At 52.2% G+C, this 140,986-nt stretch overlaps 3 protein-coding genes across 7 annotated transcripts in view; 2 read left to right on the plus strand and 1 right to left on the minus strand.

Annotated features, from left to right (window-relative positions):
- Window positions 1-13,461: 13,461 nt before the first annotated feature.
- KDM8 (lysine demethylase 8) lies at window positions 13,462-38,075 on the plus strand. The gene is made up of 8 exons (XM_039257526.1): window positions 13,462-13,548; window positions 22,782-23,305; window positions 25,401-25,567; window positions 26,542-26,674; window positions 29,207-29,251; window positions 34,638-34,787; window positions 35,681-35,773; window positions 35,865-38,075. The coding sequence occupies exons 2-8, from the start codon at window positions 22,814-22,816 to the stop codon at window positions 36,027-36,029; spliced, it is 1,245 nt and encodes a 414-aa protein (XP_039113457.1). The 5' UTR covers window positions 13,462-13,548; window positions 22,782-22,813; the 3' UTR covers window positions 36,030-38,075.
- Window positions 38,068-66,671, minus strand: NSMCE1 (NSE1 homolog, SMC5-SMC6 complex component). Its single transcript, XM_039257527.1, has 8 exons — window positions 66,529-66,671; window positions 60,847-60,993; window positions 43,036-43,157; window positions 42,074-42,151; window positions 40,818-40,964; window positions 39,710-39,826; window positions 38,714-38,834; window positions 38,068-38,287 (listed from the first exon to the last, which is right to left on the minus strand). The coding sequence occupies exons 1-8, from the start codon at window positions 66,566-66,568 to the stop codon at window positions 38,208-38,210; spliced, it is 852 nt and encodes a 283-aa protein (XP_039113458.1). The 5' UTR covers window positions 66,569-66,671; the 3' UTR covers window positions 38,068-38,207.
- Window positions 66,672-105,001: 38,330 nt separating this feature from the next.
- The window catches only part of IL4R (interleukin 4 receptor), a 40,150-nt gene continuing 4,165 nt past the window's right edge, over window positions 105,002-140,986 (plus strand). The window contains exons 1-8 of one of the 5 annotated variants that reach the window (XM_039257529.1): window positions 105,002-105,111; window positions 125,504-125,594; window positions 126,574-126,712; window positions 128,558-128,709; window positions 129,765-129,916; window positions 134,585-134,741; window positions 138,349-138,445; window positions 140,195-140,273. In XM_039257529.1, coding sequence (XP_039113460.1) covers window positions 125,525-125,594; window positions 126,574-126,712; window positions 128,558-128,709; window positions 129,765-129,916; window positions 134,585-134,741; window positions 138,349-138,445; window positions 140,195-140,273 — 846 coding nt within the window. In that variant the 5' untranslated portion in view covers window positions 105,002-105,111; window positions 125,504-125,524. Of the gene's footprint in view, window positions 105,112-116,737; window positions 116,858-125,503; window positions 125,595-126,573; window positions 126,713-127,901; window positions 128,047-128,557; window positions 128,710-129,764; window positions 129,917-134,584; window positions 134,742-138,348; window positions 138,446-140,194; window positions 140,274-140,986 lie in introns of those variants that run through there. The other 4 variants (XM_039257528.1, XM_039257532.1, XM_039257531.1 and 1 more) reach the window with 4 other exon arrangements.

Here is a 140,986-nt window from a genome sequence, read left to right on the forward strand (position 1 = left end):
TGGGCTGCTGTCTCTCTGGGCTGGCGATGTACGTGATTTACAAGCCCCTCCCCGGGATTGTGTATTTGGGGGCGTCTGTTCCATTTTGGCTGCTTCTGGCCAAGGCTTCCGTCCTCCTTCACAGATCAGATCACCGCCTCCCTTCTCAGCTAATTCAAACAGCTGCTTACCGCTCACCGACTCCCCGGCTCTAATTGCCAAGGGGAGAATTATAAATAAATGTGTACAAGCAAACAGATGCTGTCATTTAAAAAATCGATCCATCTAACAAAAATGCCCCACTTAGGACTGGAGTGGCATACCGCAGAGCATGTGTCTTGGTGGCATTTTTAATGAAATCAGAAAAAACGATGGCAGGGCTCACTAATGGATTCCAAAGGAGCGAATGGCCAAGGACGGAGGGAGGGACTCTGTGGCTTCAACGTCCAGGACCCAGAGGCATGAAAGAGACGCAGGGGCCCCACTGCTGTCACGCACGTGCTTCTCTCCTCTGTCCCTCTTCCAACCTTCCCCTGGCTCTTCAACCTGATATGACATCGAATCGGACTCATTCAGTATTATTTTGTGTCTCAGCTGGCTTGTGGGAACCTCAGTCCGGAGTGCAGTGTCATCTTCTTTTTACCCTGGGCGCACAGCCAGGGCATCCCCCAGCTTTCCTTGCGGCCACGTTTGTACTAAGAGGCCACTGGACCCAGAAGCAATGATTGTCAGGCCTGGCCCATAAAAATCTGCTACATGAGATCTGACACCATCTCCCCCACCCATGGGTCTCCCGCTCAAGGTCCCTGCAGATGGCGGGGCCCCAGCTGGAAGGAGAGCGGGTCCCTGAATGGGCATGTGAAGCAGACATTTGTGTCCATTACATCAAGGTGAGATGAGAGAGAAGAAATAAACTTATTGTCTCAGGCCGAAATTTGGGAGAAGTTTTTCCTATAAAAATCTTACCCTGGCTAATACACAATGCGTCCCAGAATTCATTCATTCATTTAATCACTTATTCACTCATTCGCCGAGCATGTAATAAAAATAATATCTATGTATCACCGCATATCATAATAATCTCATGTAAGGAATGGAAGGAGCCCATTTTTTCAGATGGAGAAACTGAGGTTCAGAAAGGCTAAGTAACCAAGTAAAAGACAAAGAGCCAATAAAACGAATAACAGCTGTCATTTACTGAACAGTCCCCATGTGCCAAACACTGTGCTAAATGGTCGTAGGTAGTATCTTCTTTATTCTTCAGAAAACCTTCATAGGTATTATTATTAGCTCCATTTTACAGAGGAGGAAAGTGAGGCTTAGAGAAATGAGTCAACTCATTCAAGAGAGGGAGGGGGAAAGGAGGGAAGGAAGGAAGGAGAGACAGGAAGGGAGTAAGAACGGTAGGAAGAAGGGAAGGAAGTGGTGCCTGGGTGGCTCAGTTGGTTAAGTGTCTGACTTCAGCTCAGGTCATGATCTCACAGTTCGTGGGTTCAAGCCCCACATCAGGCTCTGTGCTAAACGTTGTTCAGAGCCTGGATCCTGCTTCGGATTCTGTGTCTCCTTCTCTCTCAGCTTCTCCTCCACTTGTACTCTGTCTCTCAAAAATGAATAAATGTAAAAAAAATTTTTTTAAAAAAGAAGAAGGGAGGGAAGAAAGAGAGGAAGGAAGGGAAGAAGGAGAAAAGGAGGGAGGGAGGGAAGAAAGATTGGAAGAAGGAAGGAAGGAAGAGAAGAAGGAAGGGAGGGAAAAATAGAATTTATACCAGAAAGCTAATACTGCCTGTTCTTTCAGTCCCTAGGACTCCAAATATATGCTAATCACACTGCATCTTAAAATACCAGCTTACCTCCACTCAGTCCAGCCTCAGAGAACTGGAAGGCTACACACACACACACACACACACCTTAAAGGTTAAAACCATTACATCAAGATAAAACATATGGTCACCCAAATCTGCATTTATTATATCTAATTGGAAGAGACGCAGTCAAGTACGTGAATATTTCAGCAGTTTCCAACATGCAAATCACCATGCCAAGGCCCAATTACTCGCTAATCGGCACACACATGCCCAGCTTTGGGGAACTGGGTTGGAATGATCCTCCATCCTTCCCTCTTGGCTGCAGTGTTTGAGTGCCCTCTCATTGCCAGTCAGTTATCATTTGCTTGTGTCTTTAAATAGGACCTCATGAGCAGAAAGACTTGAAGAGCCCCCTCTCACCAAGTTTATACCCTTGATTAATGTCTGGAGAACACTACGGGCAAAGGCAAGCTATTTGGCTCTAAAATCCAATAAAAAATTCAGATCTTTTCATGCAGTCTCTGACTAATAAGCCTTAATGAAGAGGTTTTGATGGTTGTTATTTAAGCCACTGGACATACAGGGAACAAATGGGAATTAACGAATTTATTTTCTGGCCACTTCCAATAAAGACCAGAGCTCCCGTGCCGACAGCAAGACAGAAATACGGGGGCAGTATTTTCCCAGATGTTACTCATTTGCATTTTTGCCCTGAGGATTTTCACCATGTCTGAGGAAGTTATTCACCTATTTTTCTTTGAAGCACTTTTTTGAGTAAATTTTGCATCATTATGTAAATGAAAAATCCAGTATCAGTCACACTATTTGAAAGATGTATTCGTCAAGAAAGATTAGTCAATGCAGCAATAATCGTTGATCCCAAGAGTCTAAAGACTTAACATAGCATAACCCATGTGGGGTGACAGAGGGCCCCCACTCAGTGAGAGCCTCAGCAGAGGGGGTTATACCATCTTCTAACAGGAAATGAGAGAGCTGGATGGTAGGTCGCTCACAGGTTTTCAAATCTTCCACGCGTGGCCCATTGGCCACAGATAGTCATGTGGCCCTGCCTACTAGCCAGGGAACCAGGAAATGTGGGGGTGCACCCGCACACTGGTGATCAGTAAATGTCTGTGCTGCAGAGTGTAGCTGTCAAGTCAGTAAAACAATATGATTAAATTCTACCTAGAAGGCTGTGCTATAACAAAGCTCTGAGCCAGAATATGATAAAAGAAAAGAAATTAGCAAGCACTATAAGCTTGTTAAAGACATTATAGCACCGAGCTGAGACTTTCTCCTTGACCCCAATGAAAGGACTAGGAGAGCAGTGAGAAGGTGATGATCGGCTCACAAGGGGACTCAGTGTTGCGTAGGGTGTGTCCCTGTATCAGCAAACCACCTTCAGGCAAAACCAAACCATGGAAAGAGTTTCTGTGAAGCTAAATAGAAACCCTATGGGATGAAGGATGTTTTAAGTAAGATAAGAATCCTTGGGTATGCAACAGCATCAGTGATGTGACAGGTGGTACTTTCTAATGATGATGACACCGGTATTTTGCTGCATCTCATAAGCTCTGACAATGTGACAATGACAGACCTCTACCAAGAAGTGGAGGAGTCTATATTCTCTCCCTTTGATTCTGAGTGGGCCTGTGATGACGACAGAATTGAACTCCATGACTTCAGAGGCTATGTTAAAAGGGGGTGTTACACCCCAGCAGCAATGAGCACACTTGGCACCCACATCTTGGTTTCTAATACCATTCTCCAATAAGAGCAGGTTCCTTGGAGAAATGGCTGGTGCTAGCACTGGGGCAGGAAGTACATACAACGAGCCTGGAGCATCTAAGGAGGTGTGAGGGTGCACACGTGAGTACATGCACACATGCGTGCACGCACACACACATATGGTGAATAATGGGGGAATGAAAGAGTCATGAAGCCACTCTGAAAGAGCTCCGAATGGCCAAAGCTGGAACAATTCAAGCAACAAAATAAATAACATACTGTTGGATGATACCCCAAAGTAGAAAATAAATAGCCATGAGTCAACACTGATATAAATCAATGATTGTATAAATAAATATTGGGGGGGAATAGACACATCTCTCATGTAGAATTCCACATAATTTATGTAGATGCTCTGCCCTCAAGGAGGTAGATTGTCACTCCCCACTCCCTAAGTGCAGGCTGCACAGAGCTAATGATTTCCTTCCAAAAACACCATGTGGAAAAGAGAGGGGAGGAGTAATTTTATGGTGAGGACACCTATCAAACCAAGGGAGTGATTGCAGCCAAGTGATCAAGATCAACAACAACAGTGACTGCTCATGCTGATGGTATGTGCCCTTAATATGATGTGTTCAGAAGGGCCTTTCCTGTCTGTAGTCATTGGCCCCAGAACTCACACCCAATCATGAGAAAAGATCATCAGAATGATCCTAACTGAGGGACATTCTACCAACATTCTTCTGCCTCACTAGTACTCCTGGAAATTGTCAAAGTCATCCAAACAAGGAAAGTCAGAGAACCTGTCACAGCCAAGGGGAAGTAAGGACACATGACAGCTAAATGTAATGTGGTATCCTGGATATGACGTTATATCCTGGGACACAGAAAGGACATTGGGTGAAAACTAAGAAAATCTGAATAAAGCATGGGCTTCAGTTACAAAGTTATAAAACTGGATCCATGTTGGTTCATCCATTGCAACAAATGTATCACGGTGGCCTAAGTAGATGTGGGGACCTGTGCATGGGGTACATGGGAACTGTATCATCTCAGTGATGGTGTTTTTTTTGTAAAGCTAAAACTGTTCTCAAATCAAGTTTTTGTGTTTTTAAAAAAGTGGTACAGCTTCCTCCCGGTACTCTCTCTCATAGGGCACGGACCCCGGGTGCCTTGGGCCGACACAAGTCCAGCTCCCTAGTACCTTCTTGTCGAAGAGACCAAGCAGAGAGGCCACACACACAGAGATGTCCGGAGAGCCGCAGCCCACGCTGCCCCTGAGTCCCCCCCAGCTGTCAGTCTTCTCGGCCTAGGAGCCAGATGTGTGGGAGGGGACCTTTTGTGTGTCCCCAGCTCCTGGCCTTCTAGCGACTTCAGGGGGCACCAAGTGGGACATAGACAAGCCAGCTCCACCCAGCTGGGCTCAAATCGTACATTGATGCACAAAATAAATGAAATAAATGCTTTTTGAGGTCCCTAAATACCGCGATGACTTGTCACACAGCATGACTTCAAGGGAACAACTGGTCTGCCAAATCGACTTTGGTGACTGATTGATTTCCTCTCCACATCTGTCTTTAACTCCGTTAGGGGCTGGGCAGGGGAAGCAGAGATCCGCAAGAGCTGGTCCCTGTTCTCGAAGAGCTCTCATTTGCGTGGAAGAAACCAAGCCACACAAGAATAAAAACGAATGACAATGATACTGGATCATAGCAAAGAGGTGAATGCAGTATTTCAGAGGCACAGAGAACAGAATGAATGACTCTGAGGGTTCCCAGAGGGGAGAGACACAGGGAGAAAGAACAACATTTACTGAGCACCTAATACACTTCACTGTTCTCAATGGAGTATAATGTGTATATGAATCCATCCTTCCAATTAACACTATGATGTCATTATAACCACGTCAGAGATGAGGAAACTGAGGCACGGAGACACGAAAGAATCCCTCAGGGCCCACCAAGTGGCAGAGATGGATTGGAAGGTTCTGTGGGTTTTCCTTATCTATAACACGAAGGTATTGGATAGGAAGCACACCAAGGATCTTTGTGCCTCCACGGCTTAGGTTCTGTGTGGGTTTTGCCTGCCCAGCATCTGGTCCCTTCCTCCAGTGACAGCATCCCAGCTTCTATGACCAGAACCGCCCCACCTCCACTCTTAGTCAAGAAAGAAAGCACACCCAGCCTCAGCCAGTCGCACGCAGTATCCCACCCACCTTACACAGTGATTGCTCAAGCAAAAGCACAGAGACCCAAGCCAGGCCAAAGACAGTCTCCTCGGGGCCTTTCGGCAGAATTCTTAGGAAAGAGACACTCTATTTTCCCTGGAGTTGCCAAGGAGGTAAATCTGGAGCTCACAGGGGCTATCATAAGAAGGAAGTCTGCCTAGAAATAAAACCAGTTCAGAGGAAAAGAGAGGCCAAGCAATGATGCAAGATCATCTGAGCACCTAGGTCCAGCCCTGCCTGAAGCCAGAGATCGATCCTTGGAAGTTTCTGTCATGTGATTCAATAAATGTGATCATTTGAGTTGGATTTCTGTAATTTATAACCAAAAGATGTTGAATACAATTCAATGACAATGATATATGTATTAGGGTCTGTGTCCTTATTTTTATTCCCCTTATTAGTGTTAAGTTCCCTGAGGACGTAAAATGTGCCTTTTTCATCTTTGTAGCCTTATCCTCAGACCCATCAGGAAAATATTTGTGAAATTGAATTGATGGGCAATACTGATCGCTTTCACCCCAAGGTCCTCTGGCTCTTACACTAGATGTAAGCCCCCTGGGAGGTCCGAGGTACCTGAGGTTTGGTGTGATTCCTAAGGAACATGACACTCTAAGCATTTAAAGCGACTTCTTGCAGTTTCTTCAATGAGCCAGAAGTAGAGGATCGGGACGTGGTTATGAGAGCACGTCCACTGTGTTTAAGAGCCTGGGCTTTGAAATCAGACTTACTGGGGACCATATCCTTTTCCACATGTTACTGGCTGTGTGACCTTGGGCACGTTACTGCCTGAGCTCCCATCGTCTCCTCTTTAAAATGGAGTTTTAGTATCAATATCTTCAGAACCACAAGTGAAGATAAAATGAGATTGTATATATATATATATATATAGCACCCGGCTCAAGGTTAACCCTCAAGAAATGGCAGTATTGTCAAATTCATCCCTAATCCCAATCTTAATGATGATGATGATGTTATAGTCGCCCCCTTCCCAGTCTCCGTGGAAAATCAGCTCAGTGTGAGGACGGGACACACCAGAAGGATTAACACACGCGGCTGGGAGTGGCTCCCAGAAACCACCACGGCTGGAGGCCAGCAGGACAGAAGACGCCAGGCTGAGATGTCTTCGCAGCCAGGTCCCAGGTGGCAAGGACTGGAAGGATCTGTAAGGACCAGAGCTCAGGCTGTTTCCCCTGAGGGCAGCCCAGGAGCTTCCTCTCCCCACCCCCCTTCCCCCCCCCCCCCCCGCCGCTTTCATTCTGAACTGAAATTCCCACAGGAAGAAGGGCAGGGGGTCTCCAAGATCCCCTGTGTGTTCAGGTTGGAGAAGGAGCCTGGTGGGCACTGGAGGTGGAAAAGCAAGGGGCACTGGGCCCGGAGGCAGCAAACCCAGGATGGAAGAGCATGCCACCCCAGGTGACATACCCACACTTTGGGAACTTTGCCAGAAGTCACCATCGTAGTGTCTTCTGCCCACCCTCTGGATGATGGGCCATTTTCTGTGCCTAGAACAGCCTCTCCCCACGACAAGGTGTCTGTTACTCTTCTTCCCAGCAAATGGCTGAGCTGGGAAGCATGCAATAACCATTAGATGGTGCTCGTGGGTTTGGGGGGATGGGGAATGCCATGTCTGTGCTCCACGATGCCAAGAGGTCAGCTGGGAAGACTCCTATTGCTGGGGCTGGAATCTTCCTGAGGCTTGTTCACTCCATACCCCGTGCCTGGGCTGGGAGAGCTCAAAGACAAGGCCCAGGGTGGTCAGATTTCTTACATAACAGCCCCAGGCTCCAGAAAGTTCCAGTGAACAAAGCAGAAGCTGGATCACTGTCCCCTCTGCCCTATTTTGTCAGCTGAAGAGGTCACAAGCCCACAGACTCAACAGGAGAGGCTCTGCACCTCTCAGCAGGAGGAATGACCAAGGTCCTGTGGCCACACTCCTCGTATCCTTGATCTGAACCTGTGACACGTACTTGCGACCACCTGTGCTCCCCCCACCATAGTACTCCTCACAGCTATTGCTATTTATGGCCCCTATAATTGTCTGGTCTCTCCTCTAGCCTGCGAGCTGTGTACTCAGACCATATCGCTGCTGGGCCCCCAGGTCTCCACGAGCTGCTGCTTCACTCACAGTGAAAGCCTGAGCCCTCCTGAGAGGCACAGCCGCCCCACACAACTCAGCCTGCATCCATCTCTCTGAATGCACGTGTTCCCCGGGCCCCAGCCAGCCCAGTCCCTGCGCCCTTCCTTCTGCCTCGAAACTCTCTCCCTGCACATGAACACGGGACCTGGCCTCCCAATTCCTTCAGGTGTCCACCCACGAGTCACCTTATCAGAGAAGTCTTTGCTGCGTGACAAAGCCACCCCCACCCTACACACTCCTGGAGTTCACCTGGTTCTCCTTCCTCTGCTTTCTTTACAAATCACACATACACACACACACACACACACACACACACACACACGTGTGCTAAGCCTCCTGCTCTATGACTTAAAGTTCCTCTCACCCACCGTGCTTACCCACTGTGACTCTGTGTCACCGCACGGCTTACCTGGGCCAATACGATGTGACTTGATTTAGTCAACAGAAATGATTTGTGCCGTTTATGAGTCGAAGGCTCAAGAGACTCAAAGTTCCCCTACCCTCGCTTGGAATCCGGCCCCGGTCACATGAACAAACCAGGCCAGCCTCCTGCACGACGAATGACCACACGTCGGGTTATCCTCATTGCCCCGGCCAACAGCCAGCTGACCGGCAGGTGCGTGAGCGAGACTATCTTTCACACGAGCAGGGGCCCCCAAGACCAAGTGAGTCGGACTCAGAGGACCAAACCATCCAGATGCTCAGGAGTCTTACTGTGTTAAGTTATCCAGTTCGGGGAAGGCTCGTCAGGCGCCATTTTTTGTGGTAACGGCTAACAGGCACCAGCACTTAGCCTGGTGCCTGCATGAAATATGTGCTCGATACATACGTGCAGCACAATTCCATCAATGAATGAATGAAAAAGAGGAAAATGTGTGTCTTGTCGGTCGTGATTATTTCAACACCAAGCACAGCGCTTGAAAGGTAGTGTGGAATGGATGAGTAGAGGGTGACAGGTCCCATCAGCGGGCCAAGGAACCAAACAAAACCCTCTGGCTTTCAAGGGCTTAGGAGAAAAGCCCCCTGGCACTCATGGAAGAAGGGAAGGTAGTAGTGCTTAGTCCGTAAGGGAGCAATGCTTGAGTCTGTCTTGAGCAGGATCTTTGGGCTGGCTGGGGCCCGGGCAGTGAGAATCTCAAGTCATCCTGGCAGAGGAGGGTCTGTTCCACAGCTAGAGAGAGGACCCGGCCTGGTCAGGCACCTCTGGGCCTCTCCCTCAAGTCAGCTTTACACAGTTTCCGGAACCCTCTACCGCCTGCCCAACCCTCCCGTTCCAGACCTCTATGAGCCCCAGGGCTGCCTTTCTCAAAATGTGGTTACCATCTGCCTCTGAGCTGTCTGGAAAGCGAGTGAAAATGCAGAATCCTGGGCCTGACTTCAGAATTGCTATATTGAAAAGTCCAGGGCTGGTGGCCAAGAACCTGTATTTCAAGAGGTTCCACACTTCCTTGGGGGACCCGTGGACACAGAAAAGGAAGGGGCACCTGTGCTAATAGATTGGGGCATACAGATTCTGGAACAGGCTGCAGAATAGAGGCGATAGCCAGAAATGTATAGCCACCCCAGCAATCCCCACCATGACATGGGACGTAGGCTTCTCATACCCATTTCATGGATGAGAACAGTAAGGCTCATTGAGGCAGTAAGTGTTCCCGGCTGCCTGACTTCCTATCAGCAACTTTTTGCTTCCAACCCAGTGGAATGCACTCAACAAAACATGTTATTTTTTATCTTCCTTCTCTTTTAGGCTTACTTGCTCCTTGAGGAGGTGGGAACGCAGAAGTTGAAGGAAGGCCACCAAACAGGCATCCAGTGAATGGAAGACACAGTATGTGGGAGGTTTTCACACCATCTTTAAGCAACTGGAGTCAAACGTCTCTTCTGTGGCCAAGCTAAATGTTGTTTTCCAGTTTAGGGTTTTGTTTGTATGTGTGTGTTTTAAATAAATCTGATAATTATGCCACAAATGTTCCCAGCACACTTGGATATATTTAAATTACAGGCTGCCGATCAAATAGAGAAAATTCACACACACGGACATAAATGGTGCCTTTTGTTTGTTCCCTGCCTTTCTGAGGCACTCAGTTGGTTCTGTCAGCTCCAAGGCCAATTCCAAGGCTGCCTGGGATGAGGGGGAGTGGGGGGGAGGGGTGGGGGCTGACAGAGAGCCGACAGGAAGTGAAGCCCCCTGGTGAAAGACTGTGGTTCTTTTCTTTTATGAAAACATTTCTTTGGCGCCTGTAATTCATCTCAACGAGCCAGTTTTGAAAACACAAGTTGGCAACAGGGATGTTTGTGCCTGACTGGTGGCATGCCCTACTCACCGTTATGGGCCAGAACCCCATTCCTGATCATCGCAAGAGAGGATCAGAGGGTCCCGTGTTCCCATCTCTTTTGGCCCATGCTGTGGGGCCTGTTTGGGCTCCTAGAGGCCCGGGGTCCTGCCTGGGGTCCGGCCCGGGGTACTGTAGTCTCTGCCTGTCCACTGTCTAACAAAAAAATTAAAGTGGAAGTTTAAGTAAGGGAAGACTTATTTCCAAGGAGGTTGCAATAGGGAGGGGTCTACTGTCCTAGAAAGAAAGCTGTGACCGTAATGATGGGGTTTCGGGGCGATGGGGGGTTTGGAGCGGATGGCCAAGAAAGAATTCTTGAAGACGTCTTTGGTGCAAAAAGGTGATATTTATTAAAGCACAGGGACAGAACCCGTGGGCAGAAAGAGCTGCACTAGGGTTGTGAAGGGTGACTGACTATATATTCTGGTTGGCAGGGGGTTAGGGATGGCACAAGTCTCTAAGGAATTTTGGAAGCAAGGTTTCCAGGACCTTGAGGGGCTCGCTGTTGCTAGGAAAACGTCTTATTACTGCTTAGGAAGACCTCAGTCATGAGACCCTTCAGATGTATATCAGGGGCCTTAAGCCTGGATTATGATTGCCAACATATATCTTGGGGGGGGTGGGGTAGAGATAAAGGAGGTTTGCAAAGGGATGTTTTTTTTTCTAATTTTTTAATGTTTTATTTACTTTTGAGAGAGACAAAAAACAGAGTGCGAGTGGTGGAGGAGCAGAGAGAGAGACACAGAATCCGAAGCAGGCTCCAGGCTCTGAGCTGTCAGCAGCCGGAGCACAGAGCCTGACGTGGGGCTCGAACTCATGAGCTGTGAGATCATGACCTGAACCAGAGTCAGACACTCAACCAACTGAGCCACCCAGGCATTTCTTATGTGTTTAAAGAGACTCATAGGATCCTGCGGGGGAGAGGGGGTCAGGATAATGTTAAGCCAAGACTCCCTTTTGTCCCCTACCAAAGTGTCATCATGGAGGCAGCTGAGCTTCTAGAGGAAAGTCACTCTGCTAGCTTCAAGGACTTGTCAATGGGCTGCAGGCAGTAAGGGAATTGGATTTTTCATTTGCCTTTGTTTCCCATATCACCGTGGCCAGCACTGAAACCCTCTTACATCTCGATAAGGGAGATTTTAGGGCTCCAGGAAATGGAATCTATAGGTTTCTGGAGATTAGGATTGCCTTTTTCTTGCCGTTTTACTACATTATCCCTAAACTGAAGGAGACTCTTGTCCTGCATGACTGTGATCTCTGTCAGTCTTTCTTTCCTTTCCCCTCCTTTTGGGCAGCCAGGAGTGTCGGAGGAATGCCACACATATCCCACCTGGTGCGGGGGAGGGTGCTGTTAGCCTGTACTTGGTCCTCAACTTGCCCCATGCTTTCTCATCAGTAAGGTCTGCGAGCATCCTCAGGGTTAGGCAAAAAGATTTTTTTTCTTTCATAGGCTGCAGAAAAGAACTAGAAAGTGGGATGAAGGAGGGACATAAGCGGACGGGGGGTCAGAGAACATTCCATCATGTTCTCAGGAAGGACTGTCTCCTGGCTTAGGCTGAGGGTGGGCCAAAGTTCAGGGGCTGGAGGAAGGAGAGAATTTAACCAAATTTGGTTAACGAGCATTTTGCTCTGATTGGTTACTGGGGACAAGCAGTTGTGCTAATCACTTATGAGGCCAAGAGTGGGAATTTGGAGGGTCTGTGTCTGGCCTTGCCAGAGGTAAACATGGGCGGGATCCATACGTCTTCCGTAAGTCCCATGGAAAGGGGTGGGGGGGTCTTTGCAGCAAGCCGTTTTCTGGAACACAAAAGGGTGAGGGGGATTCCTTCAACCTTCACTGTTTTCAGGAACACAAGGCTCAGGCAAAATTCAATGCTCTCACCACTCGACTGGGGGTAGGAATTATGATAATAGTTAATCTAGGATTTTAATATTTTTAAGTGCTTTGAAAGTGCAAGATGTGTAGTCAATGCTCAATAAAAATTTGTTAATCTCTCTTGCCTGCAAGATCCTTGCCAGTAGAGGGTGAGTTCATTTGGTGTGTTTTCCGCGGTGCTAGCACCCTACCTAGAACCCACTGATCTGTGGAATTGGCCCTGAGCAAGCCTCAGTCTCCTTGTCTATAAAACATAATAATCTCCACCTAACAGGTTGTTACGATAATTAACATCGAGCAGTCTCAGGGCCCCAGGTAATGCGTGACATATCCCTGGTGGCCAGTGACAAGGCTCTCTCCTTGAATTAACTGGAGTCAGGCTCTTCTGAGTCCTCTTTCTGACTAGGCCTTGACCTTGGGTGCTGTCCTTGGCTTGCTGAGTCCAGTTTTAGCAAGAATCCCCCACCCTTGATATCTGATCAAATTTCTTATCCTCTACCCTTGAATTTCTTATCGCCCTGGCCTGCCTTCAGCAAAAATCCTGAGCGGTCGATTTAGCAGAATTCCCCTCATCCCTGACGCTTCCTCTTAATAATTTCTCATCCACTGACCTAGACCCTGCTCGTTGGCTATAAATCTGCACTTGCCTTAGTCATATTTGGAGCCAAGCATTACTTCTCTCCTCTATCACAAACCCCCACTGCAGTGGTAGATAGCCTGCCTCACCACCTTTAACAGGTGTCATGAATAACTTTATTCTCTGATACCAGGAAATGATTCCCTACCATTTCCTCCTCGGACTCTGGACCCACTATGAACAGAACTTTCTACTGCCTCTGTACAATGCTTCAAAAGGCCTGAATCCCTGGAAAACACAGGCAGTATGCTCCAAAATGAAACCCGTACTGACGGCCACACCACTCGGTCAAGGCCGCGGAGGCAGGAGTGAGGATTCTGGCCCGCCCACTGAAACCCAGGATTTCCTCACTCCCCTATAGGCCGTGGATGCGCAAATTTAGGATCTGTGACTTTCGCAAAGTACAAGGATTTGGCCACTTTATTTCACTGGGCATTGGCTAACCTCCCTGTACACACTTGGAAAACGAATCCTCTTTGTTGTAGGGTTTAGATGAAATGGTAGATGCGAAGCTGACTAGCACACGAAGTTATCCTTGGTGAGGCAGTCGCAGGTGTCCCATACATGGGAAGAGAAACCCGGGAAAAGGCCCTCACCCCTGCTTGCTGGCCGCCGCCACCCGCAACAGCCTTTTAAACAAGACTGGGCGGGGCCGCGGCATCGACCACTCGGCGCTCGGCTAGCCACTCCGTCCCGCTCAGACGAGCGCCGAGTGATCGATACCTCGGCAAGCCTTGACTACTCGGAGGAGCCAGAGTGTTCCGACCAAACGGAGCACGTCGTCGCCAGCCTCTGCGCAACTCGACACTGCCCAAACTCGAGACAGGTGAGCTTGAGCAACACAAGAGGGAGGGAAGCGCTGGCTCCTTAGACGCGGAGGGGACGAGTGCGCAGGCGCTGTGTTAAAGGCGAAGCCGGGTGTGGAGGTGGGGAAAAGACAGCCTTGCGCGTGCGCTTTGAAAAGCCCCAGGCAACTCTTCAAAGTAGCGAAATGGGGGGGGGGGGGGGCGCCGGCGCATGCGCCCTGAGAAATCCGTTTAGTGGCTCTCCAACTCTGCAGCACGCCCTGGACAGGACGTAGGCCCCGCGCGTGCGTAGTGCCTTCCCTAAACCAGTAATTTCGCGAGGCCTGCTGGTGTGCGTGCGCCTGCGCGATTCGTGGGGGCGCGTTGGTGGAACTCTAGTGCGCCTGCGCGAAGGTCCCTTTTCCCACTCTCCCCCACCCCCCCTCCGTGAGGGTACCTGCAGGTAGCGGACTAAACCTAACTTTGTCGTAGGCCCGGAGCTAGGTTCCTGTAAACCGAACGTAGGCTGCGACAGCGAACTCCGGGGCAGGGAAGAGGTGCGCGCCCTCTGTGGGGCGTCGGCTTGGGGTACCTGAAGGACAGGGATTTCTAAGTAATAGGAGTTAAATACTGAGCATCGGTGTCGGCCTATGCCCCCCGTGCTAGGATCCAGCAAAGGTAAGCCCAAGGTCAGGGGCAGACAGATGTTAGGGCCCCACCGACGGCCCGAACCCGAGACAGCGGGGCCCTTAGAAAGCTACAGTTACCCTTGGCGCCGGTGAATAATGCTTTCTGGAAATATTTCCAAACCTATCTGGAAAGTTTTATAAAGCTCCCTAGAAAGCTCTTGTTTCTTGCACAACTTTCGTGGAATAGTGCCACGGTAAAATTGAAGAGATTTTAAAACTGAGGGGCCAGCCTGCCCCCGGAAAGCCAGGTAGAGGCTCCTATTTCAGAAGCCACCCATGGGAGACTTCTCATGACCAGCATCCTGCTTTCCGGATGGCCCTTTTGGGTTAGCCTGAGACCTCTGTGGGGTCCTGGGGGGCTCTTAAATAAGGCCAACCTTCTGCGGATCCTGGTGAGATTCTCCAAGAAGCCATTTCTCCCAGCCAATTTAAAGTCTGTTGTGGGAATTGCTTTAGGTTTTAAAAGATAATGTAAGAGAAGTCTGGGGTGAGTCTGGTGGCTTCCCACGAGGCTTTATTTTGTAACCAACAGAAGCCATTTGGGCTCTTCACCACCTAAGGCAGCTTACATAATGTGCTCTGTCTGGATGGTGAATTTATGAGGTCGGGACCTGAGTCCGTGCAGTCTGTTTCTGTAGCCTGTACTTGGCTCCTTTGCGCTTAGTGCAACCAACAAGAAACTTTTTATGCAGTTTGCATTAGGTTGATTTATAAAGCTGAGATGAGAGCCACTCGGAGAGGTTAGTTCAGACAATCTGTATGTGACCCCCGTACGTAGGATATCGTTTCGGGACATCAACAAATAGGCCTTTTGTGAGAGACGTGGAGACACAGTCCACTAAGAGACCTTCCCGTGAAAGCTATTCCAGCTCGTGAAACCAGGACTGCGGCACTTACATGTCAGTTTACAAAGTCAGGACACGAGACCCCTGGGGCTGTGTCTAGACCTGACACCTCCATCCTCGCCTCCTTCAAAAAAAGCCTTCTGTGGTCAACAAGAGGTCTCTTCAGGCCAGTACCTGACGAGTTCTAGGGGACTGACTTTAAAGTGACATTATAAGGCCACTCTGACTTTTGCAGATGGCTTGTAACTAGGGTGACCATAGGTGTTGTCAGTTGGCCTGGAATAACCCCTGTTTATGGGTTGAGCAGTCCTAAATATGAAATACTTAAATCATAGGAGATAAATACTGAAATAACAAAATTTACGTATATATGAAAGAACGCTACTAACGGCACTCTCAGTATTCAGCTTGTGTAAAGTAAAATTCCTGCTTGCAGAAATGAAAGTTCAAGGGGCGCCTGGGTGGCTCAGTCAGTTAAACATCTGACTTCAACTCAGGTCATGATCTCGCAGTTCATGAGTTCGAGCCCCACATCGGGCTCTGTGCTGACAGCTTAGAGCCTGGAGCCTGCTTCGGATTCTGTGTCTCATCTCTCTGCCCCTCCCCTGCTCATGCGTGCGCTCTCTCTCGCTCTCTCTCTCTCTCTCTCTCTCAAAAATAAAAAATAAAATTTAAGAAAAAAAGACTAATACCTTCCTCTGGAAAACAGTTTTTATTATCAAGAGGCCTTTTTTGTCAGACCAGTACATGCTGGAAGGGTGATTTGTAAAACCAGGACTTGAGGTGATTTAGAAAGGAGTTTCGTGTGGCCGGTACGTGACCTTCAGTGGAGGGCCATATCAGATGGTTGGCTGTGTGAAGGCTGCTGACAGTCCACCTGGGGCCACCACCTCTGGACCATAGTGTCATACAGTCACCAAGAAGGTGTATGACCCAGCCAGTGAAGGTGCTTTCTCCTGTAAGGCCAGTTCACGTGGTGACAGGAACTAACAGAGAGGGTTAATGGGTAGAACAAACACTTTCCTGGTGCTCTAAAGAATCCATGGGCGATTTGTAAAACTAAAAGTCTGGGTTTCATCTGACCCTCAGACAAGGGCCTAGTGTGTTGGGAAGCAGTTCATGAGTCCACTTTGGAAGACTGTTTCATGGAGTAGGATGTGGCTCCTCCTCTAAAGGATGTTTGATACAGCAACTATTTAAAAGGCAAACTAAGGGGCCGAGAAGCCCGAAGAACCAGGCTGTAAGATTATTTAGAGAAGTAATGACCAGGCTGCCACCTCACCGTGGAAAGTTGCTTCTATCTGCCAACGTAAGGCCCTCTGGGAGACCAGTGGTTTGTTTTTTTATTTTTTTAGCATCCACAGCCAACATGGGGCTCACACTCACCACCCCAAGATCAAGAGCCACATGCTGTACCAACTGAGCCAGGAAGGCAGGCACCCCAGGGAGGCTGGTGTTACCAGATCAATCATGAGGCCCTTTGGGAGGCCATTCAAGTGGCTGTTATAGAGTCCAGCTGAAAAATCAAGACTGTCATACGGTGTCCACATAAGTATCTCTGAAGACTTTTGTAAAGCCGCTCCCCAAGAAGCTCTGGGTTAGACATTAACTCCTAAGGCTATATTATGTGGCTGAGAGGAGCCGTGTTTTGTACACGTCCCTCTCCCAGAAGGCTGTTTGTGTGGCCATTTGCACGAGGTCCTCTCCAAGGCCAGTTTGCAAAGCAACACGTGGGCTGCCTGAGGGGGCTGGTTTGTGGGGACCAAATGCAGGATGGCCTCAGGAGGCCACCTTGGGAAGCCACTGGCAAAGCTGCACACGATGCCCCCCGTGGCGGCTCGCTCTGTAAGGCCCACGTGAGCTCCCTGAGGGGCTGTTTTGTAAGGTCACCCTGAGGGGGCAGTTTACAGAGTCCGTAATCTGCATCCCAGGGAACCGGTTTACGGCCCATTTAAAATCCTCGGAGAAGTCGTGTTTAAGGCCACTGAGAGACCACTTTATCAAGCTGACACATACGGCCCCCAGCCAAAGCCACTTGTCTGGTCAGGCAAGTAAGTGGTCTTGTGGGAGGTTTATTAGAGACCTTTGTGAGAGGCCAGGATAGAGGTCTCTGAGGCCTGCTGGGTGCCCGAGACTTCTCGAGGCTGCTCTGTAAGACATGTGAGTCATTTTTGAGGAAATGAGCCACGAAGCCACCCAGGGAGGCCAGCTGACTGGTGCACATGCGGTGTTGTGTGTGGATAGCAGATAAGGCCACACGGGAAGGCTGGACCGTGAAGCTCCCCCAGGAAAGCTGTTAATGAGACCAACACAAGACCTTATGAATCTTCTAGGAGGCCAGAGATAGAAATTGTCCTGGCGGGTAAGGGCCATGCCACTCAAGGCGTTGGGGGCCATCATTCACTGGGCCGGTTGGAAAGGATACAAAGATCCAAAAACTGATATAACCCTCACCCCTGAAACCAAAGAGTGTTCTGGGTAGACACCGCCCCTTACTGTGCAGTTGCAGACAATTTGGACAAGTTGCTTAATCTTCCAGATCTTAACTTTGTTCATCTCTGTAAAACCTCACATCACGAGATTACAAGAAATACGTTAGATAATGGACGTAAACCACGGAGCGGCGACACAGTGCATAAGAAAGTCACTTCATTTTTTTTTTACCCTGGACTTTAGTTTCTTCCTCAGCAAAAGAGGGAGGGGTTGTAGGGAAAATGATGACATACGTCCCTATCCACTTGACAGTGTTGTGAGGTACAAATAAAATATGAGGGAGAGGAAAAGGGGACGGAACCGTGAAATGGGCAGTAGGGCCGGGGACAGTGGTACCTTCTTACTGTTGCTTTAGGCCCAGGAAGAGGTTCTTCGAAAATAATGACACACAAGGAAGATCGGCCCTTCCAGCTCTGGGAAGCGATGGGATTTTCTCATCTGTTGAGTGGGAATAATAATAATAATTCCTTCATTACAGAGTTTTGTTGAGGGTTAAGCAGCCCAGATTCCCAGCTTCATCCGTGCTGGCTGGAGACGGTGCAGCTCAGTTCCTTCGCCTACGAGATTGTGGAAGTAGGGGCCGGATAGCCTGAATGTCAAATCTCTTGTGTCCCCTCCTAGCCGAATGCTTGGGGCAAGTCATTTAACTGCTTTACTTTAGCTTCCTTATCTGTGAAATGGGGATGGTAATACTTTCTTAGAGTTTCCGTGAGAATTAAAACATGCTTAGGTTATCCTTGGCTTAAACACTTTGTATGTTTTCGGCTTCATCGGATCATGTGAGGTTTAATGAGGTAACAATGTAATACTGTCAGTATTCTGGCTGCTGTTATTCCTGAGTTGGCGAGAAATGAGTAACATAGGGCCCTATTGGGGTGGGGCTGTCCAGCCCATCTTCAGGGCCTGCATCGCTAGCATTCCTGTGTCTTCGCTCCCCTATCTGCTGCTGACTTCTTACTCCTTGTCACTAAAAGAAAGCGTGCTTTCTCCTCCCGTTCTTTTGTGTGAGTTACTGTTGAGGCCCAGGGTGTCAGGGAAATCTGAATAGGGGCGTTTATTGGTTATCTAGTGCTGTATGACAGACCACCATAAACTTAGTTGCCTAAAGCCACATACATTTATTATCTTAGATTCTTTGGGTCAAGAGTCTGTGGTGTGGCTTAGTTGGGCCCTCTGTGTCAGGATCTCACAAGACTCGAAGTATGGTGTCCATCAGGATGAAGTTCTTTTTTTTTATATATAAAGTTTTTTTAATGTTTATTTTTGAGACACAGAGAGACAGAGCTTGAGTGGGGGAGGGGCAGAGAGAGAGGGAATAGAACAGAATCTGAAGCAGGCTCCAGGCTCCGAGCGGACAGCACAGAGACCGACACGGGGCTCGGACCCACCAACTGTGAGATCATGACCTGAGCCGAAGTCGGCTGCCCAACCGAGCCACCCAGGCACCCCAGGAGGAAGCTCTTATCCAGAGGCTCAACCGGTCAAGGATCTAAACCCCTGTGGCTTGGAAGAACTCAGTTCCTGGAGCCTGTTGGATGGAGGGCCTCAGCTCCTAGCGTGCTGTTGGCTCTGAGCCGCTACCGCACACACACCAGGAAGGCAGTGGAGAGAGCTGGCTGGCAGTGGGGGCTTTGATCTCATCTAACCCGATCAAGGAGCATCCCATCACCTTTGCCATCTTAGCCACCCTTCCCCGCAAAGTCACACATATCAAACTTAAACACATTGGCTAGAAGCGAGTCATAACGGTTTCCTATTACTGCTGTAACAAATGACTGCAGACTTGGTGGCTTAAAACAGTACAAATTCGTTACCTTACAGCTCTGTAGATGAGACGTCCAGTATGGGGCAGATGGCTGAAATCAAGGTCTCGGCCGGGCAGCATTCCCCTTGGAAGCTCTATGGGAGAATCCATTTCCTGGCCCTTTCCCGCTTCCAGCGGCCACCCACATTCCTTGGTTTGTGACCCCCTCCATCATCTTCAAAGCCAACAATGCTGCATCTCTCTGGCCCTTCTGTTATCACCTCTCCCTCTGACTCTGTCTTTCGCCAGGAAGGGTTATCTCAAGGACTCCTGTTATTAAGTTGGACCCACCCACATAATGCAAGATAATCTTGCACATAATGGAAGATGATCTTCCATCTCAGGGTCCTTATTCTTCATGGCATTTGCAAAGGCCGTCATCCATCTACCACTTGAATTACAAGGCCTGCCCATGCTCAAGAGGAAGGAGTTAGATAAAGGCATTAGTCACAGGAGGCAGGGATCACTGGGGAGCTGTGGCTTTATTCCCTTTATGGGGAGTGAGGCACCTAAAAAGACTTTATCACAGGCAAGCCTTCCTCCTTGCCTTTCACCACCCCCCAGGGGATGCTGGTTATCAGTGACTTCTGTGGGTCAAGTTAGGTCCCTGACTACCAACCAAAGAAGCCAACCCTGACTAACAGAAGGAAGAAGACGTTTCTTGGAAGGCCACCAGGGCCACAGAAGGAATGGAAAGCTGGAGAATTACACTTTGAAACAAGCAAGAACGAAAGGGGCTCCATCACCTAGGGATCCGGTATGATGGTTGTGAGGCCCTAGAGGAACAGGGTGGTCCAGAAATGGCTGGTAGGAGACCAGGAAGGCCAGCCCTCTCCCATCCAATTAAGCTGCTCAAAGTTCACATTCAAGGGAGGCAGCTTAGAGTCAGTTGCCTTGCTTTGCACACATACCCACCCCACCCCACCCCATTCCCGGCCGCATTCCACCCGGCCGACCTCAGTGGGTGAGAGGGAACTCCTCCAAAGGAAGTGGGGGTGGGGGTGGGGGTGTTAAGAAAGAGAAAAGGATTCTGAGCCACAAAACTGAATACACTGCAATCCCTGTGTCTGCTTCTCCAGCAATAGAAGTTTCCGTGTCAGGGCAGGCTACATGATATAACACAGAGCAGCAGTGATTTAGCCGCTAAATGCAATACGAGATGTTTTTGGCTCATGAGGCATTCCAGCATGGGTGTATGTGCCCTGTTTTGTGGCTGCTGTGGCTCTGTCATCTAGGGCCGCAGAGCCCTTCGCTGGCAGCCAGCGGGTAGGGAGAGTGTGGAGAACCCTGCAGGAGGGAGGGGTGTGTGGGGCAGGGCTGGAAGTGGCTGCACCCCTTGCATTCACATCAGCCCGCAGCTGCCAGCATGCCCACATCCCACCGCAAGGAGGACCTGGAAATGTAGTCTGTGCCCAGGAAGAAGACACATGGATTTGGGTGAGCTTAAAGCAAGGGCTTGTTTTCGCAAATAAAGTTTTATTGGAACGCGGCCATGCACATTCATTTACATACTGCATGTGGCTGCTTTCACGCTACAGTGGCAGCATGGTGAGAGCAGTGACCAGTTGGCCTGCGAGACCTAAAATGGGCAATATCTGGCCCTTTACAGACAAGTCTGTTGACCCCCTATTTCTTAGCATCAGGGGGTAGCCAGGAGAGGTAATAGCTGTTAGTATCCTGGTGCACAGGTGAGCAATCAATGGTGAGCAGTTACAGACCCTCGAGAACCTCTTCGCCTGTCAGTACTTCCACGTTAGGACAGGCCTGCCGTCTGTGTGTGAGAGCACCAGCTATGATGCTTTTTCTTTCTGGGTAGGTTTTAGGTTCTCCTGGGCTTCTTCCTGGGAAGTTAAGATCTCAATTCCTTCGATAGCTTTAGTTGAGCGCCCACCGTGGGCCAGACTCTAGGCAAATGTAGAGAAATGAGACACGTTCTTGCCCTGGAGAAGCTCGCCAGCTCATACCGGGGAGACAGACATGGAAGCCATCCGAGTGTTGGCAGGCTTCCCGCAGGGGATCATTTAAGGTGGGCCTCGCAGGCTGGATAGGAGTTTGCCAGATAGGAGGGATGTTGGAGGCATTCCAGCTAAGGACATGTGACCCTCTGTGAATAAACATTGATCCTGTGCCCACGGTGAGCCTGGTCTTGTGCTGGACCCTGGGTGGCCCCAGGCAGACGAGGGCCCTGCCCTCACAGAGTTTATGTCCGCCAGCGAAGACCATTGTAGAATCATCTCACATGAGGCGTGTGTCACGGAGGACATGTATGGGAAGCTGTGGGAACCTGTAAGGGAGGAAGTCTGCATGATCTCTTTGCCGGAAGTAACTTTATATACGTTTCATTTTTATTTTTTATTTTTTTACTGCTTTCTAATTTTTTAATTCCTTTAATACTTTATTTTCATCATGATAAGTGTACTCTAATCCCATCTCCTATTTCCCCCATCCTGCCACTCCCCGCCCCTCCCCCGCAGTAAATATCAGCTTATCTGTTTGAGAGTTGTTTCTTGGTTTGTTTCACTCTCTCTCTTTTGTCCTTTGCTCATTTGCTTTGTTTCTTAAATTCCACATATGAGTGAAATCATATGGTGTTTGTCTTTCTCAGACTTAACTTCGCTTAACATAAGAGCCCATGGGCTCCATCCATGTTGTTGCAAATGGCAAGATTTCAATTTTTATGGCTGAGTAATATTCCAGAGAATGAATATATATATATATATATATATATATATAATCTTCTGTGTCCACTCATCAGTCGATGGATGCGTGAACTATTTCCATACTTTGGCTATTGTAGATAATGCTGCTATAAACATAGGGGTACCTGTATCCTTTTGTATTTTGGGGGTAAATACCCAGTAGTGCGATTACTGGACCATAGGCTAGTTCTGTTTATAACTTTTTGAGGAATCTCCATACTGTTCTCCAGAGTGCACCAGTTTGCATTCCGCCAGCAGTTTGCGAGGGTTTCTGTTTCTCCACATCCTCGCCAGCATCTCTTGTTTCTGGTGTTTTCGATTTAGCCATTCTGACAGGTGGGAGGGTGGAATCTCGTTGTGGTGTTTATTCGTATTTCCCTGACAATGAGTGATGCTGAGCATCTTTTCACGTGTCGGTTGGCCATCTGGATGTCTTCTCTGGAGAAGCCTGACTGTTTCTTAGCTAGCTTGTTTTTTGAGTGTTAAGTGGCACAAGTTCTTTATAGATATTGGATTGGGTACCAACCCAATAATTGGGTATGTCATTTGCAGATAACGTCTCCCATTCCATCAGTTGCCTCGTGAATATATATTTTAAAAATCTCAGTGGGTGACATTTGGGCCCCTGGATGTCATCACAGGTCTGGCTCCCCCCTCCCATCCCGGTTTGATTTCATGAAAATCTACAAACGTGTGTATTTGGGGGTGCGACATGCTGTTCTGATCCATGCTTTCTTCCCGCAGCGCCGCGGTGGGACTCGGCGGGCAGGGGCCCCATGGCCGAGGCCGAGCCGGAGCCCCAGGCGGGGGCCTGCGGCCTCCGGGAGGCCCTCAGAGCGCTCCTGCCCCGCACGGGAGAGGGGCTGGCGCTGCGGCTGGGGGACAGCGTGGAGCGCAGCGTGGCGCAGCTGCTGCGGGAGGCGGCGGCGCTGCTCCGCGGCGGCCGCGCGGCCGAGTGTCTGCAGGCCTGCGAGCCCATCCTGGACTACTCCTGGGAGAGGCTCAACGCGGGGCCCTGGAGGGACGTGCACCCCGACTGGCGCCGCGTCTACGCCTTCGGCTGCCTCCTGAAGGCCGTGTGTCTGTGCGAGGAGCCCGCGGACGCCAGCGCCGTGGCCGCAGCGCTGAGAGTCTGCGACATGGGCCTGCTGATGGGGGCGGCCATCTTCGGGGACATCCTCACCAAAGTGGCGGCCGTCCTGAAGGCGCACCTGCCCTCGGGGAAGAGGCCCGCCCCGGGCCCGGCCCAGGAGCCGCCCCGCGAGAAGGTATCTAGGGGGGATCTTCGCGGCCACACCTCACGTGCCCCAACGGCCCTGGTTCTCTAGAAGGAAGTGGGGGGGGGGGGGCAGGGGAGACCTCCCGGCAGGAAAATAGCGTCTCTGCCCATTTGGAAGTGGAGCCGCATGGTGTGATTTCTCAGTTCTTTCCCCAGTTTGTGCACAAGCAGTGCCCTTTCAGGAGAGGGGGAGGTGGACCCCCAGTGGCTCCTGAGAGCAGCCCACGCCTTCCGGCTTGTTCTTGTTGGCAGGTGGGAGCATCGCCCCCCCTTCCTGGCTGCCCCCTCCTCTGTGCCCCCTTGTCTGGGCCACAGGCCACATCCCACCGTCCCTGTTCCTGTGCCTGCTGGGCCCCGGCCCTGGTGCTGGCATGTGGCCCTCCGATGTTCAGTGCCTGAGGACTGTACCCTGCGGGGTGGGCTGCAGGCCCCCCTACTGTACCTCCAGGCATATCCACCCACAAGGAAGAAGCAGGTCTGTTAAACAGACATGTGGGAAAATGCCCGGCCTCACCTGAGCTAAAAAAAAAAAGAGAAGAGCAGTGGTGCCTGGGGGGCTCAGTCGGTTGGGTGTCCGACTTCGGCTCAGGTCATGATCTCATGGTTCGTGGGTTCGAGCCCCACATCGGGCTCTGTGCTGACAGCCCAGAGCCTGAAGCCTGCTTCAGATTCTGTGTCTCCCTCTTTCTGCCCCTCCCCCACTCATACTCTGTCTCTCAAAAATAAACGTGAAAAGAGAAATTTAAAAAAATGCCAGGAACAGCGAGGTAACCATTTTTGGTTATGACATTGACAGGAGGATTTATGCAGTACCAGGTGCTGCCTATAGGGTGCCATGGGGCCAAGGTCATGGTGCACGGGTTGACCTTTCAGAGGGCAGGGCAGACATGCAGACCACAAGGGGCAAATGCCTTTCCCCTTTGATGCAGGGGTTTCACTGTTCACTGCCCTTTCCCACGCCAAGTCTGTCCCAAAGGAACAGGGAGGTGGCCCTGGGTCCACGGTGGGGCTCACTGTGCGGGTGCGGGTGGTGTACGGCAGTGCATGTGGCCGAGTGGTGAGAGCTCAGGTCTGGAGTCCCCTGCCAGTCACATTCCCCCAGCTCCTTCTCCCGCCTGTGCAGCAGGCAGGCGTCCTGGCCCTGGGTGCCGCTGTGTTCCCATGCCTGGAAGGGGGGTTTGCTCGGCAGCACCAGCAGTGGCCGTACTGGGCACCGAGGATGCAAAACGTACCAAAGGGCCTGTGCTCCTGGAGCCTGGACTAGGGAGGCAGTTACAGAATGTCTTCTCCGCACGGTGGCAAAGGTCGGGCTCACACACAAGTAGTGGGGGGCCGAGACACCCCCGCCAGCGATCCTGGGCACTTCACATGTGACAGCTAGTCTCCGGATAATAGAGAGGAAGCTGAGGCCCGGAGACAGTCATCTGCTCAGGGCACTCCATTGGGAGGTGGTTGGGGAAATTCTGGCACAGCTGCTCAGAAGATATCGCGGGGACTGAGTGGCAACACAGGAACGTGGGTTATTTCTCCTGCGTATTCCTGCCAGGGGGTCAGCGGTCTTCTCCTCGTGGGTGACAGGATGGGCGAGGAATACGTAGTAATGACGAAGAGTACTTTGCCGTCAGATGGCATCTGGGGTAGTAACGTCACCTCCCATGCGGAGTTTCTGTGAAAGCCGTACGTTCCTTTTATAATCAAACAGATGCTTTACCTAGTCTTTGTTTTTTAATGTTTATTTATTTTTGTGAGAGAGCGTGCAAGCAGGGGAGGGACAGAGAAGGAGGGAAAGAATCCCAAGTGGAGCCCAACGCAGGGCTCAACCTCACAAAACCATGAGATTGTGACCTGAGCCAAAACCAAGAGTCGGATGTTCAAACCAGCTGAGCCACCCAGGCATCCTGGAACAGACGTTTTAACTGATCTGGTAAAGAAAAACATCTTGATATCACCAGGAATAAATAGCAGTAGCAGCAGCAGCGGTAACAATGATAATAAATGTTAACCGTTCCTATTTGTGATGCCCAAGCTAGCCTCAAATGTTAACTTTTCTGTGCTTGCCGCCATCTTGTTTTGCTTTTCAACAGAAAGCGAGGACCCACGGTGTTTGGATTCCAGACATGTCGTCAGAGAGAATGGTGCCCCGGCTCCGCTGTCCATCCCTCCAGCATTTCAGGAAGCATTTTCTGGCTCCAGGGAGGCCTGTGGTCCTGGAAGGCGTGGTGGACCAGTGGCCGTGCATGCAGAAGTGGAGGTGGGTGGCCGTGAGGGCCGGGAAATGCAGCCTCGCACACGCTCCCCGACCGGCCCCTGCGGGGGCTGCCGAGGTGGAACAAGAAGACGGGGCTCCAGGTTCACGCAGAGGCCGGGAGACCCGTGCCCTCCTCGGCTGGCCGGCCCGGAGCGGCTGTTGCAGTGGGCACTTACGCGGCAGTGCAGCCTTGAGTGTGCTCGGGCCATCGTGCAGGATGTGAGCAGCTCCGTGGGCCTTGTCAGGGGCCCGGAGGCTTAAAAGCAGAAGTAAGAACCCAAGACACGTCCCCTCCCTCCTGGGGGGCTCCTGGGCTTGTTCCCTCCTCACACCTGCTTCTGGCCCTCCTCCCCTACCCATTCATGGTTGTGAGGGCGGCTCAGGCCGCTGGCCGGGGGCCCTGATGCCTGTGGAAATGAGCAGCAGGGGTCTCTGAGGACGGGTGACCGGGTCACTGTGTCTGCGGTCCGTGGCGGGGGTGCTCCCGCCGGGGGTGTGTGAAGAGCTCGGGCCGCGGGGGTGCTGGGCCCCGCGCCGGCCGCCAGGGGCGAGAGCACTTGCCGGGTTTGCTCTCTCTCTGTCGGCCCTGGCTCCCGTGGGACGGTAGTGCCATCGCCCCGGTCCACACACGGGGCCGAGGGCTTCGAAAGGGTGAGCAACTTGCCGGAGGGCCCGGCGTTCGGGTCGCAGGCCGGTCGCACCCCCAACCCCGGCCGCCTGGAAGGTCTGCCGTTTGCCCCGGGAAGGCCTCCCAGCCTAGAGAGCAGTTGAGCCGAGAGCCAGCCGGGCGTCCCGGCCCCCAGGATCGCTCTGCGCAGCCGCGGGGCGCCGGTGGCCACGGAAGCCCGCGTGCCCGCGCCCCACGCGCTCGCCAGCGCCGTGGGGAGACGGCCCCTCCCCGCGAGGCTCCGTGAAGACAGGAGGGGCCCGGCGAGGCTCGGCGCGAAGGTGACGGCGACCGCCCGCGTCTCTCCCAGCGTGGCGTACATCCAGGACGTCGCCGGCTGCCGGACTGTCCCCGTGGAGGTTGGCTCCAGGTACACCGACGAGGAGTGGTCCCAGACGCTCATGACGGTCAGCGAGTTCGTCAGCAAGTACATCAGGGATGAGGTACGACGCCGCGCCTCCGTCCGCGGTGCTCACGCGGGGAGGACACGCCGCCCCCGGGCGCTGCAGGGCGGCCTGTGGGAGGCGCCCCCGAGCCCGCGGCCGGAAGGCGGGTGGGCGGAGCCGCTGGGGCACGACGCCACCCGTTTCAGCGCCCTCTATTTTATTTTGGGTAGTACAATTCAGTGGATTTTTAGTGTATTTGTAAGGTTTTGCAGCCATCACCAGTGTCTCATTCCAGAACATTCTCATCACTCCCAAAGAAACCCCGTGGCCATTAGCAGTCATTTCCCCTTCCGCCCTCCCATCCGGTCCGCAAATAGCCCCTCGCCTGCTTCCTGTTTCTGCGGGTTTCCCAATTCTGGACGTTTCACACAAACGGAATCGTGTTGAATGTGGGCGCCTGGGGCCGCTTCCGCTCGCCACGGTGCTGTCCGGGTTCATCACGCTGTCGCCCGCTGTCGGTCCTTGGTCCCCGGGGGTGCCCAGGACCCTTCCCTCGCGTAGAGACCCCACGCTCTGTTCCTGCGTCGGCTGCCAGCGCTCGGGCTGTACACGCTTGGGCTGGCGTGCAAGACGCCGCCGTGAACGTTCACGTACAGATGTTCGTGTGGACGTGTGTTTTCATTTCCCCCGGGTGCGTGCGGATGCGGGACTGCCGGGTCCCGTAGTGACTCCACGTGTAACCATTTCCCAGCAGCTGCCAGACTGTTCTAGAAAGCAGCCGCCCCGTTTTACCCTTTCAGATTCTTACCAGTGAGGGCAGTGGGCGGTTTCCCCTTCCCACACCCAAGGCAGCCCCGGGCCCAGCCCCTGTGAGTTCCGATCCGGTTTCCTCGTGGGTCTGCCACAGCCACAGGCCCAGGTGGTGACCGTGCTGGCCGACAGCCTCTCCCACTGGCCTGTGTTGTAACTGTGAGCTCCTGAGGGACCCCTAGAGCACCTCCCGCCCCGCACATTACCCTTCCTGACCCCATCACTTCTCCTAGGTGGCCGGCCTCCTCTGCCAGCACCTGGTGCCGTGCTCGGGGCCGCGGCCTGTTCATCTCCATGTACCCCGCCTTCCACGCCCACCCCAGCTCTGTCCCTTGTCACCTGGGGGCCTGGCGAAGGGAGCTGGGCACAAGAGCACGCAATGCTGCTGTGCCCGCCTGTGTCCGCTGCAGAGGTCTCCCTCGGTCTCCCTGTGCCGGGAAGAGGCCTGGTGGCTGGGGTGGAGGGCAGACCCAGAGGTGCGGTTTGCCAGCTGGGCAGGAGGGTGGGCTCCGCGCTGAGGCAGCAGAGCACTCACTCCAGCGCCATCTTGCCGGCGGGGCGCCCCGGGATGCTGGCTCATCCTCTCGGTCGTCAGTGCCCTGACCGGGATCAGGTAGAGGTTGCTAATGCCTACTTCATGGGGTCGTGGCGAGACTCAAACACAGAAAGCTGGAGGTGCCGCATGGTCAGTGCCCGGTTAGGTGAAGTTAGTGTCCCTGGGCCACGGTATCCATGGCAGCAGAGGCCCTGTCAGATCCGGCTATGCCCACCTCGCAGCCCTGGGGCTGGCATGTTGTCACTTCCGTAGTGTGAGGAAGACCCGGGAATGAGGGAGAGGGCCGGAAGCTCAGTCTCCGGGGATTCGGCAGAGGAGCCTTCCTCCCCTTCAGCACGGTTTGAGCAGCCGACTCTGCCCTGGCTGCTGTGGGGAGAGTGGCAGCCATCCCCCCACCCAAACCCCATGTGCTCCGCCCCCACCGGCCCTTCCAGAGCCCCAGACAGGAAGGCCTTCCTCCCAGGAAGCCCTTTGAGCCTGGCGGAGCCCAGTTTGGAGAGCATGGATCTTCTCATTCAGCGCAGGCCAGCGTGGAGGAAATGGGCACTGACAGCTTTGCTGGGAAGCCCAGACAGTCCCCAGTTCACTTTGGGGAGCAGAACCTGGCAGAAGCTGTTAGAATTTAAAATGCTCACGCTCCTTGACTCGGTCGTTTTGCCTTTGGGAGAACGTACATATAAGGAAGGCCCAGAACATTTGGCTGTTGATGGAAACGCCGGGAAAACACCCTGAATGTCCGCCAGCAGGAGTAGCTCAGTTAACAACGATGCGTCCTGTCTATAAAACAGGGGCCCGTGAAAAGAACAAGGCGCCTATGTCCATACTCATCTGAAGAGATAGTCGTGATGTTGTCCTTAAGTGAAAAAAAATTTTTTTTTCAGACTAATACATATGGTGTAATTCCATCTTCATTTATAAAAAATTCTCCTCTATGTGCAGCCTCTTCATTTTCATGGCTGGAAACTGAGTCCTGGAGCAGCCCTTACAGAGGTGGCCCCAGGTCTGAGTCTCCCCCAGGCCCAGCCCTGCCCCAGAGGGAGAGCGTCACATCCACCCCCAGGTCACCGAGGGGACCAAGGGATGGAATGGAGGGTGCATGCCAGGTGGCTGCCTGGGGCCAGGTGCACCCTGGGGCCAAGAGGCCGCTAATAGTTGCACCCGAGGGTGTCCCTCATGACTAACGAGCTCTCTGTGTCGCTTCTGGTTTTTCTCCTGCGGATTAGCCGAGGGACATCGGGTACCTGGCGCAGCACCAGCTCTTTGACCAGGTAAGTCTGAGCCCCCCGCACCTCTGTCTTTTCCGCCCTCACCTTGTTCCACCTCCCTTCCTGAGCTCTGAGCCCACAAGGCAGGAAAGGGCGTGATAGCCTCATGCCACCCCCGCTGGTGAGCGGGGAGATCCTTGTGTGGCACCTGCGTCCTCTCCAGCGGTGCCCTCTCCAGCCCTGGGCCAAGGAGAGCAGACAAAGCTGCCGGGTGGCCAGCGAGAGCCTGGGCGAGCCGACCCCGGGGCCCTAGGAAGGGGGTGGCCCCAGCGGGTGGAGCCGGAAGTCTGAGCAGGTGTGGTCAGACCTGAGGAATCGGCCCTGGGGGGCCAAGAGAGGGTGGCAGGCTCCAACCTGACCCACAGAGAGCAGGGCGCTGGCTTCCTTGACTGTGGGTCCCCGCGCCATCCTTGCCCAGTGTCAGCTGTCTGCTCACGAGGCCGTCTCCCTGAGCGGGGCCTCCGTGCTCCCCATGGGGGCTGGGTTCAGATCCTGTGGGTCCCCAGCCCCGGCATGGCCAGATTGAAGACCCTCAGGACAGACTGGTTGAAGGCTGAGAACGGAGGGGTCTCGGGCTGGGGCAGAGAGAGGGAGCAGGGCCCGGCCAGGCTGGAGGCAGGACGTTCAGAGAGGGGTGCCTTGTGCACTGAGACGGGGGGTGCACCTGGAGCGGCCCCAAGTGCCAGCCGCATCTATTCGCTTGCCTGGGAGGGTTCGTTCAGAAGAACAGAGCAAGAAGGTGAAGAGGGAGGCCAGGGCCCAACTGGGAGAGCCTTGAAGGCCAGACCAAGAAACTTGGATCTGTGTGCAAGGCAGCGGGGGGCCCTGGGAGGTCTCTGAGCAGGAGGGTCCCAGTAGGAGGAGGTGTTCCGGGGAGATCTCTCAGGAGAGCCAGCATAGCTTGAGGGAGAGGGCCGGGGGTAGAGGGCTGCGCCAGCTCTCTCCTTCACCAGGCACCAGTCAGCCCTGAGAAGGGGGCCTCACGGGGGGGCCCCAGCAGCCTCCGGGAGCTGACAGAGATGCAGGATTGCTTGGGCCCTGCCGGGTAGTGTGCCCCGCAAGCGGCCGTCACCCAGCGCCCTGGGCACACGATGACGCCAGGCTTGCTCGTGAAGCAGCCACGGGCCCTCGGGGGCTGCTTGGCTGGTGCGAAGTGAGAAAGTGGTCCCGTCACACGGAGGGGTCCCTGCTCTGGTAAGGACAAGAAGAAGGGGATCCGACGAGTAACAGCGATCCGCGGGTGGGAAGACCGGGAGTGGGTTTTCCTTTCCTTCTCTGCAGTTTGCAGGGCGTCTATAATCAGGGTGTGTAATCATCACCGTGAGAGAAAATAGACCATTTTTAAATGCAGACACAACAAGGGAACAAAGAGAAGTGGAATCCGATTGTGTCCTGAATTTGCAAAGCTGTCTAGTTAGGCTGGACCCATCTGAAGGCTTATCCTGGGGATCACTGAACCGTTGGCCTGTTCCACCCCCTTCCCCGCCGCTCACTTCACTCTGCCCATGGAAGCGGGTGGGCAGGGGCCTGAACGCTTCCTCATCAGCCCCTCTGGGCCCCGCCCTGGGGGTACAGGATAAAGAAGAGTCGCTCCCCTGTCCCAGTGGACTCGAAATCCAAGTATATGAGATGGTGAGGAGACCCTCAGGGAGAAGATGGGAGCCGGACCCGGGGGGTGGGGGCGGGGGGACTCGGGTGGCCGATATTTTGCCCCCTTTTGCTCCTGCTGTTTGTCGTCTTAACTTTGAGTGTCAGGAGTTCTCCATATATGTTCTGGATATAAGTAGCCGTCCCCTGTAAGCACTGTATTTCATCCCGGACCGTAAACTCACCACTTCATTTTCTTCTTTTGTCTAAAAGGAGCCAGGAGGGGGGCATGGCCGCCAGGAGAGCCATGGGAGTGGATCCCCCTCCCGGGGCAGAAGTGTCCGGCGTGGCTGAGCCCAGTGCATGGCGGGGAGGGAGGCCGCAGGTGGGGCTGAGCCAGAGGGCAGGGCAGGAAGAGGAGGGACGGTCGTCTGCAAGTGACGGGCAGCGTGGGAGGCTTGGGAGTGTCTCCCGGAGAGGGACCGAAGGCGGCCCGATGTGGAAGCCAGGAGACCCTGCAAGGGAGGGGGGGGACTGGTGCCCATGGCAGGCGACAGGTATAAGACAGGTGCCAACTGCTGGTGGCTGGACGCAGGTGGCTGGCCGGGGTTGAGGGAAAGGGAGCAGCCAAGGAAAACTCTAGAATTGAGACCCCAGCGATTGTTTGGTGGACTTTGCTGGTGTCTCAGCCAGAGGCACCATGGTGGGGCTGGGGCAGCTCTCACTGCCTGTCCCGCCGGGGGTCCCAGGCCCTGCTGGGGCCGTGCCAGCCTCCAGGAGCTGGTGCACCCAAAAGTAAAGAGGCTGCAGCGGGTGGGGGCTGGGTGGGCTCTGGTCTCTTGCCCAGGTCTCCCGAATTAGGACTGATAGACCCTGTCTCCTGTCCTCCCTTGCTTAATGAAGGAGAGGGGAGACCAAGTGGTCAGGGCTCTACTGTGCGGTCCCGAGAGACCAGCCTGTCCCCTGACCCCAGTCACACCTCCCAGGGGGACCCGAGAAGCGACAGGTAAACTTGGCTTCTTGTCCTGGAGCAGCCATTTTCTACTTTTCTAGAACAAGAGGAAGCAGTTTTAGAAGTAGAAGGTAGGGGTGCTGGGTGGCTCAGTTGGTTGAGCCTCCGACTCTTTTTCGTTTAATTTTTTTTTAACATTTATTTTTGAGAGAGAGAGAGAGAAGGAGACACAGAATCCGAAGCAGGCTCCAGGCTCTGGGCGGTTAGCACAGATCCCTACACGGGGTCAAACTCACAGACTGTGAGACTATTACCTGAGCTGAAGTCGGACACAACCCACGGAGCCACCCAGGTGCCTCAAGCCTCTAACTCTTGATTTCAGCTCAGGTCGTGATCCCAGGGTCATGGGATCAAGCCCCAAGTTGCGCTCCGCACTGAGCGTGGAGCCTGCCTGAGAGTCTCTCTCTCCCTCCGTCCCTTCCCCACGCACATGCACTCTAAGTAGAAGGCAGAGTGTCCGATTGTTTTTAAGACAAACCTTGAAGACACAGTGCTTTCTGGAGGGCCCCCTGGCAGGCCCTGCACTGCTTTCTGGGACCTTCTCTGCCTTCACGAAGCTCAGTGGCACCCACCTGAACCTCTTGCCCAAAAACCTCTTAACTCACTTTTCTCCCAGGGACCCCACATTCTAGATTTTGGCCGCCATGCTGGGCCTCCCTTTAATTACCGGTCACATCCTGGGATCATTCCTTCTCTTGGGGTGGAGGAGGGGGGGTGTCTCTGTATGCAGTGGCTCTGATTACACCATCTGATCAGCCAGTCCCATTTCAGAAATCCCAACGGTGTCATCAGGACTGGACGGCCTCTCCGCATTCCACAGGGCCGGGGTCTGGTGTCGTCCCTGCTGGAAGCAGCTGGGCGGCGGGACAGCCTGGTGGCGGAGAAGCAGGGGGCTCCCAAAGTCTGTTGGGGACCCCTCTCATCCCCCCCACCCCTCTGGCCAAGAGGACAGGGGCCCTCAGATCAGTGGACAGGGCAGCACATCTCTTCATAGGCTGCCGCAGGGAGAACATTCCAGCCCTTCCTAAGGATGGTGGCCCCTTAGCAACCTCAACTTGGAGCGGCTGCTACTGAAAGAATAGTCTGCCTGCAGCTGCCCCTTTGACCCGAGAGATGTTACCCTGGAAATACCCCAAAGAAAGTAGCAGAGGGGTCCCCCTGCCCCCCATGAGGGCCCAGACTCCAGTTTCTATGGAATTCCTCCAAAGCCTCCCAGCCGTTTGCCCCCACAGTGGAGGTTTGGGCTGTGTGGGAACGCACCAGCGCCGGATGGCGAGGAGACCACTCACCGGCCAGGCCTTCAGGAGGCATGTCCGGGGCTGAACTCACCAGAGCTGGCCCGGGGCCTCCTCCCTCAGGCCGTGTGGACCCCTCGCCAGCTCTGAGCTGGGGCGCCGGGGCCGGCTCTGCTGGGCTCCGAAGGCCTGGCCGCGGAGCGGGGTGGTTGCAGGGGGGACAGGGTGCTCGCTGTTAGAGAGCACATCTCGTCAGACACGGGCACGGTCACAGTGGCAGTGGGGGCGGGGGCGCCCACAGCACCCGACCTCACAGCCTCCGTGAGGACCCCGGCCTGTCTGCATGGAGGTGCACTGCTCAAGCTCACAGCCGGCTGGGTCCGAGACCACACACTGTGAGGCCTGGCCCATCCCCACGTCATGGTCTCGGCCTCGCCAGCAGCCCTGCACAGCCCCCTTCCCACGCCCTTCCCGCCCGTGGGCCGCCGCACCGCCTCAGCCTGCCCATTAGATGAGTGGGAGGTGATGGCACCACGGATGTTTCATTCAGATCTCCTCCCTAATGGGCCTGAACCCTCCCTTGTGTCTAATTCATTTCTGTGCAGAATCTGGGCTTTGCCCTTCGATTATTTGTGTAGTCGTGTATTAGTGGTCTTGTTATTTTTCCTTTTTATTTTGTACAAGCTCTCTAACCCTCATTTACCACAGTTCAAAAGTTTCCCACTTTCGCGGCCTTTATGTTAATTAACATTTAAAATGTATGTCTTATGATTGCTTTATCATTAGTCAATTTTGGCAAATCTTCCTCTCCAGAGAGGTGATAAATCCTCAACCCCATTTTCTTTTTTGTTTTTCTTTAATTTGATTTTCAAAAAGAATGCACTCTTCAGAAAATTACAAGCTGCTTTAATATTTTTATTTATTTTTTGAGAAAGCCTGCATGCGCAGGTGAGCAGGGGAGGGACAGAGAGGGGCACAGAATCTGAAGCAGGCTCCGGCTTCTGCACCATAAGTGCAGAGCCCGATGGAGGGTTCCAGTCATGAACCGTGAGACCATGACCTGAGCCAAGGTCAGACGCTTAACCCACCGAGCCACTAGACACCCCTATTTATTTTTTTATCTTTATTTATTTTGAGAGAGAGCACGAGCTGGGGAGGGAAAGAGTGTCCCAAGCAGGCTCCACGCTATCAGCACAGACGGGGGGCTCAAAGCCATGAACCCGTGAGATCATGACTGGAGCCAGAATTAAGAGTCGGACAGTTAGCTGAGCCACGCCAGTGCCCTGAGCTGGGTCAAGTGCAGAGCGGTGCTATCAGAGTTTTCAGAAAGAAAATGAAGATGTCTGTGACAGGAACATACCTGAAAACAAAATAACTCTTCCCTGATTAACCTGTGTATCCACTTTTTCAGTTGGGTTTTAAATCCCCGTAGCGGGAAGTGCGGACCCAATCTGTTAGTACCGAGAGAGGCACTGTGCGCTGGGCCCCGCCGACTCCCAGGCTGCTGCGTCCCCGGCCCGGACTCGGCGGCCCACGTCCACTCTGACACCCGCAGATCCCGGAGCTGAAGCAGGACATCAGCATCCCCGACTACTGCTGCCTGGGCGACAGGGATGAAGAGGAGATCACCATCAACGCCTGGTTTGGTCCCCAGGGAACCGTGTCTCCACTCCATCAGGACCCGCAGCAGAACTTCCTGGTCCAGGTTGGAGTCGCCCCAGCCCCGCCCTGCACGGCCGGCCGCGCTCTCCGTGCCCACACGCCAGGGAGACGGATGTGGCAGAAGTGAACTGGAGAGACCGTCCCAGGGCCCCCGTGGGGCCCCCCTCCGGGTGGGGCTGTTTCCACACGTGGGTTCCTGACCAGGAAGGAGCCTCAGGGGTCCCGGCCGCGTCACTTGGGCAGAGCAGGGCTGGGCGGCGTCTCTGGCCTGACGGAGTGCCCGTCCTCCGCCTCCCCCTGCACGCCGTGCGTCAAAACCCGGCCAGCGCCTCTGTCCAAGTGACAGGCGTCCCAGCCACTGTGTCCTGAGACCCAGGCAGACGAGCGTGTGTTTCCTGCAAGAGGAGGGGCATCTGTTGTCAAACCACCTTATTTGTTCTAGGCAGAGAGGTTTAGCAAACGAGAACATTCTTCTGGCCTGGAGGTCATGCCCAGAGGTGCTAAAGAGGCTGGGAGCAGGGGCCCAGAAGCCGGACTGCTTGCCATCAATGCCAGCCCTGCCACCTATTAGCTGGGCGAACCTGGGCCACTCGGCTTGCCTCCCTGTGCCTCAGTTTCCCTATCTGTGAAATGGGGGTGACGCTGAACCATCAGAGAGGGTTGTGGGGGTTCAACAAGTGAATACAGCAGAGCAGGTGGAGGGGGGCTGGCGCGGGCCAGTGCCTAGTTATCATCAGCTGCAGTCACTGAGTTACTGATGCATAATCTGTCTGGAGGCGACACCTATACCTGGCCCGGAGCGCGCCCGGTGGGGATGGGGCAGTGGGCACAGGGAACAGCATATGGAAAGGCGTGGAGAGGTTCGGGAGGGTGGCGGGTCCAGGGACCTGTGGTCGGTGAGGGGTGGCCACTGTCTGAGCAGGCCCTGTCTTCCAGGTGATGGGCAGGAAGTACATCCGCCTGTATTCGCCACAGGAGTCAGAGGCTTTATACCCACACGACACGCATCTTCTTCATAACACGAGCCAGGTGGGTACCCAGGGCCCCTGGGGGACACCACAGGTTCTCCCCTCCCCGCCTGGCTCCAGAGGCCGGGCAAGCGACAGCCTGTTTTCTTCAGGTGGACGTGGAGAACCCCGACTTGGAGAAGTTCCCCAAGTTCGCCGAGGCCCCCTTCCTGTCCTGCGTCCTGTCCCCCGGAGAGATGCTGTTTATCCCGGTTAAATACTGGCACTATGTGAGGGCGCTGGACCTGAGCTTCTCCGTCAGCTTCTGGTGGTCGTAGCCGGGGCGGGAGGGTCTGAGATGCCTGCACAGTCGTGGGCTCCTGCGTCCCCTGCTCCTCGCCTGGCCTGGTGCGGGCTCCCAGCATCTAGAAAAAGGCCAGACCCGCCCGCGCCGAAGCTTTCGCTGGGGACCAGGCTGGGTGCCGGGCAGACACGGCGCAGGCCCCCAGCAAGGTGTGTGTTCCCCGCCAGAGGGGCGCGGCAGAGGCCGGAGGGCACGACCCTGGAAGGACGCTCGAAGCCGCCAAGGCGCCATGGAGTCCGCGGGCATCGTAAAGCCTGAAGTGGTTGGGGCTCGGGCAGGCAGTGTGGGCAGCGGTAGAGGGCGGGCTGTGGGGCCGGCTGGCTGCCTGGATTCAAACCCGGCCCTGTGGCTCAGCCACCGTGTAAGCCTTGGGGCCGAGACTTCGTGGGTGTGTCTCCATCTGGGAAACAGAGTTGGAGGGGCTGTGCGTGCACAGGGCCCCTGCGGGTCCGTGACCGTTAGCGGCTGTGTGACCGTTAGTGGCTGTCTGACCTTAATAATCGCTAGGATTGCTACCCACTCGTGTGTCGTGACTGTGCCCAACCGGTCAGCCCGCAGCCGTGGACCGGAGACGCAGTGGACTTACCGGCTCACTCAGCTCACGCCTGCCGGCAGCGGGCAATCCAGACAGTTTCAGTGGTCCCTACGAGGCCTGACCCACCTTCCCGGAAGTGCCTGCATGTCCCAGCCTGCCGGCTTTCCCAGAGACAGCCATGCGGAGCTCGCAGAAGCCCCTCCTGCCCTCCCCTCATCCGTTCTCCTGCAGAGCCTTCCGCCCGGGGCAGCGCCGGGGCCCACAGCCTCCGAGGCCTCGGGGAAGCTTCAGGCAGGCTGGGGACCACCGAGAGGCAGTTCCTGGAGCCGGCGCCTGGCTAACACACCCCGTAGGTGACCGGGGATGGGGACGAGGCACTGGAACGCGAGCCGCTGGAGTACCAGGCCAGGGTACTGGGCTTTATCGCAAAGGTCTGGGGGCTCCGGAGTTGTGCACAGGAAGACCACCAGAGTATGCACGGAGCCGGGAACTGGTGGGAGAGAGTGGGTATGGGGGTGGGGTACAGCCCTGGGCACGAAGGGCAGAGGCAAAGAGGGGCTACTTAGGAAGTGAAATCAAGGGCTCCGCGGAGACTGCTTGTTCCTGCATCTGGTATTAATGGTTGTTTGCCAAATTCTGCAGATGAATTTATACCAAACGTCAAAGGAATCGAGGCAGAAAATAGGGCTGCCGCGGCATCTGGCTTGCTGGTGGTCCGGAGGAACGGCGTGGCCCCTCCTGCGTCACACACCCCTCCCCACCCAGGGGTGGCCGTGTGGCTCCCGCCTCTCCTGCCCGTGGTTTCCCCGGCCCTGCATTTCTGTTCCAAGCTGCCGCTGAGGAGCAGAGGCCTGTCTGTAACGCACTGATTCTGCAGTTAGGGACGAGAGGACGCGGGCGTTAGAATATGATGCGGACCCCGGCCACCTGCAGCCGCCGTCCCTTGTCCGGTGGGAAGACGCAGAGGAGGAAACGTTCGCACGCTCTCCGGGCAGGGCTCCCGTGCTCCTGCGGCACCGGCTGCAGCTCCGGGGAGCGTGCACCAAAGTCCGCAAGGAGTAAGGGTGCTCGCCAGCTGCCGGCAGAGCTAAGGGGCCGCCACGAGGCCGCCATCACCCACCCACCCAAGATGCAGCGGCCCTGCGCCGGCACGCGTGGTCTCCAGCCTGCAGGGGGGCACCATGCAGCCGCACCACCGCCTTACACCGCTCAGGCAGGCTGCACGCTGAGCCGCAGGGGGCGTCTGGGCAGGATCCCCCCTCCCCCAGGTCCAGGGCGGGCTGGCCAGCTCCCATGGGACAAGAGCCCCAAGCTGGGCTGGGGCAGAGGCACCCCAGAGGGTTTCTGCAGGAGGCGCTCTGCCAGCTCCAGCGTCCAGAACGCGGGCCCAGCTCTCAGGTCTTGGGGGCCCAGGAAGGGACGGCCCGCAACATGGAGCCTTCTCCGGGGACGCACGACCACAGACCGAGGCCGCAGCCACGACTCATTAGCAACTTTTATTCCAAACCTGCTAACGAGCGAGCACAAAGCAGAAAGGGGAGGAGGGTGCCACGCGAGATGCCGACGCCTCTCTCCCAGACGGGACGCATCCGCGGGCCCCGGAAGGCAGCGCGCCAGCTAGTGCTGCCTGGACCGCAAGGGCTTTTTGTTCGGCTTGGAGGTGCTGGCCTCCCGCTCCTTGTCCGGGTTGAAGACTTCTGTATACGGAAAAAGCCAGAACATACTGTGAGCAGGGCGGGCCGCGTCCTGGGTCGTCCCTGCTGACCCCACACCGCAGCCAGGGAGAGGGGTCCGCCAGGGGGCACCGCCTTCACCTCCAGTCTCAACGCAGCTGCCAGAGAGGCGGTGGAGAGGTGGTATCTAGACTGACCCGACCCTCATGCACGGGGTGGGGGGTGGGGGGTTGTGTCTAGGCTCGACCCTCATGAGCTGGGGGTTTCCACTGGGTTCTAAGAGCCCCTGGAAGTATGTGGGAGCACAGGCCTCTGCCTGCTGCGGGAGGGCCTTGCACTTGAGGGCTAGGGGGCCCCAACAGACCCACGCATGCGCAGCCCTCATCTGGGGGCTCCTCACCCCTGGGGGTCCCCCTCAGCCCCGCCCCCGAGCGCCTGAGGGCCACAAACCTGGTATCTCGTGGGGCCAGTAGTCGTTACAGTGGGGGCAGCGCGGCTCCGGATTGGACCGGAAGTACTTGGCCACGCAAGGCAAATGCATCCTGATGCCGCAGGTCTCGCAGCTCTGGCCCTGAAACCAGAAGGGCGAGGCTCAGGAGCCCCGCACACCCCATGTGCACAAGCCCTCGGCGGCTGGGACGAGGGCGGCCGGCAGGCTCCATGGTGGTGTCTTCCTAGCCCCAGACGATGATGACCCCAAAGCTCTCGGCGCCGGGGCTCCTAGGAATTCTCCCAGCAACGCAGGTGGAAGACGCTGCCAACCCTGCGGGCCGCCTCGGGGACGCCCTCGCACCTACAGCTTTGCGGGTGTGGGTCGGAGACTTTAAGAAAACACGTGCAGGCACCTGGGCGGCTCAGTTGGTTAGGCGTCTGTCTCCTGGTTTTGACTCAGGTCATGATTTCACAGTTCGTGGGTTCAAGCCTTGCATCAGACTCCCTTCTGACAGTGCAGCATCTGCTTGGGATTCTCCCTCTCCCCCCCCCCCCCCCCCCCCCCCCCCCCCCCCCCCTGTCTGTCTCACTCTCAAAATAAATAAAACTTAAAAAAAAACAAATTGTGTGCACTGTTCCAGAAATTCACCTCCAGGACCGCAGCCCAAGGAAGCAGTCCCAGGCGCCCCGGCCCGCGCACGCACAGAGGCTCATGGAGCATGGCTGACGGCTGTGGGAAGGGGGAGAAGGGAGGAAGGAGCCCTAGCCGTGCAGATGATGCGAAACAGAACAGTGTGCAACACGGGGGACGCCAGCCACGCCACTGCCACGGTGACACCAGGCTTCTGACAGCCTTTATGAGAAAATAAGATAAAAAGCCGCCGGACTCGAACAGGGGGACCCGGGAGGAGAGGAGAGAAGGTGGGCACTGTCGTCGTCGTGCTGAGACGCTTCGGCTGTGCCCGTGTGCTGGTGCCAGGGGAGGGCAGCGCAGGAGACGCTCGGGGCACGTACCTGGATGAGGAGGCTGTGGCAGATGTTGCAGATCTTCACAGCGTCGGGGTATGTCTCCCGGATGTACTGCTCCATCTCCAGGATGGCCCGGCTGTGCAGGGTGAACTCCCCCTCTTTCTGCAGGACACAGTGGGGGGCCACAAGCTCTTGAGCCCCCGCCCCGCCCTGCCCCACAGCCCAGACAAGGTCACAGGGCTGGGCGCCCCTCCGCAGACGGTTCCCACCAGCCTCGGCCGACAGCTGCCCATGCTGCCCCTCGGCAGAGCCTCACACTGGAGAAACTTGGGCCAAGACCTACAAGGGAATGGAGGCGGGGTTCCCCAAACCCCTGCCTTGTGCCTCACTGGTGCCTCAATGGCCATGAGTCCCGAGCCTGCAGACAACCCCCAGCGGGGGCGTGGTCGCCTCCCTCCCACACTGAGGTCACAGAGCAGGGCACAGGCTGAGGTGTGCGAGACCAGGGACAGTCTGGCTGGGCTTTCCCGGCAAAGGTACTGCCTTTTGTGGGAAACGCACGGAAACGTCTATTCCACCCCATTCAGCAGAAACGTGAGCAGGCAGCACGTCTTGTCCCTTCCCAGGTGCCATGGCTCCTCTACAGCAGTTTGCCCACACACCCCCTTTGCTCCTGATGGGCCACTGGCTCACTGAGAGGGCTCAAGGGCACGCCCTGAATAGCGCAGCACTGACGGCAGTAACCACTAATAACCATGACAGTGGCCACCGCTCCTTTGGGAGCCCAGCATCAGGCACTGGCCCATTGTCCCCTTCCCGCCCCTGAGGTGACACTACTGTTCCCCTCCTCCAGGAGCAGGACTCCAGGTCACCTGACCAGGACCCGGGCCCAGGTGCAACACCAGAGCGGTGCCCTGACCCACAGTGCACGCAGCCCCCCTGTCTGTGGACCAGGGGCTCGAACCGGCGTGGTGCCTGTTCTGCACTTCCGGCCGGGCTCTTGGACACCACACGAGGGTGGGTCATGTGGGCGTGAGACACAGGGTCTGAGGGGGCCCAGCTCAGCGGACACCTGGCTCCGATGTGGTTCTGGAGACAAATTTGTTACGGGGTCTGAACGGCTAGCTGAGCGGGGGGCCACAGGACACCGTACCTCGATCAGCCACTTGTTCTGCACAAACTTCTGCAGCACCTGCTCTGCTTCCTTCTTCCTCATCTTCTTGCCTTTAAGCTGATCGACCAGGTTCAAAATATTTGTGGAAGATGCAAAGCCGGTTTCTGAATCAATAATCAGTTCCAACTGGAAGAAACAGCAGGCACCACGTTCATCTATGAAATCGGCAAAAACCACGTTTAAGCAGTCATAGCAGTCCTGGCGGGGACGCGGCGGAACTGCTGATCCCAGGCAGGGCTGAGCCCCGGAACGATCCTTCAGGAAGACAGCTGACCAGCCATAACCACGGTCCGTCCTTTTGACTCAACGGTCACCCCGTAACATCACGCCAAAGGAACGGTCCTTGCGCCCCCACCTCCCCGGGGGCAGAGCTGAGGAATGCACAAACGGATAAGGAGGCGGCACCCTCCACCCTAACGTGGGCAGGCCACCGGGGGCTCAGGGGCTGGCTGGAGGCAGGGAGGGCCGGAAAGCGAAGCCAGGGTGCACCAGGACACAGAGGCACTGTGGAGCCCGGCCAGGCTGGGCTGCCGGGCACGCCCCCGGAGACCACTCACAGTGGGACAGGCCCCCTGGGGACAGGCTTTCTCCACGGCAGCGCCTGCCGTCACAGGGCCTGGTTCTCGACCCTGGCCGCCAACTGCTGTCAGAGGAGGCTCGAGAGGAATGATTCTAGGACTTGTCATCAGAGACCGGGATTGGCCAGATGTGGAGGAGACCTCTTTATGTCCGGTGACTAGAACGTGCCGCGGGCTGAGGAGCGCAGCCTTAGCCAGGTGCTCAGCCAGGTGAGGGACGGGGCTGAGGGGATGGCTCTGAAGCTGGGGAGGTGGACAGAACTGCTTCAGGGGCACCTGTGAACGCACAGGGCCACACGGACAGTCCGAGTGGGGACAGGGACTTGGCCTTGCGACAAGCGTCTGGGCGCCACTGCTGCAGGTCTGGACAGAGCCGCGAGCACCATGCAGGAGCGCCTGTCTGCCTGCACTGCACACCCGGATGCCGGGCGCTCCACCAGTCGGGGTCCAAACCCGGACAAGCCCTTCTTTCCCCGGCAGCCATGCGTCCTCCTGAGTCCCCTCCTGGTGGGGGTGAGCTGCGTGGGGACCCAGCACATGGCTGTCGGGGGCAGCGGTGGTGGCCCTCTAAGCTGGCAGTTTCCATTTCTCATGATGAAGGCAGCAGGTTTCCCACAACTGGCCCGGCCAGTAAACCACAGGGGCTGCTGTACTTACAGCCTTTCTGAACAGATCCAGCTCATTCTCCGCAAAATCTGACGCCATTTTGGAAATGGAAGTCGTTGCAAGATTCACCTAAAAAACAGGTCAGCGTGATGGTCAGGCCGTGCCCTTCACTGGCTGGTTAGCTCACCGGCCGGCTGGTGCAGCCCCCTCACCAGTCCCTGAGCACCGGGCTGTGGGCCATGTTGGCCGCAGGGGCTGGATCTGGGACCGGTCCCACGTTAGCCTGCAGCGTCGAGCTCAGAATCTCAGGTTTTCGGGTTTTCCGAGGCGGTGCGGTGGTTCCCGAAGCAGGTGCATCTGGGGACTGGTCTGTATGCTTCTTGGGGCTTCAGGGGCCGCAGGCACTGAGAAGCCTGCAGCGCCTCTGCGGGTATCCGACTCCACAGCCCCTTCCCCAGAACAGAGTTTGGGAACCCCTGGCCACAGCCCCTCTCCGGGCGGGCCCGCCTGGTGAGCCGGACCTCCTCGGACAGTCTGAGGCGGTCAGTTCGGCCTCACCTGCACTTCCTCTTGTTCTCTGGGGTGGGGAGAGGGGACGGGGGAGGAACTTCCTGGAACCTGAATGGCCCTCAGTGCCCAGCGACCCTACACATTCTCTTCTCACGGCCTCCGTGTCTTATTCCAAATGAGAAACCACTTTTCTCCTTTAATCGTAGTATTCCGGGCATTCGGATGACTTCTTACACTGAACAACGGACAGCATAGAGCATGCAGGGTGTCTCAGGCCGGGGCCAGGGCTGGGGCAGGACTGGGAGGGGAGGGGAACACTGAGGTGACAGCCCCCAGCCCTGATCATGGCAGAGGACACTTACAGCGGCACCAGTGACCGGCAATGGGGGCTGGGTGGGGCGGCGGGGCTGGGCTGTGTCTGTGCCCCATTCCAGGGCTGCCGGAGCACCTCCACGCCTGCACTTCCTCCCAGGAGCCACGGGAGGGCGCCAGCGTGCACTCACCAGCGCGTAAACGGGTCTCCCGTCGTCTTCGGTGGCCCCTTTCTTAATCTCAATATACAAGGACTCCAAGACACTGTTAATGTTGTTGATGAAGTCCTCCAGCTCCTCAACGGCAGCAGTGCCTGGAGAGAACAGGCCGGGGGAGGGGCAGTCACCACAAAAGTGTGTCTGTCTCAATCACCCCGTGGACCCAAGCGCAAAGCCAGCAGCAGGCCAAGGCCCAGGGCGCCGGGGGTGAATGCCAATCTGTGCGGCTCCTTCCCCGCTGAGTGTGCAGGCGGGGAGGGTGACAGGAAGGCCCGGGAAACCGGCGCTATGCACTCTTCTGTCCTGGCTGGAAGCCCCGGGCCTGCCACCCCCTCCTCCCCACTCCGCAGCCCTCCCCACGCAGAGTCTGTCCCTGTACAGCCTCATGTGTGCCGGCTCTGTCTCTATCCCTTCTTCCCTTTATCCGCCATCTGTACGCGCAGGGAACACTCCTGTGCCGGGCCCCACGTGCAGGGTCCAGGGGGCTCGAGCAGCAGCTCAAACCCCCACTCCCCCCAGTGAGAGGCTGCGCTGAGTACCTGTCACAGTTGTTAGTCCGTCCCGCCAGCTGCCCTCCGAAGGAGGCGCCAGTGGCCTCCCCTAACTGGGTGGCCAGGCCAAGAGGCAGAGGGGGCTGGTTTGCTGCTCCTGCCCCTGCTCCATGCGGCCCCCAGCCCGGCCCCCAGCCCAGCCCGCCAGCCCGCAGGGGAGGAGAAGGGACAGAGCCCAGCGCTGCAGGGGCTGCAGTGAATGCAGGGAAGAGGTCCGGGGTCCACAAGGCCGCAGGGGCGGCAGGAGGCCCAGCGCAGGGCCCCACAGACCAGGGCCACGAGGTACCTTCCCCCGCGGGCCACGGGGGGCCACTCAGAGTGGGAAGCAGAGAAAGGACGCAGTCAGCCTGTGCCTTCCCTTACCCTTCTGTGTACTGTGATCCTTTTTCTAAACAAGAAGTATTTATTCATGTTTTCACTTACTAAAGTAGCTTCAACAGACTTAGGAGAAGGAGGCATCATAAAAACAGACAATAGAGACAACAATGAAGCCATTGAAACGATACTGCGGGAGAAAGGCCTGGAAGGATGCCCATTAGGTCCATGACTGAAGCCACTGCCAGAACGGAGACACAGATGAGGGGATCATCCCAAGGCACTTGAACTTCACCTGGGTTAGACTTCCTACAGAGAGAGATTTCCAAGCCCATGCTGCACCTGACGATTGTGAAAGTTTACAAAAACAGCAGGTCACACTGGTGGCAGTAAAGGTCACAGCCACGTGGGCCATGTAGAGGAGACAGTTCTGCCACAGGCAGGGGAGAACACTGAGGGGCCCACTGAGGGGCTAACGACGAAGACCATGACATAACGTTACTATGCAAATCACAACGGGCATCAAATCTTCCTTTTCAAGTAAACTTGTTTAAATAAAACATCAGCAGTGATCAACAGGCAGTACAGGGACGTGGCACGGACTGTGGCGACAGCAGGACAACAGAATCTGGCTGCGGCTGTTGGAAAGCCTGCAATCAGAGGCCTGGATAGCATTTTGCGCCTCCGGGCCTTTGCTCACCCCTTCCTTTCTGAAATGCCCCCCTCCTCCCCACCTCCATCTCTGCCTACTCGTTACGGAAGCCAACTCAAACAGTACTTTTTTCCGTGAACTGTCCTCTGCGGCCCCCGGTGCACGGTGGCCTCGCCTTCCTTCCTCTTCCATACCGAGTGTGTGGGCCCGGAAGCCCTTTCCGCCACAAAGCATCACCCCCGGCCTGCCCCTCCCCACCCCAGAAGCCTGGCTGCGTGGTGACCAGGCACTCAGGGCCACCGCTCACCCACAGGGCAAGCGAAGGGGCTCTTCCCGGGCAGAAGCCACTCGGTCCACCCAGCGTGACACGATGGCAAGTCCAACCTCCCTCTGAAAGTGACACTGCACATTTTCCACTGGAAAGGCCACTCCTGGGTGTCACTGAGAAAAATGTAGCCTGTGGGCAGATCACAAACACTGCAATACGTTGGACTTTCCAGACACGATGTGTGCGTGGGGAGGAGCCCACAGCCGCTCTGGTCCCCCCTCTCCTCCCCCTCCAGCGGGCTGGCCAGCCTCAGCTTTCAGAAACATAAGCATGTTCACTGGATTTTCACTGAACGCCACCACCACCACCACCACCACCACCAACCACTTCCTACTGCCGTGCTCACTGCAGAGACCAGCCACCTGCTCCGTGGCTCACGTTCTCTCGCCTCTTACCCTCCCCGGCCACGCAGCTCCTACGTCAAGGCCGTGTCCACGTCCCTGTCTGCTGCTGACGCTGTGCATGTTTCTCATGCCCCGTGCCACGCTACATCCCTCTTAATCATCCCAAGAAGAAACTGCTCTTGTTCAGTAGCACCGGCCCCTGATTTGAGTCTTAGGGGACAAGAGCATGGTCCAGTCCCGCCTCACTTCTCTGGGGGACCCCAGGTGAGTCTCCCCCTTTCTCTCATCACCCTCTGCCTCACCTCCAGCTTCACACGTGTCTAGAACATACCCCTCTGACCCTCTCTTGGGGGAGCACCCCCCCCAACACACTCTGCCCCAGTCAACAGCCCCTCCCGTCCCCTCCCGTGCAGGCCTCCTCAAGCACTGCCTTCCCCTATCCCTTGGCCCCAGCTACAAATCCGGCCACCCCAGATTTGGTAACTACCAGAGTCACCTGGTAATTTTCAGCCACCGACAGCCATTTCCATCCCTAACCAGACCCTAACTTTTTTTAAAATTGCCTTTCCCCTAGATGTGTGATTTTGGAAGGAGCATAATTCCAGGAACCCACAGCCAGAGAACCAGGAGGCAGGAAGGTGAGGGGGCCAGAGGGGAGGTCAGCCAGGTGTGGCCTCAGTACAGGAAGCAATGAAAGGAGGGCCACAGGGGCTCCAGCTGGGCCCCGGGAGGGGGAAGCCGGGAGGGGGAGGTGGCCTGTAGCCGTAAGGTCATCCTGGGTCCTGGTGCCCTGGGGTCCTGCCCATTCCCCAGCCCCGCCCCTAGCTGTCAGCCAGTCCTGCGCGCCTTTCCCCTCAGCCTCCCAACATGGTTCTTGTAACGTTGGCCATAACTGGGGTCCATTGCTTGCGGCCAAGATCCCCAATGTGCGCATCCAGCGTCAGGGGTGCCCTCCGGCCGGGAGCTCCCCGACCTCCGCTGGGGCGGTGGGTGGGCTGCTCTCACCACTGCGCCTGCGCCGCCTGCCCGGTTCCTGAGACCCATGCAGAGCAGCTACAGCGGGCAGCTCCGGGCCGACACGCTGGCCCGACGGATGGTCAGAGGGTCCCTCTGACCCCAGGAGCCAGTGAATCCACGGTCACGATAAAGTGCATGAGACAAAAGCCCAATCACACACTTCTGGGGCAGTGACTGCCAGTCTCAGTTCTCTGACGGTGACAGGCAATGACAGTGACGGGCTTCAGAGAATTAACAGCATCGGTCCTCCCTTCAGGGTTCCGAGCCACTCGAGAAGGACAGGCTCGAGCTAAGTATCCAAGCCATCATCTTTTGCAGGTTGAGCTGGATCAGAGGCTGGGCCCCTCACCACCACCGACCCGTAGTAGGCGCCGTGGGATGACCAGCTCCAAGGAGTGACAAGCAGGGCCCTGGCCCCACCCCGCTGTCTCTTCTCAGAGAGCAGGGAGACACCAGGCAAAGGTCTATGGATCTTACAGCCCCCCGGGTCCCCTCTACTCGGGACCGAGCTACACCGGCTGTACCCAGCCTTCCCCGCGGGCTGTGGCAAAGCCAGGTCACACACAGCGAGCCTGCCCTTGTGCGGCTGGACTTCACCTCAGTGCACACTGGGCGCCACTTGCGAGTTTGCCTCCCTCTGGCACTGCGAGCACAGGCCCGTAACGTGAGCCGTTAGCATCATCTGTCTATATAAGGGCTTGGGGAGGGTCCACTTACCCAGAGTGCCCGCAGCTTAGACAGGGCACCCAGGCCCGCCCAATGCCATGTCACAGGCTCCCGGACACGAAGCCACAGAGCCTCTGGAGAGCAGGACACACTCGCTCTGCCATGCTAGGGGGCTGAACGGCCACGGCCCAGGAGAGGGCAGACGGCTCCTTCTGTAACAGGAAATGCCCTTCCAATGGACAATTAAGAAAGGGGGACTCAGGGGCGCCTGGGTGGATCAGTTGGTTAAGTGTCTGACTCTTCGACTCAGGTCATAATCTCGCAGTTTCGTAAATTCAAGCCCTGTGTCGGGCTCCGTGCTGACAGCGCAGAACCTGCTTGGAATTCTCTCTCTCTGCCCCTCCCCTGCTTGCACCATCTGTGTCTCTCAAAATAAATTAACAAACAATAATAGGGGACGATGGGGGGACCCAGGCCAGTCCACAGGCCGGGGCACCATTCCTCTGACAAGCAGGCTGCTTCACTCTGAGAGACTGGTTTTTCCGGCCACTTCTGTACATATTTCCCTTTCTTTTAAAATTAAATTTTAGTTTAACCAACGAACCTCGGCTTGCTAAGCGGGGTCCTTGTTTCGCAGCAGGCTACTGGAAGCCAGGGCTCACCGCGCACTTGGGCAGCAGGCGGTCAGGAAGTCTGCTACCCTCACTTCGGAGCCACAAACAGTTCTGTTCCAAACTAGGCACTATAGATAGAAAACACTATTTTTAGGCAGAGGAAATAACAGCCTAAAATAAAAGACCCCGAGGGACCAAACAACTTGCAGGCCAACCTGCCCCGTGACAGGCCTGTCATCTGAAGGGCTGGCTGGGTGGCCCACCTGGGCACAGGGCAAGGACAGGGCAGAGAGCAGCCCTGGGTCTGGGAAAGGCTGGCTGGTGGCGGAGACATAGGGCGGTGGTGGTGGCAGCTGCAGCGGAGTGGGGGCGGGGGTCACATCTCAGCCCGAGACCTTCACATCCATTGCCTGGGGACAAACGGCTCCCTGGCCAGTCAAGTGTGTGGGAAAGGGACGGGAACCGAGGGACAGGAGCCGACAAGAGCACTTCCACAGTCTGGCTAGTTAACGTGCTGCAAGGAGCAGGGAGGGAGGGGCCGTCTTTCATGTGGCAGCTACATGAGGCAAGTCCTTCTCTGTTATCTGTGCGTTGATTCACCCTGCGCCCCGGTTCCACACCCTCATGACCTCGGCGGAGCCTCGTGAACAAGCTCCAAGGGAGCCAGGACGCAGGTCAGCAGGCAGCCGGGGCCACAGAGCCTAAGGGCTCGCCCAAGGTCACAGGACCCGTAAGTGATGTGGTCTGGAAATCAGAAGTCTGTGCAGTGACAAGTGGCCTTGAGCACTCAGGAAAACAAGAACAGTTTGCTTAGATACACAAAGATGTCTGAGAATTACTTCGAAATAACACAGTTAAGGAGGTAGGAGGTAAGTGGATAAAACACAATTAGTAACGAGTCGCCACTGCAGTGGCGATGGACGGGCGTCACTGTATTATTCTCCTTTTCTGTTTGACTCTTCCCATTTAAGGGCAAAAAACGTCTCAGTGCTCAACAATATAACTTGATGCCTGCACCCTCAGGGTTCTGAATCAAAAGAGAGAAAAGGGCGGTGCCCCGTGACCAGGTAGATCTGCTCAGAGCCCTGATGGGACAGGGTGAAGAGGCTTTTAGTAACAGACAGCTTTTAAATCTGTTCTCAGCGATCTGTTCCCAAGTGCACAGGGACCTTTTTTTTTTTAAATCAAGGGAGTATGTTAGTTAGAAAGTCTGTTCTTGGGGCCTTGCTTCAAACGTCGCCACAGAAAGCTTGTTTTCTACTGCGTCTGGGCCGCAGGCACCAAGGGCTCTCGGACCTACGACACTGGGGCGGGGGCGGCAGAGACATGTGCCTGCTGTCTCCACGTGTGCCGCAAACCCACCTACGGGCCAGCCCTGCACCCGCGGTGCTCTGTGGGTGCCGAGGTCGGCAACAGGATGGGGCGGGGGCAGGCGGTGTCCCGATCACAGCCTGACTCATGCCGGACAGCTCAGCCGCTTGCAGCAGGACTTCACTGCTGACCCCGTTCATGTCCGCTCCCTTTGTCTCAGCCCTTGAAAACGCTCAGCCCCCACCAGGGATCCCCGAGGAGCAGATGAGGGGGCTCTGTGGGGCCTGGACGCCTGGCCGTGGACGGCGAGGTGGCGCTACTTCCCCCTGGGGTCTCAGCTGAGCCCAGCTCGCTGCCCCTCACGGGGTCTGAGGCCCGCAGACGCGAGGCAGGAGCAAGACGTGGACAAGAGCAGATGCAGCGGGTGACATTGGGGACACGCATCCCATCGAGGGAAGCGGGACTTCCTCTGCTCCCGCCACAGACCCAATCCTTGGACTTTTATCAGAAATCTCTGTGTTTGTTTTTTAACGTGATAATTAGTTTTTAAAACACTGCAGGGCAAGCAAACTGTACCCATGAGCTAGATACCACTGACAGGCCCCCGTGTTCAAATTCCAACGTGGGCTGGGACCCTGCCATAAAGAGACACGATGACTAACAAGGCCACTGTGTCCCCGGGCCACCAGGGAGGAGGCTGTGAGCTGGGCTGTGAAGAACTCAGAGGAAGACACTGTGTCACACTCATTCTCCTGAGAGACAGAGCGCGGGCGGACCTCAGGCCTGTCGTGGGCTTGGTTCCAAACCACCTGCATAAAGTATCGTCACAATAAAGTCAAAAGCATGTTCTGGTTCCCCGGTGCATACAAGAGGTGCGGTTACCCTACACTGGAGTCTACTGCACACACAACGGCATGGTGTCTGAAAAAGCAATTGTACGTACCTTAATTTAAAAGACATCATTGCTAAACATGCTAACCATCATTGGAGCTTTTCAGCGAGCTGTAACCACTGATCGCAGGTCACTATAACCAACGTAACAGTAATGAAAAGGTCTGAAATGCTGCCGTAGAAACCACGGGCAGATAACGTGTACGAGCAGGACACTCTGACCCACAATCTGCAGCCCAGAGAAGGAACCCTTACGCACAGGAACCAGCAGGGAGCCCACCGGCCGCCGGGAAGCCAGACCTACAGGAGGTCGGCCCGCTATCTCCAGCAACCGGCCCAGGACGCCAGACGATGACCGCTATGACTACTGGCTCAGGGTGACCAGGACTCGCCTACTAACTGACAACTGCCCTAAGCGTTCCTGCTTCCAACTCAGGAAGCCAAGCAGAGGAGGCTGAGCGTGTGCCCCTAGGCGCGGTGGGGCGCCCCGCTTCTGGGTAGCCGCCTGCAGCCCTGCGGGCCGCCAGCCACCCGGCAGGCCACACGAAGCCTTCCACCGGCCCCGCTGCCCGGCCTGCCCCGGAGTCTGTGCCGAAACGCAGGCAGGGCAAGTGCCTCCGCGGCTCAAGCGTGCTCCATGGAATAAACAGCCTCTGCCCGCGCCCACTGTGTGGTCTTTGTCCAGATCCACGTGCGACACTTGGCTCAGTTACCGGGCCCAGCGGGGCTCAGCAAGGCAGCATGGCACTGTACACGGGCCCCCAGTGCTTTCAGGGAGACGGGCGCTTTCCCCAGTTCCCTACAGCCCCCCACCGCCTCCCCGCAGTGTGGCCCGGCCTCCATGGTCTCCCGGCGCCCACTCTAGCTCTCCACCCCATCCCCCATACACAGCCAGTGCGGGGCCAGGTCCCGGCAGCCCCTCTCCCCACAGCCACTGGTGTGACCCCCCCCACCCCCCGCCTCTATGCTGCAGTCACACGGGCCTTCCGCTGCCCACAATGCACCTTCCCGACTCAGCATCACACTGGTGACCTCCTTCCACCAGGAAATGGTGACCACACTTTCTGGATTTTGGGAGACAATCCCAGCACCAGAAATTCAGTCCTATGGTCTCTATCATGCTATTTATCAGCCTAACGGGTCTCCTGATTGTCCCTAGGGCTGTGGGGTCAGACGTCACAGAGGAAGGAAGGGGCAGCAAGGAGCACGTACTGAACTCTGCCCCAGGCACGAAACACAAGTCTCCCGCACACCCCCATGACTGTCCCAAGAGGCAGGTGAGATCTCCTTTATAAAACAGGGGGCTGGGACTCAGAAACTAAAAGGACTTCCCAAGTCCCTGATGTAAACCTCTGTCTGACAAAATGGTTCACTTCTCTCGCTGGGGGTTGTCCATGACAATCCCAATTTATGCCCACCCTCCACCGCCCACACATAACCTCCTTGTGTTTGGGATCCAGTACAAAATGCAATCCAAAGCCAGTGAGTGATGTGTACACATGGACGAGCGTGGAACACACGGAAGTCCGCTCCGCCCTGGGCGCCTGAGCTGCACAGTCAAGTGTGGGCTGGGATCTGGACCTGTCTGGTCCCTCAGGCGCTGGGACAGCAGTGGCTCCTTCACGCTCACGGAGCCTGCTGAAAGCCAGGATGCCTGGTGAAGCACAGAACGACCGCCCACTGTGGACCTCTCTGTGTTCAAACACCCATCCCATTCCACTGTAGACGTCACTCGTCACGCTGACTACATGCCCGACCCCCTTGATTAACGTGGAAGCCAAGCGGGTTGTGGCAGTGGTGAGCTTAACTGTTCATCACAGCCAAGGGGGAGAACTGTACAACGAAATCATTAAAATAGGGGGTTATTTATAGGGAGGCTGCTCCTAGTTATCACCGAGTCCTCCCGGGAAAGTGAAGACACTAACAAATAGCATGGCACACCCGAGATGAGCACTGCAAATGTCAGCATCACTGACCCCCCGACGCGTGCCGCCTAATGAGGCCCAGGAGCCCCGGATGCCGGCGGGACAGCAAAGTCAACAGCGGCGTGTAACTGAGCGGGAGAAACGCAGAGCTAGGATGCAGGTAGGCACAAAGTCTGACAAACATGGACAATGTCTGTCAAACCCCAATGTTCCTCTCCTATCGTGCTCACTCGTCTATTTTTGACACACGCGTTTCAGTTAACTGGGTTCTCACCTGATCACTGTTAGTAGTTATTGTGCTCGCTGAAATAATGTCGAATCTTAATTTGTTTTAATCTCAGAGTTTAGATATTTTACTAATTTGTCCTCAGGACCACAGATAATTAAAAAACCCACTACACTTAACATACAGCGGTGAGCATGAATGATGACAAAATGTGAGTGCTGGAGTACAGGGGACCTTGCAGCAACCTGACACGTGTTACAAGATGAAGGGAGGGAGGAAGAGACGCCTGGCTGTGACATCTAGTGTGCAGGAATGGGGCATCTGCTCTGTCTCAAAGACCTTCCCTGCAGAATACTTCTGAATCATGGAGTCACAGAAGCAGGAGAGAGCGACTTCACGGTGCAGAGAGCTGGCAGGCGCATCTGAATCAACGCCACCCGCCACCAGGCAGGATGCAGAGAGAACACCGCTTCGACAACATTTCTGCCAAAGGAAGAAGTATAACCACAACGGAACCAGGAGGAAGCACCAGACAAATGCGAACTGAGGGACAGGCCACAGCTACGCTGCCTGACACAGAGGCCACCGGGCCCGGGGCCACCTGGCACTTGCACTGTGCCTTGTCCGAATTAAGATAAGTCCTACATGTAAAATACACCCTGGATTTCAAAGACGTGCTATTAAAGAATGAAAAATATCTCATTTGTTATGTTTATATTCATTACATGTTGAAATGCTATTTGGGATACTAATGGCACCTGTTTCTTTCTACTTTTTTTTTTTTTTTTTTTTGATGTGGCCGCCAGTAACCTTTTCATTACAGACGTTTCTCACGTTAAATTTCTATCAGCTCTGCTCTACTAAATAATTAACCTGGGGCACCTGAGGTTAAATAATTAACCTCAGCTGGTTCAGCATCTGACTTTGGCTGAGGTCATGATTTCACAGTCTGTGGGTTCGAGCCCCATGTCGGGCTCTGTGCTGACAGCTCGGGGGCTGGAGCTGCTTCGGATTCTGTGTCTCCCTCTCTCTCTGCCCCTCTACCGCTCATGCTCTGTGTCTATCTCTGTCTCTCCCAAAAGTAAATCGACATTAAAAAGATAAATAAATAATTAACCTATAATCTTTGACAATGTCAAGGTCATAAAAGTCAAGGAAGGACTGAGGAATGATTCCCAACTGGAGGCATCTAAAGAGACAACCAAATGCAACACGTGGCCCTGCAATGGGCCCTCTGCTACAGAAGACAATACTAAGACAACTGAAAACTCCAGTGAGGTCTCAGATGGATGAGAAGGTAGGGCAACGGCAACGTCAAGGTCCTAATCTGAACAGTCATCTTCTTTTTTTTTTTTTTTTTTGGCTTGATGACTTTAAACTTTTTATTTTTATTTTTTTTTTATTTTTATTTTTTTTACAAATAGTTTATTGTCAAATTAGTTTCTACATAACACTCAGTGCTCATCCCCAAAGTGCCCTCCTTCATGCCCATCCCCCCCTCCCCCCCACATCCATCAGTCCTCAGTTTTTGTCAGCATTCAAGAGTCTCTCATGGTTTGCCTCTCTCCCTTTCCCCCACCATTTCCGCCCTTCTTCTCCCCCTTGTTCCTCCGTCAAGTTCCTCCTAATCCTCCTATACGTGCAAACATATGATATTTGTCCTTCTCTGCCTGACTTATTTCGCTCAGCATAACACCCTCAAGGTCCATCCATGTTGCTACACATGGCCAGATTTCATTGTTTCTCATTGCCATGTAGTATTCCATGGTATAGATAAACCACATCTTCTTGATCCATTCATCTGTTGATGGACACTTAGGCTCTTTCCATGTTTTAGCTATTGTGGAGAGTGCTGCTATGAACATTGGGGTACATGTGCTCCTATGCCTCAGCATTTCTGTATCCCTTGGGTAAATTCCTAGCAGTGCTATTGCTGGGTCATAAGGGAGTTCTATTGTTAGTTTCCTGAGGAACCTCCACACTGTTTTCCAGAGGGGCTGTACCAGTTTACATTCCCACCAACAGTGTAGGAGGGTGCCCGTTTCTCCACATCCTCGCCAGCATCTAGAGTTCTCTGATTTGCTCATTTTAGCCACTCTGACTGGCGTGAGGTGGTATCTCAGTGTGGTTTTGATTTGTATTTCCCTGATGAGGAGGGATGCTGAGCATCGTTTCATGTGTCTGTTGGCCATCTGGATGTCCTCTTTGGAGAAGTGTCTGTTCATGTCTTCTGCCCATTTCTTCACTGGGTTGTTTGTTTTTCGGGCGTGTAGTTTGGTGAGTTCCTTATAGATTCTGGATATTAACCCTTTATCTGATATGTCATTTGCAACTATCTTTTCCCATTCCGTTGGTTGCCTATTAATTTTCTGGGTTGTTTCCTTGGCTGTGCAGAAGCTTTTAATCTTGATGAGGTCCCAACAGTTTATTTTTGCTCTTGATTCCCTTGCTTTTGGGGATGTGTCAAGTAAGAAGTTGCTGCGGTGGAGGTCAAGGAGGTTGTTTCCTGCTTTCTCCTCTAGGGTGTTGATAGTTTCCTGTCTCACGTTCAGGTCCTTTATCCATTTTGAGTTGATTTTTGTGCATGGTGTGAGAAAATGATCTAGTTTCATTCTTCTGCATGTTGCTGTCCAGTTCTCCCAACACCATCTGTTAAAAAGGCTGTCTTTTTTCCATTGGATATTCTTTCCTGCTTTGTCAAAGATCAGTTGGCTGTATACTTTTGGGTCCACTTCTGAGTTCTCAATTCTGTTCCATTGGTCTATGGGTCTTGAACAGTCATCTTCTGATGACTCAGGAGAATGTCTCTCCCAGGAAGAAACATTCCCTGAAGAATTAAGTGGTGATGACAGAGCTTCGAAACGGTGACTCTCAGATGATTTGGGGGGAAATACTTCCTCGGACTCTTACAGTGTTCTGGCGAGTTTGCTGTTTATTCCCCGAACAGTGTGCTTTAAAGGGAAGTTTTTAATTCTGAAGTCCAGTTTAGCAACTTGTACTCTGAGGGATCATACCTTTGTGTTATATCCAAGATATCTTTGCCTAACCCGAGGTCACAAAGATTTTCTTCTAGAACTGTTACAGTTTTAGGTTTTACGTTGAGGTCTGTGTTTCATCTTGAGTGAATTTTTGTATATGGTGCAAAGCATGGCTCGAGATTCACTAAAATATGGGGTATCCAGTTATTCCAGCTTCATTTTTTGAAGACAGTCTCCACTGAACTGCCTTTACATTTTGTCAAAACTTAGCTGTCCACCCACACGTGGGTTTATTTCTAGACTCTCTGTTCTATTACTTTATCTTTAAGCCAAGACCACGCTGCCTCGATAGGGGAGCTACACAGTATGTCCTAAGATCAAGGAGTTACACTTAATCAACTTTAATTAGTCAGTGTTTATCCTCCAAGTTTAACTGTCTTTTTCAAAACTGTCTTGGCTTTTCTAGGTCCTTTGCATTTCCACATGACTTTCAGAATCAGTCTGTGAATTTCTATAAAAAGTGCTGCTGGGATTTGATTGGGGTTGATCTGAATCCACAGATCGACTTGAGGAGAACAGATACCTTAACAGTACTGCGTTTCCCAGCCCACGAGCACATTATGTCTCTCCATTTATTTAGATCTTCTTAGCCTTCTCTCAGCAATGTTTTGTTCATTTCAGTGTACGGGGCTTACAAACTGTTGTCACATTTATTCCTAAGTATTTCGCATTTTTTGATGCTATCTTGAAGGGTACTTTTTAAAATTTGAATTTCTGATGATTCACTGCAAGCACATAGAAATACAACACATTTTTGGATATTGATCTTGCATCCTGCCACTTTACCAAAACCTACTTATCACTTCTAGGAGCTTTTTTGAAGATCCATCAGATTTTCTACATAGACGATCCTATCTTTCAATAAACAGTTTTACTTCTTCCCTTCCGATCTGAATGCCTTCTCTTTTTTCTTGCCTAAGTGCACTGGCTAGAACAGAGATTGTTAGAATAGACGTTCTTGTCTTGCTACTGGTATAAGGGTAAAGCACTTAGTCTTCACAGTGAAGTATGTATGATGTTAGCTGCAGGTTATACATAGAACCTCTTTATGAGGTTAAAGAACCTTCCTTCTTTCCTACTTTGTTGAGGGATTTGGTCCACAATTCATGTTAGATTTTTTAACTCTGCAGAGAGAGTGTTGAATCCTCTCTCCTGCTCTAAGCCTGTCCTGTAAATCTGCGTCTCCCCTGATCCTTAGGGTCTCTTTAGTTTCCTGTAAGAAACTGCTGGTGCATCATGCCAAGACAGATGTCAGACTTTGTCTAATGCATTTTCTGCACTACTGAGGTGATCATATGGTTTTTCTTGATTAGTCTAATATGGCAAACTACATGGATTGATTTTCAGATATTAAACCAACCCTGCATTCTTGGGCTAAATCCCACTTTGGTCATATTGTATCATCCTTTCTATATATTGCTGGATTAGATTTGCTAAAACTATGTTTAAAATTTTAGCATGTATATTCGTGAAGGATCTTGGTCTTTCCATTTCTCTCTCTGCAATGTCTTTGTCTGGTTTTTGTATCAGGATAATTCAGGCCTTGAGAAACAAGTTGGGAAGTGCTCCCTAGTCTCCAACTTTCTGGAGGAGTGTGGGGGGAACTGGTAGCAGTGCTTCCTTAAGCACTTGGTAGAGCTCACCGGGGAAGCCACTGTGCCTGGTACGGGCACTATTCCCTCCCAGCCCTGTGAACATCAAGCACTGCTTCTCTCCAAATCCTTTTTTAACTTTTTTGATGTTTACTTATTTAAACATTAAAAGAAAGAGACAGGGACAGAGACAGAGAGAGGGAACAGAGAGAGGGGGAGATAGAGAGCCCCAAGCAGGCCCCATGCTGTTGGCACAGAGCCTAATGCGGACCTTGAATTCACAAACCGTGAGATCACGACCGGAGCTGAAACTAAACCAAGAGTCCGCCACTTAACTGACTGAGCCCCCCAGGCGCCTCTCTCTCCATCCTTCCTCCCGCATCTCTGCCTAGCCTCGGCCACTGCCTGGGTATCTCAGCTCTCAGCCAACTCCACAGCCCTCCAGCTCTCTGCGCACCCCCACTGCTGCTCTGACCTGTAAACGCTCTTGTCCCCGTGAGCTCCTGTCCCCCATCCCATCAGCTAAGCCAATCTGTTCCGTTCTGCCCGGGGTTCCCCTGTGCCAGGGCCTGAAAACTTGCTCACGGGCAGCGAGCTGAGGCAACTGTGCTGCTCATTCCCTCCCTGCCTGAGGTCTAATGACGGCTGTCATCCCTGACTCCTGGCACAGAACTCCCAAAACCCTTGGAATTTCCTGACTGATCAGGGTGACACAAGTGCTTTGTTCTAATGGGGCAACTCTTGGCAGGTTCCTAAAGAGCTTCAGGATGGGAGCTGGCTGCCAGGAAGACCAAGCCTCGATTAGAAGCCTGGAACTCTCAGCCTCGTCCCCCAACTCTGGGGAGGGCGGAGGGACTAGACAGGGAGTAGTCACCGACGGCCAGTTGACCATCAATCACACCTGTGTAATGAAAGCTCCATGAAAACCCTCACATGACGGCATGTGGAGATCCACGTCAAGGTGCTGGGAGAGCGGAGCACCCAGAAAGGGCGTGGAAATGCCGTGCCCACCCACCGCCCCCCACACCCTGCCCTATGCACCTCTCCCATTTGGCTGTTCCTGAGCTGTATCCTTTACCCTAGGCCAGCAAATGTAAGTAAAGTGTTTTCCTGAGTTCTGTGAGCCATTGTAGCAAATGACTGAACTTGAGGAAGGGGCCACAGGAATCCCTGCTTTCTAGCCGGTCAGCCAGAAGTATAGGTGGCCCAGGCTTGAGTCTGGCATCTGACATGGGGGCAGCCTTGTGGCATGGAAGCCTGTAACTGTGAGATGGGGCCCTAACTCCAGGTAAACAGCGTCAGAACTGAGCTGACCAACATCTCTGGTGTCCAGAGAACTGGAGAGGAGGGACTGCAGAAGACAACACATATTTGGTGTCAGAAGGGAAAGCCTTCACCGCCTGTCTCTCAAGGCATCACTGTCCTTCGCTGACTAAAGTCCAGTGTTTCAGATGGTCTGTCCATTTTTTAACTGTCTCAGATAGGTAAGTAATAAATTGGTCCCCATTACTCTATCTTGGTCAAAAGTGGAAATCCTCAAATGCAAGTCGCCTTAACCATCACCCCCCCCCCCCACCGGCTTACTGTACCCACTTCCATCCAGGGAGGCTTCTCCTGGAATCACGATTCTGCATCTGCATGACTCATGAGACCCAAGGCAAAAGCAAAGGCTGTGTGTCTCTGTCACTGGTCCCTCACACAGAGCCCTGGCCCCCAGGAGACGATGGCGAGCAGTGCTGCGTGACCTCATGCACGTACTCAAGTGCTGGCTCACGACCCGAGGTGCCCTCTTACAGCACGCAGGTCCCTCGTGGCACGCAGAGTCCAGACACAAGGCTTCACGCCAGCGTGCCAGAGTCTGGACTCTCACCAGCCAGCAGGACGGGGGAATTTGTTTCTCCCACTGGTGACAGGAAAGAGAGGGCCCGAACCAGAGCCCAGAATAGGAAGTGTTTTCGATAAGCTGGATGCAAATCCATGGGAAGCTGTAATCAGAATAACTCGCAGACTCAATCACTCTTCTGTCTCATAATTATCTTAGAAGCTAAATGTTTTTCCAGTTGGTGAAAGGGGACTTTCCTGGGCATTGCTTCACAAGACAGACAATGCTGTCGGGTCTTGTAAGTATTTGCTTAATTTGAATACTTTCTTTCCATCATTCTGTGCTTTAAAATCTCTAAAATAACAACAGCGCTTGAGAAAAAGCTTTTTTGTTTGTTTTTTTAACAAAGGGTAGGGAAAACAAACTACAGTTCTATCCTGATGACCCAGCCATAACTGCATCTTGATGCACAGATATGGTGCCTGAAGAATAAATTAATTCCTAGATATAGTGTACAGGACTTTCCTGAGTTAGGTCATAACAGCTTTAAAGGTCAAACAAAGGCAAAAACACTTTCATTCTTAGTCCTGAGGCACCATGTGGCTCCCTGCAGCGAGCTACGAAACTTCCCCATTAGCGTTAGAGCCCACATTTAGGACTTACGTGAGAAACTGAGGGCAAGCAGAAATGAACTGTCACGTAGTCAAAAAACGAAGAAAAACATTCTTATGCCCTTTCCTGGAGCACACCACGGGGTGGGTGGTTAGAAGCCTATTGTGTTTTTCAAGAGCAAGGACAGCCAGCTTGGCAGGTGTAAGTCTCCTTTTCCATAAGGGAGGCCCTTGCCAGAGCCCTCCATGCACCCCAGCGCAGGCGATCGGAGCAGACATGTTTTCACCAGGACAGCTCTGCGGCACAGCACTCACGGTGTGCTTTCCCGCTGCCAGTCCTTCTGCACGTCCACTCTGTCCCCAGAACGAAGTACAAAAGAAACCCCGTCACCGTGGCGTGCATACACTAGATTCTTCCTGATCAGTCAGCCTGCACACCAGAAGAGCACGGACGGTCCCCGCACGTCCCCCCTGCCCGTCTGGGGACTCCCGAAGAATGTCAGGGGTAGGTCAACGAAGTTTGGATACATGGGATCAGACAAAGTTAAACAGGCTTCCCTGTAGTTGGCCCCCTGCAAGCCCACCGCTTGTCTGCGCACCCCGGCGGGCTCCCGGGGTCTCACGCGGGACACCGCGAGGGGCCGGTCCCTCCAAACCTGCCTCTTCCCCAGCGCGCACCCTCTCAGGGCATCTGCCTCTGTCCCGCCCTTCCTGCCCCCACCCACCCTTCACCTCTGTCGATCTGGCCTCTTCCGCCGTGCCATGGGCGCCAGTCTCTAAATGCGGCCCCTTGTCTCGTGTGCCTTCACTCGGGACCCTGGCACACCGTGCACACCCTCCCTCACCCCTCCTGGCTGGCTGGCTTCCCTCTATGTGCTTTCCGCTCTTCCCTTGAAAATTAAAAACATGGACAGAAAGACAAAAGCAAAGAATATAAACAGATACCTGTATTCCCGTTCATCAGAAGAGATGATCGTTACGAGGCCACACTAAGAATGCCACGTTTGCTCCGAGGCTTTTTTTTTCTTTAATAAAAGGCCAAAATAGGATAAAGACCAAAGTGTCCTTTGATGTCTCCCCGAAGGCAAGCCCCTCACAAGTGTGTCACATAGCCTTCTGGCGCACTCTTACGCCTTTACATGCAGATGGGTGTGTTCACAAACAACACAAATCCCTGAGTCTTACAGAAAGCTTAACACGGTGACATCATGCAGTGAGTAAAATCTATCTGCTTTTTCTCTGATGCAACAAGGTCTCCCCACACTGACACTCAACTCAACTCAATGAGAGCCACTGATGCAGATCCTGCTGACCCGCCAGCGTCCGTTCCATGGCTTCCTCCCACCACGGCTCCCTCCCGCCACTGAAACCTCAGCCAGTGGGGTCTCTGAGTGCTTTGCCTGCATTCCCTCCCCTCCCGGCAGCCCGCTGGGGATGTGCGCAAGGGCTTGTGGCTGGCACAGGGTGGGTGCCACTCCCCCGGGTCTGCCGAGTCCAAGGCTGCGCTCTCCCCCACTGTGCTGGGCTGCCCTCTCACCAGCAACGGCCAAGCGGGCACCTTCCCTGGGCCAGGAACTCTCTGTGCATCTTGTCTCTTAATCCTCTGAACCCCGCCCCCACCATGGTGTCAAGGATGATTCATTATCCTCATTTTAGAAATGAAGAAACTCAGGCTGGAGTTGATGCTGGTGTGAACCACAGCAAGATAGCGCCAAGTCCCCATCGACCGGGCTACACGTCAGATTTGCTTACAAAAAAAAGTCAAAGCTGAGATGAGAAACGGGCTGGAGTGAGACGGAGAGAGGCCTGAAGGCCCAGCTGAGGGGCGCTGCCTGGGGGTGGGGTGGGGCCCCACACCCGGGCCCAGGGGACGGTACTCACGGTCATGGACCCTGTAGCAGTGCTTCTGCAGGCGCCGCACACCCCACTCCTCCAGCACCCCGTGAGTCATCAGCAGCTGGAGGAAGCGTCGGTGGACATCGGTCATGGCGCCCGCTCTCCTCGCGCTGCCCTGCGCGCACGGAGGCGCTAAGAAAAGAAGCAAAGGACACCGTGTCACCTCTGGGCACTCTGAAAGCCAGGTTCTGGGGGTGTGGACTTACCAACGTTCACAACTATCCCTTTGTTACAGCTTTTGGACCCCAGTTCATCCCGCCCAATGGCACAGAAGCGGAAAGGACGGGAGTCAGGGCCAAGCACACTGGCCCTGGGTGGCCGGCAGGGAGTGGGGGTCTGAGGCCAGCCACCTGCCCCACCCCTGGGCTGTGTGAAAGGGGGCTTGTTTTGGTCTCTGATCTCTCAAGTGAGCCCAATGCTGGGAACGTCCTCGGGAGAATTACTCAGTTTGATGGTTAACACGTATAAAAGCTTGGCAACAGCTGAGCACCACCTACATGGTGGCCAGCTTTACTACTGGACACTGAGGGCTCCAAAATGTGGTCCAGCCACTCAGGAGACCTGCGGCCTTGGACACAGGGTGCCGAGGCCCCGTTTTCTCCGGCCACGATGACAACAGTGGGCACCACCTGAAGAACTCCTAGCGGACGCCTAGCCCATGATTTCCTCCCCGTCTCCCAAGCCACTGATGAAACTACTGTCGCTGTGGGGTGTTTTGCAATCTGTGGGGTGTTTTTGCAATCTCTCACTCTCTACTGAAACATCATCTTTCCACAAACCAGAGATCAGAGCTGATAAAAGGATCACACGAGTCCTGATCAAAAATGCTGCTCGTGCCACGGAGCGGTGGCACGGTGCGGAGGCAAAGGGCGTGGGTTTAGAAGCAGGCTCATGGTGTGGAGACGGGGGTCTGCCCAACCTGCTCCACCTTAAGAGTCATCTAACTGGGGCGTGAAAGGCACAGATGCCTGGGCCCCTTTGCTGGAGGTCTGGCTGCAGAGGGGGCTGGGAATTCTGAGATTTTAACATACACTTCAGGTGGGTGCCATGACCCGCACAAGAAATTGGCTGTTACTTTAGGCAAATACAGTGCGAAAACACTTCTAGCTAACAAGCTTCATCTCCCTAAGCCTCAGTCTTTTCCTCCACAAGATGGGTATAATAAAAAAGCCTCCTGAAGGCAGAAGATGAGGTTTAAAAAAAATTTTTTTTAATGTTTTATTTAGTTTTGAAAGAAAGAAAGGTACAGCATGAGCAGGGGAGGGTCAGAGAGAGAGGGGGGTCACAGAATCTGAAGACAGGCTCCAGGCTCTGAGCTAGCTGCCAGCACAGAGTGCAACAGGAGCCTCGAACCCGCAAACTGTGAGATCATGACCTGAGCTGAAGTCAGATGCTTAACTGAGTGAGCTACCCAGGCGTCCCTGAGAAGATGAGGTTTAAATGAGATAGGACTAGAAGACACACAAAAAGGCTAGCTGCCGCTCGCTCGTCTTTTCAAGCAGCACATGAGCTGGACCTCAGAGGAGGGGAGACCCACCAGCTTGGGGCCAGTTTCTCTGACTGCCTGCAACTTCACCAGTAACACAGCCTCAGCAGATCCTGAACTGGACTCATCTTCTCCGTCCCCCTCCCACCCCTTTTCTTCCCCTGAGTCCGCTTTGCAAAATCTTCCAGTTTGGGGGGATCCAGTCCATGCAGTCACACAAACACCAGGGCCTGAGTGTCCAATTCTCATCCACTCCCCCCACCACAACCCCACCAGCCTCAGATCCAGCCAGTCAGTTTATTTCCTAGCGCTGGGATCAGCAAAATTAAATCTGACTGCAAATTAAATCCAAAAAAAGTTACAAGAAAGTTAAATAATAAAGAGCAGAATTGAATAAAATGAGTATATATCAGAGATCAACAAAACCAAAATTAGTCTTTGAATAAAAATGTAATGGGGCGCCTGGGTGGCTCCATCAGTTAAGGATCTGACTTCCATTCAGGTCACAATCTCACAGTTCATGGGTTCGAGCCCTGCATCAGGCTCTGTGCTGACAGCTCGGAACCTGGAGCTTGCTTCGGATTCTGTGTCTCCCTCTCTTCCTGCCCCTCCCCACCTCGTGCTTGATCTCTCTCTCTCTCAAAAAATGATCATTTAAAATTTTAAGAAAAAAACATAATAAAAGCGACAAACCTCTGACAAGATTTTCCAAGTGGTAGAAGACTAACAAACAATACTTGGAATGAAAGGGGGGAACTAATTGCAGACACACAAACAACTTAAATAATCTAAAGTTTTAAATAGGCAAAGTTATAGGAAATCCGTTCAAAACCAACTGAAGAATTATCTGAAAACCTAACAGGTGTTATAACCATTGAAGATACTCTGTGGGAAATCTATCCTCCCACAAAGAAAAGTTCAGATCCGGATAGATTTATCAAGAAGTCCTACCAAGCATTCTAGAAGCAAGTGATTTCAAATGTCACAAAACTATCCCAGGGCCCCAAAAAAGAGCAAACTCTGCCCAAATCATCTGATAAGGCTGACATACGTTGGGCATTAACATCTAACAGAGACTTCAAAGAAAGGAAAATGTATCTTTCAGGAACGTAGCTGCAATGGCCGTAAGCAAAATGTTAATCAATCTAAACCAGCAACATAAAAAGGATAATATATGGTGACCAAGATGGGTTTATCTGGGTAGCAGTTTAACATCTGAAAATCAATCAAATGTTATATGTCAATAATGTCCCAATAAAGCTGGGGGAGAAAAAAAATCAATGAGTCTGAGTCGGCATATTACCAGCATACAGAAGAAAAAGCCTACTAGCATCTTAATAGATTCAGAAAATATGATTGATAAAATTCAACAGTCCCTCGTACTAAAAACTCTTTAACAAACTTGGAATTGAAGGAAACTTCCTTTATCTACTAACGCTATCGACAAAAACCCACAGGGAGCATCATGCTTAGGGATGAATTGTTGAAAGCAATCATTTTCAAATCCCACTGAAGCCCCTGCAACAGAATCCATGCGATTCCAATCAAAATCCCCATCGGCTACGTGTGTCTGTGAGTGATTTGACGAGATAATTCCCAAGTTTACAGGGAAGACATAGAGGCAAAACAGCAAACCATCGGGGAGGAGCTCAAGGCAGGAGGACTTGTCATACCTGTCACCAGTTCATGAATCTCGAGTAATGACTACTGTATGCCAATGGTACAGACATGGACCAGAGAAGACCAGGGGGCCAGACCTCAGACACAGACACGCACACAGACACGGGTACTCAACACGCTGGAAAAAGGGAAGCCCAGATCAAAGTAAGCTTTTCAATAGAAGGTACCAGAACAACAGATTACCCGTATGTGAAAATCCAGAGAGCCTGACCCTCATGTCAGACTAGGCACAAAAATCGTTTTGAGGATTAAGGTCGTGGGAAAGGAAACACTATAGAACTTTTGAACAACAATATAGGGGCACATCTTTCTTTTTTTTTTAAGATGTTTTTTAATGTTTGTGTATTTATTTTGAGAGCGAGCAAGCAGAGGAAAGGCAGAGGGAGAGGAGAGAGAATCGCAAGCTGGCTCGGCAGGATCGACACGGGGCTCGATCCCGGGAACCGTGAGATCATGACCTGAGCCGAAATCAAAAGTTGCACGCTCAACTGACTGAGCTACTCGGGTGCCCCAGAGAACATCGTTTAGGAGCCAAAGGCAGGGAAGAACTTTTTTAAAAGATACAAAAAGTCTAAACCATAAAGGAATATACCGATAAATTCTACTTCGTTAAAATTTTAAGAACCTCTGTTCACCAAAAATAGTAGAGAGTGGGAGAGAGAGACAGAGAGAAGAAAAGCTACAAACTGGGAAGTATCTGAGACATGGTGAAACCACAAAAGATTCATACTCAGAACACACAGAGAATTCCTACAAAACCATAAGGGGAAGACAAGCAAAAAATAAGCAGCAGAAATGTTCAAAAGAGGATGCACAAAACATTAACAAATATATTAAAAGATGCTTCATCTCAATGTCATCCAGCAAATGAGTATTCAAACCACGGTGATTAATGTGTTATTTAGGCAATAATTCTTCAGAATGGTTGAGGCTAGTGGAGGGTAAACTCTTATAAACCACTTCAGACGATGCGATATTACTCGCAAATCTGGGTATCTCCAGAAATCCACTATTAGGTATATAACTTACAGAAATGTTCCACATTTGCCCCAGGAAATATGTTTATAAAAGCGCCCCACGGCAGCAAAACTCTGGCAACCGCATAAAAGGCGATCACTTAAAGCATGCCTCCGCTTATAATGAAACCTCGGAATTCAAAACAGCAACGAAGCAATGAAGGTAAAGTAGAGCTACTCACATCAACATGGACACGTCTCGTATATGTGACATTACATGCAAAAACAAAGTCCCACAAATACAGATGAGGGTCCTCTACAAAATTCAAAACCAGGCAAACCATACGTGGCAGGCATTACAGAAGCATACTAACAACCAGAAAGAAAAACAATGGCATGGGTAACACAATACAGGGAGATGGTCGTCTTTAGTGAGGGAAGAAAGGATTCAATCTGGGCTATTCTGTGTATGTTCTATTTCTTACCCTGATTTGGGGGGGGGGGGGGGTATAGGGGGTTGGTTTTCTTTTTATTCTTCAAATTTACAGTTGCAAACATTTTTATACATGTTATATATCTTAAAAATTTAACATTTATTTATTGAGAGAGACAGAGCGCGAGCAGGAGAGGGGCAGAGGGAGAGGGAGACACCGAATCCGAAGCAGGCTCTAGGCTCGGAGCTGTCAGCACAGAGCCCGATGCGGGGCTCGAACCCACGAACACCGAGATCATGACCTGAGCCCAGTCCCGGATATGTTAGTTATCTTAAGAAATGATGTAAATATGTTACATTAACACCCAAAATAACTGTTAAGAAGGTGAGGAAACAAAGACTGAGGGCACAGGCGACGGGTATCAGAATGGCAAAACGAAAGCAGGGCTCAGAAACTGTCCAAGTAAGCGAGAACACAGGAGCCTACAATGAAATCAGGACCGCTTCACCTACACTCTCCAATCTAAAGACGTCCTAAAGGCAAAATCTTTTCAGGTTGGAACCCTGACCTGACCTACGGTGAGGCTCTTTACGCCGGTTCTGTACCTCCTTTGACGTCATTACGCACATATCTCGCTATGAAAATATTAGTGTATTTCATTACAAGGGGCTGCCCCAGACCCCCTTTCAAGGTGTGACCTAACAACGAATATAGGCATCATATGCCTTTCGAAAATGGGAGAAATTCGGGGTTCTTTAAAACACGAAGCGGTGGCCTTGTACAAAGTAAAGATTTCTAGGACAAGCCCAGAGAGCGGCGAGATAACGGAGGGCCGTCCAACGAAGGCCATATTTTCCGTATTCAGTTCAAACAGAATTCTGTATTTTGCTTGTTTCCCCACCTACTATTAGGAGTAAACACGCTTTTTCCACCTAGTACTACGATTTAACAGTGTCTGTGTGTCGGGGGCCCTAGTTTCCAGTCTACTTTGCCTTCCAGCCCCTCTCCGGGCCTCAGTTTCCTCATCAGGAAGTGAGGAGCCCCAAGCCCCCGGGCCCCCAGCGCCACACTCCGGTACGGACACGGGCCGACCCCGGGGCCTGACCCCCACCTTCCGTCCTCCGTCGCCTCTCTGCACGGCCCTCTTCCATCCCTGGCAGCCTCGCGGGCCCTCGCCTGGATTACCCACCGCGACACCCCGGCGCTGCCCCCAAAGCCGGCCGCCAAGGCAGAAAGGCGGCCTCGGCTCCTCCAGCGGGGCGGGGCGAACGCGAGCGCGGCGCTCCCATTGGTGGATGTCGCCCATTCGTCCCTCCCACCTGGTGACGCACTTCCTGCTTTCCCGCCGCGCCGTTGCCATGGTGCCGAGGAGGCCCTCCCACAGATGCAGTTTTGCTCTTCTCGCCCTTCTCTCTGGGCTTTATGCGGCGGAGCTCCCGGTTGCCTCCTTGGGCCTCCAGCCCCACAGTGGCACCCAGCGACCTAGGAGTCGGAAGGGCAGGCATGCAGCGGATCCTCCCCCTAAAAGTCATGGCCCCGCCGACACAAGCCAGTACCCTGCCCCGGGCCTCAGTTTCCCCACCTGTATAACCGACACTATGGCCTCAGAGTCAGCAATGAGGGCTCTGTTGTCACACAGCTTGAGCTGGAATCCTGCCTCTGCCACTTACTAGTTGCCAGATCTTGGGCAAGTCACTGAGCTGCACTGAGCCTCGGTTTCTTCTTCTGTTAAATGGGGATGATAATAGTCCCCATGAAATAGTGCGTTCACGAGGTTTTGAAAGAAATCACGCACACTGAAAGTGCCGATTAAATGTTAGCTACTGTCTTAACTAGGAATTTGTTGGGAGAAGCAAATGAAGTTATTAAGAGAAGTGAGCGAACTCTGCCAGGCGAGTGCACTCATTTTACAAACGCTTGCGTCCCAGCTCCCGGGCTGCAGTCTAGCAGGGAAGCAGGTAACTAATTACAGAACAGCAGAGAGTGCAAGCTGCTATCTCTGTGATGAGAGCTTCAAATCCCTACTGACCGGTTACCACTCCTGTGACCGTGGACAATTTCTCAACCTCTCTGGACCTCAGTTTCCCTGTCTGCCAAGTGAGGAAAGCAGTAGCGTGTACTAGTTAAGAGCTTGATTGGAGTAGGGGGCGGCGGACGCCTGGGCGGCTCAGGCAGTTCAGCATCAGTCTCTTGATTTCCACTCAGGTCATGATATCATCATTGTGAGATCAAGCCCCATCCATATTAGGCTCTGCAATAACAGCACAGAATCTGATTGGATTCTTTCTCTCTCCCTCTCTCTCTGCCCTCCTCCTCCTCCTCCTTCTCCTCCTCCTCCTCCTCCTCCTCCTCCTTCTTCTTCTCTCTCTCTCTCTCTTTCAAAGTAAATAAATAAACTTAAAAAAAAAAAGAGCTTGAGCTGGAGAGCTAGACTGTCTGGAATTGGATTTTGGTTCTTCAACTCAGTATCTCTAAGACCCAGGACAAAATACGGAAGCTCTCCATTCCAGTTTGCTCATCTATAAAGCAGGGATAAGAATAGCACGTTGTTGATATAGTATTGCGAAGAGAGGAATGAATATGTGGACCACAGTATCTGGTGCCTACTAAGGCCTCAGTGTGAGTTATCTTTACTAATAAAATACTTTATAAAATGCCTTAGGGGCAGCCAAAGAAGAGAACAGCTGTAAGGAGACCATCTATATTTTGTTTACCCTGCATAGTTTTGTAAAATTTTGAATTCATTACCAATGTTTAAAGCGGAAACATTTCACATAAAACCCTAGGGTATCTGACCGCTCTTAAAAAACGAGCGCAATGTGGCGACAATAGGTGGGCATTGCCCTACCGCAGCCATTGTTTGAAGCTTGGTAGAGACTATGCCCCTTAGTGATAACACATGTGCTTTCCTGGGGGGTAAAGAAATAAAAACAGAGACCCATGGACAGAAAACACTGGGAACACTGACACTTTAGGATCAAAGGGGCAAGAAAGGAGGTAGAAGGAGAAGAAAGGAATTCAAGACCAAGTGGTATCAGAGGCAGACAGGTGGTAGAGAGTATTGAGTGGCAGGGTGTGGTCTCAGTTGTCAGTGCTCTGGAGAGATCAAGAAAGATGTGCCCCTAGGGCACCAGGGTAGCTCAGTTGGTTAAGCATCTGACTTTGACTCGGGTCATGGTCTCGTGGATTGTGAGTTTGAGCCCCCATTGGGCTCTCTGCTGTCAGTGTGGAGCCAGCTTCAGATCCTCTCTGCCCCTCCCTTGCTCATTCTCTCTCTCTCTCTCTCTCTCTCTCTCTCTCTCTCTCTCTCACACACACACACACACACACACACACCATTTTTAAAAAGGGGAAGAAGGGGCACCCGGGTGGCTTAGTCAGTTAAGCGTCCGACTTTCGCTCAGGTCATGATCTCGCGGTTCGTGGGTTCGAGCCCCGCGTCGGGCTCTGTGCTGACTGCCAGCTCAGAGCCTGGAGCGTGNCCGACTTTCGCTCAGGTCATGATCTCGCGGTTCGTGGGTTCGAGCCCCGCGTCGGGCTCTGTGCTGACTGCCAGCTCAGAGCCTGGAGCGTGTTTCAGAGTCTGTGACTCTCTCTCTCTCTGACCCTCCCCTGCTCACACTGTCTCTCTCTCTCTCTCTTTGCTAAAAATAAATAAAACATTAAAAAAATAAAAATAAATAAAAAGGGGAAGAAGAAAGACGTGGCACCCATTTAGAAGGTGATGGTCAATAAAAGCCCATAGAACCAGGAAGAAACTGGATTGGCCTCCAAGACAAGCGAGGGCACGAAAGCTGAAGAAGGGGACAAGGGGATGCTGACTACTTCTAGAAAGCATGGCTTGGGAAGGGGAGACATGAAGAGGAGCAGAGGGAGTAACCAACAGAATAAAAAACAGGAGACGGGAGAGGATGGGGTCAAGGGCGTATGATGATAGGTTTTTCTTTTACCCTAGAAAGGAAGAGTGGCATTTCTGAAACAGGAGGAAAAGAGGTAAGAATGGTTAGATAAAGAGAGGTTCCCCCTTGATGTTTCTTATTTTCTCCACGAAGTAGCAAACCATCATTCTGCTAAACAGAGGAGCTGGGAGAAGCTTGGGGATTTGAGGGGAATCAAAGGTTTGGAACAGATGCCAAAGGGAAAGCAAAAGTGGGGTCCCAGCTAAGGTTGAAACCATTATAAATGCGTCAGGAGGCTCATCACTCCTGACCCCCGTCTATCTCCCGTCCCCCTGCCCGGGGCCCCAGGGCAGAAACTCTGTGTAGACTCATCATGGGGTAGGTTTTGGTGGGACAAATACAGGTGACCCTAGAAGTCAAAGCCATTGGAGAGTGTCGGTGGGAGGGTCTTTGAAGTCCTCCCCCTTTGTATGGGAGGGAAACATAGAAAGAGAAGGCGCTGAGAAATCAACATGGAGGGATACAGCAGCCGGAGGTCTCAGTGAGGTGGATTGGGTCCACTAGAAGCAAGTAGTAAGGACTGGAGTTCCAGAAGAGTGAGTGACCCACCATCAGGCGACCATCCTGTCTCAGCATGACTCCACCCTCGGAAGCTAGCTCAGTGTGCATCTGTTAGGACCTTCGCTGCACCAGACATTGGGCTGTTTGCTACAGGACAACTCTACCAGCTCGAATACTCTTCTGAAAGTTGCCCCTGAAAGGTCCAGGGGCTACGCGGACATAAATTCCTTGTACAGAAGGCAGGTAGCCAAGAAACCTGGCTAGAGGGGAAGCTTTGGGCCAAATCCTAGGCTAAGAGGGTCGGTCTTTTACCTGTAGACCACAAAAGCGATCGGGGAGGAAGTGATGAGAAGGTTTGTATTTTAGAAAAAGAACATCAGCACATCTGTTCTTTTCAAACATACTTGGAACATTTACAGAAATTGACTGTATACTGGCCACAAAGGAAGCCTCGATAAATTCCAAAGAATCTATAGACCACATTTGCAAACCACAATGAAGTAAAATGAAGAATCAACAGAAAGACAGCCAGAAAGAAACCCATACCACTTACAGACCTTAAATTACTTACTGAAATGGCCTCTGAGGAGAGGGCGCTGAAGACCAGATGATCTATTTTTTTTTAACATGTACATCTGTTACTTATGAAAAAGAAAATTGAACATGATAAGCATTAAGCTCAGTGATCGTTATATTAGTTTTCATACCTTGGTGTATGTTGAAAGATTTTATAAAAATTTTAAGAGAAAAAGAACATACATTTGGAAACTGAAAAATACATTCGTATTAAAAAGAAAACCAATATGGAAATTACAAAATATTTAGAAATGAATGACAAAAAGAAGCCTCGCATAATGAAACTTGTGAGATCCAACTAAAATAACAGTTATAGGGGGGTTTATAGCTTTAAGTGTACTTAGGATAAAACAAGAAAAAATTTAAGTATTGCATTTGAGAGGTAGGTAAGTAACAACCAGATAACCCAGAGAGAGCAGAAAAAAAAGGAAATCACAATAAAGCAAAGGCCAACTTGAATAAAACAAAAAAGAAAATAAAATTGATTATAGAAACCAAATTTATGAAAAAAAAAAAAAAGGAGGGGTGGCATCTGGGTGGCTCAGTCAGTTAACCATCCAACTTCGGCTCAGGTCATGATCTCACGGTTCGTGGGTTCGAGCCCTACGTAAGGCTCTGTGCTGACAGCTCAGAGCCTGGAGCCTGCTTCAGATTCTGTATCTCCCTATCTCTCCGCCCCTCCCCTGTTCTGTCTGTCTGTCTGTCTGTTTCTCTCTCTCTCTCTCTCAAAAATAAACATTAAAAAATTTTTTAAAAAGATCTATCAAAAAAATAATATTATACATGGCAAAAGATACATACCAGATAGAGTATAAAAATTTTAGAAAGCATAAGAATATACTACGGACAAATTTCTGCAGGTATATTTGAAAATCTAGATTAAAGGGGGAATTTTTGACAAAAATACAAATTACAAAACTTGACCCCAGAAGAGAACTAGGCCAATAATCATCACTGAAGCTGAAAAGCAGTGGATCTGCCCCAATTTCTAAAACGCCCAGGCTGAGACAGTTTAACTAGAGTGATACACTCTACAAACGCAAAATACAAGACAAACTATATTATGCAAATGGCACCAGAATAGGAACAAGACAGAGACGTCTATCCAAGAATTCTATGAGGCTAAATCGAATCTAGATACCAAAACAAGAACAACAGCATTAAGGAAAATGTCAGGTCCAATGTATATTATAAGCAACGATGCAAAGACCGAGTCTCTCGGTGCCTCACAAGCCTGTCTCTTACGATGAGAGATGCTGAGCATCTTTTCATGTGTCTGTTGGGTCTCTGTACGTCTCCTTTGTAAAAATATCTACTCAGGTCCTCTGCCCATTTTTAATTGGATTTTGGATTATTTGGGGGTTTTTGGTGTTGAGTTGTATAAGTTCTTCATGTATTTTGGATGCTAATCAGGGAAATGGAAATCAAAGCCACCAGATATCATCTTATACCTGTCAGAATGGCTAAAATTAAGAAGGTAAGAAGAATTAACAAGTATTGGCAAGGCTGTGAAGAAAAAGGAACCTCCGTGCATGATTGGTGAGGATGTACATTGGTGTAGCCGCTGTGGAAAACAGCATGGAGAGTCCTCCAAAAATTAAAAATAGAACTACCATATGATCCAATGATTCCATTACTGGGTATTTACCCAAAGTAAGCAAAAACACTAATTCAACAAGAGACATGCACCCCTATGTTTATTGCAGCATTATTTGCAATAGCCGAGATATGGAAGCAATCTAAATGCCCATCGATAGACAAATGGCTATAGAAGATGTGGTGTTTATGTATATATGAATATGAATATTACTGCAGCCATTAAAAAGGATAAGATCTTGCTGTTTACAAGAACATGGATAGACCTAGAGGCTACTTATGCGAAATGATAGACATCTGACTGAGAAAGACAAAAACCATATGATTTCACTCATATCTGGAATTTAAAAAAAACAAAACAAATAAATAAGCAAACAAACAAAAAGCAGAACCACACCTATAAACAGAGAGAACAAACTGATGGTTGCTGGAGGGAAGGGGGTGGGGGGATGGGCAACATGGGTGAAGGCAAGTGGGAGATACAGGCTTCCAGTTATAGAATGAATAAGTCATGGGCATCAAAGGCATAGGGAATACAGTCAATGCTATTCTAGTAACACTGCACAGTGACAGATGGCAGCCACACTCGTGAACACAGCGTCACGAACAGAGGTGTTAAATCACAATGCTGTACACCTGAAATGACTGTAACATCATGTGTCAACAATACTCCAATTAAAAAAAATGTTTTTAATTAGACCGTTTCTTCCAGAAAAGGTGTGGAAGGATGCTGGCCTTCCTATCGGTTGGAAATACAAACAACAAAAACATACCAGCTTCCCCCCATAAGAAGGACAAAATGTTGCATGGGGTGAGGGAGGGGAAGCCAGCATCCCCAGGTATATCTGGCAAAGTTGTAAATCTTACAGTCTCTGGAGAGCGTCAGTCTGGCAACTCCACTTCAGGACCTGAACTGGAGAAAATCTCCCTTGTGATCTTGAGAGGTTTGCCCCAGCAGTGTTGCCGATAGAAGAAACGATGCAAACATCCTAACTATCCACTAACAAGGAAATGAAAAAGCAGAATATTCGTGTGGGATGGATGATCATATAACGTTAAGAGGGATGAATTCACTCACAAGTATCTATATGGATGAGTTTTGTTTTGATTATTTTATTTTTATTTTGAGAGAGACCAAGATCAAGTAAGCTGGGGGAGGGGCAGAGAGAGAGGGAGAGAGTGAATCCTAAGCAGGCTCTGTGTTGTCAGCACAGAGCCCAATGTGGGGCTCGATCTCATGAACTGTGAGATCATGACCTGAGCCGAGATCAAGAGTCGGACACTCAACCAACTGAGCTGCCCGGGCACCCTTACATGGATGAGTCTTACAAGCATAGTGAATTGGGGGGGTGGGGAGAGAGGGGGGAGAAAACAAGATACAAAGATGATACAAAGGTTACTATTTGGGTGAAATCGGGAAATGCAGAATGGCAATATTTTATATTTTCCCTAGATTAGTCTATGCTTATAAAAGTATCTTCTTTTTAAGGACTGGAAACACTGTCTAGAGGATCTCGAGGAAGGGAAAAGGGGGTGGGGGGAAGGGGATAAAGAAGTCTCCAGGCTTCTCTGTACTGTTCAAATTTTAAATTAAAATAACAAAATTATACATTCATATAATGGTTGTCTAATTTTCTTATCAAGGCAAATATGCCTAAATGCTAGCAGTGGTTAATGGTGGGTGGTGGGAAAGTAGACGACTGTCATTTTGTTCACTTTCACTCTTCTGTATTTAAGAACAATTTCTAGGGGCACCTGAGTGGCTCAGTTGGTTAAGCCTCAGAATGTGGCTCAGGTCATGATCCCCAAGTTTGTGATTTCAAGCCCCTCATCAGGCTATCTGCTCTCAGCACAAAGTCCACTTTGAATCCTCTGTCTCCCTCTCTCTCTCTCTCTGCCCCTCCCTAGCTCCCACACACACACATTCTCCCTCTCTCTCTCTCTCTCTCAAAAATAAGTAAACCTTTTTAAAAATAAATAAATAAACAAACAAACAAATAAATAAATAAATAAAATTTAAAAACAATTACTAGGGGTACCTGAGCAGCTCAGTCATTTGAGCGTCTGACTCTTGATTTCAGCTCAGGTCATGATCTCACAGTTTGGAGTTCGAGCCCAGCATTGGGCTCTACACTATTAGCTTGGGATTCTCTTTCTTCCTCTCTCTCTGCCTTCCCCCTCCTCGCTCTCTCTCTCTCTCTCAAAATAAATAAATAAATAAAAATGTTTATTTATTTTATTTCTAGGATAGAGAGAGAGAGACAGCATGAGCAGGGGGGTCAGAGAGAGAGAGGGAGTCACAGACTGAAACAGGCTCCAGGCTCTGAGCTGGCAGTCAGCACAGACCCCGAGCGGGGCTCGAACCCACGAGCCTCGAGACCATGACCTAAGCGAAAGTCGAACGCTTAACCGACTAAGCCACCCAGGCGCCCCTAAATAAACATTTTTAAAAACAAAATAAAATAAAAACAATTTCTGATACAAAGAGTGAATATACGAGAAAGAACAAAAGTCATAGTTTTGGTTTTTCTAGAAGTACATGGCCATCAATGGAAAGGGTGAGGGGTAAGATCAGGTCTCACCGGAGTCCTGGTCAGACCCTTTCCACCTTCCTATGATGGTCCTCTTTCACGTCTATCTACTCACATGCTTTTTGGATTCATTACATTTTAGGCTGGATCCGGGGGAGATGATGGGTAAGAGCCCGTGGGGCAGAAAGGGAAAGTGATTTCCCTCTCTACTCACCCTTCATCTTAGAGGGATGGTGGCAGGTCCCAAATGTCGATTTTAAAAACAATTCCTGTTTAAAGTCCGGGAAGACTCAGACACAGGATTGAGAAATACACGCACTGCCATAGGCAGTGTAGACTGCTCAATCTTTCTAAAAGACAATTTGGCTGTGTTCATCCAGACCGCACACATATCATGTTCTTTGACCTTGTAATTCCACTTCTGGGAATCCGTCTGAGGAAATAATCAGAGATGGACCCAAAGGTTAATAGACAAAAACAAAAAATGCATCAGAGCCTTAATTTTATCAGGGAAGAATGGCGACAATTTGAATGTCTCCAAATAGTGAAAGAGAGGAATAGTCGGAATAAATCAAAGTTCTGTGGAATATCATGTAACCCAAAAATCATGTTTTCATAACATAGTTGAGGTCAGAAAAAAAAAAAGGCCATAACGCGGAATGTTTTAAGAGGGAGAGAAAACTACAAGAAGCTACAAGAATATACACCAAATTTTATCAGTGGCTATCCCTGAATGGGAAGATTATAGGTAAATTTTTTTCTTGTCGCCTCCTTATATTTTTCAGCTTCTTTCCAAAAGCATTTTTTTACTTTAAAATCATAAGAAATACTATTTTTCAAAATAAATGGAGTCTGTGATCATAAATATTTGCGGGGGCAGGGTGCGTAATAAGATTGTTCCTGTGTACAATTAGGAGATAGTTAAAGCCATGTCTATGCAGCGTCTGAGAATTGTTTTATGTGAGCAGATTTTCCCTAGAACTAGATTATCCCTTGAGTAGGGGCATCCTAAAACCTTTTTCTATTTTCTGTGTTAATAGTTGTAAAATATAGACTTATCTGCTGCCATAAGCAAACAGTGACTTTTCTTGCTAAGTACAGGATATCTCTGAGGACGATTACTACATCTAGGCTTTTTTTGCTTTTCCTAAGACTAACGCTGCCTGTTAATTGTTAAAAATGAAAAGCAGGAGCTTTTCATAATATTTCCACCTCCTTCCCCCTATCAAGCCACCAGCAGTCCTAATCTCTTCTTGTAATGGCCTTCTTTTAATGCCCCTTAGCCTGAGCAAACAAATGGCCAGTCTTGTTGGAAAAGTCCCCATAATTAACTAACTAACTAACTAACTAAAGCTAAATATGAGTAAAGTGAGCACGTTTTAGCATGTAAAATTTCTTACCCTTATTTTTCCTTCTCGGGGCTCTGCTTTGCCTGTTTCTTCCCTCTTAACTCTATTCTTTTTTTTTCTTTTTTTTTTTAGTATTTATTTCTTTTTGGAAGGGGGCAAGCAGGGGAGGGACACAGAGATGGGGACAGAGGATCCCACAGAGGAGTGGGCTCTGTGCTGACAGGCAGAGAGCAGTGAGTCTGATGTGGGGCGTGAACTCAGGGGAGCTCATGACCTGAGCTGAACTCGGATGCCCAAACGCCTGAGCCACCCAGGCCACCCATTCTCAACTCTTTTCTAAAGAGACAGTGAGGCTGCCAGGGAAGAGGTTTCCAGATAAGATGCACGGTCATAGTGATCTCCTAACCGACTTACAAAGAACGCATAGCAAAGGCTGAATTCGGGGCAAGCTGATCAAAACCCCAAACCCAGTGTGGTCCCAAATAAGCCTTTAAGAGCTCTGGAATTGCAGGGACCATTTGCATTGCCCAGGGGCCTCCCCGCACTCGCTCCTCTGAGGGTGGCCCGTGAACTAAGAGCAGGGGCATCACAGCCCTCTACCAAGATGAGTCTGAGGGGCTGCCCCAACCTACCGGAGCAGAATCTGTGTTTCTACAAGATCCACAGTGTGTAAGTTTGAGAAGTGCTGAGTTCAAACACACATTTATTCACCCATCCCAGGCCCCATGTTCTTAAAGCTTACTCCAACAAGAATATCCCCCACCCCCATTGGCAGCAGTTTGTACATTGTTTTCACTTTATACACATTTCTTTTAAAAGAAATAAGCAGGGGTGCCTGGGTGGCTCAGTTGGTTAAGCGTCTGACTTCGGCTCAGGTCATGATCACACGATTTGTGGGTTCGAGCCCCACGTCAGGCTCTGTGCTGACAGCTCAGAGCCTGGAGCCTGCTTCAGATTCTGTGTCTCCCTCTCTCTCTGACCCTCCCCTGCTCACGCTCTCTCTCTCTCTCTCTCTCTCTCAGAAATAAATAAAACATTTTAAAGAAATTCACTTGCAAGACTATAAATAAAATAAAATGCACTTGCACCCTGACTAACTAAAAACTATATCATCAGTTACTCCTCACACTGCCAGTGCAGCTCTTTCTGCACAGGGTCCAGATCCTGTGCTATAAAAAAGTACCTTTTGGCACCACAAGGACAAAACCAAAACACCTCACTTGCAAAAAAAGGTTTTGGAAACCAAGGTTGAAAAGAAAGCACCAAGTTGACTCACCAAAATTTTCATTTTCATTTAATTTTTGTGTTCATCCCAATGAATGGATCGAGAGCCTTGGAAGATGTCCAGCAGTGTAGTAAGATGCACAGATTAGTCTTAGACCCTGTAGTCAGGTTGATTTAAAAAATAAGATCGGGGCGCCTGGGTGGCTCAGTCGGTTAAGCATCCAACTTTGGCTCAGGTCATGATCTCACAGTTTGTGGGTTCGAGCCTCACATCGGACTCTGTGCTGACAGCTAGCTCAGAGCCTGGAGACTGTTTCAGATTCTGTGTCTCCCTCTCTCTCTGACCTTCCCTTGCTCACACTGTCTCTCTCTCTCTCTCTCAGAAATAAGTAAAAAACAATAAAATTTTTTTAAAATATGATTGATACACATTAGTAAGTACAGTCAAAGGAGAGACCGCTAAGTGCTCTTAGAATTTACCAGTTAAGCTACTTTAGGTGCCAAAACCTGACTCTGGGTAACATAAGCAAAATGTATATATATATATAAATTTAAAAGTTTCTTGGAAGGATACTGGGCTTATATTTATTACCTGGGAGAGTCAAGGTTATGGTGCTATAACAAACATGCCCCACTTGTTGATTTGAAGGCATGCTGCCTACCCCGTGAGCGGCAACTCAGACGAACAGAGGCTCCCCGATCTTGTAGCCACACATGCCCTAAACGTGAAGCCTCCTTGGTGACCGTGCAGGGGTCTCTCGAGCCTGGAGTTTGGCACAGGAGCTTTTTACTGCCGCAGCCTGAAAGTGACATCTGTCATTTCTACTCTATTGTCATCAGTCAGAACCGGTCACATGGTCTGCCCTCACTGCAGGGAGCTGGGAAACTTAAGGGGACAAGTGAAATAACTGGCAAGCTCCTGGCCTCTGCTGCAGGACAGAGGTAAATGGACAAGTTGATGGATGGTTCCACGAAAAAGGAGGGATCGTGTATCCAAATAAAATCCGTGAGCTGCTGCATCAGAAAGGCAGGTGAATGCTGGCGGAAAAAATACCCAGGTATTTGGGCTTGGCATAATAGAGGCTTTCTGGAAGAGGCAGCGTTCAAGATGGACCCCGAGGGAAGGGATACGTTTGATGAGGAAGATAGACAATCCGAGCCAAGGGCAATCTGAACAAAGTGTGGATGCAGGAGAGTGGGGGCCTCTGGAAGGAAGAGAAATGAGTTGAGTGGGACCAGAAGAAGAGACATCCTGTTACTTTTCCACCCCAACTGGCCTGGCTGGTCTGCGTTCCACTTGGACACGAGCGAGTGGGAGTGGGATGGTTCAAGCTCTATCACATATTGGAGGCCTTGGTCTTCTGTGTTGGCCGAGATTCTCCGCTCTCCTCCACGAGGCGTCCCCTGCGGTTAGCCGGCACCTCCTCGCAGCCTGGGGTCTCCACCAGGTTGAAGGGCAGCTGGGAACACAAAGGTGGGGTCTGCTGGGTCATCTTGGTGCAGACCGTCAGAGCCTCAGATCCTTTGCTAGGGTCTAGGAGGTAAGCTTTCTCGCAGGACCAATCCAGGTTCAGAGCAAGAGAGGGCTGCACAAGGTCACGACTCGCACCCCCATCTCCACAAAGGATGTCCCTGTGCTTAAGCGTTCTGCTGCCAAGCTCCAGCATGAGGTGTGCGGTGGGGAAGTGGGTGGTGTTGGAGGAAAGAGATGTGGGGGACTGGCTCGTAGCATCAAAAGCGTTTCTGCCAGCCTACAGAGCTGAAACTTCTCAAACCCAAATGAAAATGATGGTACGGGGGGAGGGGCATGGTCTTTCTCTTCTTGGGCCTCTTTCTAGATTTGTCCCGTATGTCTTATCAGCCAGGATGGGATCACATTGCCGCCCCTCGCTGCAAATGAGCCTAGGAAAGTAGGACTCCGTTCAGGGGCAATGGGATTGCTCATGATTCCTTCTGTAGGTGTGGGGCCATTACAGGCTGGGGTTTCGGTGACCCCAGGCTGCTATCAAATTGTGCCTCTGCTTCTGCAAGGTCCAAAAGGACGTGTACATCTAAATACTTGCAGAGGCTCCTTCCGGGAAGAAGGATGGGCAGAGGGGAGGTAGGTCAAGGGAAAAATGTCCACTGACATTGTATACCTAAGCATTGGTGAAGCTTTGATAATGGGCACGTATCCAATAAGGGAAAAGTATGGTTATAAATGAGGGGCGTCTGGGTGGCTCTGTGGTCACTATCTCGTGGTTTGTGGGTTCTGGCCCCACGTCGGGCTCTACGATCACAGGGCGGAGCCTGCTTGGGATTTTCTCTCTCCCTATCTTTCTGCTCCTCCCCCACTCTCTTGCTCTTGATCTCTCTCTCAAAATAAATAAGTAAACTTTAGAAAATATATTTTAAAAAATGAGCTGCACAGAAGGAGAACGCTAGAGGGAAAAGAGGAGGATGCTCCCCATGAGTCCAGTACAGGGATGAGAAGGAAGAGGGGAAGGTAGAGAATCAGAGAGTCAGGACTGAACCCCAGAGAAAAACAACGAGTGGCTGCAGAGGCAGAGGAAATCCAAATGAGAGTCTGAAAAAGACGGGCTTTGTGTTTAGAGAAACCTCATGGCTGACCCTGGAACACACGAGTCGTGCGCAGATGAAACGTAGTCAAATATCCACGATGGGGTTCAGGGCAGGCCTCGCCCCAAAATGTGCCCCTTTGGCATATTGATTATTTTGAATTCAAGTTATTGAAGAAACAGCCAGTGTCAGAAGGACACTCTGGCTCTCCTCTGTCCCCCTAAAAGCAGGAGGAAGGTCCCCCCTGTGGAGAGTGGCCTCTCTGCACGTGGAAGGCAGAAAGCATCCCTATCAGGTAATTCAGGGCCGAGAAGGACGTAGGAATCATCCTCGGGACTTCGTTAATTTGCTGCCCCGAGCCCGAACTGCTTTGCGTTACCAGTTCTTCACAGACGTATTGTTTCTTTGTCTAAGAATTACAAAAAGCTGCCTGCTTCGGTCTCTTCTTTGCGTCTCCGATTTTTACGAGTCCCCGTGCATATGAAATTAAATTTGTTTTTCTCTTCTGTCTTTCATCAATGTAATTATCGGGCCCGGCTAAAAATTTGGAGGCCAAGAAGGGGAGAGACTGTCCTCCCCTCCTCACAGAAGTGTGAGCACATGAGCGAACACAAGAGCTCAAGGGAGCAGAGAGAGGATGTTTCTTGGCTACGGGAGACGAGCCGTATCCTGAAAATGTTTTACCCCACCGCCCCTCTCTTCTGCGCTTGGCTTTGACCACCAAACTGAGAAGCGTTAGGCAGCATGTGAACTTGTACAAGGTGCGCGCCGGTGATTCCTACAACATCCTGCATCACCATGGGACCGGTAGTTATTGTGGTAAAGCTGTGTTGTGCCTTTGTCTTTCCCACGAAATTTTCTCTAGCCACAGAATTAACCAGAAACAAGAGAGGCATAACCCCCGCCCCGCCTTTTCTCAGCAGCAGAGACACAGAGCCTCTGAGGCAAAGGAACGAGTAACATAGCACAAGTCAGCTAGAAACACTAATCTTTCTCTGCCGGCCAACAGCACACTCACCCACTGTTCCGAGGCCGGTTACGGGACCAGATGTCCCAGGTTGAACAAACAAGGGAGCTAAGACCAAGCAAACGCAAAGCTCGAGGAATATGCATTATTCATTTGTGAGTGGTTCCTCTCCCCGTCTCTTTGGTATTTTCATCTGCTGTGTGTTTCCTGGGTTTCCTATGAACACAGAACTACCAACACACACACTCGTGGGCCAAGAAGCACTGCCTAACTATGACCTCAGTCGGCAGCCAGCTCTGGTGGTAATGAAAACCTGGATGGAGAGTGGGGGCAGGACAGTAGAAGATCCTCAGCAAAAACCCACTTACCTGGGCCTCTGAAGTCCAAGACTTCCATCCTTGCACCACCACTTGCTTCCCATGGTCACTGAGCATATATTTCTGTAGTTATGTGTGCGACGCAATGGAATAGCGTCAGCCGCTCATACTGGGATACCCGTCTAAAGGTGGCTTTTACAGTGAGGACACTTCAGATCTACTTTGCCAGAGTGTTCTAAGGTAGGAGGTTCCAGGGCTGGGGCCACAAATCTGTCCTAAAGACCCCTGACTCTTCCATCTTTTCTGCTCTGACGTCTTCAGCGTGTCGCCTTTTCCATTTAGCTCTGTCCTCGTGATGGCAAGATGGCTGCCACGGCTCTAAGCATCACCTCTGTCCATGTTTTCCTGTCTTCGTTAGAGGGGAAACTCTCCCAGAAGCCTCTGACACACTTCCACTCCAGGCCTGTTGTCCAAGACTGGGTCACGTGGTCCTGTCCAGCTCGCAAGCAAGGCTGGGAAGATGAGTATTTTACAGTTTTACTCTCTATGGTGGGAGACAGGAGCAGGGAACGACTGTTAGGTAGGTGACCAGGCCACCACTGCAAGTAACAAGAATGAGAATGAAAAGGAACCACAGCAGCTAATTCTAACTGAGCTGTAACTACGTGTCAGGCCCTGCTGTAAGGGGTCCACATGCATTACTTTGATTTGTCCCAACCACACTACTACGAGATTGGTATTCTTGCTGTCCCCATTTTCTAGGCAAGGACATTACACCTCGGGGACGTTTGGAAAGCTTGCCATCATCACTATTAGGAAGCCCACACTTGGCCTTTTCAGCGGCCAAAGTCAATGAGCCAGTATTTGACTTCCAAAGGCTCACAGTTCAGAGGAAGGTCCAGGCTGGGGCATAAATCATTGTAATGTGGTGAAGTAAGTGCTGATCCATGTATAACAGGGTGTGAGTTAGTAAGAAACCGCCTGGCACCAGCATCCCTTGCCTCCTTCCTTAGGCAAGCCGGGCCACACTGTGTTTCCAATGAAATCCCCCAGGGAGGGATGGAACATGAGTGTTGGAGGGGTGTGGTGGGGAGATGGGCAGAAGCAGGGAGCCTCAGGAGGGGGGGAGTTCCCCAAACCTGGGGTGGGGAGTGGGTGGGAGCATTTTGGGGGTTGCATGACAATGCTGTGCTGCCTTGCAGTCTCCAGAGAGGTGACAGGACCCCCACAGGATTGCATGATGTGAGGAGGGGAGGGCCCACGCTGGGAAGGAGCCGCGAGGACACCCAGGGGCAGGCAGAATCAGACAACAGCCCGTCAGGGGTGCTTTTGCAGATTAGAGTCTAGAGGACTCTCCATAAGCATCTGCACTCCACCCTGCGGGTCACCCTCGAAGCAGGGAGAGGCTCCAGCAACCACTGAGCATCAGTTATACTCTGGAGCACGAGCGCTTGGCATCAGACTCAGTTTTATTTGGAACAGCAAATTCCCGCGGCATTTCCTACATCCAGACGCAAAGCCGGCCTGACCTTACAGCTGCGGGCGGGGAGGTGGGAATGCAGAAAAAAGGAACCGTTGCCACTGTGCTAAGGAGAAAGAACCCAGGTAAGTCCTCACAGGGCACTGAGGGGTAGATAGGAGTTTACCAGGAGGACACGAGAGGGACAGGCTCTGTGCAAAGGCAAAGAAGTATCAACACCTCAGAACTGGGCATCCTGAACACTGAGTAAAAGGCACAGAGGTCAGGAGATGGGGTTTGGCAAAGGCACCAGGGAATCATCTTAAGCTTCAAGACCATCAGTAGGTAAAGCTCTTCAAATGAGTCTGATTGAGAGGTTTCCAAACTTTATTTATTTATTTTTCTTTCATAGTTTATTGTCAAGGTGGTTTCCATATAACACCCCGTGCTCATCCCACAAGTGCCCCCCTCCATGCCCATCTCCCCACTCCCCCCCCACACCCATCAGTCCTCAGTTTGTTCTCAGTATTCAAGAGTTTCTCATGGTTTGCTTCCCTCCCTCCCTCTCCCCAACTATTTTCTCCCCTTCTCCTCCCCCATGGTCCTCCGTTAAGTTTCTCCTGATCCACTTATAAGTGAAAACATACAGTATTTGTCCTTCTCTGCCTGACTTATTGTGCTCAGCATAACACCCTCGAGTTCCATCCATATTGCTACACATGGCCAGATTTCATTCTTTCTCATTGCCATGTAGTATTCCAATGTATAGATAAACCACATCTTCTTGATCCATTCATCTGTTGTTGGACACTTAGGCTCTTTCCATGGTTTGGCTATTGTTGAGAGTGCTGCTATGAACCTTGGGGTACGTGTGCTCCTATGCATCAGCACTCCTGTATCCCTTGGGTAAATTCCTAGCAATGCTCTTGCTGGGTCATAGGTGAGTTCTATTGTCAATTTTTTGAGGAAGAGAGGTTTCTAAACTTGCACTTTCAAGTAGCAGACGATTTTCTTATTCGTGAGCCCCTTTACGAAAGTTGAAATGAAATGTGACTCCAATATATATATATCAATACAATAGGGAGAAATTTTTCCCTGACTGCAAGTGTCTTGGATGCAGGAAATAGTGTTGTACTAACACATTAATTAAGCCTGCCCCTGTGTGTCCAGGGACGAGGCTGGAAAGAAAGCTATCCTCTTCCTCATGAGGGGAGAACTCTTCCATGCATAGTTGCGAGAAAATCCGATTTCTGATTTAGTCTGTATGGTTGAGGGGAGCTTCAGTTTTCATCCACACAGGTGACCATTTGTGGAATGCTGACTGCCCTCTGCTGTCACCCCGAGCTGATCCCCGATGCGGGACACAGGATCCTTTCCCCTGAAATACCAGGCAGCGGTTTCTCTCTGAGCTGGGCACGTTCCCCAGCTGCCCCTCAGGACCTCCAACTGATTCTGGTCCAAGAGTAGGGAGCCTGCCCAGAGAGAGAGGGAGAGAGAGTCCCAAGCAGGCTCTGCACCGTCAATGCAGAGCCCGACATGGGGCTCGAACCCACAAATCACGAGATCATGACCTGAGCTGAAGTCAAGAGTCAGACGCTTAACCGCCTAAGCCACCCGGGCGGCCCTGCAGACAGGTTTTTCTGCAAACATGTCTTCCTTCATTTCTCTAGAGTAAATACCTAGAAGTAGAACAGAAGGTCGTATACGAAACTGCCTAACTATTCTCCAAATGACAATTGTTTTGCATTCCCACCAGCAATGTATGAGAGTTCCAGTTGCTTCCATTCTCACAGGCACTTGGTAGTGTCCGTACATCAAAAAAATGTGAGCCGTTCTAATGTCTGGTGAGCTATCTCATTGTGGTTTTAATTTGTAATTCCCAAATGACTAATGACTAATGACATTGAGCATCTTTTCATGTGCTTATTTGCCACATGTTTATACTTATTGGTGAAATGCCTGTTCAAGTCTTTTGCCCATTTAAAAATGTTTCATTGTTTTCTTATTGAGTTTTGAGAGTTCTTTATATATTATGGATAGGAGTCCTTTCTTAGATATATAATTGGCAAATACTTTCTCCCATTCTGTGGCAGATCTTTTTATTTTCTCGGTAGTGTCTTTGGAAGAGCAAAGGTGTTTCATTTGGGTGAAGTGCAACTTATCGAATGTTTCATTTATATCTCCGTTATTTTTTGTTTAAGTTTATTTTTATTTATTTTGAGAAAGAGAGAGAGACAGAGAGTAGGGAAGGGGCAGAGAGAGAGGGAGACAGAATCCCAAGCAGGCTCCACAAGGCCAGCCCAGAGCCGGAGGTGAGGCCTAACTCACAAACCGTGATATAATGAATGCTTAACTGACTGAGCTCCCCAGGGGCCTCTGTGTTAACATTTTTTAACAGCTTTATTGAGATGCGGTACATAAATCATACAATTCATTCATTAAAAGTGTACACTCGATTGCTTCGGCATACTCACATTTTTGCCCAACCTTCGCCACAATCAATTTTAGAGCATCTTCTTCCTCCCAGAAAAATCCTGCACTCCTTAACCACCCATCTCCTCTCCACCCTTCCTCCCTCCAGCCCTGGCAACACTCATCTGCTTTCTATCACTCTGAATTTGCCTACTGTGGACATTTCCTACAAACAGAACACACAATAAGTGATCCTTTGCAACGGGCTTCTTTCACTTAGCATCCCATTTTTAAGGTTCATCCATGCTGTGGCAGGTACCAGGACTTCATTCCTTATTATTCCCAAATAACACTCTCTTGAATAGATATGCCACGTTTTATTTATCTGCAGATAAATAAATCAAAGGTCAGTTGATCATTTCTGCCCTTTGGCTATTACACATAGAGCTGTTATGAACATTTGTGTACAAGTTTGCATATGGGCACAGTTTTAATTTCTCTTGGTTGTATGCCTAGGAGTGGAATTGCTCGGTCATAAACTGCCAGCCTGTTTTCCAAAGCGGCTCTACCCTTTTACATCTCCACCAGCTGCATACAGAATGGCAATTTCTCTGCATCCTCACCAACCCTCACTATTGTCTGTGTTTTTGATAACAGTCATCCTGGTGGGTTCCAAGCGGTACCTCGTGGTGGTTTTGATTTGCTTCCCTGATGAAGTTGAGTACTTTTTCATGTGCTTGCTGGCCACTTGTGTATCTTTTTCAGAGAACTGTCTGTTCAGATCCTTTGCCATTTTATTTATTTAAAAATTTTTTTTAAATGTTTTATTTATTTCTGAGAGACAGAGACAGAGACAGAGACAGCGTGAGCAAGGGAGGGTCAGAGAGAGAGGGAGACCCAGAATCTGAAACAGGCTCCAGGCTCTGAGCTAGCTGTCACAGACCCACGAACCGTAAGATCATGACCTGAGCCAAAGTCGGATGCTTAACCGACTGAGCCACCCAGGCGCCCCATCCTTTACCATTTTATAACTGAGTCATCTGTACTGTTATTACTGAAGTGTAATTGTTGCTTACACATTCTAGAGACAAGTCTCTTATCAGATACAGGATTGGCAAAAATGTTCTTTGATTCTGTGGATTGTCTTTCCACTTTCTGGATGGCGTCCTCTAAACCACAAAAGTTTTGCAATTTGACAATATCAAGTTTCCTCATTTTTTTTCTTTTGTTGACTGTACTTTTTTGTGTCATACCTAAGAAATCATTGCCTAACCCAAGGGTCAGAAGATGTACACCCTCTGTCTTCTCCTAAGAGTTTTATAGTTTATCTCTTGTGTTTAGGTCCTTGATCCATTTTGAGTTAATTTTTGTACATGATGTGAGGTAGGGATCCAGCCTTCTTCTTCTTCTTTCTTTTAATAGTGTATTGTCAAGTTGGTTTCCATATAACACCCAGTGCTCATCCCCACAAGTGCCCAACACCTCCCTTCCCCCACCCCACCCCCATCAGCCCTTGGTTTGTTCTCAGCATTCAAGAGTCTCTCATGGTTTGCCTCCCTCCCTCTCCCCCACTATTTCCCCCCTTCTTCTCCCCCACGGTCCTCCATTAAGTTCCTCCTAATCCTCCTATACGTGCAAACATATGATATATGTCCTTCTCTGCCTAACTTATTTCACTCAGCATAACACCCTCAAGGTCCATCCATGTTGCTACACATGGCCAGATTTCATTCTTTCTCACTGCCATGTAGTATTCCATGGTATAGATAAACCACAGCTTCTTGATCCATTAGTCAGTTGATGGACACTTAGGCTCTTTCCATGTTTTGCCAGCCTTCTTCTTTGGCAGGTGGATGTGCAGTGATGCCAGCATCATGAATTTAAAAGGCCAGTCTTTCTTCATTGAGTTGTCTGGAGATCCATTAGCATTTTACTGTATTTTCTTTAGCACATATCTGTCCATCTTTATGTTGCGCTATCCGTTTCAAAATGGTGAGCTGCAGACACTGCAATACTTCCTCCTAACCCTTTGGCGATGTGTCTCATCAACTACAGGCCAATTTTGGTCCCCACTGTTTGTTCTTTTTTTATGTAAAATTTACATACAATGAAGTGCACACATCTTAAGTGTACCATTTGGTGAGTTTGGACAAATGCATTCACCTGTGCAATGCAAATCCTTTATCAAGATCTAGAACATCAACACCACCGGAGAAAGTTCTCTCGCATGCATTTATTTTTATGTATTTGTTTTCGACAGATGCATGTGCCCATGTAACCACCACCCCAATCGAGATATAGAAATTTTCCATCTCTTGAGAAAGTTCTCTTTCACTTCTTTGCCGTTAATCGTGCTCCCACCCAGACCACACCCTGAGGCGACCACTGATGTCATTTGTACCGCTGTAGATTAGTTTTGCCTGTTCACAGCATTTTATAGGAATGAAATCATATGATTCGGACCATTTTGTGATCAGCTTAGTTCTCCTCTGACCAACATTTTAAAACACAATAGAACAAAATAGAAAGTATCAGAATGAATGGCATGTTGCAGGGTGAAATAGTGCTTTGCTGATCTTTGCTCAGATACACACACGCGCATGCACACACACACGTGTGAAGGTATGTGTGCTGATGCAGGGCCCAAATAGAATACACATACCTTGGGGCCCCCCGGGGGGCTCAGTCGGTTGAGCGTCCTACTTCGGCTCAGGTCATGATCTCACAGTTTGTGGGTTCAAGCCCCGCATCGGGTTCTATGCTGACAGCTCAGAGCCTGGAGCCTGCTTCAGATTCTGTGTCTCCCTCTCTGCCCTTCCTTTGCTTGTGCTCTGTCTCTCTCTCTCTCTCTCTCTCTCTCTCTCTCTCTCTCTCTCCCTCTCAAAAATAAAGAAACATTTAAAATTTTTTAAAAAGAAAAGAATATGCATATCTTACCGTGGGGCAATCAGAAAGATTTAAAAGCCACTGTTCTCCTGGGTCAGAACTGTTTCTTTTCTGCCTGTCTGGTCACCTTCCCCCGACCCCTTGCCTTCCCAGATCTCCTATCAGTTACCCCTGTGATAGGTCTCACCTTCATAGTTTTGCAAAGTCGTCCCCCTTGGGTCACTCTTCCCACCTCGTCCCACTCATCCTCAAACTAGTTCGTCTATCAGATGCCGGTTTGGATGACCCTCCTCTACAAAGTTTTCTCTGTTTGCGTGCTTCCCTCTCTCAGAACCGGTATCGCGTGGTACCCTAATCACCTTTGAACTCTTTCCTTCAGCTGACCACAAGCTCCCTGGGGACCAGGCCATGTTTCATTCATTTTTGCAATTAGCAACTAGGATGTGATGACACATAATGGGCATCAATAAATGTTCATTGAATTAACGAATGAATAAACCACAGGGTTTGGCTCAACTGAGGGTTTTTTTTTTTTTTTTAACATTTATTTATTTTTGAGAGACAGAGCACAAGCAGGTAAGGGGCAGAGAGAGAGGGAGACACAGAATCCGAAGCAGGCTCCAGGCTCTGAGCTGTCAGCACAGAGCCAGACACAGGGCTCGAACCCACTAACTCTGAGATCATGACCTGAGCTGAAGTCAGATGCTTAACCGACTGAGCCACCCAGGCCCCTGGGATAAGAGAGTTATAAATAAACCAGCCTGATTCTTTCCCAACAATCTTCCCATTCCTGTTTTTTGTTTTTTTTTTTTTTGCCCTGTGTATTTCTGATTTCTTAACCATCATGTTTTTATAACCTTCTTCAATCACTGCAGAGACCTTGGCCTTTCAATTTTCCTCTCTGCATGCCCAGTGCTAATCCTTTCATCGTTAAGTCCTCCCAGATGGCCCGAGGCAACAACCTTCATTAGCGGATGACAGCATATCCTTATATTTGTGGCCTTTTGCCCCAGGACCCTCCCCCATCTTGCCAAAGTTCTATTACTTCTGTCACTGTGGATGTGCCCGGAGGTGTGTGTGGTGTGGGTCACGTGCACTGGAGAGATGCTCACCAAAATGTCACCAGGAGCTGCCTCTGAGATTTCAGGTGATTTTCACTCGCTTCTTTAATCTTTTCTATATGGCTTCAACTTTCTGATTCAATTGAGAATTGCATCAATTGTGTACTGCTTTAGTAATGCTACCCAAAGCCTTCAGTGGCCTGCAGCAGTCAGCATTTATTGCCCAAGGTGCAATGGTTGGCCAGGCGACTCTGCTGGTCTTGGCTGGGCTCTTTCACATCTGGGAACAGCTGGCTGTTGGCTGATCCAGACTGGCCGCGGCCAGACAGACGAAGCCACTCTACTCCACCTATCTCTTGTCCTGTGTGTGGGCCCAGCCTCCAGGCATCCTCTTGGCAAGGGCAGAAATGCAAATCAAGCTTCCGCCCCCATCACATCTGCTGACATCCTATTGGCCAGGACAAGTCAGAGGGTGAAGCTTGGAGTCCAAGTCAGAGGCACTGATCAGTTACATGTCAGGGAGGGTGGCTACGGAGAGGGTTAAAGAGAGACCATCACTGCAATCTCCTACAACACGTTCTGTCTTTATATCCGAACGGACGTCGTAGAGCCAGTTTTAAGCAAGATGGCTGCCAGGGCTCCAGCCCCACATCCTCCAGGCGGCTCAGGTGAGATGGGAGAGATGACTCGCTATTTTAGCAGCCCCAGAGGAATCTCAGAGTCTCTTTGGCTCCAATGAGTCCCTTGCCCGTCTCTTACAGATCACTGAGGCTCAGGGACCACAGCGATCTGATTGGCCCCTCGTGAGTCATGCCCACTTGTGGGGGGGTGGAGGGTGGAGTCAATCTTACCTAATTTATATGGGCTGAGGTTCAGGGAGGGTGGCTCAGCGGAGGAATATCAAGGAGGCGACAGAAGGTGGCTGACTTAGGTTAGGTAGCCCCAGAAGTCCCTGAGACAAAGATTGAAGCACAATTTACCTGTAAAGCTTCCCAGAAAGGATGGGGAGAGGGTGCGGAAGTGATGGGGGAGGGAAGGGAGACTGTGCAGGAGTTTTCTTGAGCAGGTTAATACTGGGGGACCGAGCTCCGTCTCTCTGGAGCTTCTGGGAGGCCGCAGAGCATGCCTTCAAGTTGTCCCTGGCAAATGTCCTGGGGGCACAAGAAACTGAGCGATTTACCTGCCAATTCCAATCACCATTGACTGAGATTTGCCTCTGTGGGCGCTGAGTCTCTGACGCTTCTCCTTGCCCTCTACTCAGGCTAAACTGTGTTCTGTGGCCAGAGAACATCCTTGGGGAAAGTCACGGGTGTATCCAGAAGCTGGACTGGGAAGGGCCAGAGATACAGGCCCCCAGGGGATACAGGTGGGGCATTGACAGCATCTACTATGGTGGGAAAACCAGGTCTCAGGATAGGACATTAGTTCATTTTGGTCTGGGTCCTGCCCTCGAGGCATGGAAGCCCACAGGTACAGCCTCTGGATAGAATCCCAGAGGGGTTAAAGGCACAGGCTGTGGACTAGGGGAGGTATAGGGTACAGTTCGCTTTCCCCTCTTACGAGCTGTGAGACCTTGGGCAAGTTACTCAACTTCTCTGGGCCTCGATTGGCTGCATGGCATGGGGCACATGGCGGATTTCCAAGAAACGAGAGTTACAGGGCTGAATCCAGTCTGGAGGAATGACATTTCCAGAGGTATCTCTGAGCGTCCTGGAAGAAGGAGGAGGTAGAAGAGCTAGCCAGAGGTACGCTGAGCTAAAGACATGGACGGCACTAAAGGAGGAGTGAAGGATATCAGCAAGGACAGGAAGCCAGAGTCCGTGAGAAGACCCAAAAAGAAGTCTGGAACCAGGAGGCCATTGCATTCTGGAAATGTATCCTGGGAATGCAGCACGTACATTGGCTCCTCCCTTGTTCAAAGGGCCTGGTGTTCTACTGCCTTCTTGCAAAACAGCCAGAAGGCAGGAGTGGGGGCGGGGCAGGGGGGTCCCACCCTGTCACATTTTTGCCATGCTGCATTGCTACCTTCTCCCACAGGAGACTAGCCAGTACCAGGATTTCCTTGCTACGGTCGAGCACCCAGTAAAGCACTACAGGACTTAAGACCATAAATCCGATAGACTGGCTTGAGAACATAGCCAGCGTGTAGGTAGGGTAAGATCTTGCTGGCTTCAGGCCTGGGTGGATCCAGGAGCTCACACAGAAACATCTAATATCTGGATGTAATTTCCCTCTCTTTTCTCCATCTCTTGACTTCCATCTGTGCATTTCCATTTATAGAAAGGACCTCACCTGGTGGTGATTTAATGGCACCCAAAGGCAATGAAGTTCAAACCCACACCTTTCGCGCTCCCATCCGGTTGCAAAAGGGTATACATGCTCTTGTCCCTGAGGCCCACCAAAGCCTTGACATTCACCCCGATTGGACATGAGCTGAGGGCACTTGGGTCTCCTGATCAAGCTCCTTGGCCTTGAGGCCAGGGGCACCAGGTCCACGGAATGACACAGGTCTGGACCACACGTTCCCACCCTAGGCTGGCCACAGAGCCCCGTGCGTGCGTGTGAATGGAAAGTTGAGGTTGGGCAGGTCCCCAGAGGCAAAGCAAGCTGTTGCCTCATGGCATAGTCCCTACATCTTCGATCCATTAGCTGAAGAGGCAGCTCCGTGCCAGCTGGCTGGTGGCGGTCCTGCCGAAGGTAGGGCTGGCTCTGGGAAAACAGAACACCTCACAGGTGAGCACTCAGTGTGGAGTCCCACTGATCCAAGGTTCCCATGTTCTTTCACTGTCTGGGGCTCAACCCTCTTCGTGCACGCATTCACTCACTCACTTACCAGGCCCTCTGTGGGTGCTTGGAATACAAGACAGCTGTTCACAGCTATATCCCAGGGCCTGGCACATAGCAGGTGCCCATTAAATACTGGTTCAAGGAATTAACGGACAAGACAAGGTCATAGCCTTGAAACGCTCACTGTCCAGTAGAGAAAACAAACCAACTGTAACATGCCCTGAGCCTATTGAGGAAGGAGCCCCCGTCTGGAGCTCAAGAATTCTCCACTGAGGAAGCCTCAGGCCTTTAAGGAAGAGGATGCTTTCCCAGCCCAAGGAGAGGAGGAAGCGCACAGCTAGTCCAGGAGCTGCATAAACAGTGGTACAGGGCTAACAGGGAAGAAAGTTATATTATTAATCTCTTAATAGGGGCTGGACATTTTGTTTCTGCCTTTACACTCTTGGAACGGATTAGAATTTATGCACAACCAAATAGGAGGAGGCTGCCTCTTGCTCTCCCCTCTGCCAGGCCCCAGCTCTCACTTGGATGACTGTCACAGCCGGTCCCCTGCTGTGTCTCCATCTGCACGGGTTCGCCATCCACACAGCTGTCACACAGAGTATTCTAAAAGCCAAGGTTGAGCCTCCCGTGCCTTGCTTTGGAATTTTTCGATGCTCTACATCACCCCAGCCTAATGTTGAAGATCTTTTGTAACATGGCCCCAGCTGCACTGCTCACCCCACCGCAATACTCCCCAGGGTGTACTTGAATGCTTCACACTGCCTTTGTGCCTCAGATGCCCGGCTGCCCTTCTGCCTCCGTCAGGATGCTCTTCTGCTTCAACTGAAGGTCTCTCGTCTTCAGAGATGCCCTCAGGACCTCTTCCAGAGACCCCCCTCCTCAGTGCTCCCCATGTTCTCTGCACAGTCCCATCCCCGACCACCGTCTGGTTATGTCTGAATGGACCACTGTTTCTTGAGTCATCATTTCTATGAGTTACAGACCAACCTCAAGCAAATAGAAACAAGGAGTAAGGCTGGGACCCCACCCTTTGGGGGGAGGCCACCATCTGCTGGGAGGGTCTTCTAAGGCCTGTGGTCAAACCACTTTCTATAGGTGGGAAGCCTGTTTCCTTTAACCCAGTGGTTCTAAAGTGGGGGCCACGTTACTCCCCCTCTCCATATGTGCGTTTGGCCACATATGGAGACATTATGATGGTCACAGCCGGGAGGATCTTTCTGGAATCTAGTGACTAGAGGCCTAAGAGGCTAGTCAACATTCCACAATGCACAGGACAGCCTCCCACAGCAAGGGGCTATCCAGCTCAAAATGTCAACAGAGCTGAGATTGAGAAACTCTGGTTTAACCCCTAAGCAATGGGGAGCTACAGAGGGATTCTTAACCGAGAGAGAGAGATTCAACTTTGTGAACTCCGACAGCTGGGTCAGTGGTGGCCTGGACGAAGACAGCCCAAGGCCAGGGTAATTCGGGACGTTTTCCCTTTCCCGCAGGAAATCAGTGAGGCAAGTGAGTAGGGGTCTCGTGCTCCTTGGCCCCGTGTATGTTCCTCCCTGATGACAAATCGTAACCACTGCGACAAGCAAAGCAGGAACGTAATGTCTGTTAGGCTCCTGGGAGACGGTTCTTTCTCCTGAGAAAGTGCGGCGCTAACGAGCTATGAGAGCATGCACCGGTGGGGGCGAGGGGCAGAGGGAGGGAGAGAGAGAATCCCTAGCAGGCTCTCCATGGAGCCTGACATGGGGCTCGATCCCACACCCCTGGGACCGTGACCTGAGTCGAAATCAAGAGTCAGATGCTCAACCGAGGCTCCCCTGTAAGTGTAGGCTCTTGACAGCACCCTGTCCTTAGCACCACTGCTGTCATTATCCCCACAGTCATTGCTGACGTCGTCCTCACCATCGCTGATGTTACCGTCACCCCCACTCACCAGCACCTTTATAACCACCATTGTCTCCGCCAACTTCGTCACCATCCCCTCACACCTGTCATCCCCATCACCACCATCACTGTCTTCTCCATCTACAGAGACCGCCTTCCTGGGACACAACTGGATGTCCCCCTGCCCCAACGGTGACAGCAGAAAGGTTCAGCTCTCAGCCCCTTTGACACAGTCTCCCGGCTGTGTCCACAGAACTTGGCTCAAGGTTGCTGGCTACCCCTCCGTCCTCACCCGCCAAGACCAGGGGAGCCACGCCAGCTCAGAGGTTCCAGATGGTTCTCGTCCTCAAAACAATCTCTCTGGGTCCGCCCTGTAAAGCAACAACAAACAAAACAGAAAACCACCCTCCACCCAAAAAGAAAACAAGTGACCAAAGTTTCTCCTAGTAAATGGGGTGCATGGGTGGCCCGATCGGTCGGGCATCTGACTCTGGCTCAGTCATGATCTCGCGGTCCGTGGGTTCAAGCCCCACGTCGGGCTCTGTGATGACAGCTCGGAGCCTGGAGCCTGCTTCCCATTCTGTGTCTCCCTCTCTTTCCGCCCCTCCCCCACTTGCGCTCTGTCTCTCTCTCTGTGTCTCAAAAACAAATAAACATTAAAAAAAAAAAATTTAAAGTTTCTCCTAGTAACCGGAGCCTGGAGGTTGGCCACAGCTGCTGTACTTCAGCTGCTCGAAGATGTCAGTGAATTGGTTCTCATCTTACAAGAATTCCAGATACTGGCCGTTGCGGGAATCCAACTTGTTCATAGATGTCACGGCTCCCACAACATCTTGACCTTCTCTCATGGGGGCGAGATGTTCTGTGGTCACGGCGGAAAGCCCGCTGCCGTCAGGAATGCTAACATCTTCCTCCCCATGGACTCCCGTTTGTGTTTCATGGGCAGCGCTGGGTCACTCGGCCGCCCCCAGGACAAGGGAGCCTGAGGAAGCAGGAAGAGAATTGCCTCGAGAGCCCGGGTCCCGTGGGCAAGAGCGTGCGGGGTCGAGTGTCATGGTTATGTGGCAGTTCAAGGCCCTATGGCTGCGTACCAAACCATCCCCACATTTAGTGGCATTTACTTTGCTCACAGATCTGCAATCTGGCAGGGCTCCCTGGGGACGGCTTGTCTCTCTGCTCTGCTCGGCACAGGTTAAAACGACGCAACATTTATCGTGCGTGTGAGTTTTGCAGTTTCCTCTGAGTTTGGTGGCGTAAGCTCATCTCCACCCCCCCTTGGGGTCAGCTGGGATGGCTCTAGAATTGTATGGTGAGTCACTCGCTCACATCTGGACCCGGGCCGGAAGGCTCCAAACAGCTGGGGCTCCCTCGGCTTCTCTCTGTATCTCTGTGCGCACTGTCTGGACTGTCCGTATGCTCCCTCCAGGGTAGCAGGACTTCGGGATCCTGAGGGGTGAGTTAGGAGAAAGAGAGGAAGGGGGAGACACAGAGGGATGGAGGGAGGGAGGGGGCGGGAGGGAGAGCCAGCGAGCATTCCTAGCGGAAGCTATATCTCCTTTTGAAACCTAACCTTAGAAGTCACTGTACCCAGTGAGGCCAGGTCACAGAGTAGGAGAGGGGAACTAGACTCCATCTTTTGGGGGGGAGGACAAATAATTGGACATGTTTTAATGTCACATCTACCTACCAATGACAGAGACCTAGAAAAAAAACACAGCCGGTAAAGCATTGAGCTCGGTGGAGAATTAGGACGGCCGACCAATTCTTCGAAATGCTTTTCTGTCTTCAGATCCTAAAACTTTCAGTGGTTTGCTTCTAGAAGAATCAGAGTGGGGTTTGCTCGGCCAAGGAAGTAATTCCTCATTTTCTTTTGACTTTAATTTTTTTCATGTTTATTTTTGAGGGAGACAGAGACAGAGCGGGAGCGCGGGTGGAGCAGAGAGAGGGGGAGACACAGATTCTGAAGGAGGCTCCAGGCTCCGAGCTGTCAGCACGGAGCCCGATGTGGGGCGGGCTCCAACTCTTGAACTGTGTGATCATGACGCTCAACTGACTGAACCACCCAGGCCCCCGAGTAATTTCTCGTTTTTGGGGGCAGAACGACCCTGTGGCAGTTACTCTCCTGCCACCTTGGTCCAGCCAGCCTTGTCACCTCCTGACCTCTGACCTCTGACCTCCAGTGCAAGCAGCTCTTTGCCTGGGGGCTTATCTCTGCTCCACCCCCATATCTTGTCTTACCTCCACACCTGGGGCTTGGAGCTTGGGGGGGGGGTATAAATACCCCAGCTCCCCCCTTGGTGAGATGACATCCCTGCGCACCTTCTCCACCGTTTCCACACAAAGCACAGCGGAGCCTCAGTTGGCCACAGGGATTACCTGCTTGGTTACGCAGACTGTGGTCAGTCTCTCCCTTCCCAGGCGTGCTGCCTCTCTCGGGGTTTCCTGGGAATCGCTGTGAATCCTGGTCCCAGCGTCCACTTCCAGGGCAAACCAAGGAAGACAACTGGGTTTACAGCTTGGAGGGCAGGACCTGGAGTCTCAGCTCTGCCTCGGAAAGCGCTTGGACATCACCGCCATCATCCTTGCAAGAGAGAAGTTGAACCAGCCGAAGATGGAGGACTTTTTGTAGACCCTTCGGGGAATGGAGGTCACAGGGCCTGCCGCCACCCAGAAATCTGAAGAGACAAGGGGAACACAGAGAGTCACCGCTAGGAAGATCAGCTTACCGGATGCTGAAGCCACCTTAGCTGATAATTGGGAAAACACTTAAATGATAATGTTGATCGACAGCAGGAAGTTGAGTGTGAACTAGCTTGGGAGATGATCGTGGTGGGGGATGTGTATGTCTTCGAAGGACCCTGTGCTTTCATAGGTTTTACCTCTAGGAGCCGACCACATTCTCAGTTAAAATCAGACAGAAACCCCCTCCCGTTTGGGGATAGGGAGAGGGGGAAGTAACCAATCTGAAATAAGCAGAAAGCATCTCCGTAACAAAGAGCTGCCCTCTCAGGGAGGTTTCTTTACCAGATCTGCCTCTGAGCTGAGAAAAGGGAAACTAAGTCAACTCCAGCCCCATCTAGCCTTCCCGTCTCTCTTGTAAGGCAAGAAGAAAAAAAAAAAAAAGTCTAAGAAATGCTTCTGAAGGTCAGACCAGGAACTCAGGTCGATAAAACTCAGGCTTCTCCTCCGACACACCCTGCTATCCCATCAGCAGGGCTCCGGTGTAACAACCAAGAACTGAAAGACAGTGATTTTGTTGACTAAGGAGTTCTTAGGGAAACCCAAAGGCCACAGAGAGCTTAAAAAAAAAAAAAAGAAACTAGAGAAAACAAAAGCCTCTGGTACCTAGAGCTACAGCAAATATCAAACACAGCCAGCTTCTAGCCAGATTAACATAAAACCTCACATTAGTGACCTCATTGTCTCAGTTCCTATTATGCAATATATGGTGCCCGGCATTCAACAGAAATGTATAAGATATGCTGAAAGGCAAGAAAAAAAAGTACAGGCTGAAAAGACAAAGCAACGATTAGAGGCAGAAATACAGATACTATACAGATCCGAGACTTATCAAACAGGGAATTAAAAGTGACTGCAAACAAATATGTTTAAGGACCTCATGCAGAAAGGAGACAACGTGTAAACCCAGAAAAGGACCCTCTAAGAATAATTCAGCAAGGAATGTTGAGAAAAAAATACACCACATGGAATTACATTCTTGGCGGACACATGAATTGACCGGACACAGCCCAGTGAGCTTGAAGTTTTGTCAACAGACGCTTCCCAAACTGAAATACAGAGAGAAAAAGAATGAAAAAAAGGGAGGGGAGGGGGAGAAAATATTCAAGAACCATGGGGCAATTGAAAAGGCTCTACATATGCATAATGGGAAAACCAGAAGGGGCAGAAAATGAGAACGGAACAGAAGGAATATTTGAAGTATTTGAAGTGACACATGGCTGGGAACTTTCTAAATTAATGACAAAGACTAAATAACAGATCCAGGAAGCTTGAAGAATACCAAGCAAGATAAATATCAAAAGATCTGTACCTGGGCACACCATATTCAAACTGCAGAAAACCAAAGACAAAGAATCTTGAAAGGACCAAGTGGGGGGAAAATCCCTTATCTATAAAGAAACAGACTTTTTGTCAAAACCAGGCTAGCAAGAGGAGAGTGGGGTGAAATATTCAAAGTACTGAAAGAGAAAAACCACCAGGGCTCCTGGGTGGCTCAGACGGTTAAGCCTCCCACTCTTGATTTCGGCTCATGTCATGATCTCACGATTCATGAAATTGAGCCCTGAGTCGGGCTCAGTGCTCACAGTGTGGAGCCTGCTTGGGATTCCCTCTCTCCCCTCTCGCTGCCCCTCCCCTACTCGAGTGCATGCTTTCACTCTCTCACCCTCTCTCTCAAAATAAATAAATAAATAAACATTAGAAATAAAATAAAATAGGGGCACCTGGGTGGCTCAGTCAGTTGAGCGTCCGGCTTCGGCTCAGGTCATGATCTCATGGTTCGTGGGTTTGAGCCGCACATCGGGCTCTGTGCTGACAGCTCAGAGCCTGGAGCCTGTCTTCAGATTCTGTGTCTCCCTCTCTCTCTGCCCTTCCCCCACTAATACTGTGTCTCTCTCTCAAAAATAAATAAAACATTTAAAAAAATTAAAAACTAAACTAAAATAAAAGCCACCAACCTAGGATTTAGCATCCAGTAAAATTACCCCTCAAAAGTGAAAGAAAGACTTACTTTCTCAAACAAAAACTAAGGAAATTTGTGGCCAATAGACCTGTTTTCCAAGAATTATTAAAAGAAGTTCTTTGGAGAGAAAGAAAATAATGTTAGAAACTCAGATCTCCATAAAGAAGAGTGTCAGAGAAGAAACACATTAAGGAAAATAAAAATTAAATTGTACAAAAACCCCCTGAACTGACCTAATACATAACTGTTCAATGTAACAATCCTATTGGGTGGTTATAATATACGGATAAGTGAAATGAATGGCAACAGTGTTATAGGGAGGGAGGAACCGGGAAAACTTTGTAGCACCTGTTAACACAACATAGTGTTGTTTGAAAGTGAATTTTATTAGGTTGTAAATACATATTGCAAACTCTGAAAATCAGCAAACTTTAAATAAAAGAAGTACAATTGATATGCTGAGAGAAGAGAGAAAATTTAATTATATAAATTGTTCAGTGAAGACCAGAAAAGCAGGAAGAGAGCATATTTTTTAAGAAACAAAAAATAAGTGCAATGAATACAAAACAGTTACCAACATGCTAGATATTCACCCAATTATATGGATAAACACTTTAAAGGTGAATAGTCCAAATACATCAACTAAAATATAGAGACTGTCAGAGTGGATTAAAAAGTAAGACCCAACTGTATTTTGTCTACAAGAAACCCATTTTTTATGTTTTATTTATTTTTGAGAGAGAGAGACAGACAGACAGACACAGTATGAGTCGGGGAAAGGCAGAGAGACAGGGAGACACAGAATCTGACACAGGCTCCAAGGCTCCAAGCTGTCAGCACAGAGCCCTCGGCTCAAACTCACAAACTGTGAGATCATGACCTGAGCCGAAGTTGAACGTTCAACCGACTAAGCTACCCAGGCACCCCTACAAGAAACACATTTTAATTGTATACATGCACTTAGATGACAACTAATGGGATAAAGAAAGCTATACCACTGCTAACATTAATCAAAAGAAAGCTGGCATAGCCATATTAACTTCGACAAAGCAGATTTCAGAATGAGGAATAGCAGCAGGGATTAAAGATGAAATTATAAAGTGATAAAAGGGTTCATTGTTCAAGAAGATATAACAACCCTTAATGTATATGCACCTAACAACAGAGTGTCAAAATACATAAGGCAAAAACTGATAGAATGGCAAGGAGAAATACACAAATCCACTATTATTTGGGTAATAATATCATTGGATATTCATAATATTTGAAGTTGGAGACTTCAACACGTTTCTTTTAGTGATTGACAGATCCATTAAGCAAAAATCAGTAAGTCTATAGGTAAATCAAACAGCACTATCAATCAACTGGACCTAATTGACATTCACAGAATTTAACAATAGAGGATTATACTTTATTTGAAGCTCACATGGAACATTCACCAAGACAGACTACAGTTTAGACCGTAAGATAACTTTAGCAAATTTAAAAGATTAGAAATCATATAAAATATATACTTAGTCTACAATGAAATTAAACTAGAAATCAATAATAGAGAGCTGGAAATATTTGGAGAAGAAAAAGCACACTTCTAAATAACACATAGATCAAAGAAGTAATCACAGAAGAAATTTAAGTATTTTTGTTTCCATTTTTTAAAGTTTATTTATTTTGAATGAGAGAGAGAGAACAATCATGAGATGTGAAGGGCAGAGAAAGAGAGAGAGAGAGAGAGAGAGAGAGAGAGAGAGAGAATCCCAAGCTGACTCCTCACTGTCAGCACAGAGCCGGATGCAGGGCTCCATCTCATGATTGAGATCATGACCTGACGTGAAATCAAGAAACCAACTGAGCCACCCAGGTGCCCCTGAAACATTTTTCAATAAATGAAAATAAAAACTTGACTTATCAAAATTTGTGAGGTGTGGTGAAACAAGCGCTTTGAGGGAAATCTGTAACATCGAATGCAGATACTAGAAATTAAGAAAACTCAGGGAGCCTGGGTGACTCAGTCAGTTGAGCATCAGACTCTTGATTTCAGATCAGATCATGGTCCCAGGATTGTGGGATCAAGCCCACGCTTAGTGCGGAGCCTGCTTAAGATTCCAACCATTTGATCCAGCAGTTGCACTCCTCAGTATTTACCCAAAGAAGCTGAAAACATGCCCACACAAAACCCACACACAAGTGATTTCAGCAGCTCTATTCCTAACTGCTCAAGACTGAAAGCAACCCAGGGGTCCGGCAACTGGTGGATGGATAAAATGTGGTACATCCGGAAGATGGAATAGTATTCAGTGCTAAAAGATGAAAAAAGAAAAAGAAGAAAAAGAAAAAAAGCTATCAAGCCACAAAAAGACACGGAAGAATCCTAAGAACATATTGCTAAGTGAAAGAAGCCGGTCGTAAGAGTCTATATGCAGCCTGAATCCACCTGTATCACATTATAGAAAAAGGAATAACTATAGGCACAGTAAACAGACCCGTGACTTCCAAAGTTCCGGTTGCTATATGTTCGTGGATACAAGTCATTATGCATCTGTCCAAACCCAATCTTGTCAAAAGCGTGTAGGAGCGAAGGGGAAGGTAAACTGCAAACTTTGGTTAATAATCATAATGCGTTGGGGCGCCTGGGTGGCTTAGTCGGTTAAGCGTCCGACTTTCGCTTAGGTCATGATCTCGCGGTTCGTGGGTTCGAGCCCCGCGTCGGGCTCTGTGCTGACTGCCAGCTCAGAGCCTGGAGCCTGTTTCAGTCTGTGACTCCCTCTCTCTCTGACCCTCCCCTGCTCACGCTGTCTCTCTCTCTCTCTCCTAGAAATAAATAAAACATTAAAAAAATTTAAAAAAATAATCATAATGCATAAATATGGGTCAGTAACCGGAGCAAATATAGTGCATTAAGGCAAGACGTTAGTAATACAGGACATCGTGCTCATGGGAGGGAGAGATGGGGTGGGACTGTGGATGCTATCTGTTTTTCTGTAAATCTACACCTGTTGTTTACACAATTGTATTTATCTTTATTACTCCTTTAAAGCCTGAGAGATTGGCTTAAAACAAGTGTGTTTTGATATCACGTGAGCTGAATTTGTATTGAAGCCACACTTGGGAACCCCCTGGGTGAAGGGACTGGGTTTTTATTCTTTGAGGGGGGTGTCCAGGCTCCTCTCTAGGCCTGACACAGAGCAGCCCCTGACAAAGGCTGCATAGCATGGGCAGGTGAATTTGAATAATGAAACCCCGTATTCGAAATGACTAACTTCACATTTATTGTCTCTGGGGCCTCAGGACAATTCCCTGTTCTCTTTAACTCCTATTCTGACATCATTTCAGACTTACAGACAGGTGGCAAGAATCGTCCAAAGAATTCCCATGTTCCCTTCCCCCAATTTCTAGAAAGTCTTCCCGTAGGACCACATGTGGTCTGATCTTCCCTGTCTTTTCAGGAGAGAGAGAGAGAGAGAGAGAGAGAGAGAGAGAGAGAGAGAGAGAGAAATCCAAGCAGGCTTCACCCTGTCAGCACAGAGCCTGATGCAAGGCTTGAACCCACGAACCGTAAGATCATGACCTGAGCCGAAATCAGGAGTCGGATGCTTAACCAACTGAGCCACCCAGGCACCCCTCCAGCTTATTTTATTCTAAAAATACAGTACAAAATACTGAACAACATGCAAACTATGGTCTAATCAACTGTGTTATCTGTAAGGCTTTGGTCAACAGTTGGCTGTTAGGAGTTACCTTTGTGGGGAGTCAAAAGTTATACGTGGGGGGCACCTGGGTGGTTCAGTCGGTTAAGTGTCCGACTTTGGCTCAGGTTATCATCTCACGGTTCGTGGGTTCGAGCCACACATCAGGCTCTGTGCTGACAGCTGGCTCAGAGCCTGGAGGCTGCTTCGGATTTTGTGTCTCCCTCTCTCTCGGACCATCCCCTGCTCACGCTGTCTCTCTCTCTCAGAAATAAATAAAAAACATTTAAAATTAAAAAAAAAAGTTATACGTGGATTTTCCACTGCCCCGGGGTGTGCACCCCTAATCCCCCCGTGTTACTCAAGGGTCAGCTGTCTATGCGTTTGAGTCCCTGCGTGTGGGTGTGAGTGCATGGGCCTGTGTGAGTGTTCACCACTGTGAACACGTGGAGTGTGTGGATGAGTGTAAGTTAATGTGAACACGTGGGTGAGGGTACTTGGATGGGTATGAACACGTGCAGGTGTGTGAGAGGATGTGTGAGTCCATGAGTGTGAACGTATGCATGTGAACGTGCTTGAAGAATGTCAGTGAGGGGCGCCTGGGTGGCTCAGTCAGTTGAGCGGCCAACTTCGGCTTAGGTCATGACCACATGGTTCGTGGGTTCGAGCCCCGTATCAGGCTCTGTGCTGACAGCTCAGAGCCTGGAGCCTCCTTCCGATTCTGTCTCCCTCTTTCTCTGAGCCTCCCCTGCTCATGCCATCTCTCTCTCTCTCTCAAAAATAAATAAAAACATCTAAAGAAATTTAAAAAAGAATGTCAGTGAGTGGGTGTGTGGGTGGGTGTGACTGTGGTGCACACTTTTCTAGGCAGGAACAAACCTTGGTCAGTGAAGCAATGCCTGTAGCTGCCCCCATTGCTCTTTGCGGACCTCATGTGAAATGCAGAATTTCCGGGCGCCTGGGTGGTTAAGTCAGTAAGCCTCCGACTCCTGATTGTGGCTCAGGTCGTGATCTTACCATTCACGAGATCGAATCCCCTGTCAGGCTCAGCGCAGAGCCTGCTTGGGATTCTCTCTCTCTCTGCCCCTCCCCTGCTCATGCTCTGTCTCTTGCTCTCAAAATAAATAAATAAAAACTTCAAAAAGAAATGCAGAATTGCCCTCTGACCTGTTGAAATCCACAGCTTGTCTGGCCGTGCTTCCCGGCCCTTCTGAGGCCTCTCCCCTTGTCTGCCCCGGGTGCCCCCATCCAGTGTTCAGTACACCCCAACTGCTTGCGTTTGTTACTTGTCGGGGCCCCAGCCTGCCCCTGGGGCTAAGAAAGCAGGGGATGGCTCTATATTTCTCATTGTCTCCTGCCCCCAGCTCAGGCCCTGGCACATGGAGGCATTAATACACAGATGCTAAATTACGGTACCTTTTCTCGCCCCTAGGTATTTGCTCGCCCCATCCCCTCTGCCTGAATGCCTTTCCCCTTTCCCTCCCTTTTCTGCACTGACCTTTGGAGGGACCATCAGAGGCCACGTCCTCTGGGAAGCCATCCTTGACTCCCCCCAGACTGTCTACTGTCTGCTGTCACATACTTGAGTTATAAGGTCTTGGAAAGCAGGGTCCATATTTATTTCGTATCTCCATATGTGTTGTCAGCACTTGTCACAGGGGTAGGCAGGCACACAGTAGGGCCAAGAAAAAATAAGTGCATGAAAAATAATGAAAGAGGAGGCGCCTGGGTGGCTCAGTCGGTTGAGTGACCGACGTCGGCTCAGGTCATGATCTCGCAGTTTGTGGGTTCGGGCCCCACGTTGGGCTCTGTGCTGGCAGATCCAACTTCGGATTCTGTGTTTCCCTCTCTCTCTGCCCTCCCCTGCTCATGCTTTGTCTTTCTCTGTCTCTCAAATATAAATAAACTTTAAAAAAAGAAAAGAAAGAAATAAAAGAAAAATAATGAAAGAGAATTGGAGTACTGTGTCCCCTCCCCTAGGAAGCCAACCCTTACTCACCGGAGGCTTCTGTGCTTCCCTGGCTCACCCTCCACCACAGCAAGCACATTGGGCTGCCCTTGGCTTTGAGGAGTCTAAGACCAGGCGCTTCTTGAGGCTAAGATGGGGTCAAATTACCCTCTGGGTCTCCAGCATTTCACAGCCTGAGTCAGCACAACCTCTTACCTTACCTCCTTCCCTTCTCCGTTCCTCAAGGCTCTCCAGCCAAGCTAGTCTTCAGGCAATTCCTCCAACATGCCCTTGCACCCCAGGGCCCTTGCACTTGCTGGTTTCGCTCCCTGAACTAGTCTTCCCCCATACTCTCTTCAGGATCAGCTCAAATGTGTCTTCATCAGGAACACCTTCCAACCACCCCCCCCCCCCATTGGCCTAACCCTCTCTGCTTTATTTTCTTCTTGGGACCTCTTGTTACCTGAAATCTTTTATTCTCTTAGCATTCTTCCCTTCTGTTTCGCTCCATTGGGGGTTTTAATGGTGTCCAGTGGTTAGTGGTCTATGGAGCCTGGGCTCAAATCCCACACCTGCTGCGTAAGCCCCAGGTGCCTCAGTTTCCCCATCTGTAACATACGTGATAGTAATAAAGCTCCCTCATAGGGTCGCTGTGAGAGTTAAATAAATTACCACATGCGGCGCCTTACAACAGAGCCTGTCAGATCTTACCAGCTATTGATAGAAGGGTTGTTTCACGGTCTAAATTCTTCCGAAGCCCGGCATATGGCAGGCGCTCAGTAAACGTCCGGTGAAGGGCCAAACGCACAGGGGCACCTCGCAGAAGTTGGGGTGTTGGGAAGGGAGATGGAGGAAAGGTGCCCAACGCTCCAGCCCCGCATGCACCTGCCCCTCTGCAAAGCGAGGCTGGGAGGGGGGCGGGGGCCGCCCGGGAGGCCCTGGCAGGAGCCGGGACTTCATTCTGACAGCCAGGGGGAAGCACTGCGGGGGTTCCTGGCTGGAGACGCCGCGCTGGGGAGGGGGCGGGCCCGGGAACCAGGCCCGAGCCGTGGGCGGCGGGGGCGCGGGGCGGGGCCTGCGGGGCGCGGCGGGGCGGGGCCTGCGGGGGGCGGGGCGGACAGGCGGGGCGGGGCCTGCGGAGGGGCGGGGCCTGCGGAGGGGCGGGGCGCAGGAAGCCGGGGCGGGCCGGCTCGCGCGCCCAGGAAAGCCCCGCGCGGCGCGGGCAGGACCGGCAGCCCCGGGGTCCCCCACATCCCGCTCGGGCGCCGACGCGGCGAATGGACACGGGAGGCGCAGGTAGGACGCGGGCCCGCGCGCTCAGCGGAGACGGGGGCTCGGCCGCCGGCGGGGTTCCAGGCGACGGGGACCCCCGGGCCGACCAGACCTCGTTGGGGGTCGCTCGGGGCCCGCTCCTCCCCGCGCCCCGAGCGGCGGCGGGTTCGGTCCGGGCGCCCGCGGGGGCAGCGGACGGGCGGAGCGGGGACCCCGACGCACCCCTGCAGACTCGTGCTGGTCGGGAGACGCCAGCGGGGACGGCCCCTCGGGGACTTGGGGACGTCGTGAGCCTGGGGTGAGGCGGGGCTCGGGCCACGCAGCCCCGGTGTCCCAGCGATCACCCCTGCCCCGCGCGCAGGAAGTGGGTGAGGGTTTGGGGGAGGGGAGGGGGAGTTCCGAAAACTGAACTTGGCGGCCGGGTCGAGGCGTCTGGGGAAACGCGGCCCTGTCGACCCTTGCTCTCCTTACTTGAATGTTGGGTAGACCCCATAATAACAGCGATCATTCACTGCACTCAGTTTGGACAGGGTCTGTCCTGAGCATTGAACGTGTTCTGAGTTGAATCGCAAGATAACTATTTGCGTCCGCGCCGTGTGTCACGTCCGTTTTTCAGAGGAGGATGCTGTGTGGCCCAGGCGATTTAAATAACTTGCCCGAGGTGACGCTTGCCTGGAACGGGTGCCACGGGATTCGAACCCAGGCCGTCTGACGCCAGAGCCTGTCGCCGTCCACCAGTCAGCAATATTTGCCCAACTCCCCCATAAACGATTTGTCCAAGGGGTTTTATTAAAAAGGCAGATTCCCAGGCTGCCTTCACTGAGGTTCAGAGTCAGTAAATCTAGGAATCTGGATTTTTTAAAAAACCGACAAAATCTGGATTTCTTATATCAGGCAAGGCTGGGGACGCAGCAACCTCAGCGGTGGCGCTGGGGGGATTTGCAGATGGCTGCTGGGCCAGCACTAGCCCCTGCCGAGTCCTAGCCTCGCTCTTTGCCCGCTGGCTTCCAGGTTCCCCCCTGCAGCGCCTCCTCTAAGGCTGGCCTTTTAGAAGCCTGGGCATTTTTTTGGGATATCAGTGCCTCAGGTCCGATGGGGAGACGGAGGGTGACGTATACCTTTGTCGAGGGTGTCCCCCACAGTCAGGATTCCAGAGTCCTGCAGAGCCCCTTCAAGGGCAGCTCACCTGCCCAGCGGTTACGGATGTGGGTGCTGTGGTGTTGGGGGGGGGTCAACCTGCCCCAGCCATCAATTCACTAATCGGCACCCACTGGGCTCCTACGGGATGCTGTTCCAGGACTCTTCAGGGCACTGGTGTTTGCCCTCTGGGGGCTCAAGTAGGGATGATCAAGTGGCCGGGACAGGCTTCATGGAGAGGGGAGCTCCGAGCCAGCCTTGGAAGAGGGGCGGAGGAGCTGCGCTGGGGGGAAAGTGGGAGTGAAGGCGTGCTGGTAGCAGCTGGGAGCAGCTGGGAGCAGCTCAAGGCAGCTAGACACGGAGGGGAAGGTGCGCCCAGCCACGTTGTGGAAGGTCTTGAATGCCGTGTGCTGAGGAGCGTGGCCAGGGGCACTGAGCCATAAATTATGATGCAGATTCCCAGGCGCCTCCCGGCACCTCTGGAGCCAAGTCTGGAGGGAGGCCATGGGAAGGCGGCAAGGAGGGGAAAGCATTCGTGAGTCAGGCGCCCTGGTTGCCACACACCCAGTTACCGGCAGGTCTGGGATGACCTGAGGATTTCCAAATTCTGGGCGGCGGCTGGATAACTGGTGTGTTTTGTACAACACAGTGAGGGCAGGGAGGTGGTCCCCTAAGGCAGTCATGCTCTGATGAGGCAATGGGCCTGAAATGCACTGCCCAAGAAGTGAGTGGGGGGCCTGTCCAGGACCCCTCCGCTCCCTCCGTCCCTGCCCCCCTAGCCCCAGGATGGGGGTGCTGCCCTCTGCCCTCAGCTGCCTTTGATGGTACCTTCGAAGCCCCTGGAGTGCTGGGCTCCAGCAACCGTGCTGCTCACTGTTATCAGGCTGGGCTTTCACGGAAGCTAGGGGCATCGTGTTTTATAAGATACTTAACACAATTTCCAGAACATAGTACCTCCATGACACACGTTCATGACTCTTTTTCCCCATTAGGAAGCATAGTGTGGAGGTTAAGAGCATGGACTCTGGAGCCAGGCTGCCCAGGTTCAAATGCTGGATTTCCACTTGTCTGATTTCTCAGGACCTCAGTCTCCCCGTTTATGAAATTATAGTGACGGCCTGACACCGCTGTAGCAATGCTTAAATGAACGAATAAATGTCAAAGCTCCGCAACAGTGCCCGGTACTGAATGAGCACTACGCGTTTGTTAAATAATTAAAGGAACCCCACTGGATGGGATTGAATCGATCCGTTTTGCCAGGGAGGAAACGGAGACCCAGAGATGTATGCGGTGGCCCTGCCCAAGGCCGTATTATCTAGGAGTGACCGGGAAGGATTTGAATCTGCTTTTCTCCCCAGCCTGCGTTCTTCTCCACTGTGCCAGCTTGCTCAGGTTAGCAAGAGGGACGTCCTTCGGAGCACTCCTCATGGCCACAGACGTGTCCAGTCACGTCTGCCAGAATTCCTTTGGCGAGGCCAGAAGACAGGCCAGTGGCTTGCCTGGGCTTTGTGTGGACTCGCCCTTTTGCAAGAGTGCAGATAGGAGACCCAGGGGACACTGAAGGGTCTCGCAGAAGCCACAGGGCGTCCAGCGTCACACGGGCTGGCTCCCTGTTTTCTGACTGCATCTCTGAGCCCGAGGCAGAGAGAAGAGCACAGGATTGCAGATGGAAGGGGCCCCGGGTTCAAATCCAACCTTGCTGCTTCCTGTCTGTGTGATCTTGAAGCAGTTGCTAAACCTCGCTGAGCCTGTTTGCTTGTCACTAAAAGGAGTACGGGTGGGGGGCCGTTCAGGAAATAGTTTTTATAGGCACCTTGCCCACGGCTCAGCGATCGCTGTTTCTCTTCTAATTTAGGACAAGCACTTCTCCATATCCAGCACCTGTTAGCTCATTCACATCTTGAAATATTTATCAAGCACCTATTTGTTCCAGAAGCTACTGACAGAGTATTGGACAAAGTCCTTGCTCTGCTGGAGTTTAAATTCTAGTTTGAAGTTGGGTGACACAGCGATAGACAAACACATGCAGATCGACCACCGTTATCCCTGATTCTGAAATCTGCAAGTTCTGAAAACCAAGAAGTTTTCCTGTAACTCAGTTGGAAGGGAGATCGGAGGGGAACTAATCATGGGGCCGTTCGGTGTGTTTGTTTATCCCCCCGACGCCACTGCTTATGTGTCGCACTGCAGAGAAAGTGATGTGAGCCATCGGGGAGTGCTGGACCCGTGGTGGGGGGAAGACGTGGGGCAGAGGCCTGAGGAAGAGTGGGCCGGGAGGAGGGAACCACAGGGAAGGTCTCGTCTGCACCCCCCCGCCCCCCGCCCACTTCCCGGCCTGCTGCTTGTCCCTGGCTCTGGGCGCACAGTTCTGTCTAAACGCGCGTGCCTTTGCCTTTCCAAGATGTGGCTGTGCGTCTGAGCTTTCAGGTTTGGCCCCGACTGACTCGTTCTCACCCTGGGGGGCCCGCATGGCAGATCCCGGGGCTTCGCTCAAGCAGGCCTGGGCGCCAGCTTGCCGGAGAGGGTCACCAGCCTGCCGGGCATCTGAGTCCTCCCTCCTCCCTGCTCCAGGGACAGAGGAAGGAAGTGGGTCCGTGTGAGGGGGCAAGAGCGAGGCCTCCTGGGTTTGGTGGAGCACTTCCTAATATTAGGGGAAGGACCATAGTGCTGAGCAGCAGGTGTATACAGGGACTGACTACACAGCTGAAAGTAACAGGTGCACACGCATGCTGAGGGTCAGCGCCAGGCTCGCACTCACTCAGCAGACGTGTTAGGGACTGAGAACACAGCAGTGAATGACCGAGAAGCAGGAGCCTTCGTAGAGCTGACGGTCTCGTGAGGGAGGTGACCTTTGAGCTGAGACCTGAGGTAAAAAGACACACAGACATCCGGAGAGCGATTCCAGCAGATTGAACAGCAGGTGCAAAGGCCCTGCGGTGGGAACACACTTGGTGTGTCTGGGCCACAAGGAAGCTGATGGGGTGATGAAGTGGGCCAGATGTGCAGAGGGAGGGAGGAAAATAGGAACTAGCTACCTGCAGCGTCCCATTCACCTTGTTAAGTAACCTCCCGAAGTAGGAACTACCCTTATCTAGTCTTCTGAGATGAAGAAACAGGCACAGGGCAGTTTAGTAACGTATCCGCGGCCACATGAGTGGCAGAGCAGGGCTGGGAACCACACGGTTCCAGCATCTCCAGTCTTTACCACGGTGTTTAAACACCTAACGTGGATATGGTCGGGCCAGTACTGGCTTACAGGTGATCCAGTCATCACACAAATCATTTCACAGATCGTTTTAACAGCGAGCACCTTCCCGGTTGCAGACTGAGGATACGGATACACCAAAGCAGAGGGGGCGCAGAAGGGAATGAGGATCAGGCACTGTGCTGGCTGAAGACGGGTCAATGAGTGGGTGCCTCCCTATTTCCCTGAAGAGGAAAGCTGGGGTCCACGTGGTGACTGATCTGGGTGTCACAGCTCCAAAGGGCAGAGTCTGGATTCAAACCCAAGGCTGCTGACTTGGGGGGCATTTAACTGCTGATCAGAGCCACGCGGCCCATGGAGTGCAGGTTAAGAGAACTTGTTGCACAGTCAGAAGTTGGGGGAGCTTGGTCACCCAGAGCCATTTTGGAGAACTGGGGAGGCCCTTCTCCTGGAAGCCAGGGGAGTGTTCTGCCTTTTCAAAAAAGGAAACGGAATCTCTCTGGGGAGGAGAGACACTAGGTCTCTGGACGGGCAGTCCTCCAGGCCCACGGAGCCACAGCCTCTTGCCAGTCTTGCCCCTGGCCTTCTGGAAGCCAGATCCTCACACCTGGACAGCTGTAGCTGGGAGAAAAATCTTCCCAGAGATTTAGCCAAACTAACTTTCCAGTAGCATTCACTTCCTGGCTCTGGTTCTGCCCCCTTGGAAGTAGGAAACAGCTTGCTCCAAGCTGAGCCCAGTGTTTCTCTCATTCAGACTATCCAGCTACCGTCCTTTCAGCCACTCTGCCTGACTCGAGGAATTGTGGAGAATTCAGTCCAGCTTTGGACATGATCACATTCGTCAAAGTCTCACATAAAATCCATTGCCTCCCCACAATGTCTGCCCAGCCACAGAGGAGGAAGACTATCACCTCCTTGGATTTGAAGCCCATACCTTTGTTGATACAACCTGCGGTCATACTTTTTAGTGACCACATCCCCCTTGGAGCTTACATTGGGCTTGCCAGCTAAAACCTCCAGGTCTCTCTTCTGCATGAGCTGCTGTCTGTCAAACATTATTCCATTATGAGCTTCCTTATTTGAGGCTAGCACTTGTTTTTAGTCTTTCTTATTTTCTAGTAAATCTACTTCAGGCTAAGTGGCTATATATATTTTTTTCTTTGAGTACTCCTTTGGCTTCATTTCACAGGTCTTGTTACACATGTGAAAATAGTTTAGTTTCCCTTTTGATTAAAAGTGCTATGCACTTTTTAAAAACTTTTTGAAAGATGGGTGGATTTTTTTAAAGTTATCTTTGTATTGTGGGAGTCTAAATTTACTGCATCATGGTCAGTATTTGTAGCTTGTATATATCAACAATGGAGAGTTTGTTGAGATCTCCGTGAGATTCTCTCTCTGGTCAGTTTTTCCATATATATGTTCCTCTTGTCTTTGAAAGAACGTATATTTTCTGGTGACTGTAGAGGTTTTTGTTTTGTTTTTAATGTTTATTTGTTTTTGAAAGAGAGAGTGCAAGTGGGGGAGGGGGGAGAGGATCTGAAGCAGACGCAGCAGGGATAGCGCAGGTATAGCGGGGAGCCAGAGGTGGGTCTTGAACTCACAAACTGAGATCATGACCTGAGCTGAAATCAAGAGCCTGATGCTCAAACTCAACCCACCGAGCCACCCAGGCGCCCCAAGGTGGGTGTAAACTTTTAGAATTAGAGCTCTCAGATCAGTTTTGCTAATTCCATCATTCATGTTTTCTGTTTTTCTGTGTTTTTCTCTATCTGACTTATCTCCTGCTCTGATGAAAGATCTGTTCCTTTCAGCTTGACCTTTCTTGTTTTGTTTTGCTTTATTTTCAAAGCCATGTTATTCAGTGCATATAAATAGAAAACATAAATAGAAAAAGGGTTCATGATTTTTATACCTGCTGCTGAATTGCTCCCTAACAGTATAAAAGAGCCATGTTTCTCTTAATACTTTGCTACCTTGAATTTATTTTATTCAGCGTTCATTCATTCTGTACCTCTGATCTTTACGCGCATTTCTCTTGACCGATTTCCCAATTCTCTGCCTTCTTTTCTTCAACACTAAAGTTGAAGGACTTTTCTAGGACTTTTCCTTGACTCCAGTCTTGTAGCCCCATACATTAAAAAAAATTTTCCCCCTACATCTCACACTCAGCCCTGCAACCCACTTGCTTGGGAATTTTGGGCAAGTCCTTTTGCCTGTTTGCACCTTAATTTCCCCATCCATAAAACGGGGGTATGACTCACTTGGCCTCTCAGCACGGGTTTCTGTGAAAATAATCAGAGTAGTGAATAGGAAAGGCTCTGGCGTCCCTAGGCGCAGGTTAGTCACTGGGTGTGAACAGGGGCTGGGATTCCAGCCGGGAGAAGAGGGAGGGAGGACCACGCCCCAGGGTGAAGGCCACCAAGGGTTGGCTGGCTCGCAGGTCACAGACACACGAATAAGACACAGTCTCTGGCCTGGAGGAGCTTCTGGTCGGGAAGAAGGCCCAGCTTACTGCTCCTGGGACAGAGGGACGGGCAGGGGCGGGCCGAGGAAGGAGTGGCGTGTGAGGGCAGTGTCCCGAGGGGCTGGCATAGGAGGTGGGCACCGAGAGGGGAGTCTGGGGCACATTTGGGGCCAGGTGGGGGGCAGGGCTGGGAGAGCGCAGGGTTGGTAAGGACCCCACTTGGGCCCCTCGCCCTCCCCTACGGAGGAGGAAGGCAGGGGCTTGGAGAATTTGGGGGATCCTTCACATCAAAGAGCAGGCCATGCTGGGTCTCCAGCCCCACCCCTTCCCCATCACCATAACGACCATATCCCATAATGGATAAGAGGAACTAGGCACAGAGGGAGAGAACGATTGAAAAGGCAGCCTTTCACTTTCACCTTTCCGGGGTGGGGGTGGGGCCGGTGCACCAGGAAGCTGAGGGGTCTCACCGCCCCCCGCCCCGGCCCCAGTGGCATCTTGCCTCTGTTGGGGGCATCTCTCACCCACCCAACCTTAGAGGACACCAGCTGGCCATCGGAAGCCAAGGAGGGACCACAGATGTGTGCTGTGATTTTTGAAAATGGAACCCTTTCCCGACAGTTACAAATGAGGGAAATATACATAGAAATCTGGATTTCTAGCTTCTTTTGAAAAATCCAGAGCCCTGGCAATGCCCAGGCCTTCGCTGATGCGGCACAAAGCCTTTTGGAGCTGGTCCTGTGCCCGCCGCGGCTTGTCACCTCTCTGCCATCGGAGGCGTGGGTCTGCGTTCCCTTGGACACCTGAGTCGCTCTGGGGGAGGTGGCTGTGAGCTGTGCGCCCTCCTCCCCCCCAGGTTGTGAGTGAGGAGGCAGGTAAGCAGAGGTCGGTGGCCCCTGTAGAGGCCAGGGGGTGGGCTGCGGGGTCTCTGGGGACCCTCGTGGCCCTGAGCGTGGGAGGGCTGAGATGTTTGCGGCTGTGGCCCCTCAGCCCACGTCGCACACCCTCTCACCTCCTTCCCTCTCGTCCGTCCGTTTCCCTTTGCCTCCTTACTGAGCGGGCGCGTGCATAGCCTCGTGCATTTTCCCGAAGCGTGCGCCTGTGCGTAACCTGGCCTGACCGGCCCCCGGACGGTGCCCTCCTGCCAGCCCCCAGGACACTTCCCTGACTTCTGACCCCGGGATCCAGGCCCGCCTGCTGTGGAACCTGACGGCAGTGGAATCGGGTTCACTGTCTGGAGCCCGGCTTCCTGCATCCGGTTTGTGTTGTGGCAGCGTCATCACCCAGGGTCTCGGCGTTTCCTTGGTGCTTGAAGGTGGGCTTTTGTCACTTGCTCTCTTCGCTGTCCCCAGTGCCTCCTCCACCCGCTGTGGTCTCTCTGTCCCCTCACATGACTGGTGAGCCAAGTGGTGCTGTCCTTACCTCACAGACGAGGAGACCGAGGCTCTTAGAGGGCCCCTGGCTTCAAGGCCTCTTAGACCATCAGGGCAGGGCCTGCACACTCAGGCCGAGTCGTGCTTCTGTGTCTCTGACGCGCTGAGGCCCCTGCCCACGGGGGTGGCCGCACGTGCCTGCGTGCCCCTGACTGTGCTGGGGATCATATGGGGGGTGGGGTGGATGCAGGACGGACTCCAGGGAGGGGACCTCTGTCCCCAGCACCTGTCTGCACACAGAAAGCGAACAGGGCTCTCTTACCTGTGCTGACACTGACGCACTACCTGCCGGCTTTGGGTTTACCCAGGGGCCAAAGTCCTGGTCACTGTTGAAACAAGTTCACAGATGAAGGCTGGGCAAACAGGGGCAGAGGCCAAGTTCCAGCTCACTCCCTTCCTGCCGGGTCACCTCGGGTGATCTCTGAATGCCTCTGAGCCTCAGTTTCCCTCTCTGTGCGGGGGCAGGGGGTGGGGGCGTTTGACCACTTCTCCTACATGGGGCTTTGCCAGCACGAGCAAACAGAGGTGTAGAGAAGGAGCGAACCTGGCCATGGCTGCTTCCTCCGGGCTGTCCTCCAGAGCCAGGAGGCCCGGCTTCAAATCCGGACGCCCCAAGTACTAGCTGTGCATCCGTAGGTGGGGTCCAGAGCCTCCGGGTGTCACTGCCCCTGTGTCTGCCGTGGGGACGGTACTGAGTGCACCTTGGGTTGCTGTTGGGTAAAGGAGTCGGTGCCGCTGTCCGCGCCCGGCAGAGCCTCCCATGGCCGAGACAGAGGCCGGTCAGTTTGGGAGGTGGGGCGGGCCCCATGGACAGAGCGCCGGAGGAACGGGGGGACACACGGGGCAATCACGGTGACTTCTGCGGACCTCAGGAAGCAGGCCGCTGGGAGCCACGGCTGTCCCTGAGACAACCCAAATCTAATCAGCATCCTGGGGCCAGATGTCATCATCGTGGTAATGCCCCAATTACCAGCATTCTGCGGTCAGTGCCCCCCGGGTGGCCAAGATCGCTGCCTGCATTAAGGTATTTAAGGAAATTCTGAGCCAGAATTGGTGGTCAGTGTTTATCTAGCTGTGAGAGGTGGAAAATTCCAGCTTGTGGGGCTGTGTCCCTGCGTTCCTGAGGGATGGCTGCTCAGCGGCCTCCCTGCGTTGAGCGATGCCTGTGGACCCTCCACTGTGTCGGCTCTGGGGTGTCGGCTAAGCAGAGAAATGGCCTTGCAAGTGACGGGCGCCGCTGGCTGTTCCTGACCCCTGAGGCCCAGCCTCCTCCCCGGGGCCTCCAGGACCTGCTGAGGATGGGTGTGCCTTCCGGCCTCCCCGGCGACCCCATTGCCAGCTTGGATTCAGTGTATGCACAGTCAGCGTGAGTGTCCACGCTGCCATAATGTGGCCAGCCTGTCCCCAAGATGCTGCCCCCGCCAGCGGGTCTGGCCCAGCCATGTCTTGTGAAGGAGGTCCGTGGCCTCCAGCCCCCTCCTGTCCCCCTCAGACGACGCATCCCCCTGGGCTTCAGACACAGCTGGTGACCTTCAGGCCAGTCTGCAGCCCCAGCCTACCTGCTGAGCTCCAGGCCAGTGGAACATACGGCCTCCTGGACTGGATGCCCCCTCCCGCCCCAGGGGCCCACCACCTGCTTCAACTCCCCCTGTCCCAGCATGGGGAGGGCGCCTGATCTTCCTGCACCCACTGCCTGCCATCAGCAAGTTCGCCCCCCCTCCCATGCAGGGCTGGGCCTGCCCCCCTTCTCCAGCAGCACCCACCGCGCCCCCCAGCCTGTCCAGCTCGGTCTCGAACCCACAGCCCTTCTCCACACCCAACGTGGAGTGCACTTCGTGGCAGGTGTACCTGCCCCTCTCCTGCCTAACAGCCTTCAGGGGCTCCCTGCTGTCCTGGGGACAGACGCAGCCTCAGTCACGTCCTGTGCCCCGTTGCCCTCTTCTTCTATCCGTCCCTGCAGCCAAGGGCAGGTCTTGCGGCCTGGGGGATGGGCCATGCCCTCCACCCTCCCCTGCTAGTCACTCATTCTTTGCTCATCACTTCCCCCATCTCTTTCCTTCTCCCGAGACTCATCAGGATCAAAAACGGGCTTGTTATTGTAGTCCCCTCGTAGCAAGGACTTCAGGCACCGAGAGCAGTGGTTGGCACTGAGGGAGCACACTGCCCAAGTGTAGAACAGACTAGAAGGCGCGTGGTTGCTTATTGAGGGGGTGTGCTGCGCCGGCCGCCGGGCTTGGCCTTCTGCTTACAGAGGATGAGACGTGGCCTGTCCTCATGGAGCCCACGGCACCTCCCCTGCGTGGGATGGTCTTCTTCTGCACACACCACACCGCCCCTGCCCTCCCCTGGGGAGTCCCTCCAGGAACAGTTGACCCTCAGGGCCCGTGTGGGTCCTCCCTGACGGCTGCCTTTCCTGATGCTGTTCCCACAGCCCCTCTGCAGACATGTTCCCGCGTGGGTCCCTCCCACACCCCATGCCATCCCCTTTTGGTGGCTCAGGCCAAACGAGAGTCATTCTCGACCCTGATTCCCTCTCTTCTCTCACCCCCTTCCCCCCCCACCCCAAAGTCTGTTCTGCCAGCGTATGCCGTTGGCTGTACCTTTGACAGGTCTAGAATCCAGCCTGCTCTTACGGACCCTTGCCGGCACCTGCTGCCTGGACCAGTGCGCTGGCCTCCTCACAGTCCCTGCCTCTGCCCTTGACCCCATGGGCCCCGCAGACCACATAACCGGAGAGGTGGTTCCAGGGTCTCGTCCTGTCACGTCTCTGCTCAGAAAGCTCCAGTGACTTGTCTTTTCAAGTACTTGTCAGAGAGAGGAAGGTAGAAGTGAGTGGCTTCTTCTGCATCTGCGGGTGCTGGCGCATAGTAGGCGCTCCAGAACACCTGCAGCGAGAATGCACACGGGCGAGGGACCGAGGGCCGGGAGCACGCAGTAGGTGCACGGGGAAGCCTGCTGGGCTAGGCTGGCCAAGGTGGCTGGTTCTCGCCCCCCAGTAGTAGGGCAAGAGGAGCCCCCGGTTGGAGGCTGCCTCCCCTCCCCTCCCCTGCTTGTGGTCTTGGGGCCCCGGCCTGGCCTGCCTCACTGGCCAGGCGGGGCCGCTGACGTGCCTGTGGGTTCCGGGAACCCTGCTGGGCAGCAGTTCTGGGAAGGCGGCCGCTGGGAGAGAAGTGTGGCCCTGGCTCCCTGCCAGGCTGGCCCAGCTGGCCCAGAGGCCAGAGGAAGCTCCCGGCTGGCTTAAAACAGTGGAGCCCCAGGGGCTGGTGGCTCCCCCCAGGGAGGCCCCCCTGCAGCCCCCGCTGTCATTGGCTTCCTCTTCACACGCGCTCATCATGGGACTGGCCACGTCCTGTCTGCCCGGCCAGCCCCCGCTGCCAGCCGGTTTGCGGTCAGAGAAGGAAGAGGAGTGGGGTGCGGGAGGCCTTGCACCCTTATGGGCTCCAGAAGGGCCTGCTCGGTCACGGCCAGACTGCCGCTGGCCTTGACGTTTCAAGACTGGCCTCTCACCTCCTCCCAGATACAAAGAGTGAGGTGAGTGCATTTCACTGCCGGCTGGAGGGTTCTCCCACTGGGAGCGCTTCTGACCTCTTCCCCAAGCGCTGCTTCCTACCTCTCTGACCTTGACTTTGTCACTTGCCCGTCTCTAGGCCTCAGTTTTGGCCATCACACCACCTGCGAGAGTGGCAGGGATTGCGTTTCAAGAGGCAGCAAATACAAGGGGTCAGGGTTGTGGCTTCTGGAGTGAGGCTGCCTGGGTTCAAATCCTAGCTCTGGAACTTGTCGGTGCCCCAGTTCCTCTCCTGTGTAAAATGGGGGGTTCAGTGTTAACCTACCTTGCAGAGTTGTATGCATAGCAATCATCATGAGCAAAAGCTTGGCACCCCATGCTTAAGAATAGATCATGGGATTAGTTATTCTTGAATTTTAACCTATTGCTCATTTAATGGGTATTTACTGAGCACTTACTGTGTATCTGTCAGGCACTATTCAGGTCCTGGGGACAAAGCAATGACTATAAAGCTCTGTCTTCATGGGTTTGCATTCTCACAGGGTTTGGGGGAACAAACAGTACATATATAGACAAATAATTAAATGTGATGGGTGATCTTTTATATTCAGTACATTATGAACTAGCAGATGAGTGGGGCTGTTTCATATTTTGCCAGCATGGAATACTTCTTGGGTGAATAATCTAGGCCCTTTGCCTGTTTTTCTTGATGGGGTGTTAATCTTACTGATTTGTGAGGTCTCTTTATATACAAAGGCCATTAACTGTCTGCGATGTAGATTGTTATCTTTTTCTAGTCTTTGCTTGCTTTTTTTTTTTTTTAATCTGAGGGGGCGGGGAGGGGGGAGAGGTAGAGGCAGAGAGAGAGAGAATCTTAAAAAGCCTCCACACTCATCACAGCACCTCAACACAGGGCTCGATCCCACAATCCTGGGATCAGGACCTGAGCTGAAATCAAGAGTCAACCAACGGAGCCACCTGGCATCCTGCCTTTTTTTTTTTTTTTAATGGTGCATTTTGATCTGGGGAAGTTGAAAACATTTGTGCCATGAGGTCTTTGCCATCTACGTTCTGGAATGAAATAAACATTCACGTGTATAACCTCGGTGGTATGAACAGAGGTGGTGATGAGCACGTGACAGACACTAACAGGGTGCTGTGATGAACAGTAATGGGGGACCTCTCAGTAGGTGGGGTTTCTGGGCGTCAAGGCCAGTGAGGTCCAAAGGCTTGTGGGGGATGGGGATGGGGTAGGAGGGAATGGTAGACATGTCATGGGCTAGATCATCCAGGGGCTTAAGGGTTTGTTTGTTTGGTTTTGGTTTTGATTTTGGTTTTCGCATTTTCTCACACTTTTTATTTTAAGGTAATTGTAGACACACACGCAGTTGTAAGAAATAGTAGAGTCAGTTTCCCTCTTGCAAACTACAGTAGCCTAACCGGGATACTGACATTGATACGATGCGCTGAGCACCTGTTTTACGTACCCATTTGTGCGCGTGTGTGCGTGCGCGTGTTTAGTTCTACGCACTTTTGCCCCATGTGCAGGTCTCTGTCTCCAGCACGGCAGCCACGATTCGAAGATCCCGGTGTTGCCCTTTTATAGCCACACGGACCTCCCTTCCTACCCGCCGACCGTGAATCTGCTCCCCGTTTCCGTAATTTTGTCATTTCAAGAATGTTACATAAATGGAATCGCACAGGGAACACCCTTTTGGGTTGGCTGTTTACACCCTCGGGCTTGGGTCTAATGCTGAGTCGGAGGTGCTCCTGTTGGATGGGCCATGAACCCCGGGCACCCCTGTCCCTGGGTGAGGACACCCTTTGGGAGCCAGAGGCTAATGAAGGGCTTGAGCAAGCAGTTCATGGCCTGGTTTCTGACTTTAAAATGACTCTGCCAGGAGCGCCCAAGGGCTCAGTCGGTGAAGCATCTGACTTCGGCTCAGGTCATGATCTCATGGTTTATGGGTTCGATCCCCGTGTAGGGGCTCCACGCTGACAGTGTGAAGCCTGCTTGGGATTCTCTCCCTCTCTCTGTCTCTCTCTCTCTCTGCCTCTCCCCCACCCGCTCTCCCTCTTTCTCTCTCGAAAATAAATAAACTTAAAAAAAAAAAAGATTCTGCCTGCAGTGTGGCAAAGAGATGAGGTGACTCATGTCAGCCGCTAACTCCTTACCACCCGCCCCTGCCCCATCATTCTCTGCGCCCCAGACTAGCTCTTTGGGAAATCTTGCCACAACCCTGTTCAAAGACCCTTAAGGGGCACTTGGGTCGCTCAATTTGTTGGGCATCCGACTTTGACTCAGGTCATAATCTCATAGTTTGTGAGTTCGAGCCCCACATCGGGCTCTGTGCTGACAGCTCAGAGCCCGGAGCCTGCTTCAGATTCTGTGTCTCCCTCTCTCTCTGCCTCTCCCCAGCTCGCACTCTGCCCCCCTCTCTCTCTCAAAAATAAACTTTTAAAAACTTTAATTCAAAGACTCTAAGACCCTTAAACACTGCCCATTGCCTAGAGGAGGGGCCTTTGACCTGAGCCCTTAGCTGCGGGACAGCTACGAACCGCTAAATCGGAATACAAAATTGAATGCGTGCACTTTTCTAGAAGGAGGGTTTGGAGTTTGCATCAGATATTCAGACGAATCGGTAATCTCCAAAACATTAAAGACTGTGGCTTCCAAACAGAGATCGTTGGTTAAGAGCTGAGGCCCCAGAGCCTGACGGTCCCTGTTCAGCCACTGCTCTGCAGCCCCAGACAGGTCACTTAACCCTTCTGTGCTCTGGTTACCTCATTTGAAAATGAGTACCTACTTTGTAGGACAGTGTTGAGTATTGAATGAATAAGTCAAAGTGCAGTGTTCACAAGGAAACTTGGCACGTGGTAGATGTTGTATGTTTGTTAAGTGAATCATGAGCCTCTAGGGTGTAGGGGACAGAAACTTTAGGCAAAAACTTTCTGGGCCCTCTGGGATTTTCAGGCTATCTCTGTGTCAGTTATCATCCTCTAGACAAGCTTCAGATCGGCAGGGACAGTCCAACAGGTGTGGTCGGGCACTGTCCCCTCCTTTGTCCTGGCTTTCATATCTTTGTTAATGTGGCTTTCGCTGGCTTTTTTGTCTGTTGGTTTGGTGTTTGTTTGTTTGTTTGTTTTTTAAGCTGCTGCTTCCCATCTGGCATGTGGGGCATTTGCAGACCACAAAAGGCCTAAGCCTTTTCTGCTGTTTCTGATTCTTTGCTTGGGCAGCTGATGTTAGAAATTGACTGGGGCGCCTGGGTGGCTTAGTCGGTTAAGCGTCCAACTTTCGCTTAGGTCATGATCTCGCGGTTCGTGGGTTCGAGCCCCGCGTCGGGCTCTGTGCTGACAGCTCAGAGCCTGGAGCCTGTTTCAGTCTGTGACTCCCTCTCTCTCTGACCCTCCCCTCCTCACGCTGTCTCTCTCTCTGTCTCCTAGAAATAAATTAAAAAAAAAACATAAAAAAAAAAAGAAATTGACAAGCGAGGGGCGGGGGCTGCTCTTCCTGGCTCATTTCATTCACTCCTTTCTGTATTCTTTGGAGAAGGTGAAGGCACTGATAATGCTGGAATGAACGTTGGGGTCAGAGGGCAACAGACCTGGCCGGCTCTGGGACCGGGTGGGCAAGCTATTTGACCTCCCTGGCCTCAGTTCCCTTGGGTGGAAAGCGAGAATAACAGCCCATCTTGCAGGGTTCTCAGGCAGATGCAATAAGGTAATGTTCCTAATGCCCTTAGCTCAGTGCCAAGCACAGTGTAAGTACTTGACAAGAGGGGTTGTGTTTACACAAATCTTTGGCTCGATCTAAGGAAACTGTTTCCAATCTCAGTTCTGCTCAGCCGTGACCTGGAGCTGAGCGTCAGTGCAGATGCCGGGCTACAGCCTGGCGGAGGGCGGACACACCGTGCTCGGCATCCCTGTTGGAGTTGGCGGCCGAGTCAGGGCTTTTCTGCCAACTCAGTGGGTCCAGAATCCCATGGCTGAAGTGTGACCGTGAAATGACTTCTTGCTTTGTGCTTGGCCCGAGCACTTGGCGATTGTTCTTTTTAATTCTTTTATTTGTCTGCATCTTTGCTCTCTATCCCTTGTGATGTTCAGGGAGGCTCTTCTGTCACTGCGCCGGGGCTGTGATTTCCCCTGAAACGCAGCCCCCCGCGTGTCCCTATGAAGCCAGCTGGGGTGTGTGTGTGTGTGTGTGTGTGTGTGTGTGTGTGTATGTGTGTGTGTGGTTATATGCAGACACATGCACACATCGGGATGTGCCTCCTGAAACAGATCAAAGATAGCAACGTGGATGGCCATTGATGCGAAGTTTTGGGCTGCCCTCTCACGGGTGGCTTCCCTCAACCACCGCAGCCCTGCTGCTGTGCGACCTGGTACGCAAATCTTGCCCTCTCTGTTTCCCTGTATTCATCATGGCTAAAGTGACACCCTTGCCATCTCTGCCATAGATGGGCATGTGGGCATGTGTGAACATGTCAGAGGCAGCGTCGCCAGGGCTTTGAGAGGACACCAGCGTCCTGGGTCCACCACTACCCTTCCCTTCCCCCCCCCCCCCCCCCCCCCCCCCCCCCCCCCCCCCGTTCTTCAGTGTGACTCTGGAAGGGAAGCTGTTAGGACTTTGAACAGATACAGGGTCCCCCTGGGGAGAGTTTCCAGCCCCATGCGGAGCCCATTAGAGGCCCCACATCACATCCAAAGTGACTTTATTCCACAAACATGAACTGAGCAGGTGTTATAAGCCAGACACGGCCGCGGCCACTAGGAACTTGGCAGCGAGCAGAACAGATGCCGGCTCTCAGGATGACAGGCAGTTGACGAAGAACAGCTCTTCTGCACTCTCCTTGCTGTTTGCTGACCCCCTGCATTTTTTCAAATGCACCGGCCAGTTCCTTCATAACTTCTCCTCCACGAGTTCCATTTGTCCGACCCTTCCCTGTGGTTTGTGCCCTCGGCGCAGGAACGGCAGAGAAGCGATGCTGTGTTCTCAGGGGATAGTTTCAGGAAGCTCGGGACCTTGATCTGTCCTGTTCCTGGTGATGCTAACTTTGACCACTTGGTTGAAGGTGCTGCCGCCGGGTTTCTGTATATAAAGTCATATACAGTTTTACATACACGTGTGTATGATACAGAGGACGTTACCAAGTTAATAAGTGTTTTGATTCATTAATTAATAAACCGTACGAGTTTTGTGGGGAGGTACCTCGAGGCCGCCCCGGTTGAAATACAGCTACCCTTTCTGCCCCACTTATTGATCTAAATCAGGACAGACTCCTGCACTCTTTTGAACCCCAAGGACTACCATTGGTTAGTGTACATTTACTGGGATGCTTCAGTTGTCCCCATTTGGGCCAGGACACTGTTTAGCTGGCTCCTGTGTCTTTTTTTTTTTTTTTTCTTTAGTGTTTGTATTTTATTTTTGAGAGAGACACAGAGCGCTAGTTGGGAAGGGACAGAGAGAGAGGGAGACACAGAATCTGAAGCAGGCTCCAGTCTCTGAGCTAGCTGTCACCACAGAGCCCGACACGAGGCTTGAAGTCACGGACTGTGAGATCATGACCTGAGCCAAAGCCAGACGCTTAACTGACTGAGCCACCCAGGCGCCCCTCCTGTGTCTTTTTTTTTTTTTGACGGGTGCCCATGATTCTTGCAGCATGTCCTTCCTTTCTGACATAAGGGTTCCCAGCTTATCACGTACCTGCACTGCTCCTGTGGTCAGTCAGTACCAGAAGCCAAGATCTGGGCACGGGGATGCGATCCTCAGATGTAATGCACAACCCGAGACTGGACCCTGGACTTGTTAGAAGGCGCTGTGGAGGCAGTGAGCAAGACGGAAATCGGGTCTGCGGGTGGACCCGATGGCCATCATGCGTCAGTGTTGATTTCCTGACTTTGACGGCTGCACCGTGGCTGTGGGAAGTGAATGACCTTGCTCTCTGGGATACCCACTGGGGCTTTAAGGAGCGATGTGTTCATTATGAACAAATGAACACCCAAAATGAATAACACAGAGAGAGACTGAGAGGGGAGACGAATGAAGAGGACAGTGAGAGGAAAGGTACGAGGTGGGAATGGGCTTGGTGTGATTGAGGTGCGGCAAGAAGTGAAGATGTGGCAGGTGGCAGGAGTGCCGTGCAAAGGTGCTGGGGCCGGGTGGAGAGGGAGGGGGGCCTGGCGGGGGAGGCCCTGCAGGGACACAAAGCCCTCCCTGTGCTCCAGACACTGTGCCGAGTGCTTTAAGCTCGCTTCCATTTTGCACCACCCCTGTGAGGTCCGGCTCCGTCTCATTTCCACACTGCACGTACAGAAGCCAGCGCCATGCACGGTAGGGGAACTGCCTTACTCAGCACAGAGCCACCGAGCAGCCGGAGGGAGCCTTCCTGAACATGGCCCCGAGATAGAGACCCCCGTGGGGACAGGGGGGCCGATGCTGTCAGCATTGGCGGGAACCTGCCCTCATGTAGAAGGCGTCCTGTGCTGGGAGTGTCGTGGGCAGGCGCACACGCTCCTTGACCCGTGGGATTCCACATCTGAGCAGTTGTCCTTAACGAAAGTGACCGGTGACTCCTTGGGCCGTGACTGTGCTCGGGTCACTATTTGAGGACCCTGTGTGTGTTAGCTCACCCTGGTCAGGTAGGGGCCGTTATTAGCTCCCCTTTACGGGGCAGGAAACTGAGGCACGGAGGGGTTAGGTGCTTTGCTCAACGTTTATGGCGAGTGAGTGATAGGCAGGTGTTGGAACTTCAGGAAGTGCGCTACCTGGCCAGCCATTGCGGGGAGAGGAGGCGGAGCGGGGATATAAACACGCTCCACGACCGAAGACATTGTGCCAGCCCCTTCTCTCAAACTACGTATGCGTAGAAAAGACTAGAAATGGATGTTTTTCCAGGTGATGGAATGACAGCCATTCTTTTTTGTTTTAAGTTTGTTTATTTATTTTTGAGAGAGAGATAAGTACACGCACATGTGAGCAGGGGAGGGGCAGAGAGGGAAGGAGACAGAGAATCCCAAGCAGGTTCCGTGCTGTCAGCACAGAGCCCGACCTGGGGCTCCATCCCACAAACCCAGAGACCAGGACCCAAGCTGACATTGAGAGCTAGTCGCTTAACTGACAGAGCCACCCAGGCACCCCCCACAGCCATTCGTTTTGTACATTGGCATGTCTCTCTTTCCTGAATTGTCTGCAGTGATCACGTGTGGCTTTTGTCATGAGAAAAAAAGAGTCAATATCATATCTTAAAAAAAAAAAAGCTTCAGGCAAGGATCAGGAAATGCGTGGCAATGGCTCTCCATGGGCAGGCTTCTATGCCACGCTGTGTGTAATAACAGAGCAACGAAAGTAATAAAGGCTAAAATCCAGTGACACACGGCGGGACAGTGCCGATTTGATGCTGTGAATCTATAGTGGTACGGAATGATAGTTAATGGTATGTTGAGTTTAAAATTTAAGTCTTAACATTTTAGAGGAATGCTATTTGGGTACATAAAATCCATATTTATCACCCTGTCTGTATGGATACATATCTGGAAGCGTTGATATGAATGTGTACATGACCTTGGGATTTGAATTGTGTTTTCTTTTTGGATGTCTACTTTCTGACTTTTATTCCCCAGCTGTGTATTATGGGATGCATTTAACACATTAGGGGCGGTGCACTACCCCATTTATATGGAGCAAAAAACCCAGAGGTGATCTGTGGGGTTCAGAGTCTGGGTGGTGGGGAACCCTGGAGGGGGGTGGCCGTAAAGCACAAAACCCCAGGAGCAGGAGATGCTTACTTAGCTCAGGTCCGGGAGAGTCAGCTGACTCGGGCCTGGCCGACCTCGCTGGGTCTCCTGCGCACTGTGGTCAGCCTGGGGTCGCTTACACAGTTGTTCCCATCTGCTGATCTTGCGCGAGCTCGCTCACATGGCTGGGGGTGGCTGCCTGCTTCCTGACTGACTGCTGTGTGCATGTCCGCGCCTTCCAGCGAGCTGGCACGTGCGTTCCTAAGAGAGTGGTTGCGCAAAAGCAGGCATGTGCAGTGCGTCCCTTTGGCTCCTTTCTGCTGCCCAAAGCTACTTACGTGGTTGAGCCCAGCCAGGGGAGAATGCCCTGCCCGGAGGCGGGGGGGGGGGGGGGGGGGGGGGGGGCACTGCAAGGTTATGCGGATCCAGGTGGGCTGCAGAGAATTGGGGTCATTGGTGTAAGTCAAACATTCAACAGTATCCTTTTTAATCTCCACCTAATACTGCATCGCATGGCTCTACCATTTATTTAACCAGTCCTGTAAGGCTAAGCAGATTAACATCTAAAGTATATATCAAGGAGTTGTAAATCTCTTAGGGTTTAATTGGAGTTTTAGCATACAGGCACATACAAAGGAAGGTTGAGTAGGGAAATAAATTAGGCAAGTGTTGGGTAAAATGAAGAAAAAGAACTTTCTCTGCTGCAGGGCTTATCAGAGTCTTTACACACAAATGTGCCTTATGGACTTCCATAAGTCCAAGGGGTTGCTTACACTTAACAGGTCATAAGGATTTTTTTTCAAGAAGTGCCTCTTGGGACAAACGTTCTGGGCTTTGCGCATCTGGGTTGTATTTATGATGATAAGGATAGGGTGAGCTCTGGTGACACAGACAGCTCATTCCTGGCACTAACCTGGCTTGCTTCCTCTCAGCAGGTATCTTAGGATCTCCCAATGGGGCGGCTTTGCTCTGGGCTCACGTTCCCTGTGAGCTGCCTGATCCTGGTGTGGGCGGCGGGCTCTGGTAAGTCACTGCCTCTCATTCATTCATGCACTCATTCATTCGGCAAACGTTCATTGACTGTTTAGACGCCAGGCTCCCAGGAGAATCAGTGAACGAAACACAGATTCTGGGCCTTGAGGAGCTTACGTTGTAGCGGGAAGGGACAGCCAATGACAGAGGGTCCTAATTATAAGTCAGTTGTAAAGAGTGTTAGAAAGTGATGCAGAAACACAGCACAGGACAGAGTTGGGGGCATGTGTTTGGGGGAGGAGGGGTCCAACTGTAGTTTCGGACACGAGGTGAGTTTGAGAATACTTATTAGCTATCTAAGACTCTGCCTGACACAGTAAGTCCTTTCCAGCGAACGTGTACAAACCGGTATCCGCTTGGATGCCGGGCATCAGAGCGAGAAAGGCACCTGTCTGTCTCTTGTTGGGCTCTCGAATGATTTGGCAAACCCAGTACACACTCTGCCGGGTCACACCCCGGCCCTGCCACTGACCAGCTGGAAGGAATACCCCAGCGTCTCATCCTGCCCTTAACATGGGCTGAACGCACCCGGCAGCCAGAGGACAAGGACACCTGAGTGACAAGTGCCGCCTGAGTTGAGGGGTGCTCAATGGGTGGGGTCAGCGAGTGAGCGAGTGGCCCCTTCTGCTCACACCGCTCTGGGGCGGATGCCTGTGGTGATGGAATAGACTAGAAATGCCCTTGAACTTGACCGAGGGCAAGTAGTGGAGTTGTCGTGAGACGAGGTGGGCCTGCCGTGGGGGGTATTCTTTGACATCAGGAACCCCCCCCCAGGCCAGCCGGGACACTGCAGAGCCCCTGCCCTCACCCAGCTCCGCAGAGACAGGCATACAACCGTGCCTGGGACTGTGGTTTCCCGTGTGGCCTTGGCCCCTCGGTCCCGCTTGGACTGGTTTCTGGCGCGTCGCCCTGCTGTGCGTCCCCCTCGCTGTCAGCTCTGGCTGCTCAGAGCACCCCTGTGTCTCCCCAGGGAGCGTCAAGGTCCTGCATGCGCCCAGCTGCTTCTCCGACTACATCAGCACCTCCGTCTGTCGGTGGAAGATGGACAGTCCCACCAACTGCAGCGCCGAGCTCCGCCTGAACTACCATCTGGACTTCACGGGGTCCGAGTAAACCACGAGGGGGAGCTGGCCGTGGGGGGCTGCGGCCAGGGCGTTCGCCCCAGGAGTTCGCCTGGTCCAGGCAGTGCCTGGGGCCTCCCTGCAGCTTACTGAGCGTGTTAGGAGTGAGGCGCTCTGGGGTGCCTGCGTGGCTCAGCCAGTTAAGCATCCAGCTTCAGCTCAAGTCGTAATCTTGTGGTTCGTCAGTTCGAGCCCCGCATGGGGCTCTGTACTGACAGCCTAGAGCCTGGAGCCTGTTTCAGATTCTGTATCTCCCTCTGTCTCTGCCCCTCCCCTGCTCATGCTCTGTCTCTCTCTCTCTCAAAAATGGATAAACATTAAAAAAGAGTGAGGTGCCCTGGGGCTCAGTGGGTGGGTCACACTGCTCTGAGCACACTGTCACTGAGGCATGTGGCACGTGGCTGTGGGTGGAATATCGGACTCGACCGGTGGTTCTCAAACTTTGGAGTCCTGCGGTTTGTTTGTCTGCTTAAAAACTAGACAAAAGCTTTTGTCTAGGTGGCCTGTGATGTTGGTATGTCCCCTATCAGCAATGACAACAGAGATGTTAGACCTCAGCAGCACACAGGTGCTGGAGCCTGCTTCAGATTCTGTGTCTCCCTCTCTCAGTCTCATGACTGAGCCAAAGTCAGGTGCTTCACCGACTAAGCCATCGGAGCAGTGACCACATATCGTGTCACATCTAGAAAACTCCACCTTATGCTTGTGTGGAAAATGGCAAGTAGCCTCTTGATATTATGAAGATGGTTCGACCTAGTGACCCCTCCAGACCACACTTTGAGCTCCACTCGCCAGACTGCTGTTTGGGCACATCAGCAGTGGAGCTCACTGTGCTGTTTGGTGGACCGTGGAGCCTGCGGTGCTCTCTTCCGGGTGGGCCACTGGGATAATCCGTGGCACATGGGCTACTCTTACAGGTGGAGCCGAGGGTGTGATTGGGTACACAAGGCACGCAGTCATGGGGGCACATTGGGGTATGCTGCACCCCAGAATATAGGCTTCGCTGACAGACATCTTCATCCTAAGGTAGATGGGCTACGCTGCTTTTTAGAAAAAAATTTTTTTTAAATATTTATTTATTTTTGAGAGAGGGAGACACAGAATCCGAAGCAGGCTCCAGGCTCTGTGCTGTGATCACAGAGCCCGACACGGGGCTCAAACTCACAGACCGTGAGATTATGACCTGAGCCAAAGTCAGATGCTTCACCGACTGAGCCACTCAGGCACCCCTTGGGCTGTGCTTCTAAATGTGGTATACTGGCCTGGACGAGGGATCTGCAGACTATCACCCGAGGCCCGCATCTGGCCCACCACCTGCTTTTGTAAATAAAGTTTTATTGGCACACAGCCACGCCCATTCGTTCACGTATTACCCATGGCTGCTTCGGTGCTACGACAGCAGAGATGAATATTGGGACACACATACTATGGCCCCCAAAGCCCCAGATATTTACTATCTGGACCTTTGCATGAAATGTTTGCTGCCCCCTCCCCTGGGCCATGAGACATGGGGCAGCATGCCAAGGCTTGCCACGGTCCAGCCGCACACTGGGGTAAACCCTGCCACCTCAAGGTACTGCCGGGACACACACACACACACACACACACACACACACGAAATTCTTTAGTGCTTTTGTTCCTTCCCTTTGTGGCCAGCAAGGACAGCAGTGGTAGTGTGTTTTGCTCCCCACACCCCGGTCCCCAGGTCTGGTATTTAAGGTAGGGCGCTCAGGAGGCCAGGAGCACATGTGTTCCTTGAGGCACGTTCCAGGGACACCCGTGGGTCACAGCCAGCCTCACTGTGACAAGCTAACGCAATGCCCATGTCTGCAGAAACCGCACATGTGTCCCTGAGGACGGAGAAGGCACGGCGTGCACGTGCAGCATGCTCACAGAGGACCTGGTCGATGCGGATGTGTACCAGCTGCGCCTGTCGGCTGGGACGCAGATGCTGTGGAGTGGCTCCTTCAGGCCCAACCGGCATGGTGAGTGGGGCAGGGGTGGAGCCAGGGTTGGGGGAGGAGGGGGAGACCGGTCCTGAACCCTGGTTGGGCTCTGGGGCAGGGGAGGCGGGTTCCGTTCAAGGGAGCCAGGTGCAAGCAGTCTTCTGTGTGTCCCTGGACTTGGTGAGATTTTTGCCCCTTTCTGGGTTCCAGCTTCCCATCTTCAAAATGGGGCTGGGCTCCCTAGTACATCAGGTCCCCTTCAGCCACCTGAATTTAAGTGCCCAGACTGGGGTATTGAGGTGAGGCGTGCTTGATAGAAGGCACGCTTCCTGCAGATCACACACTGAGCTGGGAACTGGCCTTCCGCCCTCCATGGACTGGTCAGCCGCTGCCGCTTCGGACAGTCTGGTCCATGGAAGGCCGACTTCATCCTGGTAGCCAGAGTTCCCGCAGCAATTCACCACGATTCTAGGAGTTTGACACACTTTATTGCTGTGTGACCTTGGGCAAGTCACAGTACCGCTCTGAGCCTCCTTTTCCAGAAGAGAGCTATCCCCATGTTACAATTGACTATAATACAGAGAAGCCACGTAACCTGCCTGAGGTCACAGCCACAGAGCCGCAGAGGAATATTCTTGCAGGTACCGTGCAGCTCGCAGCTTGGGGAGGGTTGTTTAAATATACTCAAGAACGAACCCATGAATTAAAATCATTTTTGCATATGTGTGCCGGCTTTATATACCTATGCTCTCCTGGATAGGATTGCTTCAAAGGAGACTAAGTTTTAAAACACACAAATCAAAAATGCTGCGTAATAACACAGCACATAGATGTGGCCCAAAGTGTGATGAAACCAAAGTGAAAAGGCCAAATTTTGGGTCACCATAAAAGTCCGTTAATCCCCGCTCGTGCGAAGCAGAGTTTTAACGACATCGTAATCCGTATCCTGATGGTCGTTCTCTGTTAGGACCACATCCACACAGTTTCCCATCAGTGTGCCACGGAGGTGTACATGAGTAAAACCATCTCAATGGCCCGGGTCCTGTGGACCACTGTCCCGGCCAAGCACCTCACCAGCCACTGCTTCTCCACAGTGAAACCCAGGGCCCCCGGAAACCTCACAGTGCACCCCAACGCCTCCCACACATGGCTGCTGATGTGGAGTAACCCGTACCCGCCTGATAATCACCTGCACTCCGAGCTCACCTACATGGTCAACATTTCGAACGAGAACGACCCCACGGATGTGAGTGTGTGCGCTTGGGGGTTTCTCTGCCACCTCTTGGGACTCAGGCCCCTGGAGCTCGACTTCCGCCCGGGCTCTGTGCCCTCCGCGCGCTCCTCCCCCGGTCCCCCCACCTCTCCATGGTGCACCTCGCCCCCCATCCCTCCATTCCTCCATGATGCGCCCCGCCTCCCCCGGACCCCCACCCCTCCGTGGTGCGCCCCGCCTCCCCAGGACCCCCACCCCTCCATGGTGCACCCCGACCCCCTGCGCGCCTGGCTCCCCAGTACATCGTAATTTTATGCTGTCGCTCAGTGCTCAGAGCATTTACTTCTATAGGCTGCCGACAGCGGCTGATACTTGCTTTCCAATCACAGCAGTGGTTGTACGTTTCCTTTTTAAATGACGTATTGACAGTTTTTAAAAGGGAGAGTGGATGGACAGCAAGCTATCAAAGAAATGCTGGTGGGGGCCTACACACGGGTTGGCTCGGCCGCCTTCTAGTTTAGTTTCAGGTGGGACTGGCGATCATTTCCTGCCACCCATACTTTCCCCTCAGGCATCCCCATGGGAGGGACGTCTGAACACCTACAGAGCTGGGCTCCAATACCTGTTTCCGCTCACCAGCTGCGTGATCCTAGCCGTGTCGCTTAATCTCCTGGTGCCTCAGTTTCCTCCTCTGTAACATGGGGATAATAAGAGTACACGCTCCGTCAGCTACTGGGAGTGCGAGGTGTGTGCCACAGACAGGCTCCCCGGCCCGGCACTAAGTGTGTCGTAAACATCGTTCTTCTTTTCGCCTCGGAAAGCCCCGCTGCCTTGGCCTCCCACACCTCGGTCTAGAACTCGCGACGTCAGAGCCACGGAGGGCCTCTTCTGAGCCACGCCCTGTGTCCTGGGACACAGGCTGGCCTGGCTGCTGCTGCCAGGGAGGGGGTGGGTGTTGATCGACATCTCTCAGCCTCTCAGGTGTGGTTTCCCCTGGCGCTGGGCCACCGCGAAGGGTGGGAGCAGTCCTGTAGCCGCCGGGCGTCACAGCGGAGGCTCAGCATTGGCAAGGCTGCCCAGATGCCAAAAGAGATAGGCAGTTCCGTTTCATAGGTGAACCCCCTTCCCGAGTTCTGAGCCCGTGCAAGGCTTCTGAAGGCCAAAGTCTGGCGGGGAAGGGAGGGTGTGAAGTGTTCTTCATTTGCTTATCTTGGTGGCTAGATCCAGGTTCCAGGAAATCTGCCCTCCCTTAGCCTGGCGTTATTCTGTGTTGGCTTCCTTTTGAGGCAGGCCCCTCCCTCGCGTGGTGGCCAGCATGCCGGCCAGCACCTCCATGGCCGCGTGCCAAAGCCACAGGGGATGGCCCCACCCGTACTAGTCCGAGTCAAAGTTCCAGGCTGATGCTCAGTAGCCTGGCTTGGCTCACTTGGAATCTCTGAACCTGGCCCAGGTTGTGGGCAGGACAGAGGGTGCTGGTACTGGACTCTGATTGGCCAGACGTGAGTCACATGCCCACCTCTGGAGCCGCGGGGGTGGGGGACGGGGTCCGTTGTCGTATCGGCTGGGAATGAGGGACGGGCGGCTCCCCAGAGCAGACTCCGGGGAAGGGGAAGCAGGGACAGGGCTGGCTGTAACAGCCAGGTTTAGGGCCTGGCCCTGGACCCCCAGCCAGCAGGTAGAATTGATCAGCGCACCCCAGCCATGGCCCAGTGGTCATGTTCACGCTCAGTGCTGCCCAGGGCCTCGGAAGTCCTGGCTGGGCTTCTCCTGTGGGCGGAGACACCCCAGAGACAGCTTGGAGACACCCCGCCCCCATCTCTCCCTGTCCTGGGGCTAGACCCAGAGAACGGGGTGGGCACGACTGGTCTCAACCAATGAGGATGCACCCTGGGACCAGAGCCAGAGGCTTACCCGCCCTGAGCTTGGAGTACCCATGCTAATGGCAAAGATGGGTGTCTCTGCCCTGCTTGCCCCCATATTGCAGACCCCAGCTGTGGCTCCGAGTGGGGGACCAAATCTTTTTTTTTTTTTTTAAGGTACAATTGATGTACAATATTATATTAGTTTCAGACATGCTACAGCACAGTGATCTGACATTTGTACACATTGCAAAATGATCAGGGCAAGTCGGGTTACCGGTCTCTCACCATGCAAAGTGAAAAGAATGTTAGTAACAGTCTTCTGCATGGATGACATGGATGGGACCCTTGCTAAGGAGACACCTTAGAAGTGGAATTTGGGGAAGGGAGCTACCCATTGTCCTGAATGATCTCTGGACAGGGTTCGGTAATGGAAGTGGAGTTTGGGCTCAGGCATTGGAGGGTGAATACGAGTTTTCTAGACAGGAAGGAAGAGAGCAGTAGGCCAGGGGGAGGGAACCACATGAGCAAAGACTTGGGGGTGTGAAGATTCGTGGCATGTCCGAGGATTACGGGGATGTGGGTGGTGTATGCAGTAAAACAGACAGCGAGGCCACCGGTGTGTTCAGGATTGTGAACGGTTACCATTTCTCGTGTGCCTGAAATGTGCGAGGCACAAGGTACATCACTGGTGGCTGCAAAGCCCCACAGGTGGGAGGGTGTCGCTGTCTCCATTTTAGTGATGAGGAGACCGAGGCATGGAGAGATGGAATGACTCGCCCGGGGTCCCGCAGCTGGCAGAACCGCGGGTGGGAAGCCTGGACTTGAACTCCAGGGCCAGTACCAATTCTCCCTTGGATCTTTCTCTCAGGGATGGCCTCCGAAACACCTGGCCCTTTTTGTCAAAAACAAAAACAAAAACAAAAACAAAAACACTCCACAAGTAGTTCCTGGGAAGCTCCAATTTTTCTTCTGTTTCTTAAAACACTTCCCAACCTCCTACTCCTTTCTGGGACATACGATTCCTTTGGTGACCTAGGTCCAGCTGTTGCTTCCTGCTTACTCACATTTAGAGAGAAAATAGGGCCGTGAGTGAGTGTCTTTGTGTTCCTGCCCTCACTTCCTCCCATAACTCTCCCCCAGACCTCCGCTCCAATCCACGGGCAGAAGCAGGGCTGCATAGGGGCAGACCTGGCAGGGTGAGGAGCTGCGGGCAGAGGCTCAGGTTACTCCCATGCCGTCAGACTCGATCTTGAATACACGTTTCGTTTTGTGTCTTAAAGATTTTTATTTTTATTTTTTTTGAACGTTTATTTTTTTTTGAGAGACAGACAGATCATGAGTGGGAGAGGGGCATAGAGAGAGGGAGACACAGAATCCGAAGTAGGCTCCAGGCTCTGAGCTGTCAGCACAGAGCCTGACTTGGGCCTTGAACTCACGAACCATGAGATCATGACCTGAGCCGAAGTCAGACACTTAACCTACTGAGCCGCCTGGGCGCCCCAATGTAGCGGCTTTGAACAGCATGCATTTTGTTGACCCACCTTTCTGGGGTCCAGGAGTCTGGGTGTGGCTTAGCTGGGACCTCACGCTTCAACTGTCCCAAGGGCACAGTCAAGGACTCGTCTGGGGCTGCGGCCTCATCTGAGGCTCGACTGGGGAAAGATCTCTCCCAAGCTGTTGTGTTGTGGGCAGCGTTGTTTCCTGTGGGCCGCCGGACTGAGGGCCTCAGGTTCTTACTGGCCCTGCCTGGGAGGCTGCCCTCAGTTCCTTCCCCATTGTCTTCTCAAAGCCGGCACAGGAGAGAGTCTCCTAGCAAGCTGTAACGATAGCCTTACAGAATCTAACCCCACGGTGGGTCACAAGACCCACCATTCAAGAATTGGGGATCACACAGGGGCATGATGCGGGGGCGAGGGGGTCACAGGGCCATCCCAGAGTCCGTCTTTTTTTTTTTTTTTTAAGTTTATTTATTTCTTTATTTTGAGAGGGACAGTGCAGAGAGAGAAGGAATCCCAAGCAGGCTCCACACCCTCAGCGCAGAGCTCGGTGCAAGGCTCAAACTCACGAACCGTGAGAGCGTGATATGAGCTGAAAGAGTTAGATGCTTAACTGACCGAGCCACCCAGGTGCCCTCTATTTTTTTTTTTAAACACAAAAGGCAGTAGACAACCTATGCTACTTTCATTTGCCTTTTTCACTTGATATCAGTTCTTGGAAGTCCCTTCCCAACAGTTGGAGGAGGGCTGAGGTTCTAGGCTAGAGTTTGGCCTTGACTATGAAGGCTCCTGAGGGCCCACGGAGTAGAGAGAGGGAGACAGTGGTGACTTTGTCTGTGCTGTAGAGAGGTCACTCTCATGCTTCCTGCGTGCCAGGCCCTGTTCTCAGTGCTTATCGGGTGTTAACCAACTTAATCCTCACACCAGCCCTGGGGCATAGGCACTTTGATTATCCCCATTTTGCAAAAGAAGGACATCAAGGTCCAGAGAGGTTATACAGCTTAGGGTCACACAGCTAGAAAGTGGCAGTAAGGACTCTTCCCCTCATTTTACAGAGGAGGAGATTCAAAGTCCAAGGTTAATCAGCTGGCCCCAGTAACGTTGCACATTGAGCATCAGGGCGCCGAGGACAGGGGGAGGGCCAGTCCCCTGGCTCCTCTCGCCTGTGACTCTGGTCACAGTTGTGGGGGTTGGCAAACAAAGCCTGAACTGGAGGAGCAAGCAAATACCCAGGCTGGTGGCCCTTCGACACTGTGGGGTCAGCTAAGGACGGGAGCCAGGGTGGGGGCGGGTGCTGTCTGCCCCCGAGGCCGGTGCACTGATGCGTCCCTCTCCTCCCCCAGTCCAGAATCTATAACGTGACCTACAGGGAGCCCACCTTCCGTGTGGCGGCCAGCACCCTGAAGTCTGGAGCTTCCTACACCGCGCGGGTGAGGGCCTGGGCTCAGAGCTACAACAGCCTCTGGAGTGAGTGGAGCCCCAGCATCAGGTGGCTTAACCGTGAGTACCCACCGGGGGCCACGGGCGGGTCGAGCCTCTGCCCCTCATGTTCATTCTGTGGCCAACACTTCCCCCTTGGTGAAGCATCGGGATTTCCACACCAGAGCGGGCCCCTACCTGCAGGTAATAGAAGTCCGGGCAGACCCGGGGTGCTGGTCAGGGCAGCCCAGCGATGCTGCAGTCACAGAGAAGCGCCCACGGCCTGCGGGCTCCGCATGGCTGCAATGTATGACCTGCTCACGTATCAGTCGGCCGTGAACTTGCCTGGTTTGCACGTGGTTTGCCTCCCTGTGGTTCCCACCGTTCTCTAGGACAAAGATTCCTTCTGTGTGTGTGTGTTTTTATTTTTTTATTTTTTAAATGTTTTATTTATTTCTAGGAGAGAGAGAGAGACAGTGCGAGCAGGGAAGGGTCAGAGAGAGAGGGAGTGACAGACTCTGAAACAGGCTCCAGGCTCTGAGCCGGCAGTCAGCACAGAGCCCGACGCGGGGCTCAAACCCACGAACCGCGAGATCATGACCTAAGCGAAAGTCGGACGCTTAACTGACTAAGCCACCCAGGCGCCCCTGTGTGTGTGTGTTTTTAAAAGAGTTGAATGGATGTGAATTTATTTTTTGGTTCTTTCCAAATTTTTATCGACATCCCAGTTGGTTAACCTACAGTGTGGTATCGTTTGAGAAGCAGAATTCACGTAAGGACTGATCGCTTATGTACACCTGCCAGCGCGCATCCCAGCATGTGCCCGCCTTCGTTCCCCTCCCCCTTCTAGCCCATCCCCCTCCTCCCTCCATCAACCCCCAGTTTGTCCTCTATCGTTAAGAGTCTCTTATGGTTTGTTCCCCTTTTTTTTCTCCCTTCCCTATGTTCATCTGTTTTGTTTCTTAAGTTCCACAGATGAGTGAAATCGTACGGTATTTGTCTTTCTCTGACTTATTTCACCAGCATAATATACTCTAGCTCCATCCACATCATTGCAAAGGCAAGATTTTATTCTTTTTGATGGCTGAGTGATATTCCAGTGTGTGTGTGTGTGTGTGTGTGTGTGTGTGTGTGTGCACTGCATCTTTATCCATTCGTCAGCGGATTGACATTTGGGCTCTTTCCATACCCTGGCTATTGTTGATAGTGCTGCTATAAACATTGGGGTGCCTGTCCCCTTTCAAATCTATATTTTTGTATCCCTTTGGTAAATACCTAGTGGTGCAGTTGCTGACTCGTAGGGTAGATCTGCTTTCAACTTTTTGAGGAACCTCCACACTGTTTTCCAGAGCAACTGCACCAGTTTGCATTCCGACCAACAGTGCAAGAGGCTTCCTCTTTCTCTGCATCCTTGCCAGCATCTATCGTTTCCTGAGTTAATTTTAGCCACTCTGACTGGTGTAGCCACTCTGACTGGTATCTCGTTGTGGTTTCAATTTGTATTTCCTGATGATGAGTGATATTGAGCGTCTTTTCATGTGTCAGTTAGCCATCAGGATGTCTTCTTTAGAAAAGTGTCTATTCATGTCTTTTGCCCATGTCTTTGCTGGATTATGTTTTTTGGGTGTTGAGTTTGATAAGTTCTTTATAGATTTTGGATACTAACCCTTTATCTGATATGTCATTTGCAAATATCTTCTCCCATTCCGTTGGTTGCCTTTTAGTTTTGCTGACTGTCTCCTTCACTGTGCAGAAGCTTTTTATCTTGGTGAGGTCCCAGTAGCTGATTTTTGCTTTTGTTTCCCTCGTCTGTGTTAACAAGTCTAGTCAGAAGTTGCCACGGCCGAGGTCAAAGAGATTGCTGCCTATTCTATGGTTTCCTGTCTCAATTTGGGTCACACATTTAGGTCATCCATTTTGAGTTTATTTTTGTTTATGGTGTAAGAAAGTGCTTCTTAAAAACCTGAGCCCAGAAGTGACACACACCACTTCCTCTCAAGTTTTATTGGCGAAACTAGTCACATGGCCACACGGAGCTACAAGGGGTTCTGGGAGATGTAGTCCCTCGTAGGGTAGCTGCATTACACACACAGCCCCCGCCCCCCAACCCATCCCCACAACTGGTCTTTGCAACACTGTTACTCATGGCGTTTTGCATGGAAACATTGAGTTATCTCACATAAAATGAAGTCTCACAAGTGGGCCCTCCCTGGTTTATACCTCAGCCCAGTGACATGTATCGCTGGTACATGATAGTGTTTTATCCTTGGACTTGTTACCCCAGGCCCCAAGCTGGCTGCTGGCCCCAAGGCCTAAAAGAAACAAAAGGCTGCCACAAGCAGGTGCTCCTTGGTCCTCTCTTTCATCAGGAAGCAAAAATCTTTCCAGAAGCTTCCCTAGCGGACCTCCCCTTGCATCTCATTGGCCAGGATGGCCGCGGAGTCTCTCCTAGCTGCAAGGGAGGCTAGAACCTCATGCCTGGCAAGGAGAATAAGATAATCACGATCGGCCCAAACCTCAGGGCGGGAGCATTGCTCCCTGGCAGGGAAGATGGAGGGCTATCTGTTGGGGATGGAAGCCACCTCAGGCACCGTTTACCGTGGAGGAAGAGCAGGGCTGTTGTGAACATTCAGTGAGAGAAGGGTCTTCAAAGTGCTGGGCAAAGTGGCCGTTGGTGGGAACCCCACCCATCCCCCACCCTTCCGACTTCATCCCTCTTAGTATTGCTCCCCTTGACCCGCAGACATCTCCTGACACTGCCTTTCACTCCATAGGTGGGACCTACTCTGTGCCTCTGGTGTCTGCACAACACCAGGCACATAGTAAGCGCCGGGCAAAGTCACGTCCCGTTCACCTGATTGTACCACTGACCTGGGGAAGGGAAGGAAAAGTGTAGAGAAACAGCTTGTGTGGAGCGTATATGATGGGCTGACCCCTCATTCATTATTTCCACAATTATTTATTGAGCCCATACTGCACGCCTGGCCCTGGGCTAGACCCTGGGGCATCAGCAGAGAACGAAGCAGACACAAATCCCCGATCTTGTGGGACTCACATTCTGGAAGGGAGACAGAGAATAAGCAAACAGGAAAATGAATCACATAGCTCTTGATCCGTATGACATTACATCTGGGGAGAAAATCAGGGTGAAGGCATGGGGAGGTGGGAGGGACAGCAGGAGAGAGGGCGTGAGGGAGCTTTTCGGAGCAGGTGACCTCAAAGCGAGTGAGAAGGGGCCAGCTGTGCCCAGACAGCAGCAGCAAAGGCTTGTGGGACTGGCAGGCACGGCCGTGACCGCGTCGTGTGATCCCCACAACAGCCCTATGTCGTCAGTGCGGTATTAACCCCAGTGGACAGATGAGGAAGCACAGAGGGGCTGAGGGCCCTGTCCAGGGTCCCCAGCAAGGATGTGACAGAGTCGGGCTTTGAGCTCAGGTAGTCTGGCTCCAGATGCCCGCTCTCTTCAGAGACAGCAGTGTGTTCAAGGTCCTGGGGTGGCCCTGAGCTTTGAAGGAACAGGGGAGAGTGAGGAGGCCGGGTGGCGAGGGCGCAGTAGGAGGGGACGAGGCGGGGGCACTGGGCGGAGGCCGGCCCACACGGGGTCCCAGAGGACCCTTCCTGAGCCTCGGCTTCCGGCTCCGGGAAAGGCGGGTGGCGCCGCGGCTCATGGCTTCCCTCCCACTCACAGACTATGAACCCTGGGAACATCACCTCCAGCTCGGCGTCACCATCTCCTGCCTTGTCATCTTGGCCGTCTGCCTGTCCTGCTACTTCAGTGTCATCAAGTGAGTCCTGGGCTTCGCCACGGGAGGCCCGCGAGCTGGCCCCTCTGGACTATGCGGGGGGTGGGAACCCCCTCATGTCTGTCTGCTTGCGGTCCCGTCCCTCAGCAATATATATTTATTGAGCAGCTACTATGCACGGGGCACAGAGGCAACAGCCAAGAGCAGGGCCGACGACAACCCTGTCTGTGCTCTTTATGGGGGAGGGGAGACCGGAGACACGGTGATCGGCGCACTAAAGGGAATTTGCCAGGGCGAAGGGGAGAAATGTTCCGGCTGCTGGGTTGGGAGGCCGGGCAGGCCCCTCGGAGGAGGTGATGCTTGAGCCGAGGGATGCTCTGGAGGGAGAATGAGCTGGGGAGGGACTTTCCTCTGGCAGAAGGGAGATGGGTCACCCCGAGGCCCCAGGGTGAGGTGCAGACACTCGGAGCATGTGGCGGGAGACAGGGGACTTCTAGACAGTTGTCCCTGGAGACCTGGCTTTGGACCCTGGCCTTGGAGCTCCGGAGTTTTGTGGCCGTAAGAGGCCAAACCTCTCAGCCTCAGGTCTGTGTTGCGGGTTGGAGGCGAACTGATTTCACGAGTCCTGAGAGTCCTGACAGAGTCCTGGTCGCGGCAGGCGGGGGTGGAAGGAGCATAGCTTCCACTGAGCTCAGGCCCTTGGGTTTGTGGGGTCTCACAGCGTCCACTCTCCCGTCTCAGAAACGGGACCAGCCGGCCCTGGCTCACCACGTAAGGCCTCGCGGTGACTGGGGACTGAGGGGGCAGAGGTGTCCTGCGGTTTGCTGGCCACACAGCAGGCGTGCAGGAAATACAGGTTCCCTCCTCCGCATCTTGCTCCGGATGGCTCTGCGTGACGCTGGGCTGCTCTTTTCCCCTTCTCTGAGCCTCTGTTTCCCCATCGTCTGTCCCTCCCTGCCAGGAAGGCCCTTTCCCCTGGTGTCACCACAGTTCCTGCTCCCCCTCTAGTGGCCACTCAGAAGTCCCCTCCTCCAAGAGGCCTTCCGTGATTGCACCCTCCATTCCTCTCACTTCCCTTTCTTCTGCATTTCCATCTGTGACATGGAAGCTGCCACGGCTGATGTCTGTCTCTTCTAGAAAGTCAGCTCTGCCAGGGCAGAGAGTTTTGTCAGTCTCATTCACCGTTGTGTCCCCGATGCCTGGACCAGCGAGTGGTGCCTAGTAAATATTGATAAATACGTGTTGCCCGACTGAGTGAAGTGGGCCGAGGCCAATCACAGGTGTTCTGAGAAGCTGCGCTCCCAGCGCTGACTCCTGTGGCCCCAGACAGACCAGGCGGAGAGGAGGTCCCTCGGCTGCGCCACATCACGGGCTCCTTCCTGGCTGACAGACTGCTGGGGCCTGAACCTGCTGGGTCTGCCCGCAGTCCCGCTGCTGCTTCACCCCTGGGGCCCCCGTGACTTCGCCTGTAGAGCAAGGTCAGGGCAGGGCATCCAAGCACTGCCCGACGCGGTCTCTGACGCCTTCATGGAAGCAGCACCCGATAACTCTTTTTTTTTTTTTAGTTTTTTTTTTTTTAAATTTTTATTAGAAAGAGCACAAACAGGGGAGAGGAGGAGAGAGAGAGAGGGAGACAGAATCCCAAGCAGGCTCTGCGCTGTCATCTCAGGGTCTGACGCGGGGCTCGAACCCAAGAACCGTGCGATAGTGATCTGAGCTGAAATCCACTCGGCAGCTTAAGCGACTGGGCCATGCAGGCACCCCTCAGCAACTCTTCCTCTTCCTTTTCAGGATTAAGAAAGAATGGTGGGACCAGATCCCCAACCCCGCCAACAGCCGCCTGGTGGCTATAGTCATCCAGGAGCCACAGGTAGGAGGGCGGGGTGGTGAGCTTGCTTTAGATGTCAGAAAGCAGGATTCAAAAGACTTGGGAGGTTGCGGGTGCGCATCTACTTTTGGAAGTGCGCGTAGACATCAGGAAGGCTCCTGGCGTCAGCAGCTTCGCGTGCTCACTAGGGTCCCAGAGCCCGCCGCTCCCTCCCCCTGGCTTCCAGGGCTGTTCTTTCTACCAGGCCAGGCTCCTGGGGGCTGGTTGCTTGGCTTATCTCCCCTGGGAGGAGGTGACGGTCACCTCCACGTTGTCTCCTGGAGTGGTTTCTGTAGCAGGGCAAGAAGCCAAAAGGTGAGGAAGATGGGGACAGTCTCCCTGTGTCTTCCTCTGACGAGCAGAAAACTGCCCCCCAAACACCAGCAGATCTCTGCCCGATTCTCACTGGTCCAAACTGTTACCGCACACCCTTTCCCAAAGCCCTCACCACGACGGGAGAGGGGACCCTCTAGGACCAGCCAGATTGCTACCTGAACGAAGGGTGGATCATTTCTCCAGTGCCATGGCCACGTGGAGTTTCCTGGGTGACATCAGGGAGGAAAGGAAGGGCACAAGCCCAAGTGTCCTCCATTCTCTAGGGACCCACTGGCAGGCTTTGGAGTCCAGGGGTCTGGCTTTGGACCCAGGCTTTGCCTTTGACGTGCAGTGTGGACTTGGGGATGTTGCTTAACCTCTCTGAGCCAGTTTCTTCATGT

Source organism: Hyaena hyaena, unplaced genomic scaffold (genome assembly GCF_003009895.1).
Source record: "Hyaena hyaena isolate Hyena2069 unplaced genomic scaffold, ASM300989v1 scaffold_624, whole genome shotgun sequence".
Classification (NCBI taxonomy): domain Eukaryota; kingdom Metazoa; phylum Chordata; class Mammalia; order Carnivora; family Hyaenidae; genus Hyaena; species Hyaena hyaena.

Excerpts from the sequence above, each read along its gene's own strand:
- NSMCE1 (XM_039257527.1), bottom strand. The coding sequence starts at position 66,568 with ATGGAAGAGGGCCGTGCAGAGAGGCGACGGAGGACGGAAG. Across the intron at positions 40,965-42,073 it reads TGGATCTGTTCAGAAAGGCT|TTGGAACTGATTATTGATTC; the intron begins GTAAGTACAGCA and ends TGTTTCTTCCAG. Across the intron at positions 38,835-39,709 it reads GCCACAGCCTCCTCATCCAG|GGCCAGAGCTGCGAGACCTG; the intron begins GTACGTGCCCCG and ends TTCTGGTTTCAG.
- KDM8 (XM_039257526.1), top strand. The coding sequence starts at position 22,814 with ATGGCCGAGGCCGAGCCGGAGCCCCAGGCGGGGGCCTGCGGCCTCCGG. Across the intron at positions 25,568-26,541 it reads CCGTGCATGCAGAAGTGGAG|CGTGGCGTACATCCAGGACG; the intron begins GTGGGTGGCCGT and ends CGTCTCTCCCAG. Across the intron at positions 34,788-35,680 it reads AGCAGAACTTCCTGGTCCAG|GTGATGGGCAGGAAGTACAT; the intron begins GTTGGAGTCGCC and ends CCTGTCTTCCAG.